At 43.3% G+C, this 142,953-nt stretch overlaps 6 protein-coding genes across 12 annotated transcripts; 2 read left to right on the forward strand and 4 right to left on the reverse strand.

Moving 5' to 3' along the window:
- Nucleotides 1-2,836: 2,836 nt before the first annotated feature.
- On the forward strand, nt 2,837-6,497 carry lamtor3 (late endosomal/lysosomal adaptor, MAPK and MTOR activator 3). Of its 2 annotated transcripts, none has more exons than XM_004082744.2 (6): nt 2,837-3,065; nt 3,779-3,813; nt 3,969-4,027; nt 4,395-4,528; nt 5,175-5,238; nt 6,307-6,497. In XM_004082744.2, the coding sequence occupies exons 1-6, from the start codon at nt 3,057-3,059 to the stop codon at nt 6,378-6,380; spliced, it is 375 nt and encodes a 124-aa protein (XP_004082792.1). In that variant the 5' UTR covers nt 2,837-3,056; the 3' UTR covers nt 6,381-6,497. The 2 variants fall into 2 exon arrangements, with proteins under 2 accessions (XP_004082792.1, XP_020569621.1); XM_020713962.1 differs by lacking the exon at nt 2,837-3,065 and adding an exon at nt 3,596-3,694.
- Nucleotides 6,498-6,635: 138 nt separating this feature from the next.
- dapp1 (dual adaptor of phosphotyrosine and 3-phosphoinositides 1) lies at nt 6,636-24,044 on the reverse strand. 5 transcript variants are annotated; one of them, XM_023951741.1, is made up of 9 exons: nt 23,713-24,044; nt 16,624-16,746; nt 15,494-15,627; nt 13,367-13,497; nt 13,224-13,271; nt 13,094-13,156; nt 12,938-13,038; nt 11,978-12,065; nt 6,636-7,250 (listed from the first exon to the last, which is right to left on the reverse strand). In XM_023951741.1, exons 1-9 carry the CDS (start codon nt 23,769-23,771, stop codon nt 7,131-7,133), a joined length of 867 nt encoding a protein of 288 aa, XP_023807509.1. In that variant the 5' UTR covers nt 23,772-24,044; the 3' UTR covers nt 6,636-7,130. The 5 variants fall into 5 exon arrangements, with proteins under 5 accessions (XP_023807509.1, XP_023807512.1, XP_023807511.1 ...); XM_023951744.1 differs by having other exon boundaries at nt 6,636-7,200; nt 11,973-12,065; nt 23,713-24,043; XM_023951743.1 differs by having other exon boundaries at nt 12,938-13,023; nt 23,713-24,041.
- A 1,761-nt stretch (nt 24,045-25,805) lies between these two features.
- atp10d (ATPase phospholipid transporting 10D (putative)) lies at nt 25,806-70,705 on the reverse strand. Of its 2 annotated transcripts, XM_023951739.1 has the most exons (23): nt 70,587-70,705; nt 67,675-68,042; nt 67,389-67,583; nt 56,775-56,979; nt 49,810-49,895; nt 49,623-49,729; nt 41,420-41,551; nt 41,217-41,329; nt 40,861-41,113; nt 40,500-40,714; nt 39,082-39,273; nt 36,078-36,750; nt 35,883-35,989; nt 35,059-35,185; nt 30,770-30,954; nt 30,136-30,418; nt 29,255-29,331; nt 29,040-29,165; nt 28,374-28,574; nt 27,728-27,808; nt 27,543-27,647; nt 27,251-27,438; nt 25,806-26,677 (listed from the first exon to the last, which is right to left on the reverse strand). In XM_023951739.1, exons 2-23 carry the CDS (start codon nt 67,941-67,943, stop codon nt 26,485-26,487), a joined length of 4,113 nt encoding a protein of 1,370 aa, XP_023807507.1. In that variant the 5' UTR covers nt 67,944-68,042; nt 70,587-70,705; the 3' UTR covers nt 25,806-26,484. The 2 variants fall into 2 exon arrangements, with proteins under 2 accessions (XP_023807507.1, XP_023807508.1); XM_023951740.1 differs by lacking the exons at nt 67,389-67,583; nt 67,675-68,042; nt 70,587-70,705 and adding an exon at nt 63,034-63,577.
- A 73-nt stretch (nt 70,706-70,778) lies between these two features.
- commd8 (COMM domain containing 8) lies at nt 70,779-76,814 on the forward strand. Its single transcript, XM_004082745.4, has 5 exons — nt 70,779-70,988; nt 72,544-72,699; nt 75,377-75,529; nt 75,926-76,081; nt 76,551-76,814. Exons 1-5 carry the CDS (start codon nt 70,947-70,949, stop codon nt 76,569-76,571), a joined length of 528 nt encoding a protein of 175 aa, XP_004082793.1. The 5' UTR covers nt 70,779-70,946; the 3' UTR covers nt 76,572-76,814.
- A 13,263-nt stretch (nt 76,815-90,077) lies between these two features.
- On the reverse strand, nt 90,078-120,414 carry gabrb1 (gamma-aminobutyric acid type A receptor beta1 subunit). The gene is made up of 9 exons (XM_023951834.1): nt 120,023-120,414; nt 119,830-119,921; nt 119,678-119,745; nt 110,035-110,255; nt 100,540-100,622; nt 99,555-99,698; nt 97,026-97,178; nt 93,378-93,625; nt 90,078-91,528 (listed from the first exon to the last, which is right to left on the reverse strand). The coding sequence occupies exons 1-9, from the start codon at nt 120,082-120,084 to the stop codon at nt 91,187-91,189; spliced, it is 1,413 nt and encodes a 470-aa protein (XP_023807602.1). The 5' UTR covers nt 120,085-120,414; the 3' UTR covers nt 90,078-91,186.
- A 3,918-nt stretch (nt 120,415-124,332) lies between these two features.
- Nucleotides 124,333-137,240, reverse strand: LOC101155315 (leucine-rich repeat, immunoglobulin-like domain and transmembrane domain-containing protein 3). Its single transcript, XM_023951953.1, has 5 exons — nt 135,675-137,240; nt 131,092-131,466; nt 130,911-130,996; nt 124,871-125,164; nt 124,333-124,631 (listed from the first exon to the last, which is right to left on the reverse strand). Exons 1-5 carry the CDS (start codon nt 135,782-135,784, stop codon nt 124,333-124,335), a joined length of 1,164 nt encoding a protein of 387 aa, XP_023807721.1. The 5' UTR covers nt 135,785-137,240.
- Nucleotides 137,241-142,953: the final 5,713 nt, after the last annotated feature.

Raw genomic sequence — 142,953 nt, forward strand, 5'->3', positions numbered from 1 at the left:
ACGTAAATAGACTTAAGCTTCTTTTTGTTTATTCAGACAAATATATCCTTGTACGTCTTTGTTTTTCTGGTCTGAGCTTGAATCTGGATCAGAACCGTCCTGCTGGATAGCTCTGACATTGCTCGCCGTTTTATAGTAAACAGACGGGGAGGCAAAGGAGTAAACTATGACCTGAAGGAGCATTCACACTGGCAGGTTTGGTCCAGCCAAGCTCGGTTGGGTGTGAAGTAAAACTAGGCAAACGTGGAGCTTTTGTCAGCATTCCTTCCCATCGAGCTGGGATCTTCCCAGGGAGGAAAGGGTGGAAAATCAGAGTTTGTTGTTTAAATGTGCATCAGTGAAGCAGTCAGAAAATATCGTTGTGAACTTTAAGGTGTGTGTAGAAAAAGCTCTTCTCCCCCATCTTTAATTTTGTCCAGCTAACAGTTTTAAAGTTTACGTTTTCCAAATGTATACAATCCACATGTTTGAAGGAAATCTCAGGTCGGGTTCAAATTCCCTCACTATTCAGTGTCTTCTTCATTTTGTCATTAGGTCTGAATCATTTAGGTTTCATCATCAGACCACAGGGGATTTAGAAGTAAACTTTATAAAATGTTCACATTTATGGGGTTTTTATTTCAGCATTTGGGTGACATCATATTTGTCGTTTAACAGAACTCGGCATTGTGTCTAAATTGCATTCAAATCCAGGATAGTCCCGCTCTGAATCATGTTTTGGGGGTTAGGAGCAGTGAGGGGATCCAGACATGGCCTAGGAGGTGTTCAGCAGAAGTTCTTTCAGAGCTTTTTAGCTGCTGATTTAACCTGAAATGTCTAATTTCCCTTCAAAATGTTATTTCCTGAAAAATGGAACAGCTTTGAAGGAACATCAGCGACATTTGATTAGTTTGAGTTGTCGTTCCTGCCTCTGTAAGCCCGTGTGGGTTCCCTTCACCCTGATGTCCAGAACCTTCCTCTGTCTCTAGTGAACCCCCCCACTTTCCTGCGTTCCTCCTTGACGCTCTGCCTCAGATTCCCTGCTGATCTCCGTGCTGGGCATGGCTGTCTACACGGGATACGTCTTCATGCCGCAGCACATCATGGCCATCCTGCACTACTTTGAGGTGGTACAGTGAGGCCGCCCTCCTCTTCTTCTTCGGCCTCCTTTGCTGGGGGACTCGTTGAACCTTCCCTCTTCGTTTCTCTCTGGTCCGTGGAGTGGTCCACATGACTGACTGCCGCCCCCGTGCTTCAGTGAAGCACGAGCTGATGGACGCAGACGTGGACTTCCTGCCAGAGCGGGCAGAAGAGACTGTCTAGACTTTATCACAGGAGGGTCCTTTTAAAGTTCTGCTTCACCTTTCCCACGTCTGCTCTGGAGAGCCTTTTCAGATCTGTTTAGCTCCGCCCCCTGATGGCGTCACACAGACAGTAAGGAGCGCTTTAATCACACATTCCTGGGTTGATGACGTTCTTCTGATCTAAGGAGGAACGTCTGGAGGAGGAGGAGAAGCTCCTCAGAAGTCTTTTCGATGAAGTCATCTGTGAGAACACCGTCCATCTTCTTCCCCTGAATGTTTTTTCTCCAACTGTGTGTTTTCTGAATGATGACATTATAATAAACATGTGTGTGATATGTTTGTAAAGGCTGGTTGTCATAATCAAAATGTTCATGTCAACTAATCAACACACAGAGAAACTTCTGAAGATTCACCTTTAAAAACGGATGGTTTCATTGAGACGGAAGCAGAAGCTCTTCATGGCTCCTCCAGAAGAGGGGGGACGGGTGGGACGGGACGGCGTGATGGCGGGGCAGCAGTGAAGCTGCAGAATATGTTTCAGACCTGATGAGTCCTGCTGTGTGTCCGACTGCTCTGACCTTCACGTCTCCACGCTCTGCTCCTCTGCAGCTTCCATCGTCTCTTCAGCCGCTGCATGAGACCTTTTTGAACCTGGGACTTATGTCAGACCCAGATCCCCTCTGAACCGGTCCAGCAGGTTCCTGTGGTCTGAATGGATTCCCTTGAAGCTCCTTCAGACCACGCCCACATTTCCATGTTTGTGTTTGCACCGAAGACCGTTTTCTAGGAGAACAGCTTCCTTTTTCCAAATACCTCTCATACATGAACTCTTTCATGTCTGTGTCTGGGCTTTTTTCCCCTAAAACTACATTTGACAATTGGAAGATGAACGTTTGAAGATTTAGTTCACGTCTCACCTGTTCTGAAGAACATGATCAGAAACCTTCTCCTGCCTGAGCTGCAGTGCCTGGAATGTCCTGGAAACAAAGGACCCTGGAGGTGACGACACCCACCTGAGCAATCCACACAGAAAGAAACAACCGATCTGGAGGAGGCAGCTCTGCTGAAAAAAGAACTAATGACTTTTATTGGGCAAATGTTACTGATGGATGGACTGACGACGGGCTTTCAGCAGGGACAGCAAGACAGTATAATAATCTATAATAAGGGATGTTACAATACCGGACAAATAAATCAATATATTGTATCTGATTGGAGACCAAATACTAATATTTTCTTGTAGGTGGCAGTAGCTGCGAAATATTTTAGCTGTGTTTAGAATAAGTTTAAAAGAAATTTCCAATTCAAAATAATTGGAAAATAAAGTTTTAGTCAACTTTATTGAAATATGTTGCCAGCACATTTCGATCAGTTGTAAGTAATGTTAGAATCTTCACTTAGTCCAGAACTATGATGGAGGTTCTAATATATTTTCTATCTACATTTTTCCCAGTCAAAAGAAGACAAAAAACATTAGACTTGGTTTGACCATGGATGAACCATGACGTCTGACCACCAGCAGGGGGAGCAGAGAGCACACGGCAGTTTAAAACAGCGAAGAAGAAGCGTCACGTGACAGCGAAGAAGAAGCGTCACGTGACTGCAGCTCTTTGGAAATTCACGGTGGTAGCATCAGCTGATTGTTTGTTTAAACGTTCAGAGGACCGAGCTCACTGTGGAAACGCTCCGGACGGGCTCGTCGTGTTTTGGATTCGGAGCCGGCGGTTCTCCTGACTTCCTGTGACGGAACCGGCTTGGGTCCTCGGAGCTGCCATGGCGGACGTGAGTCTGTCTGTCCTCCTTTAGCACCTCCTGTTCTGTTAGGCTTCACTAAAAACTCTTTAGTTTTTGGGAAGATGCTCAAAGTTCACTATTCTCTTCTAATTACAAAAACACACAGTATCATGTGGGATGGTTTGTAGGTGATAAATTATTTCATTTGGCATTTAATATTGTATTAATGTTTCATTCACAACAGCAAATTCTTAAAAAAAAATCAAACCATTACTTAATAAATTTTAGAGAGAGATATGTTTTTTTTAATCACTAAAGTTTATTAAAACAAAAGTGCAAAACAGATAAGCTGTGTAACAACCCTTAGTTTTATATTACATTTGTATTAGACTACAGTCCTAATTTTCATCTTTATTTCTTTCTGTTCTATACATGTGGATATGTTGTGTTAAAAACAGACGCTCTACAGAGGTCACGTGACATTTTTCCATTAACTGTTTATGAGAACTAGACTGGGTGACTCCTCCCCCTGGCTGTCCAAACAGGAAGTACCTGTTGGCTCCAAGAAGCCAGAATCCCATAGACTTCTTTGGAGAAATTAACAGCGGTTACTCGGTCACTATTGTCAGTAATGCTGGGTGAAAATGGTGGTGGGGAGACCAGGATCTTCTCTGACGGTTTGAAGCTCTAAAGCTCACAGACGTCCACGTTCTTGACTGTTTCTGAGGTTGCTCCTTAACTCTTTATGCTCCCGTCTGCAGGATCTGAAGAGGTTCCTGTACAAACAGATGCAGAGGTGAGGCTTTTGTCCCTTATTGTTATTGCACAAAGTGATTTACTTTAACTATATAACAAGAAAAAAAAATCTGTATTATAAATCAAATCTCTTTTCTCAAAAAAGAGTTTTTGTATCTTATATCACATGTAAATAGTAGTTTTCTGTGTCCTCAGTGTTGACGGGCTTCACGCTATCGTGGTGACGGACCGAGACGGCGTCCCGGTAATCAAAGGTGAGACTTCTTCTGTTTCGGGTTTTCTGTTCCAATAAACTGTGTTTTAATAACTTATTAGAAATACTTTTGGCCTCAGGGCCAACCTGCTACTCAACAGGAACGCTTTATCCTCAGCCTCAGCAGCTTCTTGTTGTGGCAGTAGTTTCATGGTTTGGGGTGACTCAGCTCTGGCTCCACTCGTACGAGTTTAGGTTAGAAGTCACCAAAGTAGAGCAGAAAATGGATCTAAAAGACTCATTCATCTGCATTTTAGGGGTCAAACTGTTGGGGATTTTTCTGACTTTTTTTTCTGGCCCTGGTCTTTGAACGCACCGCTCACCAGCAGGAAGTCCTCATCCTAACACGCCTGCTTGTTTTCCTCCAGTTGCCAACGACAGCGTTCCGGTGCACGCGCTCAGACCGGGCTTCCTGTCCACGTTCGCTCTGGCCACGGATCAGGGGAGCAAGCTGGGCCTCTCCAAGAACAAGAGCATCATCTGCTACTACAACACCTACCAGGTGACCCCTCCCAGCATCACCGCGTGGGGGCGTGGCAGCCGGAACACCGGCGCCTTTCACCCGCGCTCGCTTCATCCGGTTCCTGCCAGTTTGTGTCCGGTCCGGGTCAGATCCAGAACCAGACTCTAGTCTCCATCGTCTCTTATAGTAACAAACTTCCTGTTTGTAAACTTTTGGGGGTGGGATTAAGAGAATAGCCTCACATAAAAGCAGAGTGAGACGGACTGAAATGAGATGATCCATGGGAGTCGGATCACAACAGAAGCACTAGAGCAGGTTCTGTAAATGTCAGAGGGTTCTGAGAGTAAAGAAGAACTTCTGCTGGGACAGAGAGGAGAAAAGTCTGCAAACGTTATCCTCTGATGGAGCAGACAAAACGTCCAGCAGAGGAAAATCTCAGAATCTGTTGGTCTTCTTTTGTTTTTCATGATTTGTTAAGCCAGCTGAACTTTTTCCTGAGTTTTTTTAAGAAAAATCAGAGAAGTGAAAATATTTGGGTTTTTTTTATTGCTAAGTAAAAAAAAAAACCAAATCACTCTGATGGATTCCTTCTGCTCTGAACCAGCCTAACCCGGCCAATCTCCATGGTAACCAGACTCTGCTCTGGTTCTGCCTTTGTGACCCGTCTGCTGTCTCTGCTCGACAGATCATGCAGTTTAACCGCCTGCCGCTGGTCGTCAGCTTCATCGCCAGCAGCAGCGCCAACACAGGTGAGATGAGGAGGCGTGTCTGAGGAGCCCCGCCCACTGGTTATCTGCAGTCTGTTTGATGTTCTCTGAACAGAGCGTGTCTTAAAATGATCTCAGTCTTCATCTCCGTGCACCCCGCTGTTCGTGTGTAGCTTATTGCTGCATCGTGGGGAAGGAGAAATATCGCCATGGAAACGCAAAAACTTTTACCTGAGGCCTTTTCATCATCCAAATGAAAGAAAGCAGAGAAAGTGACTCAGCATCATCGTCCAAAATATGTTGCAATGTGGTAATACTGGCATTTAAAATACGGCTCAAGAGCCAAGAAGTTGAAGTTTATCTGAGAAAAAACCCGACATTTCAGATCATTTAGTCTGACGGGAATCTCCAGGAATGTTCTGGATTATATTTAGTGAAAAGAAGAAAAAAAGTTCTTGTCAAACCCCTTCTGACAAAAGATGAATCCTGTGAGTCTGACCCATCCTGCAGACTCAGGTGGGAGGGGCCTAATCAAAACCTAGAGTGAGCCCTCCCCCCCTGGCGTTCCAAACAGGAAGTACCTAATCCTACAGAGAAATAGACAGCTGTTACTCAGTCTTTTGATCCGAGTAAGTATTCTTACTCGGATACATTTTTTTTATGATCGTCATATTTTTCTGTGGTTCAAGTTATAAACTGACCAATCAGATAAGAGTATCCATTCGACAGATTTCATGTCTTTTAAGTGGTGGTAGGGGTGTGGAGTTCCAACAAGCTCACTCCTGATTGGTGAGAGTGGTTGCCATAGAAACATGGACTCAGATTGACTTATCGCTGCTTATATATCCTGAAAAAATGGCGAGTGAATTGACTTCATGTGGTTGGAGCTGGAGGTAAACCATTTTCTCTGTGTGATGTCACATTCAGTCCAGTGCTCATATGCAGTCAGGGGATTCTCCAGATAAACCTGATCCTGACCAGGGTAGGGTCAGATTGTTTCCATAGCAACAGACTCCAGTTAGGAGCCATCCAGCTTTGTGAAAATGAATCCATCTGGTTTTTCACACGAGTGGGAGGCGTTTTGTAAAAACCCTCCTTTTCTGTCCTCAGGCCTCATCATGACTCTGGAGAAGGAGCTGGCTCCTCTGATGGAGGAGCTGAGGCAGGTGGTGGAGGTCACATAAAGTCCCATGATGCTTTGCTAAGAAAACCCGCCTACAGTTTCTACCGTCGCCTCTGCTGCAAACTTCTCACCTTGCGTTGTCATTTCTAACTCTTGAATAAAAGCTTTTCCATCAGGAGCTCCACTGTTTGTTTTTTTCTCTGAGAAGAGTGAAGAACCACAAAAGCGTCCCACGCTGAAGATGATTCTCATGATTCCAAAATTATTGGTTAGGTTGGAACGTAAAAAAATGGAATTAAAATCTGACAAAAACTTTTAAAAAAAAACAAAGAAATCACTTTTATATTTCATTTACATTCACAATATGACAAACAGTCATGTTTGGTGTAATCTGAAAAATATAATCCACGTTTTTCTCGTCTCTGATATTCAGATTAACTTTAACCCTTGTGCTATCCTATGGGGTCCAGATGACCCCACCCTTACACCCCACCCCCCCACCTCCATCTGAGATATTTTTTGAAGTCAAACTTTCAGTGTCTTTACAGTGATTTAAATATTTATTCTAAAACAGCAAATATAATACACAACTAAAGTGAGGTGGGGATCTATTTTGAACAACATGAATCTATACAACATTCCTCTGGTCCACTTTAGCTGAAACTCCAGAACAAACAGAAGGCTTTTCTGACCAAAATACTTTGGATATTTTTTCAGTCTTTAACATACAGCCGACAGTCGATCCTCAGCACCTGAACTCAAACAGTTTTTCAAAATAAATGCACTTTTTTGAGGAGGATGTTGGGTTCCATCAGCGGTCAGGACCGTCTTCTGCAGCCGGAGCGCTTTCCGGTCCGTCATCGACCTTTTCTCGTCTGTGACTGCAAACAAACACGAGGCCGTGAACAACATGAGCCACAGCGACGGAGGCCTGAAGAGCACAAACAAACCCAACAGATTCATGGCCTGAAAGCTACAAAAACGTGCACATAAACCTCTGTCTGCAGAGCTAAGTGACTGTCTCAACTCCCAGCATCTCCATCTCTAAAACATACGTCTTAATGGTGTTTTTTTTTTATTTCTTTACAAACCAAACCTCTTATTCAAACTTTTCCTATGGGGACATTTCATGGGGGGTGCTCTGGATGTTTGGCAGACATGAACCCATTAACCCTTGTTCTATCCTATGACCCCACCCTTGCATTGACGTGTTGGGATGCCTGTGGGAGGGGCTAAGCCTTCATAAGGGGTGAACTTACTTTTCCCAGTTGAGGGAGAGCGGTCTTGGTTGCAGTGGTGGCAACAGGCTCTCCCGAAATCAGCTGAATTTATTGTCTGATTTTTCTTTTCTTTTTCTTTTTTTTTGGGGGGGGGGGGGTCAATAAAATCCCATTTTTGAAATTTTGAGTCTGCTGGCTTGGGCATCTTATTTCAGAGTGATTTATTTTTTTGCTGCTGAGAAGAACCCCGTCACAGCCACTGAGCTAAATACATTTGCACGCATATCCCGTTCTGTTAATGTCACTCTGGGGAGGGGCCAAAGTTGAAGATTCTACTTGTAAAAAACAAATCTAGAAAGTCACCAAAAGGAGCATTTTTGTTTTCAGCGTGCACTTATTTGACAAGGAGTTGCCAAAAGGCATCATTACTAACTGCTCTTGGAAAATATTATAGATGTAGAATTTATAACTTATTACACACATCATTGGAACACAAACACAGTTTTTCCTTTTTATACGTATAAGCGTTTATATTTAGCATTGATGTTTATTTTCATATTTAGCATATATATCAGAGTGCTTTTAAATGTCACATATATGTGTGGGAAATTCTGCCTCACAGGTAATAGAAATGTTAGAAAAATTGATTACCGTAATTTCCGGACTACAAGCCGCTACTTTTTTCCTGCGCTTACAGTCCTGCGGCTTATTCAGTGACGCGGCTAATTATTGGACTTTATTGGCGGCCGCCGTGTACGTATTTTTGGACACAGTGAATAGTTTGAATTCTCTAACATCAAACACAAGTCATTTGTTTTTCAACACACCTCTAAGCAGCCAAACAGCATGGACTTGACTTCAGGTCTTAGACACTTCAGTCATGGTTCAACAAAACGAAACACGCATGTCCAGCCGCATCCCAGAATCCTTTGGTGCCATTAGACCCAACGTGCACGTGATCGCCGCTACAATATGATGAAGCTTTCAAGTTAAAAGCAATCGTTAAAAGCAGCGTGAAAAAATCACCAACGGGTTTGGAAAAGCCGGTCAGCTGCGTGACGGAGAGAACAGCGCATGCTCAGGAGTGCATTTACCTCTGAGTCATAGTGACTCGGCTGGCTGCACGTAAATATGTGGCAATAATATCAGCCTTTATTTTGTCGGGACACGACTGGAAACACAAATTGACGTGGTCGTGTTAACGGTTTCTAAGGACTGAGCAGAGATTTGCATTGAAACGCTCACAGCCTCCGTGTGAGCTGGAGACTGCGTGTCGTGTGAGCTGCGGGGCCGATGGCAGTCTGAAGGCTCCCACACGTAACAACGCATCCGCCCCTCATACACAAAACGTACAGTATTAAGTCCGATTGCTCTGCACAGACACGATTTGCTCCGTCCACCGGCGCAATGGGGACGAAGCGCTCCTCCCTGTAGCCGCGCTGGCCAGAGCTGTCGGAGTAGATAGGAAGGGGAGACAAGGAGCGCGCGGGAGCGCGGAGGCGTCGAGCCATTCTGCAGGCTGCAGCCAGGGCTTACTCGAGGCGTCCGCGGAGCAAGTGTTTGTTGTGGAAGGAAACTTCTGACCCACGCGCCGCGAGGAGGCGCGCGTATCGCGCTGAGGCGCGCGCTTTTCAGTCGTCGCTGCTTTATTTTACTAGCGTGTTTTTTAACCAGCCCTGTTACTCCCATAACGCTGCCGCGACACAAGCGGAAGGAGAGCTTTACCCGTTCACCCCTCCATGCACTGCTGCTCATTCTTAAACACGTACAACAGAATGGCGAGCCGGGCGTTGGCCCCGCCTTTAGCCCCTAAGACTCATGGGAAATGGGGGATCGGGGATGTAAATTTCCTCATCATAACTGAGGGATGTAATGTTGATTATATGGTTACTGTTTGTAATTTTATGTGTGATACCTAGATTGTCAATAAGTTAAAAAAAAATAATAAAAATAAAAACCATAACTGAGGAACTTGTGAACAGAATAGAGCTGCATACTGTTTGGCAGATGCAGATAGACTCAAAGACATGAGCCTGAGGCAAAAATGACTCCACCCACTGTGTGCTAATAAATCACACTTACACTCTGAGTCAGGGAGTGATCCGTCAGGATGACAATGTTGCCTAATTCATGCGGCTTGTACCCCGACGCGGCTTGTGTAAGTATAAAATTAGTTAAACACGTGAAAATGGGTGGGTGCGGCTAATAATCGGGTGCGCTTTGTAGTCCGGAATTTACGGTAAATTTGACATAACTGCAAGCTAAGTTTTATTTGTATCTTTTACATTTGGTGCAGCGGGATGCTTATTTCTGATTTTAACCCTTGTGTTATCTTAGATGACCCCACCCTTACATTGACGTGTTCTCCCTACCATGACAAAGGTGGATGAAGGTGGAAAGATTACATGTAATCCATGGACACCAGTGAAGATCACAAATCATTGAAGAAAAAAGGTTCAGAGCACTGTCTAGTGCAGGGGTGTCAAACATACGGCCCGTGGGCCGTGTCCGGCCCGCCAGGTGTTTTAGACAGGCCCACACATGAAGAGTAAAAATCATAGGGATGTTTAAAAAAGAAAGCAAGTTTCTAGTCCATTCCTGTGGCGAGTTATGATTTTTTTAAGAAATAACTGAAATGCGCAATTCCGCCACTAAGGTGAGCAAAGGAAAAGCTTAACAGTTGAAACAAGATAAATCTTTATGTGCCAAAAACAAAACCTAACAGCTCTGTGTCTGGGTAGGCAGTAGTTTGGTTCCCTGTGAGCCTCACCACTGAAGGATGATCAGTAGTGACACCCTAATGACCAAAATGTTGTCAAAAAGAAAAAAAGGTTGAAGTGAAGTCCTGAGCTTTCCAGGGAAATGGAAAGCGTTGTTTGTTCACGGAGCTAAATGCAAACCTGCAAGCTTGGTATGTCATCAACAGGTTATCCAAGAACATAACATTCAGCACCACTATGAGACTCTCCACAAAGAAAAGTTTCACCATTTGCAGTTAAGAAGAAAAAAGATTTAGCAACTATTAGCTGGACTGATAAATAACCATCTGGATTTACTGCAGCCGTGACGTCAGTGATGGATCAGTGAAAGCTAGCTACCTTATTGCAAACAAGTTGGAGCAAACATCCAATCCATTTTCTGATGGTGAACTTATTGAAAAATGCTGAAGGCTGCAGAAGTCTTGTGCCTCAAAAAGCAGTCGACCTTAAACATGAGTCTGTCAAGAACTACGATCAGATCCAACATCTCTGAGGTCTTATGTTCATAAATGTTTGCAAGTTCAATTTAGTGTAATTTTTTCATCGTTTGGACGTTTACATTTTAGGAAGATGTTTCTATTCTTACTGTAGCCCCTCTTGACTTTATTATCAGGATTGCTTCAGTGTCAGATTTAAAATATTCAGTCTTTATAAAATTGAACAAACCAATATTTTTTTAAAGTGAAATTAATTTTATCTAAGATCCATTGGCTTCGTGAATGAATGTGTAATAAGAAACGATAAGGCTACCATGTTGGTTGAGGCCTTTTTTTCCTATTGGGTAAAAAAAACAAGAATAAAGCTTTATTTTGCCTTTACGCTACTGGTCCGGCCCACTTGAGTTCAGACGGGTTGAATGTGGCGCCCGGACCAAATTGAGTTTGACACCCCTGGTCTAGTGGGTCTAGATGACCCAACTCCCAATGTTAATGTGCCTAGGATAGCACAATGGTTACTCCCAACACGATTCCTGTCTACCGTCTCAGATTCAGTTCATTACTGGAATGGACAGATTCTTGGGGGGGGGAGGGGGGGTAAGGAGAATCTGTCTGTTTGCAGATGATGTGTTGCTTCTGGGTTTCTCAGGTCATGACCTTCAAGTCTCACTAGAACTTTGCAGCTCAGTGCGAGTTCAAGTCTGACCAACTCAGAGATTGACAATGGAGGGAAAATGGAGAGTTGTAATAAAAAGGAACTCTCCCAGAGCATTGCACCTTATAATTTAGGCTGAAAAATGTGCAATAAAGATTATTGGAAAAAAAAATGCATCCATAGTGTACTGTCAAACGTGTGTGAATGTCAAGTGTTGTGGTGTCGTAAATAAACAGCGTGATGACGACTTAAAATATATATATATATATATATATATATATATATATATATATATATATATATATATATATATATATATATATATATATATATATATATATATATATAATTTAGGTTTACTGACATCACCACCAGGGGGTGCCATTTTTTAATCTGACTAAAGAAGTATTTGTTTTCCTGTTGCGGAAGTCTCCTTTATGTCATTCTGGAAAAACCCTTTATTGGTCAATCACTCTGACACTGAAGAACCCACTAGTACAAAAAAAGCAACTGAGGTCCTACAGAGCTGAACTACCCCTCCCCCCCCCCCCCCTTCACACACACGCACACACACACACACACCTTACCAGCTTCCACCGAAGAATCTTGATCCACTCGTCTGCCTCCACTGCTGTCTTTGCGCAGAAATAAAAGGTTCTCTCTGGAAACACCAGACTGGAGACACACAGAACACGGATCTGTTAACCCGGATCACAGACATCCAGAACCAGAGGTAGAAAAGAAAAAAGAATCCGTCTGGATTGTAATGATAGCTTCATTTGAACAGTGAGAGATAGAAAATCAAGAATTTGACCCCCAAACCATAATGTTTCCACCTCCATGCTTGCCAGTGAGGATGGTGTTCTTGGGGTCACAGGCAGCATTTCTCTTCCTCCAAACAACGATACCTTCTCCCAACCGCTCTCTAAATCATGAAGGCGCTTAAGGCGGCACACATGCCACCTTAAGCAGGGGGACTTTGCGAGCTCTAGAGGATGTTAAACCATTGCAGCGTAAAGTCTTCTCAACGGTCTTCTTGGCGACTGTGGTTTCAGCTGCTCTGAGATCACCAACTAACTCCTGCCGTGTAGCTTTAGGCCGATTTCTACTAGCAGCCATGAATGCATAGCTGGCTCCCACTGGACTGTTAGTGCATGTGTGTGCACACAACAACATCTGCAGACACGTGGAGCTGCATGCATGTCAGCTTATGCAATGATCCGCTTCAGAAACGCGGAGCAGCTGCTGGTGTTTCAGTCGTTTTATTTTTGGAACTAAACCGTGGACCACGGTTTCACACGGTTTGCATTCAGAGCAGAAAAATCAAAGCACCACTTCCCGTTTGAACAGAAAAGCTACGTCTGTGCGCTGGTCCTGAAGCACTTCTCCTTCCTCCCCCATGTCTTCTTCTGTGATAGGGAGGGATCAAACTTCCCCTTTTTTAAACACACAAACAACAGAAGCTGCTGCTGGGGGGGAAGTGACCTTGTCAACAGCTGTCATACTAAACGAACGAGCTGAAAGGAAAGACTTTCTCTCCGTTTTACCAGATGCAGTTGACCCGGTCCTGGGAGTAATCGAACTGGACCGCAGAGCAGGACCTCAGATCCAGCGTCCGGATGGGCTCCTTGCTCTGCAGCAGAAACAGCTGAAAGTCAAAGTTGCAGCTGAGGAGCAGAGACGCATCTTCATCACAAACTCACCTCTTTGTCTTTGAAGTATTTCAGCTCATATCTGTTGAGCGTGAACCACCTCAGCTTCCAGTTCTGCAAAACAGCCTGATCTTAGACCCCTCAGTCACGCCTCCACCCACGGCAGCTCAGGCGGTCTTACCTTCACGATGGCGCCCTGTTTGACCAGGTACCCCTCCTTGGTGCCCAGCTGCAAGACAAGTTCAGAGTCAGACCGTTCCCTTCAGAGAGAAAAGCCTCTCGAGCGTCACAGGTGAAGCTCAAAGCTGCCGCATGGTTTCGTACCGCCGGAGCGGCGACCACCAGGTCGTTCTCCGTGCAGCCCGTCTTTATGGCCGTGTGAACCCGCACAGACTCGTAGATGGACGGTTCCTCCACGTGCCACGGATATGGACTTTTCAGAACAATGAGGGTTCCTGGTTGAGACACAGAGGAGGTCACACAGAACCAGTACTCACACAGCAAAACCACACAAGCTCGGGTCAGACCCAGAACAGTGCAGGCCAGAGAAACGCGGTGATGACCTGTCCAGGTGAGCCCCGCCTTCACCTGGGCACAGCTGATAAGGAGAAAGCAGGACAGCTGGATGAGTTCTCGTTTTAACTGCAGACCAGGATTGGACTCTCAGACGGACCAGAACCTTCTGACCGTGACTCCAGCACTTCCAGTTTTTTTTTTTTTTTTTTTACTTGTCCTGTCCAACAGCTGAGCAGGCAGATGAGAACTGAGGGCCTCTTGTGTTGGACATATTGTACTTTAACAATAGGGGTTATTAAACATCAGACAAACCAAAGGTATGTCTGAACAAACCCCTTTTGTAATTGAGGCCAAACTTTATTCATTTCAACCATGTTTGAAAATCTTGGGTGTTGGACCGGATGGAAAAGGAAAGAAGGGAAGAAGAGAGAGTGTTGTTAGAGAGAGAGAGAGGGGGGATAGGAGGGTGATAATAGGAGGGGGGGGGGGGATAAGACCATGAAGCAGCATAAAGCAACAAGTTTACTGGTTGTTTATCATTACGGTAAGGTTCAAATGTAGTACAAAAAGGGCGGGGCCTGTCCACACACACTCAAATGTCATCAACACACCTGCTAGCTGCAAAAATGTCCACCTGTCGACATGTACACAAAACAGATAGTGTTCACACGCATACTTATGCCTTTAAACTAACTAGTGTGAAATATTTCCTTCAATCACGCAAACTATTAGTGGAAAGGGGAGCTAACACCTGTGCTCAGGTGAGTGTATATGTTCCTCTAAAATGGATGATGGAATGTGTAAAGAAGGAAGGAGAGTGCCCAGCCATCCCCACACCAAGACCCCCGCCGCAGCAGCAGCGGCAGCCGGAACCCCTAACGCCACACGGCAGCAGGCAGGGAACAACCACCCCCCCGGCGACCAAATCCACCACCCAGGCCAGGGCCAGCAGGACCGCCGCGAGGCCCCCAGAGCCAGAGAGCAGGCAGACATGGGGGGAAAGAGAGCACCTCCCCAGCCCAGCCAGGAGAGCAGCCCCCCGCCGCGCCGGGAGAGCCCAACGCAGGGCCCCACCCGAGAAGGGTGCTCACAGCTCCAGACGAGCACCCCATCACCACCCAGGAGTTCCGGGCATCCCCCCGCCCCAACCCCAGGTACGAGCCAGGACCCCCCCAAGGGAGACCCGCTCCGCACACCAGGCAGCCACCCACCCGGCCCATGGTTGGTCCAGGGAGGAGCAAGGCAGGGGCCCGCCGCCCCCGCCCAGGAGGGGGGCACCCGGGAAAAAAGGGGGCCCACAAGGGGTGTTGTAAACATGGCCCGACCAGGCTCGGCCACAGTTGGAAATTTGGCGGGGCCCAGCGCTCAGGGGCAAGGGCCAGAACCCACCCCCCAGGGACACGAACACCCCCGGCTCAGGTGTAATGTGAACCAGCACTTCCAGTTCCAGGCACCTTAACATTGGGAGTTGGGTCATCTAGACCCACTAGACAGTGGTCTGAACCTTTTTTCTTCAATGATTTGTGATCTTCACTGGTGTCCATGGATTACATGAAATCTTTCCACCTTTATCCACCTTTGTCATGGTAGGGAGAACACGTCAATGTAAGGGTGGGGTCATAAGGGATAAAAGGCATTTTCATTTATAGTTTTAAATCCTAAACGAATAATAAAAAACGAGAATTTATCAAATTAGCTGCTTTATTGTTTTGCCACAAAGTTAGTTGAATCGTTTATGTATCGATTCGTGGACCTGTATGGAGATGTGGTTCCATTCATGTGACAGGGAGAGATACAAATTCCAATTTTTATCACATTTGTCGGTTATTTCCAATAAACATCGGCTTTTTATGCAGTTAAACACATAAGCACCGACTGTGTCACATGGTGGAGAGGACCCCGGGGAGGCTTCTGTGGCATGGGGGGGGGCATTACCTGTGTCACTGCCCAGCAGAGGTTGGTTGGCAAAGTGGCTGACGAAGTCCTGGAGGGTGGGAAACTCGTTGAAGCCGAACTTGTAGACGCTGTCTTTGCGCTCCACATGAAAATGCTTCACAGAATCCTTTGCTCTGCCCGTCCCAGAGGAAAAAAAACGTCTTCAAACAACTGATGATTTTAAGACCAACGTTTGCAGAAAAACAGGATATTTAGGAGCAAAGATGTGCAAAGATTTGCACATCAAGTCCTGCATGCAGATTGATCATAATACGCTGACTCTTCCTGCTTTTCAAAGTTTTCAAAATAAAAGATTCATAAAAAGAGGATTTTTGTTTCCTAATTCTCATGGAATTACGACGGGAATGAATTTCTCCACAGACCCCTGAAGAGAAATGAATTTTTTACATAAAAGTGTTGCTGACCATCATAAACACTTCCTGTTTGAGGCTACTTTAGAACAAAATTTGGAGCCAGATCAGTTCATCGGGTGACCAGCAGGGGAGTGTTGCACATTTAGGTCCGTCTGCATTCACTTCAATGTTAGACACTCTAACTCATCCCAGTTCTAAACCTCTATAACTCAACCAAATGAAGGCTTGACCTTCATGATTGACAGGTGACATTAAAATTAGTAGCTTTGGATTCACCGCCATGGTTTGTTTTTCACATATTTTTGTCCATTTTCAGGAAAGTAAGGGTAAAACGATGTCCAATAAGAAATCAACAGGTCATGTGACCACAGGGTTTCTCCATCATTTATAAAGCTGTGGTATTTTGGGAAATAGCAGGCCGTTAATCCCGCCTTTTTCCCCTTAAAAAAAAAAGAAAAAAAGGGGGGGTTTTGCCAACATAATTTTTGTCTAGAATGGTGTTGACTGTATTTTAGGGTATCTAGCTTAATATGGGCCCAACACAAAGCAGCAGGTCACATGACCTGAGGGCGTGTCCATGTCAGAACAGGTTTTTTTAATGCAGCAAAGCCCAAATGACCATCTGATTCTGAAAGAATGCCCAGACATAAAACCCCACAAGAACACAGTTGTCCTTTTCATCCAGAAATACCAGCAGGAGCCTAAGAGTCTCTGCATGTCCAGTTCAAGCTGAACCTGAAAGAGCAGCCCACTGACCTGACAGAGAGGGCAAAGCAGGACGGACCCTCCTTACTGTTCCGGAGGAGATAACTTCCGTCCAACCCGTTGGACAGGAGGAGGGCCTCTGCGGCGTGGCGGGACAGGTCGTAGTGGTACCACCTGTAGTAGACAGGGAGCGGCATATGAGCATTCAATGGAGGAGTCTGATGGTTCAGAATGGAACAGAAAAATGCCTCCAGAGTCTGAAGATCTGATTCTGCCCCCAGGATCTCCATCACATTTTAGACACACCTAAGAAACCAAAATGAGTCTGCTCTTCAGAAAAATCAATCTTTAACCACAAGAATTTGAACTTTGGACCAGAATAGAGCGGCTGAATGAAGGAGAACCAGCAGATTCATGGACCAGCTTCAGCTTCAAACTCTAAACGAGCTCATGCAAAGTGACTCTGAGATTACAGGAGAGGTTTTTTTTTTTTCAGAGGTCGTTCTTGGTTTCTTAAAAAAAACAGAAAACATTTCTTAAACCTCGAGTCCAAATTCCAGCAGCAGCCAAGCAGGATGGACTGTAGTCCAAAGATTTGAAGTCACTGCAGATAATCTGGACTTTCTCTCACTCTGACAGAGTCCCCCTCCAACCCAGAAAAGCCCCCACTGACTGTACATAGGAACTGGACGTCAGCCATTGAAAATGACTCACTTCTGGTTCTAACAAAATAGCCAATTCACTCGTCATTTTCCACCATACAGACACCGCCATGTTTTTTATCACTGAAACCAACACGGCAGCTACCATAGTAAAAATCTGTGACCAAGATAAGTCATCAAACTAGTAGAAATACATTTGCACTAGCAAACTGTAGGTCCTCAGTAGATGAACCATCAAGCCCAGCGGCTTAATCCCTTGACCATCTGGAGATATTGTATCTGGACCTCGTGCCTTATGATTATATCAATGGTATTAAGATAAAAAACTAAATAATTCACTCTGTACACAGTTAAATATTCTACTGTTATTGCTGCATAGTTGTTGCCATAGTGCCAGAAACTCCCTCCATGACACATGGAGATGTTTTTGTACCAGAGGTAGTACTTCTTTCCAGAGGTCTAGTGTGTTGTGACAAAGGAGATTCCTGGTCATGGAGGCTGCTCTCATAGCCTGACCATTTCTACAAATACAACGTGTTGTGTGCTTATATTGTGCATTGGTAACGCTTTCTGGCTCAAAGATTGGTTTTCCCAGTGAGAAGCCATAATTTTGCTGTGTCTCTTGCTTTTAAAACGAATTTAGTTACACAATCTCTCTGACCTGGTCTACCCTTCTTCTTAGTTATTGGTTTTTAGAGGATACTACAAGAACCAGACAATGCTTTAATTATATTCTGATCCATAGACAAAATATCAAAGACATGAGCAAGATTTTTATGATTTCCATCTCTCCATTGCTTCTCTAAATGTCTAAATATTAGGGATGCCCCAATTCTGGATTCAAAACAGAACAGAAGTTTACACCATTAAATAGATTTAACCCCAAGATAGCTCGACATCACTTTTTTCCCCCAACTGTATTTCATTCTGATCACCTGTGACTATGAAATAGGTTTAAAAAAGCATATAAAACAATAGCTCATGTCTCAAGAGGTTAATAAAATTGTTGCATCCCTAATAAATATCACTTAAAAGTCCCACTCTGATCATCTTTTGAACTGTTTTCAAAGTGTTCCCAGTGTTCTTTTAATCATGACTGTGCAGTTTTTAGCCAAAATCTAAAGACCTGTGTCGTTTTCTATGTCATATATTCTGCAGGACGGGAGAAGATCATTAGAAATTCACCTCTGAATTGTGGGAAGGACCGTTTGAGTGGAGCAACCCCATCCCCCTTTCCCATCATCTATCTGTTTACGTGCTCTCTTGCTTGCTTACAGCCTCTAACAAACCCAACATAAAATTACCCCTGCAACAAAAATGGCGAGCAATATTAGAGCTCAGACAAAGAATACAAAGACGCAAATGGATCTAATCATCTGAAAGTGGATGGATCAGAATGGAGCAAGGGAGGGGGCTTCCACCTTTAGGATGTGGTGGAACCAGAGATTGGCATCATGGATGTACATCCGACAAATCTGCAGAAACTGCATGATGCTGTCATGACAATATGGAACAAACTAGGCACGTTAAGGCAGTTCTAAAGGCAACAGAGTCCAACCCGGTGAGGGGAGCTTCAGGCAAGAATGGTTACTCTCACAGATGAGTAACAGCTGTTTATTTCTCAATAGAAGTCATCAAGCAGCCCTGAGTCAGAGTCATTTGAATCTGGTGGTTTGTTCTTTTACTATATGGGGGGTAGGGGGGTGCCCGTTCTAGAAGAAATCCGGAGCTTCACTGCACAGTCAGAGGGAAGTGAAAGCTCTTCACTTGCATTAACGCTTGATCCAGCTTAGAAACTGCAGCAGAGTTTGGGTTTGAAGCACACGCCCACAAAACTACTGAGATGGATCTCCAAAGACTTAAGGTCTACGCCAGGAGTCTGCAACCTTCAACACCAAAAAGAGCCATTCAGGGCGGCTTTTCCTGAACCAAATGAGTAACCATCTCTGCACTTTTGTACTTTTCTTTTATCATTAGAATAACTGAACTTTTGCCTCTTAAGCATTAAAAAAACTTGGCAAAATGAAGAGAAGCTATTCTAGCGGCTCTGGAGCAGCATGCCGCTCTTTCATCCCCTGGAGGGGGGGGGGTCTTCGGCTGAGAACACGGACCAGAGTCAGTTATGGGATGGAAAGTTCTCCTAAAATGTTGAATGAGAAGTGAATGAAAGCCTCATCATTAGTCCTGCACAAATTTATCTTTATCGCGGTATGTGCATATCGCAAAAGACGACAAAAATTGCGATAAATGGTAACTTTAAATGTGCCAAAACAACCGTCTGGCACCTTGAAAAATTTAACGAATCAAATAAATCCCTTCATGCTGATGGATATCTTTTATGTTCGATGTTTGTACATTAGGGTCATTTGGAGTATGATTTAAGTTATGGTGTTACTGGTGACTTACGTTTATTGAAATGAAACTGTTACAACGAAATGTAAATGATGATGTAAATGATTGTTTTGCTATTTCTTCATGCATCGCAAGTTATATCGTCAACGCAATATTGATCATTAATATCGCAAATCGCAGGTTTTTCTCATATCGTGCAGCCCTACTCATCATGCAGAACCTCTCCGGGTCGTCTATCGACCAGCTGTTGTATTTTTGTGAGCAGGTCTGAACCAGGAGCGGGACGGAACCAGGTGAGCTGATCGTCCCTGGAGCGGGTCAGAACCAGGGCAGCTGCTCGTCCATGGAGCAGCTCCCCTGTGCTGGAGACTACGGTCGGCCAGCGGTAAACAGGAAAAGTTCATAACATGACTTTTAAAAAACAAAACAAAAAACTAACAGGCTGAGTATTACAAATCTAAAGGTAGACTTTTCTAAGTAAAGTTCTGTGTGACCATCGACCTGCGTCACCGCCACGACTCCCACCAACGTGTGATCCCAACAATGTTCTGACCCAGGCAGGACAAGGATGGAATGTCCTGAAGAAAACAGTAGGTTTAACGGCACCTGCAGATATGTTTGCTTTCAGCGACTTTACCAGAATGATTCATATGAAACGAGGAATTAGCAAACAACAAAGTCTCAAATGTGGTGAGACATCCCATAATAAACATGAAGCTTTAGCCCAAAAACATCCTGATCCAGATAAGAAAATAGTTGTTTGTTGCAAAAATCTATTGGAGAAGCGGATTATCTGCTGGTTAATGACCACATATCTGCTAGTTTTGAGGCCTCTGGGGAAATAGTTCTCATCAGAACCCGTTAAAAGACAGAGGATAAAAAATGAACATCTCTTCAAGAACTTTTAAAGTGAGTGAAATGATGCAGTTCCCTGGAAACACCAGCTTTTCCAAAGGGTGTAGCAGCTCCCTGTGTTTTCATTTCTCTGGGAAACTGATCCAAATGGCTCTGAGGGGTAAAGGTTGCAGAACCCTGTTCTAGCAATAAAATTGTTTTTTACAAGACAAAAGCACAGATGAGTTCCTATAACAAACAGTAAGACAGCCTGAGCTACATCTGCTGCAGCAAATGTGCTTGAATGAAAACACCAGTCCATTTCCTCTCTTTTAGATATAGATCTACTTTGGTGGGCTGTCATTTCCCCTACTAACTAATGAGGACTCTCTTAGTTTAAGATCCAATACAAAAAGTATTTAGTACAAAGACATATTTTTCTCATTAACCTCTGGACAGCCACTAAACGTTTTTGAACAATGTAAGATAAATAGTTTTAAAGGTACGCTTTAACTCAAAGATGAAATTTTTCCCCAAGACTTTGCTCTGCATTTGAAATGAGGGATGGTGCTATTTCATATAAGGAAGCGATTCTGTAGCATAATTAAAAATAAAAGTCAATACAAGAAATGCTTTTTCCTTTTCAAAATAAAGCTGCATTCATTGACTCAAAATTAAAATGAAAAACAATCCGCCAAACCACTTTCTTTCTTCTTCAATACCGCTCATTTTGTCTCTTAATTAAAACGATAAAGAAAATGGTATTTGACATTTGATTTTCAAAAAGTTCTCTAGTGAATATGTAGCAAAATTACATTACAAATATCTTATTTGACAATTATAATTAGACTAACAGAAATGCTTTTTATTTTCACAATGAAACTGCATCAAATGACTCAAAAATAAAATTAAAAATCCATCCTTCACAATGCTTTTTCATTTTCTACATCAACATTGCACATTCTGTGACATAAATAAAGCGTAAATGCAATCGTTTGCACCTCCCCTCGTAAAAAGTGTAGCAGAATTCAATTCCAGTCAGCATTTCCAGGACGGAGGGGGGGCCAAAGGGGAGGTGCTCACTCTTTGTCTGCGCTGTTCGCCAGATTGGGTTCGTTTTGGTTCTAAATTTGCGGTTAAAAATGGCTTATGCATAGTTTGGGCGACTTTGCGGTCGGTTCGGCGGTTTTTATTTTCTCATGGAAATATGTGTGGCTGTTGGAGTTCCGCTAAGCTTCTATGTACTGGAGCTCCGTGAACGCACCAGGCCGCGTGTGGGAGGAGCTACCAGCTAAAGTTTTTAGCCTGGTTGCTACATGGAGCAGTGTCTGTGTTTATCTCAATTACAATGCATGGAAGACACAGAGAATGTTGAGAGATCAGGTTTATTTATTTTGAATACATCCTGATTCCATGTTTGAGTTCGTGAGATTCTCCCAGAGAAAGTCTCTGCTTCAGCTCCCTTGATGGCGGCTGCTGTAGCAGTGTTTCCATCTCTCTCTGACCAAGTTTGAAAGCTGGCTGTGCCGCATTAACCCGAGAGGGACATAATAATACCAGGGGACCTGATTTATGGGGTCTATGTAAAAAATATCATATGGTTCAGGAGAAGGAGTAGGATTAAGCGAATATTACGTGCCAACAACATTCTGTGTGGCCAATGCCGAAATATGTGGGAATAGGACCAGCATTTATTTTGTCTGGACCGGATTGGAAACACAAATTCACATGATTGTTTGAACGGTTTCTCAGGACTGTCCGAAGCGGCACTTCTGTCTTTGAAAGCAGACTCGAAGGTGCTGCTCTGCGAGGAGACACGGTCCTCCCGAGTCCGGCACCTCGCTCACGAAGAACAGCCGGACAAACAAAGCGTCCTCCAGAGCGCCCACTGTCACAAAGCAGCCTCCCCTGCCTCAAACACGAAGCTACAAGTCCGGCTGCATTGACCAGAGACATGCTTCGCTCGCGCAGCGCATCGAGCCACAGAGAGTTAGCACTGACGTCATCGCCCCCCTCCCTCCTGGAAATGTCGACTTAGATTGAATTCTGCTACACTTTTTGCGGGGGGATATGGAAGCAAAAATGCAATCCCCTCTTTGCATTTTCCCTTTATTTATGTCACAAGATGCGCAACAACGATGTAGAAAATGAAAACGCATTTTGAAAGATGGATTTTTAAATTTATTTCTGAGTCATTTGATTAAGAGGAAAAAGAAAAAGCCAATTTGCTTTTTCATTTTCATTTTGAGTCAACAAAAGCAGCTTCATCTTGAAAATGAAAAGCATTTCTGTAGTGACTTTTTTTTTAAATTATGCTACAGAAACGCTTCCATACAAGGTCTCTCGACTAAAAACAATGTTATAGAACTATCTTAGCCATACATTTCTAAGTCTAACAGACTAAACTTAAATTCTCTTATAAAATGATAATTGTTTTTATTTTCTTCATCCAGAAAGCCATAAGTGAAGGCCATAAGCCATAAGTATGGCTTTCTGGCTGAAGAGAGCTCCAGGTTGCAGACCCCTGGTCTACACCAAGGTCATCAGAGTCAGATCCACTATCAGATGTTTGAGCCAAACTTTTACAGTGTCCCCAAGGAGGAACTCGCTGCTGGAAGAAAATTTTCTTATGGGAGACCGTCCTTTGTACGAGTGACACAAAGCCAGAGCTGTTTCCCACAGCCCTTGGTTCACTCAGAAAGGAGAAAAGACGTCAGTCGGTTCCTGTTGTGAAACACGGAGGGAGATCCTTTATGGTCTGGGCTACGTCAGAGTCTGTGCCAAATGTCCGAACGCTTGGAGTCTGTCTTCAGGGATCAAACAAGACAATGGTCCAAAAACAGGAAGCATCCCTCCTGCAAGAAAGACCCGTCCACCAAGCTGAGACGGTTTGAGATGTTTGTTCTGGAGGAGTGGACCAGAACATCTGCTGACAGGAGCAGGACTCTCTCCAGTTACTCAAGTTGGTCAACCAAAGATGAAGTGAAGGGTTTCATCACTTCAGACCTGAAGTTTCATCATCTGCTTTCCAAAGGGTTCTGACTGTTCTTCATTGGTTGGTTTCAGTGTCCACTTCCTTCAGGAAAGTTCTGACTGACAACCAACAACAGCGGTTCTGGAAAACCCAACAGAGAGGACCGTCATCTTCTGACGGTCGGTAGCACTTCTTCCTGCAGCAGAAGTTAATGATGAACCAACTCTGTTGTTGCTTCCTCAAAGCACCGCGTGCAAAGCCAGAAACGCTAAACTGTAACGGATTTCTTCAGCGGGGGGAGAGTAACGCGTTACTCACCCCAGACTCTGCAGCTCGTCCCCGAGATCCTCCGAGGACGCGTCGCTGTACACGCTCATGATGATGAGGATGAAGATGATGATGATGATGATGATGATGATGAGGGGCTCGGCCGGACCGGAAGTCAAAGCTGTCAATCACGGACACGCCCGCCGAGACGCACTGACTCAGGGATCTCCGTCCGCGACCAGAACCGCGGGTGAATGTAGATGGTTCGGCGCGTGAACTGCGTGACCAACTCAAGTCTGGTCGAATGCCAGGGGGAGGAGCTTATGTGAAGCCCGTCCCCCAACATTTCGTCAGCTGCGGTCCACACCTGCGTTCCGGTTGTGCCGGTTTCTGTCCGTTCACTCTCTGAATGTTCCTTTGTTTATTTTTATCTATTTGACATGAACCCCCCCCCCCCCCCCCCAATTCATCCAGTCCTGTAGGGGGGGGGGGGTATGGTGACCTAATACTACTGTTTCCTGTTTCAACAAAGCAGTCAGGGAAATTTCCTGGATGTCTGTTCACGTGCTGAGAAAAGCTCGGTGATAAGAGTGCTTTAATGGAGATGTGAACCCAAAGCAGAGTTCATTAGAAACTCACCTCTGAGTTGTGGGCGGGACCGCCCCTTCCCTCCCTTCCTGAGAGCTCTCTGTTTACACCCTCTCCCGCTAGCTTACAGCCCCTCACATTCCAGCGCAACAAAAATGGCAGCAATATCTGAGCTATCCAGCCGTAGAGTTTAGATCCAGATTCCAGCTCAGACGAAGGAAAACAAAGACGTACATGGATCTGTTTGACTGCAGGTGGATGCATCAGAATGGAGCAGAGCAGGAAGCTTGTGGCCCCGCCCAGCAGATTTTCTGTCAAAAATCTTTCTATATCAGAATGCATTTTTTTGTCTGCTTCTGATATCGCGTAACGATTAATGGATGAATTAATTTTCTTTATACATGTCCTCCATCGTCAGAATAATGCAACACGAACATGTTAAAAAAACCAAAAAATGATTTTTATTGAACTGGATCTTTAATTGATTTTTAAATGGAGTTTTTTCTACTTTGTGTTTAGTTCAGAACCAACAGTTTTAGTAGGAAATCTGAGACCTTTCATCCAATTTTTTAACATCAGCCAAAGGCTTTTCTACTTGAGCTCTCGTGCAAATAGTGGGCCCACAGGAGAGGGATCCCACGCCGTTTCTTCAGGCCGGACCCAATAGGGGCTGTGGGGAGGGGCACTGGCCACCAACCCAAGGCCTGGCTCCAGGGTGGGGCCACGGTGACACCAATCCGAGCGTCACAAGTGGAATCTTGTACTTCTTAGAAAGGTGAATATAACACTTGTGCTATCCTAGGCACTTTAACATCGGGAGTGGGTCATCTAGACCCACTAGACTAGTGTTGTCAAACTCTAGGCCTCAAGGGCCGACCTCCTGCTGGTTTTTCAGAAATCCTGTCTCATTTGCCGCTAATTTCCTGGATCAGGTGTGTTTAGCCAATCAGGAGCTTCAATGATAGATTGGTTAGAAAACATGCAGGACATGTGCACTAGACAGTGCTCTGAACCTTTTTTATTCAATGATTTGTGATCTTCACTGGTTTCCATGGATTCCATGAAATCCTCTTCACCTTTATCCACCTTTGTCATGGTAGGGAGAACACGTCAATGGTCATCTTGACCCCATAGGATAGCACAAGGGCTAAACCGCTCTTCGTCTGGCTCGTCACCCAGGACCTGTCTGCCATGGGAGACCCTACCAGGGGCAAAAGCTCCAGACAGTGTAGAGGTAGGTCAGGTGTCTGGTCCGGATTCCTCCTGGACACAATCCCTGGGGAGGTGTTCTGGTCGTGCCCCACTGGGGGGGTCCCCGGGGAAGACCCAGGACAAGCTGGAGAGACTAAGTCTCTCAGCTGGCTTGGGATCGTCTCGGGGTCCCCCCGGAGGAGGAAGTGGCCGGGTAGAGGAGAGTCTGGGCATCTTTGATTAGACTGCTGCCCTTGCGACCCGGTCCCAGATGAGAAGAAGAAGAAGATGGATGGATGTTTGTGTCTCACTTAAGGCTCTTCAAAGGCATTTGTGTCAGAAAAAACATGATCAAAAAACAAAAGTGAAATTCATAAAGCTGTTTATTGCAAAAGCATTGATGATTGGTAACTTCCATTATTCCACTAAAAACTTCTATTGCAGCATTTGTGCATGATGGAGTGGTAAGGTCACTTCACGGTTTCTCCTGAGAGAATGGGCACTGATGCCTGGCTCAGAGGTTCATCAGAACCCTGCCGTCTCATCAGAACCTTCCTGGTTTCGTTCCTGAATTTAACAGGACCGTAGACAGGATAGGCTCCAGCAGCCCTCTGACCCCCAAAAGGGATTCAGGGGTTCAGAAAGTAGACAGATGAAATCTGATTTGAACAAACTTCAACAATATAAAACATGAAATGGTCAGTTATTACAAATAAAAGTAAAAAAAAAAAAACAACGGTGTCCACTCTTTGAGCATTGTCCTGATCATCTTCACTTTGGCTAGAATGTTATTGAAGCGCTTTAAGAAGTCCGAAGCCTCGGCACCATGCAGCCTCATGGAGTCCAGCTCGGCGAGTAAACAAGAGCAGAGGCGGGTCGTCATCGTAACAGTCAAACAGCTGACAGCCATGTAAACACGGCCCGCCTGAGCGCGCTTCATCCTGGACTGCAGCTTCCCATCCTCCCTGCCGCTCATGAGGACAGTCCAGACCAGCTTTGGTTCTAAGAGCGGCAGGCAGGAGGGGCCACCGAAAACCCACATGGTCAAGACAGCACCTCCTCCCGACTGGGCACCATGCCGGGGTTGTCGGCGCACACTGGGAGCCCGGTTCTAGCATGGTTTTGGTTCCAGCGCTGCATCCTCCTGCGGTACGACTCTGAAGCTGCTTCTTGTCTCTGGTCTTTGGTCAACAGAGCGGAGGGGTGCACGGTGTTAAACAGAGACCGGAACAAAATCCTGCAAAGCAGAGCCCAGAGGTTCAGGAGGAGGTCCATCAACGGGAACAGCAAACACCAGACTATACGTGTCAAGAGGAGGAGTTAACAGAAAAACCGCTGAAGCACAGAAAGCTGCTGAATTCTCAGCATCAGTGAGTCAGATGATGTCATCACCCTGACCCTGCCTTCTATGACATCACTGCTTCTTCATCTTTAAGCCACCAATCAGGCCAGGTTGTGATCTTCTGTCCCAAACCCTCCATGATTCTCCTCCTGTTCCAGTTTCTGTCCGCCAAACTGATTCTCTCCTCTCCAATGTGCTCCAGTGAGTTAAACGAAATCCTTTTCACAAAATATCAATTTGACCCAATTAAACTAAAATTCAAACTGCATCAGTGTACTCTTTTGATTTATGTCTGATTGTTTCTATGAAAAGAGGGTTAAAACGTTCCTTTTATGGTTTAGCTTTCAAGTAATGTAACTTTTTATGGATTGTTTGAAAATGTCATGAAAAAAACATTTTCTATTTCATTTAGTTTGTTTCTTTTGTTTTAGTGATCACATGAACAAACAGATCAGTGTGTGTTTGTACCTGGGGATCAGGGCCGTCACTGTGGTGACGGCACAGATGACGTAGAAGAGGGGTGTGCTCAGCTGCCGAGGCTCCACCCCCAGCAGGTTGGTGGGGTGGCTGCAGACGATGCAGAAGGTGCTGAAGAGCAGCACGAAGGCGAAATAGGAGGCAGCGCTGAGAAACAAGACGAGCGCGTGAATCCATGTCTGCAACACAGAAAGAAACACACGATTGGTTGAAATCTGGGTTCTGGTCCATCACAGCACTGTGGTCCCGTTACAAGAACCACTTGGCTTCCACAGATCCTGACCAGCGTGTGGCTTTCGATGACTTGGTGCAGCAGGATGATGAAGAGAGCTGAGGTGTTGATCGGGGAGCCAAAGGACAAACTTTCGACATCTGACCCTGCCAGGGCCTGGTTGGAGAAGCAGAACAGATGGACTTGGATCAGAACCAGCGATGCAATGACCCTCACTGACGCTGCAGAATACTCACAAAATAAGGAATGAAGAAGCAAACGCAGCTTTGGTAGAAGGCGTCCAGGATTGTGATCCAGAAAATGGAGGGAACGTAGACCTGTGGATCAATTCACAGAGTCAGCCTTTAAATATCTAAAGCACATTCATCCATCTATCCAATGGCCTCCAAGCATCAAAAGCACATCCATCCATCCATCCGTCCGTCTGTCCGTCCGTCCATCCATCCATCCATAGGCCTCCAAACCGGAGGACTCTGTAACTAATGAATTCAGCATGTTGTTCTGCACTCATGCAGGGCTGGTTAATCCCATTCATCTGCAACATCAATTCTTTAATTCTCTAAATCTATCGTTTCCTTTGTGTTAAGTTTTAATGTGAGAATTATAAATCGTTTTGAAGAAATGTTCACCTTCAAATCACTTGGTATATTAAAACCCTTTTTTCCCCAAAGAAATTAGTTAAAGAACAGAAACTTGACTTTTAAATGTAATTGATTTCTGTTTGAATCTGTATTCTGTCAGGATTCTGGCAGTGATATCTGGCCTTGGTGTCATATGTGAAACATTACTGAGAAAAACCCTCTAAGGAGATTTTGAGGAACCCTGAACCCATCGGAACAGTTCAGCCATCGAGACAGCGGCAGCTTAAGAAAGCTTTTTCACCTTGGAGGAGCGTGCAGTCTGGTACAGCTCAGGATGCTCTTCAAGAGCGTCTGCAGCCGTGTCCTGATCCAGAACTCCATAGATGAGAGGAGGGACGGAAGTGAAGAGCAAGTTGAAGAGGATGAGCACCCAGGAGTTGATCATGACGCTCCCAGAGAAACCACAGAAGAACTGGTACCAGAACAGCAGGTTGACGTACATCTGTGGACGCACAGACTCAGTCAGACTGCACTTCTGTTTTCTTAGGGAATCTGTTACTGAATGAGCTCTGTCACATTAAATCGACATTTAAACTGGTTTGACACCAGAGGCGCCAAATTCTGCTCCTTCAGACCAAGCAGCTTGCAGGTTTTCATGGTGAATCAGCTGGATCAGGTGTCTCTAGGTCAGTGGTGGAAATAGAACATCTTATATGGGGGGGGGGGCAGGCAGAAGACTTTGGAACCTGCATTGAAGACTTTTCAATAAGTAGAATAATATTGACTCAAAGATTGGGGAGACGATTGGGGTGTTAAAAAAAATGAGTCTGAAATTCATTTCCAGGGTTAGAAAATAGATCTCCAGATGAGGTGATGAGGATGGCTTCAAAAAAAGTGACCTTCATCTACGCAGACAACATTTTGGTAGAAGAGGAAGCTCTGCGTCATCTGTGCACGAAGGACTCACCACATTCTTATAGAAGAAGTAGAGGATCATGTTTGCAAGGCGATGGTAGCACCAGTGTCCATGAACCAGCAGCAGCTTCCTGAGGAGGTGGAACCGGGGAATGGCAAAGTCACTGGACATCACAGCCTGGAGAAGGAGACATGCTGGTGAGGAGCTCAGGAGGAACTCAAGGTTAGGGTCATTTAAAAGTAAACACCCCCTCATTTTGTGATTACCTGCATTCCCTCCTGACCGGATATGCCGATGCCGACATCTGCCACCTGGATCATGCTCACATCGTTGGCTCCATCACCTGTGCAGCAAACCTCGTCAGACATTCGTACACAGACTGTAGGACTCTTCTCCACATCCGTAAACCTCATCCCTCACTTTCCAAACAACATAAGTTTTTGTTTGGTAGTAAGTTCTAGAAAAATACAGATGAATCTAATCTTCTGTGTTTTTGTGACTTTTGATGAGCTGCGTCGGCTTTGGCTCAAACAGTCTTCATGTACTCTTAGTGCGGGGAGTGACAGAAGCCTTCATGATCCACAGAAATGACTGAATTTACACAACTCACAACAAGTTACGGATATTTTAACGAGTCAATGTCCAGGTCACGTGGTCTTGTGTCCACTGCAAACATCCAGCAGAATCACCAGCAATGGTCGTCTGTCATTCCAGTCAAAGCGGTGAAGTCGGTTATGAATAGTTTGTCTGGAAACCCAACAGTTCCCCTCACACCTGGTAAACGGGCCTGCAGCTGTGTGGCTAAACCATGTCTGAGGTCAGAGGTCCTTAGGTACTGGTCATGGTATTAGACACAGTTAGAGCTACACAGAACAGGGGATCTCACTAAACTGCTTATTATTTATATCATGGTGAAAGGCAAACAAATAGGATCCCAGATTTTTTTCTGTGTTGTTTTCTGCCAGGCTGACTAGGACAGATCCTTTCTGGGACAGTCGTGTGAACTTGACTGGAAATGCAGAGACTGCCAGTAAATGTTTTATGTCTCTGAACCTTTACATGACTTTAACAGTAAACTGGAGATTTATAAATGCAACTTTTTTCCACTGCTGAGTATATAAATTGGTGAAAAGGTCTGTAGCCTCACCCACAGCCAGGGTCATGACCCTTAAATGGTCCCGGACCAGCTGGACCACTTTGCTCTTCTGCAGTGGAGTGGATCGGCAGCAGAGGACGGCCTTGCATTTGCGGCTCAGCTCCAGGAAGCTGCTCCGCAGGTCCTCTTGCAGAGCCCAGTCCAGAGTCCGACCATCTATGGCCAGGATGAAGCCAGTCGATCCAGAAGACGGGTCTTCTCTCTGTTCGCTTACACCTTCTTGTCCACACTGGACCTCCACAATGAGCTCGTTGAGTAGAGCTGCACAAGCGTCCTGCAGGACAGAACATCCACAGGCACATCTGTGTAAAGCATCTGCTTTAACACCACAAAACACAACCCACTGATTCTGAGAGGGTTTTCTTGCTCTGGATTTTGCTTTGACATGAAGTTGCAGGATGACCACATTCTGGTTTGTGCACACTCTCTCAAGTCTTGCCTCATTCAGTCATTACAAATATGGATATTTTGGGTTTACTCAAAATGAAAAAAATACATTTTTTGGAGCATGCAAGCTGTGTGGTTTTCACTTATATGCTGACATGATCAAACGCATGCTGCCTGGTGTTTGGGTGCACTCCTGCACCGGAACATGACCCAAACACCAGCTTTGACCTGCTCCGACCTTGTTATCACAGTTGGCTGTCAGCAGCTGGTCACTGGAGCGGAGAAGTTTGCAGGCGTTGGCGATGTTGATGGCTGTCTCCTGTTTGTCTCCAGTCAGGACCCACACTTTGATGCCAGCCCTCTGAAGAGCTTCGATGGTTTCTGGAACCTCCTCCTGAAGTCTGTCTACAATGCCTGTGCTTCCTGAAGCAGAAAAACATTCCTGTGGATTTGATGAAGTGACTGCAGGGCTTCTCCACAGATGTCCAACCTTGTAGTTTGAAAACTCTTCCAGGAGCTACTCGTGTAAACAGACCATAATTAAAAAAACACACTGAAGATAAACTGATTTATTGGAATAACCTGGACTGAGTTAGGGGTCTGTTTGTCTGCCCTGACACTGGAGACTGTGGGTTCAAATTCACACCTGTGTCAGCATTGAGGGTTGGGTTTGGGATTTGAACCACCAACTGTTCCTTTAGCAGGAAGTACGACACTTAATGTTTGTTTTATTAAGTATAATTGAGTAAAAGTAAAAGTACACCAAGACTATGTACATGTAGTGTTGGAAGTCATTTACGTTTATAATACATAGGTAGTATATATAAAGGTCAACTTCAAGTATACTGCCTTACTTTATAATATTTAAACAGACTTGTAGTACACTTGGACTATTTTTGCTAAGGGTCTTTGTAAACATAATTTTACTAAAACCTTTGTGATCATGATGGTAGTAGATCATTTTATTTCTTCTCAGTTAGATGTTTCCTGGTTTCTTTGTGTCAGGGGGCTAGTTAAGGGTTGCTATAGCAACTGCAAGATTTGGAAAGGCAACCCCTTAGCAATCCCAAACATAGTCGATGGAGTACGCAGTGGCACTGTCTCAACAGAGAAGGCGCTGGTGAGCTTTCATTTGTTTTTCCATTTGTCTTATTTAATAAGAGCCAGTATTTTGTTTTGCTTTGACTGACTGGAAAATGGCTGACGTAATCTCAAAAAAAATAATTCAAAGGTCGACTCGTGTGCGTGCGATAGTTCTGACTGTTATAGTCAGTGGTATTCACCTTGGTGTGTCGTGTCGGGCATCAAAATGCATAAAAAAGTAAACCTTCACTTTTCTGATTGCCTCCTACATATCCATCAATAGTAGGATCAATGTGTCGCTAAAAACAAAGGTTGTGATAATAGGGTCAGGGTCATGCTGTGGGACGCATGTTCCTTGGATAATCATTTGACATTTTTGTACATGGAAACAAATGTTAACACAGTTGGGGGCTTCAATAAAACAACACCATAAAAATAACTTTCAGGTTAATTTGAACTTTTGTTTAAAATTGGATTTACACATTAGGAGGGGAACAAGGGAAAATGGCCTTTCAGGGGTTACTCCAGACTGATTTGTTCTTTTCAAAACTATTTTCAAGCACTCGTTTCTCGTAGTTTCTGTAGATTTGGTCTCAAGACATGTAAGAATAATTAGAAAGCATTTCTTTTGTGGATTCTTTGAAATACAATGGGTGGCACATAAAATGTTCTCCACTTCTAAAATGACCTGTACTGGCCTCTCATTTGTTTGTAAATCTGCCTCACCAGCCACAACCCTCAGCGCACGTCACTGCTCTAAACATCCTCCATGCATTAGGATGAGACCCGCAGACACCGCTCCATGTCGCGACCAGGCAGGAAACATTTAGCGGTAGCTCCTTCCACATGTGGCTGAGGCGTCAGGCTTATTAACACATTTTCTGACAGTTGTTGAGCTATGCCAAGCAAAAAGTCTCATAAATTGCTAGGAAAAGTGACACAAAGAACAGCGTTCTGGCCATCAGAAATGCCGGTTTTAATGCTCAAGCAGCAAATTAGCCGCGCGGTGAAGGATAGATAGGCGGATAACGCCGGTACTCCCACGGACCCAACAGCTCCTCTTAAATAAATCAGTTTGTGCTCCTACCACACTTCCACATCTCCTTCTCTTTCTTCAGACTGTGACATTTAAAAAGTGCCATCTATCGACAAAACAATAAATGTAAATCTGGTATTAATTAGGTTTGTATGAATATGCGTTCCTGTCACTTACCTTCTTGAAAATGTAATTTTACATCAAAATAAATTAGCAATCCTTACAGTCACTTAGTAACCCCTAAGCCACTGCAGAGAAAAAATCCTGGAGCCGACCCCCGATTTTTGAAGCTTCTGGAGAACCTTCTGAGGTTTTTGAAACAGTACAAAATAAACTGAACAACGATGACAAAAATGAGCATTTTTGAGCTTTTAACTTCTTGTGTTTCTTTGGTTTTCTCACTCAGGATAAACTGTTCTTGTCAGGTGATCAGTACGATGGACAACAGACTTCAACAGAACAAATAATCTGACGCCCAAATGTCAAAACACCAAAACTGCATAAGAGTGAAGATTCTAGATTTTTGAACTGAATCTTGCAGAAAAAACACCAATCCCCACTCATGCAATACAATAATGAAATAAGCCCTGCACACAAATACACAAAAATGAACACAAATAAAAGAGAAATGACTAAAGAAAAAAGCTAAAGAGGATAGAACCCAGAAGGCGCCATCTGCTCTGTCCTCCTGTCGGCCAGGGTGTCAGCATAGACACAAACACCCCAGCTAAGGGGGAGAAAAACTCGTAAACAGTCTAACTAGGCTAAAAGACATTAAACAAATAAATATGTGATAAAATATAAAATATAAGAGTAAAAATTCCAGATTAAACAAATAAAGTAAATAAGTAAAAAATGGAGAAAAAAAATCTATCTTAGAAAAGATAGGAAATCTAATTAAAAGCTGAGTTAAATAGATGAGTCTTTAGTTTCTTTTTAAAAACCTCAACAGTAAATGACGCCCTCACATCCTCAGGCAGGCTGTTCCACACATGAGGCCCGTAGTGTCTGAACGAGGCCTGGCCGTGGTTTTTTGTCCTGACCCTAGGGACCTTCAGCAGGCCTGCACCTACTGACCTCAGGCAGGGGTCGGCAGAGAGAGCCATAAACGCCACATACCTTTAGATGTTATTCCGTGAGAGCCATACAATATGTCTGAAACTAAAAATACAAGTGAATGTGTGCATTTTATGTAATTTGAACACTTTTAAAGTACAATAAGTCTGTGGATTCTTTTTAATAACATTGATATTGAGTTGGATTGGGTGGCTGCTGGGTTGAACGCATCAAGCAGAGATCTGGTTGGCCCTCAGTTCTGTCAATCAGCCTGTCGTTGGGGAGTCTGGACCAATGGGGTTCAGCTATGGGCCGAATAAGGGAAATAGGAGGGCTGGTGCAGCAGAGGGGAATATAAAGTTGGGGGGAGCTCTCGGCAGGAGAGATTCAGGAGTTGCTCAATACGTTGCACGGCGTTGGTTACGGCCTGCAGTATTCAGAATAAAGAACCTTAAAAGAGGTTAGGTCTCCATGCCTCAGTGTGGGAAAGGGACACTACATTATGCTGTTCGTATTATATGAAGAGTTTTTCTTAGCATTAATGTGACTTCTGGTGCTGCGTGGTGGTTTTGCAGATGGTCTAGTCTGGTTGACACGTGGTGAGTTTGAGCTTCATGCAGGCGTTGAGACTTTCATCCGTTAAACGTGATCGTAGGCTGGTCATAATGGTCTTTAGATGTGAGAAAGACTGCTCACATGCAGACGTGGAGCCAATTGACACCATACGTTACAAACTGGCATCGCATTGCGCCCGAGATGGACTGGTCTAATGAAACTATGTATTTTTTTTTTTAATAATTAAAGATTTGTCTGTGAGCCAGATGTGGCCATCAAATACGGCTCGCGAGCCATAGGTTCCCGACCCCTGACCTAAGGGCTCTGGGAGGTTCATAAGTTAAAAGCAAGTGGGATAAAAGAAGGACAAAGACCATGGACACTCTTAAAAACTATTAGAAGAATCTTAAAACCAGGTTACGTCAGTCTGGGTGATGTAGTGGACCTTGTTTTTAATGTTTTCATAAAAGGACATTTGAATGGGTCTTAGTCTTGCTAGTTACCTATCTGCTGTGGGAAAACCTGTACAGGACATTTGCCCCAGACGGCATTACCCCCCTCTACCCACCTATCACCAAAATAAGGTAGCAGTTTGCAACAAAATCATTAAAGACCCACGTGTTATCATTCATGCCGTAGGTTCCCTCTCAAAACGTCTGGACAGACCACAAATCTGCACGCCATTCACAGAAATGTCAGATTTAACCTGTCCTTAGCCCTGACCCCTGACCAAACCAACACCAGGATCAGGTGGCAAATGTTGGTGTGCTGAAGGGCTTGTATGTCAGCTCTCTTACCCAGCAGAGTGAGGTTGGTCTCCAGCCTCTGGGCCGACTCCAGCAGCAGCTCCTCTCTGTTCTCAATGCTGCTTTCTGCCAGCAGCTGCCTCTTCATCCACACGTCGTACTCCTCCTCCTCCAGAACCTGCTCCAGAAGCACACCATCACTCAGGAACATCTCTGTCTATGACCTGACCTACCATCTGCCTCAGGCTGAGAGAGAAAGCAGCACTAGTGGCCGTTTTTGGTCATGTGCCCTCGAACCCAGAAGGAAACGTTCCCAGGCCAGCCAAGAGACATAGTCTCTCCACCGTGTCCTGGGGCATCCTTTCAGTCAGACCTCAGAGCTCATTACCATTTTTAGCGGTGCCGACCCAACAACAACGACAAAAAGAGAAAGGTCTGGTTCTTTGATCCATTTCCATCCTGTAAGTGAGCTTACAGATGAGTCAATAATCCTCTATGTAATGAAGAGACTCGTTTTCAAATATCAGACAAGTTATCTTCTGTTTTGAACTCGAAATGTGATGTGATTGTGGTTTAAAATGAGACAACAAATGAATGAAAGCAACGTGTTTAACCAACACTTGACATAAACTAAGTGCTCGATAAAAATGAGTGTCTAATCGCAAAAATCTACAACCTTTTCTCTCTGGATTTTCTCTTTTTAAACAGACATATAAAACCAAAAATTCCCGCCCTTTTTCTTTATGATTGGAGAATCTGTTGGAACAGCAACTACCTGACATTTTGAATCTAGGAAATCTCAACCTTAAACACCAGATGAACACTGAGGGGTTTCATCTTTTTGCCCTCCATGGGGCGCTTCACTGAAAGCTTACCTTCTTGGCGATACAGAGTGTGCGGAGGCCCTCCCTGGCGTAGGCGTCCAGATGTTTCTGGGTTTGCTCTCGGATGTGGCTGTACAACTCCTGAGCGTGTTCTGCACCTTTTCAACAGGAAGAGGAAGACATGAAGCCCCGGCAGTGCCAGAAATGTGTTTGGACAGCAGGCAGCAGCGCTGGGAGCTTTTCTACCTTTAGGCCTTTCAGCCAGATCCATGATGACAGAGTCTGCACCCTTGGTGTAGACCACCACCTCTCCGGTGAGAGGGTGTCGGACGACCACCGACATCCTCTTCCTGTTGGAGTCAAACGGCAGGACGTGCAGCAAGCGCACCGGCAGTGAGCCGATTCCTGGCAGCTCCACCAGCAGGTTCTCGGGGGAGCGTGCCCTGAGGGTGCAGTGATACGCTCGGGCTGCGTGGACCAGGGCGGCCTCGTCTGGGCTCTCCGCCTCGTACAGCAGCTCATCCTCACTGTCCTCCCCTGAGCTGCCGTCTTCATCCTGGTCCTCCATGCTCCCCTTAAACCTGTCTGAGCTGATCTGTGCTTCCTTGAGAGCCTCCTTGGAGTCCGGATCTGCCCAGATAGGATCTCCTCTTCCCGCAGACATATTCAGCTCCACTTTGAGGCTGCTGGTTTCCTCGTAGCTCTCTGGTCCTGGGTTCGGGCAGCTGGGACTGTTGTTGGTGGGTGTCGGGAAAGTCAAAGAGCCGCTCTTGCCCCGAATGAAGAGCCTGCTGGTGAAGCCGCGGGGGCTGCTCTTCATCTGAGGGGTGGACATTGTGGTGAAGGGCGAGAAACTGAGGCGTTGGAACATCACTTTGAGTTCCTCCAGAGACTTGAGGGGGGTCCGGGCCTCACGCATCTGTATGAAGAGAAGAGCATCACACCAAACTGAACTCACAGACAAACAGTAGAGACTTTGACAGGATGGACAAAAAAATTACAAAGAAAGGTGGATCTTCTTCTGTTTTCAAGAGACCAGATGGAAAGAGGTCAAGGTTTATAGATGAGAAACAGATACACAAAGTTTTTCGTAGAGTTGATGGAAATAAGAACAAAGAAGGAGAGATCCTGAAGGAGGAGATTTATTAGAATGTTCTGGAAGTGAAGAGAGGGTCTGACATGAAGAAAGTCTGAAGCTGGAAGCTGAAGGTGTGATGCTGAATGCTGTCCCACAGGTAGGATGTGAGCTACAGGAGAAGGAGACTTTCTGGAGGCAGATAGAGGAGGAGATCCAAAAGATTTCTAGAGAGCAGAGATTGGTGGTTGGAGCAGACTTTAACAGACATGTGGGTAAACGAAAACGGGGGATGAGGAAGTAGTTTGGTGTTTAGGACAGAAATGTAAAAGTACAGATGTCAGTGGTGAAGACATTTGTCCAGAACAAAGTAGAGTATAGGGTAATATGCCTGTTTGCATAACAGCTGCCTCAGTACCGCTTTTAAATTTTTACAATTTTTAGTCACAAAACTAGTGAAAACTATTCACTTGTAGTCAAATGGGGCAATGTCTTATCAGAGCCTTTTTATGTAAGCAATGGTGTTCAACAGGGGGGGATCCTCTCTCCATTTCTATTCAATGTGTATATTCATGATCTATCCACTAATCTGAATCTGTGCAAAACTGGGTGTGTTGTTGAATGTCAAACCTTTAATCATCTTATGTATGCTGATGACCTTGTCATTTTTAGCCCCTACAGTGCTGGGTTACAAACACTTTTAAAAGTTTGTTCTGACTATGGCAGAGACTTTGATATAAACTACAATCCCTCCAAAAGCAAAGTAATGATTGTAAGGACCAAAGACGACAGAAATGTAAACTTTCCTGTTTTTAAGCTTTGTGGAACGCCTCTGGAACAAACCTCATCTATCAAATACCTTGGACATTTCATTACTGATGATTGGAGGGATGATAGAGACATTCAGAGACAGTACTGTCAACTCTATGCTCAGGCAAACATGCTGATGAGAAAATTCAGTTCGCGTTCTCTTCAAGTGAAGTGTTCGCTGTTCAGAGCTTACTGCACTCCTCTGTATACGGCCCCTCTTTGGTGGAACTATGGACGTGGGACATTCCGCAACTTCTTAGTGGCCTATAATGATGCTTTTAGGCTTCTGCTACAGGTGCCCAGGTGGTACAGAGCCAGCCAGCTGTTTGTGGATGCTCACATCCCCACCTGTGAAGCACTGCTGCGTAAGCTTACATACGGCCTTATGGAACGCCTGGACAAATCTAAGAACTCAATTATCATGTCTCTGACTGATCCCAAAAGAAGCTCATGCCGCTACACTTCTGCCCTGAGGAAACACTGGATACAGCGATTATACTCTTTTTAATTTATATCTTTTTACTTTTTATTATGTATACTGTATTTTTATCTTTTTTCTATGGACCACATCTGAGTCTGAAATAAAAGTGTGTTACTTGAATAAATGATGCAGATAATCACCAGCACTGTTCTTTATTTCTAACTAGGTTTAACTAGGATAGAGTTAAACTATGTTTAACCGGATGATGTTACATTTAAAGTTCCACTCTGATAAAAACATGTTCTTGTGGTGTTTTTCTGATAATGGAGGAAACAAAATTACATTTCTGAGTATTTCTCTATTCAGCTCATTGCGAATCAGGAGCAGACAAAAATATGTTTGAAAAGAGCCTATTTGTGACGTAGAAAATATGCTGAGCAGGACAAAAGCTTCCTGCTCCACTCTATTCTGATGAATCCAGACAAATACATCCATGTACGTCTTTGTTTTCCTCGTCTGAGCTGGAATCTGGAAAAAAACTGTACGACTGGATAGCTCCGTTATTGCTCGCCATTTTTGTTACGCTGCTAATGATACTAATGACAGGCCGGGATGTGAGCGACTGTAAGCTAGCAGGAGAGAGTGTAAACAGAGATTTCTCAGTTATGGGTGATGGGAAGGTGGAGTGGGGTTGCTCTGCCCACAAATCAGCTCACGTCAACCAATTGCTAAAAAACTACTGCCGCTCTGCAGAAACTATCTCCTAGAAAATGACAAAGGTTTTTTTATCTGGGCTAAAAACAGCATAAACATAACTAAAGGATCAATGGGAGCACTTTGAAAACGGATCAAAAGATGACCAGAGTGGGTATTTCAGAACAAAGATTATGAAACTTTCTAGATTGATTTAAAATCAAATGTATTGATGATACCGGCCCACTCACCACATGGCGAGGCTGTCCAGGCGAGGAGACCACTACAGTGTTGCAGATGGTCAGAGCCAGGAAGAAGTCGGTGATGTAGGTGAGCTCCAGGTTGGATGTGGTCTTAAACAAACCGTCACTCAGGTGCAGCAGAGAGGAGCAAAGAGAGTTCAGCTTCTTCTCCAGGGCTGGGTCCGGTACCACGTCCTTCGCCTGAACAAACACAAACACCATGGTGTCTGCTCGGGGAAGACGTGTCATTGGTCAGAACCACGCACACCACAGGAAGTCGATTCTGATGAAAAACTGGGTCCATGAAAAATGGAGTTCTTTCTAGCAAATAAGTTGCATCCGTATGGGAGGGGGGGGGGGGGGGGGGGACCAGTACCTGAACAGCAATAACAGGATCCTTGCACGGTGTGATAATTTTAAAATGGAAAATCTGTACGGCGTGCCTCACCTACTTCATTCACCCTCACATGTTGTCTAAGTGTTCACTACAACCTGTGACCTTCAGCACCTTCAGTAGGAAAAGATGTGCGTGAACATTTTCACTCTACAGGTTCAAAGAGCGGTCTGTGACCTTAAAAGTTTGTGCGGGTAACCTTCCTCTACCGCGCAGTTTGCCCATTTCTCATCTGCAGACAGCCTGTATCCACCCATAAGGACGGTCGGGACAAAGAGGCAGATGAGGAGACATTCATGCCTTTTCAATGGAAAACGGCAGCGGTGTGCTGTCTGTAACTGAACCCTACAAAGTCATGGCTGCAAGAATACACACATTAAAAACAAATACACTGGTCTTTCTATTCGATCAGAAACATTTTTTCCACGCTAAGGAACGGTAAAGCAGACCCCTCCTGCCCATAAGGAGTTTATGCAGCTGGACACACCAACAGTCCATGGGGAAAGTGGAGGTTGGTGTGTCTGTCCCAACAGTCGGTGGAGGACGTAGGAGACGTCAGATTTTTGATAATCAGATTCATCGGTATTGGAATCTGCGGATTTCTGATTAATGTGAAAGTGGTGAGAGGCGAAATGCTGGAGCTCAGTGGAGAGACGTGACGGGCTGGAAAGACTTTCACTATCAAAAACACTTTGCCTCACTTTTCCAACCGGGCAGAGTGCTGGAGATCCTTGAACTATTTTCTGTCATGTGTGTGTTCTTCTTCCCCCCCATCTAGAAAAAGAGTAATTTCATTGTACCTGTACTTGTAGCAATGACATTCAAAGAAATGCATTCATATCACAAACAAACACACACAAATGCACACCAGCTCACACATAAAGACACACACTGACTCCTTTCAGCAGCTGTTCTCCTGCCTCTCTGGAGGTTTTAGGTTCATCAATGAATGTAAACTCTGGGGGCAAACTGCTACAGAGGACGGCTTCTGCAGGACCCGCCCCTGCTTCAGTGTTGTGAGTACGGCTCTGACCATGGGGCTGCAGAAGGCGCCCGTCTTGGCCTGTGGGTGGCTGGACAGCTGGTCCTCCTCCCCGGACTCAGCGGTGAGGGTGTGCAGAGACACGGAGCTGCGGTTGCAGCTGAGCGAGCGGCACGTCAGCGATTTCCGGCTGCAGGCCGACTTGAGGGTCACAGTACGACTGGCACCTCTGTTCGGGTCCTCCTCGTACACCGCCAGCCTCCGAGCTGGCCAACAGACACGGGTGGAGAAGATACAATGTCATCGCAGAGTTTGGAATGTACTTAGGACAATCAAAGTGGGTACGAAATCTCTTCAGTCCCTCTGGATCTTCTGAAGCGCCTCGCTCTATCAAGACCTCGCAGCTTCTCACCGTTTTCCTCATGAGGATACTCCACGCCAAAAATACTGCAGCGACGAAACACCATCTTGTTCTCCGTCAGGGTTCCCGTCTTATCGGAAAACACGTACTGGATCTGACCCAGGTCCTCTGTGATGTTGAGAGCCCGACACTGGATCCTGGAGTCCTGCTCTTCGTTGTACATGTCCAGGTCGTTATGGATGAAGTAGATCTGACCCAGCTTCACGATCTCAATGGACACGTACAGAGAGATGGGAATCAGCACCTGGTGGACACAGACCGGAAACAATTAATCTCAAAAGGGAAGAAACTTGAAGTTTGTGGTCATGAAGTCTTCATAAAGAGCAGAAATGAGGTTTCCTGCACACCTGCAGCACGATGATCATGGTCCAGAAGACGTAAAAGGCAGCAAGGGCCGGGGACATCTCCCCGTCAACCTGAAAGATGGGGTCTTTGAGGTTCTTCAGCCAGAGTCCGTGACCTGCAGATTGACAGAACAATGCAGCGGCTGCTCTTGGGGGGGGGGGGGGGGTTGCACACGGCCGACGTCTGGTTCTCGGGTCCCACTCACCCACAGCGGCAATCAGACACATGACGATGAGGAGGGCCACGCACCACAGGATGTCCCTGTTCAGGCGCCGCTCCAGCAGGCTGCGCTTGTACCGCGGCCCGCTGTTGTTCATCATGGCTTTGGTCTCGTGGCCTGGGGGAAAAAAAAAAGAAAGGTCAGAGCAGAACTGCAGTTGTCTCGGTTCTGATCATTATCCAACAGGAGAAAACATGCCGAAGAACCACGAGAGGAAGCACAAGAAGAGCCATAAACTTCTGTTGTTCCTTTCACCCAGCAGTCAAACATTCATCTTTAAAAACAAACTTTTGTTATCAGGTTTTGTTTTTTCATTAGTGACAGAAATTTTTAGTCCTCAACAGCTTCTAGACTTTAACACTTTTTTTCTATTTGTTTGTATCCATTCACTGTATATGAGAACTGGAATGAGAGACTCCTCCCCCCTGGCGTTCCAAACAGGAAGTGGCTCCAAAAGGTTGAATCCAATAGACTTCTATAAAGAACTAAACAGCTGTTATTCAGTCATTCTATTGGTCAGAATATCCATTCTTGCTCTGATACCTTTTTTTTAAACATCTTCATGATAATCCTCATGTTTTCATGATTTTGGTTCTGTAGTTCAAGTTATAAACTGGCCAATCAGATGCCTCAATAGTGCGTGGTCTCACATCCAACGTTCGATACGTTTGACAGATTTGGTGTAGTCCGCTTTCAGAGGTAGGAACCACAAGCTCATTTCTGATAATGAAGACTCAGATCGTCTCGAACCAATTGGTGCTTACTGACGTTTTCTGGCTCCAACATTGCAGCGTCCATATCACGAAAAAATGGCAACTGAATTGACTTCATTTAGTTGGAGCCAGAGAAGTAAACCATTTTCTATGGGTGACGTCAAACTCGTTCAGTCCAGCTCTCTGATACAGTCAATGCTTGTTACAGGTAAATGTTAACAAACTTTATGAAATCGTTTCCAAATAAATAAATCCTTCAGTCTCAGTCAAATGTGAGTGAGATCCAGTTCCTTCAATTAGTGTTTAATCAAGTGTCAAAAGTTTTTTTTTCGTGTATGTTTGCTAAGGTTTAGTAGTGGGAAGAAGAGCATTTCCACCACGATCAGGTCTGTATTTTAAGCATTAATTTGTTTTCCTCTGGTATGCAGGTGGAACAACAGCGGGGCAGCCAAGTCCTGAAAAGGAGCCCTCATCATCACCTCTCTGCTGCCGTGCATGACAGTGTATGAGCCTTCTGGGGGGTATTCCAGAAAGCCCGTTTAAACTAGCCTGACTTTAAGCCTGAACTCTGGCTGAAATCCACCTGAACTTGCTTACTCTGGGTATGTCGGTTCCAAAAGACCGGATATGAGTTGGTGTAATTACGCTCGACTTGGTAACCCTGGGTTAATGCACGTCTACAGCAGGTACATAAAGACATTCTCAATCGCTGATTTCCGGAGTCACCATAGAAATATATGGAGAAAAAAAGAAAGCGCTATACTTCAGTGAGACGGAGTCTGAGATTAATGCCGGCGTATGAAGATTATACGTCCATCAAAAAAGTAACACGGCTGCATCATCAGCAAATGAAAGAGTTTCTGCTTGTAGTCGAAGAACAGACAAAGTAAACTCAATTCTATTTTCATTGTAAAAAAACTAAATGTAATATTACTCCAATTCAATTAAAGTTTTTCCATCTTAATTTATTATAATTCTTGAACTCTCATATGTCTAAATTTGAGCCTGCAGACATTCTCATTTTTATTAAAATAAAATGAATGAAACAAAACAAATTTTATTCATGTAAACACATAACAAATCTATGAATCTATCACTACACCTCATCATCCTCTCCCTCCCTCTCACTCATGGTGTAGAAAGAATTAAATATAACAGGACAAATAATTCATCAAAACACTGTGAAACACAGTAAAACAGCTAAACAACTAAACACATTTGGTCAAAAACCCACACTTAAACCCAAATCCGTCCAGACAGGCAAAAGGAATGGTATCCCACAATTCCTTGCGGTGCCGATCTAACAGCAGCACCAAAGTTAAACCTACTTAATTTAATTAATTTGAATGAAAGTAAAATAATTGTCTGATAACTATGTGTTATTTTTAAGCTGACTTAACTAAAAAGAGTCTTTGCAGCAGAAAGAGCTTTTTTCCCTGCTCCTGCCGCTTCCTGCTTTATTTGCTTTTTAATCATTTAATTAATCATTTTTAATTATTTTACCTCATCCACAAATCCTGGAATATCAGACTGGTCATCCTTTTTTGTGACTTCCACCTATACAAATCAATATTTCTACATCTGACAAGCCAGCGCCATGTCCAGAAGAGGAAGAAAAACAAACTCCCACTGTGAACGCTGTCAGATCTACCAACAAGAAATAAAAGAGCTACAAACACGGATATTTACTTTGGAAACTGAAAATGGACTTCACAAGACCCTTCCAGTAACATCGGGTGGTAAGAAGCCCACTCTTACTACAAATGAGAAGAATAACAGTGACATAGACCTGAGTGATGTTGTGTCCTTTCCGAAACTTTGTGCGGAGGAACTCTGTGTTAAGCCAAAGCGTAAAGATAACAGAACATCCAAAATAAAGCTCACAAACAGATTTTTACCCCAAACACAATGTGATGTTAAAGAACAAAGTGAAATTGGACCACAGAATAGGAGTTATAATGTTGGAAACAAAGAACACGCAGAAAGAAAATCTGTGCCAAACGTCAAGGTCAGAGATACGCTGCTGCTTGGAGATGGCGCCATCAGTGGAGTCAGCCACAGAAGAATGCAAACTTTATGTTGCCCAAGTTCTACTGTTCCAGTGATTACAGGACTCTTATCTAAAGTCTTGTACCAAGGAGTCAAACGAATAATCATCCATGTGGTGCTGTCGATATCAAAAAAGAACAATCTGAACGTTTGAAAAAAGACTTCATCAAGTTATTTGAAGAGATTGACAAAGTAGAGGTTGAAGCATTCATCAGTGGACCTCTTCCTAACATCGATGGGGTGTCACTCAAGTTCAGCCGTCTGTTTCAGCTGAACAATTGGCTCTCCAGAGAGTGTGCTTCCAGAGGATTCCATTACATTGAGAACTTCAATACATTCTGGAAACGAAAGGACCTATTCATGGGAAGAGGCCCACACCTGAACAGAGGTGGAGCAAGAGAGTTAGTGAAGAACCTCCTCCACGCTCTGGGGCATAGAGGCCAAGGCCCTGAAAAGGCAGTAAGGAAGGACCGAGCCAGTGTCCCAGGAACCACAGCACAACGGCGGCAACAACAACTACCTCCACCACCACCGGTCAATGACTTGGTTCCAGCAGCACCAGCACCAAAAACCACCTCCATCTAAGGACTCAGCTGCACCAGCATCACAACAACCACCGCCAGCTAAGGACCCAGCCGCAGAACCACAACAACAACCACCAGATTTGGCCCCAGAAATACCACCATCTGACCAGCTGTGGGCGCCCCCTGCTACATCTACTCCCAGTGAAGACTCACTTTCCTTTTCGTCCCCCCCACTTTCACCCATGGCCCTACCTAGCCATTTTGATAGCCTCATTAGGTCAGGAATTAAGATGGCTCCCCTAACACCTGTGAGCCTCACACCACACAGGACCTCTCCTACCCCTCCAGCGCCCCCTCCTCATCCTTCACCCAAAGTCCCTCCAACACGTCCTTCATCCAAATCCCCTCCAGCACGCCCCCTCCGTCGTTCACCCAAATCCCGTCCAGCTCCCGCTCCTCCTGGTCCATCACCCAAACTACCCTCAACTCGACCTCCCCTGCGCGCCTCTAGACGTGCTATCCCCCAGAGCTAGGATGAAACGGGCCCCCAGTGTCCTAGGAAAGGTTATGTCAAACTGGGGCCCTGTGATGAACAGCTTCCTTCTGGTGCTATACCTGTAGTTGCACCACGTAGAATGCAAAAAAGGGCAGTTAGACTGTCCAATCAAAGAAATCTAGTTCATATCCCCTGCAAGAAGGTTTTGACCAGTCCCAAGGAAACTAATCTCAAACTTGCTGCACTCAATGTCAGATCTTTATGCAACAAATCATTTTTAATCAATAATCTTATCTCTTCTTTTAATCTTGATTTTATGTTATTAACTGAAACATGGCTTGACAAAAACACAGGAAACATAGTTCTAGTCGAATCAACTCCCCCCCAACTACAAATATGAATCTGAAATACGAGAAAATAAAAAGGGTGGAGGCGTTTCTGCACTGTTTAGAGATAATATTGCAACCCGCAGACTATCATTTGTGTTTTCATCATTTGAGTATGTGTCCTTTAAGATTGAGTTAAAACAAACTCCTCCCTTACTCTGCATAGTCATGTACAAACCTCCTCAGCACAGCCAAAGTTTCATTGATGATTTCACTGAAATGCTCTCAGTTGTGTGCACATAAACCCTGAAAACGCCTCTGGTGCCAATGTTGATGAAATGCTGAATTCTGTTACTTCTAGCATCTTCAATGTTCTGGATGCCATTGCCCCTATGAAAGTTCAATTGAGAAAACATAGACAGAAAGCTCCCTGGAGGAACAATGATCTAGTCAGGGCACAGAAACAACAGTGCCGCAGAGCTGAGCGAAAGTGGCGCAAGTCAAAACTCCAGCTTCATTATGAAATGTATAAGGGAGAGTTGTACGCTTACAACCAGATCTTATGCAGAACAAGTGAAAGGTACTTCTCTGAAATCATTGGAAGTTGCAGCAACAACTCTCGTGTCCTGCTCAGAACAGTAAACAGATTAACTAACCCTCCAACCCAGCTACCAATAGAACTGGTTTGCACCCCTAATTGTAATGAGTTTGCTGTATTTTTCAATGACAAGGTTCAGGGCATTAAAAAAGCCATCAACTCCACAACACATATAACTATCCAACGGCCACCTACTCACTCTAAGCTGACTTACTTTGTACCTGTCACTGACCAAACTGTCCAATAGACCATCACCCGTCTGAGCTCGTCTACATGCTGCCTTGATGTGTTACCCACTAGATTTCTAAAGTCTGTCCTGAACAGTGTGTTGCCATCAATTACTCAAATAGTCAACATGTCTCTTCAATCTGGAATATTTCCAGAGGCCTTAAAAACTGCAGTCATTAAAACCTCTCCTGAAGAAGAGCAGTCTTGATCCCACTGTAATGAATAATTACAGACCTATCTCTAATCTGCCATTTTTAGGAAAAGTCCTTGAAAAAGTTGTCTACCAACAGCTCACTGATTTTCTCTAATTAAACAATTCATTTGATGTTTTCCAGTCAGGTTTTAGACCCCATCATAGCACAGAAACTGCTCTTATCAAGTTAACCAACGACATCCGCCTGAACACTGATGATGGCAAAGTCTCTGTCTTAATCCTGCTAGACCTGAGTGCTGCCTTTGATACTGTTGATCATGGGATCCTTTTGCACAGACTCCACGACTGGGTTGGCATCTCTGGATCTGCCCTAAGTTGGCTCAAGTCTTATCTAGAAGACAGGAAATATTTTGTTGAAATTGAGAGTTGTGTCTCAGACTACATGGCCTTGACTTGTGGTGTGCCCCAGGGATCGATCCTGGGACCCCTTCTGTTCAACCTCTACATGCTGCCACTAGGGCAGTTAATACGCAGTAATAACATATCTTATCACAACTATGCAGATGATACTCAGATCTATGTGTCACTGACAACAGGTGAATATGGGCCGGTGGATTCACTCAGCCACTGCCTCCAACAGATCAGTGCGTGGATGCAGAACTACTTTCTCCAGCTAAACTCAAACAAGACCGAAGTTATTATTTTTGGCCCACAGAAACATAGAGAAAGTATCAGCAGCTACCTTCATTCTCTGTCTCTTAAACCCTCAAATCAAGTCAGAAATCTAGGGGTAATCATGGACTCTGACCTGAACTTTAACAGCCATGTCAAGTCAGTAACATCAGCGGCATTTTACCATCTGAAAAACATTGCCAAAATCAAAAACATAGTGTCAAAGCCAGACCTGGAGGTAGTTATTCATGCATTTGTCTCCAGCAGGTTAGACTACTGTAACGGCCTGCTCACCGGCCTCTCCAAACGAGCTGTAAAACAGCTTCAGTACATCCAGAATGCTGCTGCTCGAGTCCTGACCAGAACCAGGAAGTATGATCACATTAGTCCTGTGCTCAGGTCTCTGCACTGGCTCCCTGTACCTCAAAGAATAGACTTCAAAGCAGCTCTGCTTGTGTACAAGTCTCTCCATGGCCGAGCACCAAAGTACATCTCTGACATGTTAGTGCCATATGAACCATCTCGTACTCTGAGGACCTTAGGGGCCGGCCTCCTGTTGATTCCCAGAGTCAGAACTAAACAAGGGGAATCAGCGTTTCAATATTCTGCAGCTAAAATCTGGAACAGCCTCCCTGAAGTCGTAAGACAGGCCTCTTCTGTGTTCATGTTCAAATCTAGACTTAAAACATATCTGTTTAGCCGTGTATATGACTGAAAGGTCCTATCTGCACTTTTCTTTCCTTTCTTTCCTTTATTTTTAAATCAATTTTCAAATGTTTCCTTTTCTTTTAAAGTAAATTTTACGTTGATTATTTCTATGATGTATTGTGATTTTAATGCATTTTTCTGTTTTGTGAAGCACCTTGAATTACTTTGTGTACGAATTGTGCTATACAAACAAACTTGCCATGCCTTGCCTTGCCTTGATTTATCTTAACTGAAGCAAATAATAAAGTTAGATCAAAGTAAAAATGTTTATCTTTCCAACATCCATATGTGGTCTTATCACCCTCTCATGGTGGAAAAAGTATTATCTGAGCTTCTTCATCCCCTAAATCATCTTCAAATGGACACGCCATGCTGCTTCACCTCTCTGTAAACAAACTAACCTTCAACTAAACCTGCTCCAGACCAGGTTATGTTCAGAGCATGAGTTGCCATGGCAACTTGACATACCCTGAAACATACATCCATTTCTGGAACCGAAAGCTGAGGGTATCAACTTCTTTAGCCTCAAACTTACCGTGGGAGCTAGCATAACCTGCTTTCTGGAATACCCCCCTGGTATGCAGGTGAAACAACAGCAGGGGAGCCAAGTCCTGAACAGGAGCCCTCATCATCACCTCTCTGCTGCCGTGCATGACAGTGTATGAGCCATCTGAGCTGCTGCTGATGGTGTGTTATGAACTCTGAACGTTTTCCAGAAATTGTTTGGTTTGTTCAAGAGCAGCTTTCTGAGCATCCAGCTTTACTTTACAGGCAGAAGAAGCTTTTTAAAGGGTTCCTGATCCGGCCTGCAGCTGACAGAACTGTTCTAAAAGTTTCCACTGCGATGGTGAACTTGGTTTCAGTTTTCGTCTTTTTTGGAAACAGGCAGTCTGGCCTTCATTTGTTCATCTGATGCTTTAAGGTGAATAGTTCCTGACACAGCAGAGGTCAGAATTGAACGAGGTGAAAGCCTCTTTGCGTTTAACCTTAAACAGAGTGAGTGACATGGCGTGCCAAAACGAATCCCCGCCATGTTTAGCCTCTAAACTGAGCTCGTCATCCTCCTGCTGTCTGCAATCTGCGGGCAGAGTTGACACCAGCACACATTCTAACTTTGGAAGACTGATCTCCTGGCTCCTCCCTCTCATCTGACCCCCCCACCCCCCATCATGGGTCTCATGTGACTGAGCTTGGCTCCACAGAGTGAAATGGAGCGTCAGTTGCTCTGCTCTGAGAGTGCGTGAGTGTTCAGGGTCACATCTGAGCCGAGAAAGCAGCAAAGGCGTTCTGGCTGCTGACAGAAAGCATGGAGGGAGTTTGTTTGCTCTCTCCAGTACTTCCTCTGCCCTGGATGCCTGCCGTCCACACAAACCTGTCTTTAAAATCTCACTAGGATCCTCCTTTGATCTATTTTCAAAGTTTTACCAGAAGTTTTTTAATTGTGATTGTTGTTAACCAAAATAAAATTAAAAACAACATTGTCTGCAAGAGGATGTATTGGAATGGAGCGGAGCAGGGAGCTTGTGGCCTGTCCATTCTAGCTTTTACAAAACATCTACAGGCTTTTTGAAACAACATTTCATCCTTTCTCTCCTTCAGTAAAAAGTTTTTAAAGTTCTAAATTTTCAGAAGAAAAAAGGACTTCCAAGGTCACTCTTTCAAAATAAACGTTCTCCTCTGGTTCTTCAAACATGAAACTGCAAAAACTCTGCATTTTTACCAGCATAAACCACAATCCCAATCACTGTTTCCGTGTTCCGGATGGTGCAGCTCCTGAGCAGGACGTTGCTGCTGTGGAGGCCGACTCGAACCCCATTGGCGTGCTCTCTGTGAAGCACACACACACAGTCACACACAGACGACACGCCGAGCTGCTTCAGTCATCATTTCTGCAGCTGACCACTCACATGAAGCCTCTGAACCGGTTCAGGTCGTTGTTGGGGTTCTCGCATTCAATGCGGCTGTGGAAGTTCCCTGGGCTGAACTGTGAGTCCTGTAAAACAAAAGCACAGCGTTTACAGCACCATGGTTCCAACATTCAGAGACATTTCACGTCTGAAACAAACGGCAAAGTCAAAGAAAGTCAGCAGAAAAACTGAAGGTTGTCCCCTCTTTTGCTTTAGATGCAGGTTCCATGCTTTTTTTTGGTGTGTGAAGGTCTTGGCTTTTGATTTTTTAAATTGGAAAAATGGTGTTACTATGTAAAGCACTTTGTGTTTCATGAGTATGAAAAGTATTCCTGCACTAGTCTTTAAGACCTGCTTTCAGAGAAAACAAACTTCTTCTATTTTTAGAGCTGCATCACTGCCTTGTGGCTCCACGTTCAAGCTTTACTGAAAACAGACTGCTGTGAAGGTGTGAGTAAGTTGGACCCATCTGGACTCATGTGGGTCTTCCACGCCACACTGCACACCTGGACTCCTTTAAGAGAGTGGGAGGAGACGTCATAGGTGACACCAATGTGAAGTTGGACTGGACTTTGAGCTGAATTGGCTTATTTCCTGCCAACAAGTTGTTCCCGTTTCTGCGACAGCACATTTCCCTGTCAACCTGCAGACTTCACATGTCAGGTTTTGGAAAAATGATCTTTGTGTTTTCACTAAATGGTTCCTGAGGACAGCTGAGCCCCGTTAAACGCTGAGAACAAACTTCCATCAGTTAACTATTCAAAGAAGTTACGCCTGGCTGCGTCATCAAAAGAGTGACCATATTTTCTCATCAACTCACAAATCCAAGAAGCTCCTTTTTGTGAGGGGGGCGATCCCCCCTCCAATTAAAAGTATTGGTAAATCTGGATGAAGCACCAAATGTTGGCAAACAGGTGAAGCCACGACTTCACCAAACTGTCCATTATGGGAACATTGTTTCTTATGCCAGAACCACTTTAGACATCAGAGATTGCTGGTCCATGTTTGTGGTGAAGACACACCGCCCGCAGTGGGGGGTGCAGAGTGTGAGCAGTACAGACCTGTTTATAAATCCCACAGGGCTGCTAGGAGGAACAAACTCTGTGTCTTTAGTGACAGGGCAGGTGACGCTCGCTCTGCGTTCATCAGCTTGTCAGCTGGAAACAATGATTCTGAAATCCTTCATAACCCCACACAACATCAGGGAATCATCTGGATCATTTCTGGATTTACAGATGTTCATGTCATGGACCAAGTGCTGGGCTCAGGATATTTATTAATGCTTCCTGGAGTTCTGGAGTTGTACCGTCTGCTTTAAAACATGCTGTGTTTAAGCCTCTCCTTAAAAAACCTCTCTTTGACTCCTCTGTTCTAATCTGATCTAATTTGTCTTTTTTTATTAGAAAAAGTTGTTTCTAAGCAGTTACAGTCCTATTGAAAACACAATTTTGTATTTGAGAAGTTTCAGTCAGGTTTCAGATCTCAGCACAGAGTCCGTCCTGCTCAAGGTCCACAATGAAATAGTTTCATGGCATAGTTTGAGGCCAAACAGTCCGCTGTTCTGGTACTATTGAACCTGACAGTAGCTTTTGACATGGTGGACCATACAGTCCTCCTGTCTAGCCTAGAGCATCATGTCGGCATTCGTGGCGCCGCACTTGATTGGTTTAAGTCCTATTTAACAGGGAGGTGTTTTTTACTCATTGGTGAGGCCTCCTCATCTGTGGCTCCTCTGGCCTGTGGGGGGCCGCAAGGATCAATCCTTGGTCCTGCTCTTTTTTTCTTTATATCTGTTTCCACTTGGTTCTGTGATTGCATGACATAATATCTCTTTTCAGTGTTACACAGATAATTTGCAGATATAGCTACTCCACAGTTAGGGAAAAAAGAGCTCACAGAATGTTCCGAGTGCATTGATGATGTAAAGCAGTGCTTGAGCAAGGAACGAGTCAAAAACGGAGAGAAATGTGTTTGGTGACACCTCCACAGTTGACTACTGCTATTAAAATCTGGGGGTGGTCTTTGACAGAAAGATTGACAATGTTGTCAAAATGAGCTTTTATTACTTGCGCCTTTTAGCTCAAGCCTTCACTGCCATCCACGCCATGATTAGCTCTCGGATAGCTTATCACAACTCATTGTACTTCTGTGTCCCTCCAAGATCACTGAACCGCCTCCAGTTAGTCCAGAATGCAGCAGCACGATTGTTAACTGGAACATCCAGACAAGAACACGTCACTCCAGTACTCGATTCACTTCACTGGCTCCCTGTTCATTTTAGAATTCAGTTTAAACTTTTACTGTTTGTTTTTAAAGATCTTGATGGTCTTGCCCCAGTTTACCTGACTGAGCTTTTGACTGTCCGCAGTCATTCTAGAGATTTAAGGTCTGCCAACCAATATTTCCTTGATCTGCCTGCAGGTCACGATAAACATCGGAGTGACCGTGATTTTCCACTGACAGCCTTCAGTTAAAGAATGACTGAGGAACCGACCAGCTCAGTGGCCTTGTGGTAGAGTGTCCGCCCTGTGACTGGAAGGTCATGAGTTCAAAACCAGGCTGAGTCATACCAAAGACTCTAAAAATAGGACCCGTTGCGCCCCAAGCACGGCTGTGTCTGCAGCTCACCGCTCTCCGGGGAAGGGTCTGCAGGAATTTTAATAACATTCCTGCAGAACTGCACACGATTTCTGACCTTAGCAGGTTAAATGTCATCTAAAAACTTAAAAACCTTTTTAGTATGGCTTTTAATACTCAGTATTTGGTGGCATTTTATCATCTTTTACTGGTTTTATTGCATTCCTATTTGTCTTTCATGTAATTTATCACTCATTGCTTTTGTAATTTTTTCAAGCTTTTTTTATTGTCTTTTATTTATTGTAAAGAACTCTGGTACCCTGAAGGAGTGGTAAAGTGCTACATAAACAAAGATTCATTCATTCATTCATAATTAAGCAAAAAGCCGTTTAGCTTTGTGTTTGAGGCTGGTTTAAAAGATTGAAGGTTGGGGAAGCTCAACCAACCACACACTTTAAACCTGCCAAACAGCAATTCAGTAAAGAGAAAATAAAACAAAAAAGTATCAAGTCAGCTTTTCATTGAACTGAAAAGGCCACAGTCTGGAAGCAGTGAAGATTATGTTTTTTTAGTAAAACATGTAAATGCGGGAGATGAACATTTTCTTTTCATAGTCTGGTGTGTTTTTAAGACAGATGCTAAAAAGAGACAGGCTGTAGCACCCTTTGTCACAGCTACAAGGTTTTTCCATCTGCTCATGATTTGAAAAAGGAAATACACAGAAAAGGAATTTTAAGCATTTTTCTTAATATATGTCCTCCATCATTAGTTAAATGCCACAAGAACATGTTAAAGACACCAAAAAGTGGGTCTTTAAAAGCTTATGAGTAACTTGTACGTGTGTGTGTTTTATCCAGATTCCTATGTCTCTACAAAAACGTTTCATTCATTACAGTACATGCTGGCTCTAAAGTGTTTTTAGCGGTGTGAGTGGCTTTCGGTCTTTGTTTGTGGCTCTGCATCTGGTACCAGGAAATCAATACTTCTCTTTTTTTTACGGCAACTTTTAGTTCCCAAGAAAAGCCCTTCTCTTTTTGGCATGTTGTGGTATGACATTTCAGTAATACAGGCCAGAGTGAATAAAGGTATGGATGAGGTACTCAATGTACGGTAATTAGGTAGCTATTGGAGCAGGTACAAAATAAAGGTTTCCTTCGGTTTTTGTCAGAAAGCATCCTGTGATCCAATAACACCAACAAAAATGTTCTGGAATAAAGACAGAAGTCCATGTCTATTGCTACAGTAAGCAGCTCAGCAAGAACAGGACTCTGGTGATGAGGCAAAGAAATAAATAGCTTATAAAGGAGGATCCTGGCAGAGGACAGACTCCAATGACATCTTCATCTGCAAATGTAGCTTAAACAAGTTGAAAAATCTTAGAAGTTCCAAGTCATTTGATTGATCACACAAAAGGTACTTTGGTTTACATTTTGACCCACGTCTTGTTGAGAGCACACTGGTGCAAGGTAGTGCACACCTGAAGGGCACACCTGAACTGGTCACCAACAATATCAATGGTATTGGCACCTTTCACTGCAAATCCCTATTCGACTCATCTGTTGCAAATCTCAAATGAAGATCACCTGTGATCAGTTACCACCATCCATGTGACATGAATCAGCCTACGAATGATTATTTTAGTGTTTTAAAAAGCCAGCAGGTATTCCCTCTTCAATGGTGAAGACAAATGAGCTGTCTGAAGACACCAGAAATGCTTATGAATATGTCTAAGTATCCTAAGTTTGATTCGTCATTGTATGAATGTATAACTGACGATTGTATTGTTTTGTGTATTATTCTTGTTTGATTGCTTGAAATAAACCATTTCAAATGCCATTTCTTTGCAAGCATGATATTTCCAAAGGGTATAGAGCCATCTCCAAAGACCTTGGTTTCTCTGTTTCAATGGCGTGTAGTGTTATTAGGAAGTTTTCCAGGTGTGGAACTTTCAAGAAACTCCCTGGATGTAGGGGGAAGAGGAAACATTGACTAAAGTCTTTGAAAATTGGTGGGAATGGTAGAAAAAAACACCAAGTCAAACATCTAAAGACCTGAAGACCAACCTGGAGCAGTCGGGTGTCATTGTTTCAACAAGTACCATACGACGCACACTAAACAAAGCAGAGCTTTATGGGCGGGGGGAAAGGAAGACTACATTGCTGAAGAAAATACATTAAAAGGAGCAATTGATCTTCCAAAAAAACAACCTGGACAAACCTATAGCCTTCTGGGACAATGTTTATGGACATATAAAACAAAAGTTGGCATACAAAAGCCTTTAGGCAAAAGAACACCATAACAGTCAAGCATGGTGGAGGATCCATAAGGATGTGGGGCGGCTTTCCCAAACTTGGTACTGGAAGCCCTGATTGTATAATGGGCATCATGAAATCAGAAAATTATAAAGCATCTCTAGAGCAAAATGTCTTGCCCAGAGTGAAGGGACAAGAAAGAACAGTAATGGATGGTCTTAAAATGCCCCGAAATGAGTCCTGATCTCTGAAATCTGCCATTGGAGACAGGAACCCTGCAAATGCACGAGGGCTTTAGCATACTGGAGAAAGTATGGGAGAAAACATCACCTGGGAAGTGCAACAGGCTTATAGATGGACACAAGAAACATTTGGAGGCTGTCATTGCTGCCGAAGGGTGTGCAACCAAATATTAAAAAGGGTTGCCAATATTAATGCACATGCTGCTTCTAAAACTCTCTGGAAATTCAATATCTGTTGAAATATAACAATTGTCTTTGTTAAATTACTTTGGAAACTCCAATTATAAGATCCTGCTGATTTACATTTGGTACATTTCCATTTATTTCATAGGAAAATCCCTCAGTTATGCAGAACACGAAGGTGACCAGGACCGTAAGTGTTAACCGCCTCATCAGACTCATTTCTGTGAATCCTGCTACCACTGAAGCAAAGCTCTGAGGATGACAGAATACCGGACACACCACCAACTGGGATGTCCTTCTTCCAGCTGAGGAGCAGGCAGAATGGATTGCTTGTACAGTATACAGTCTCTCTAGTCTTGATTGTTCATGCTCCTTTCAAACATCAAGTTGTGAATCTATCCAGATCCTTCGGATTAAACATGCAATAGACATCAGCCCTGACAGCATGAGACTTGATACTGACAGCAGTGACGGGCATGTGGGCGGATGTGTCTCTGTGATAAAACTAATAAAACCATAAGTTTTATGACTACATCAATAACACTTGACCTGATAAAGATATTGAGTCCTGAGAAGAGGCCTTGTGTTTCCACCAGGAACAATCTTGGAGACATTGGTGCAGATTTTGGTCTCCTTTCATAAAAACAACAACAACAAAGTTGATGAACTTATGGATATGAAAGCATGGAGGTTTGATGCCACAATGCTACAGAATAGCACAAGTCCAGATCTTTAGCTTTATCTGGATCTTCCTTGTGCTCTTCGAATCTTGTTTAGGAGCATTTTAATGATTAGCTTAATGATTACTCAGCTGTTCCCGCTGAGTTAATGACCCATCCTCTGTGAATTCTTAGAAGTTATTGGTTTTATTAGCTTGAATGTCAGGTCAGCATAGATTTAAATCCTCATTGTGTGTTGTGTTGTTGTTCTTCTTTTAGTTTGGGAATTTTATTTCCTTTTAATAATTGAAGTTTCTCTTGACTCGTCTCTGGTTTCCTGCATTCGGGTCCTATTTCATGACACCTTTGTTCTCAGCCTTTTAGACCTGCAGTTATTGTCTTTCACAGTTTGTTTGGTTGGAGAAGGAAGCAACACGCATGACTGAACAGCGGCTATCGACACTCTGAGGTGCAAACCCCCTGCCTTTGTACATGAACACAAAACTGTTACTGCTGAGGTTAATCAGATTACTGTTGTTTGGATTGGGTACATGAACGTCAGACATCTGACAATGGAAACGGTTTCAGAGGTTGCGACACAACGGTTAAAGACCCACCCCAATAAAAAATCCTGTTTTTGGTGTTCTTGTTCCATTTTTCTCATCATGGAGGCCATGCAGAAAATATGAGCATTTCTTTATTCAAATTGAATTGGATCAAGAGCGGATGAAAACCGAATGTTTTGGAAAAAATTGGGTTTATGACGCAGCGATTGACATAGGCGGGACGAAGTCTTCCTTCTGCAATATAATTCTGAAGCATCAACTTGCAGACAAACAGACCCACCAACATCTTCATTTTCATAGTTTGAGTGGGACTTTAACAGTATACATCTTCATAAAGTTTGATGAATGACATGAAAAGGTTTCGGAAAGATGTCGATTTTCTCTTGAAGGCCTCAGATTTAGATGGTTTACCCCCCCCGAAGGGCACCATTCTGCCTCTCATGGTTGTGAAAGTCCCTCCAAGAGCTGAATCAGAAAGCCACGTACCTGCAAGGGAAGGTCCGACACCACCTGCCTCTGCTTCAAGTTGGTCTCTCCATCCAGGTTGGCAGTCTCGATGTAACAAACCCCGCGGGGGTCTGAGGAGTACAGCAGCACCATGTCGGCGGGAATGATTTCATTACAGGACAGACGGACGAAGTCGCCGACCCGCACATCCTTCCAGCAGCAGTCCACGTAGTCCTTCTGCGCGCTGAGAAATAAAGCAAGACGAGATGTCAGAGTTCAGAACATCTTCTGAGGAGACTGTCTTCTTCAGTCTACTACTGTACCTGTTTTAATGTGAACCTTATTCAGAATTCAGAACATCACAGTTTAGTGAAGCAAGATTTTTTCTGCACTCACACAAACATCTACTGAAGAAAAACGGCAGAAATCCACATTAAGACCTGCAGAACTGAAAAGCTTCAACACTGTTTTATTTTTTTTCAAATAGGACTCCAAGAGCCCCATGGGGGGGCAGCATCTTAATGAGAGATGGGGGAGGTGGGCAGGAGTGGGAATATTTGATTAAACAGTAGAGAGAAATCAGCTAGAAGGCCCATGCCAGGTTCATCATAAAAATCATGATGCATTTTGGGAATCCCCAATATAAACAGACTATTGACTGTATATGAGAACTGGACTGAGCTATCCCTCCCGCCTCACATTCTGAACAGGAAGTTCCTGCTGGTTCCTTAGACTTATAGAGAAATAAACAGCTGTTACTCAGTCTATTGGTCAGAATAACCATTCTTGCACTGATTTTTTGTAACATGTTCTTGCTAATCTTAATTTTTGTCATTTTTCTGTTGTGCAAGCTCCTTGAGTCATAAACTCACCAATCAACTGCCAATCAAATAATAGGAGGTGGTCTGTCATCAAACATTCAAAGCGTTTGACAGATTTCGTGTAGCCGGCTTTCACGTTGTAGGGGTGCGGACTTCCAACAAGCTTACTCCTGATTGGTGAGAGTGGTTGTCATAGAAACATTAACAATGACTCACTTGGACCAACCCCTGTTACTGGCTCCAACATGGCGACGTTTGTTTTGCAAAAAAAGGTTGACAGAATTACCGGTACTTTATTTGGCCAGAAGTAAGGTGAGGTCACACTCGCTCACACGCTCAGACCAGTTCTCACATACACTCAATGCTACAGACAAACTGGAATAAAATCAGAGTTTATGAAAAAAGGTCCACTTTCGTTTTCTGGCTTTGGTGAGCTGTGTCTGTTGCACCCCCCCCCCATGACCCAAACCTTCAAAAAGGTGGATGTCATAAGTAACACTTCTGACCTAAAAACAGCAGAATGACCTCCTGCTCTGGTGTGACGCCTGAATCCCTTTAATTCTCTGAGACCCAGCATTGAAGTAGGTTCTGTAGAGAGTCTGTAAACCCTCTAGTGCCCCCCAAATTAGAAAGTGCGCCCCCGCTTCTCTCCTCTGACTGTTCTGTTTCTACTTGTGACAGAGAGAAATGTATAAGAGATCAGAACTTCCTGAAACACCTTGAGCCATTAGAACTTTCCTCTCTGTAGACCGAGTTGTGAAGAGCGGCATGAACACCCCATAACCATTTTTCAACTCAGTCTGTGATGTCGCCGTGAAGAGGAAAAAATGAAACGTAAAAAAGCCATAGCAGTTCGGAAAAGGAAGATGTTTTCTTCAGGTCAGTCCTACGCCTTCGGCGGGTAATCTAATCTATCTTTATTTATAACAAGCTTTAAAACTGCGGGACCAAAGTGCTGCCCTGATAGTAGTAATAACACACAACAACACAACTCAAAATATAGGCTGAAGTTTAACTAAAATCTAAAAATAAAGATAAAACATACATAGAATTAAAAGATGTTAACAATTAGGAAGATGAATGAATAAAAAATGATCTAAATAGTGACGTAAAAACTCAACAGGTGGACCGATGTGAAAAGCAAAGAAAAGATTACAAAGCAGGAGGTGATCATGTCGGCATAAGGCGTGCGTCTCAGACCAACCTGGACCAATGAATGTATTACAAAACATGGCGACTGAACAGACTTCATTTGGTTGGAGCGGGAAGTGAAAACAGTTACTCATAAATACTGTTTGAAGTACAGTACATTCTGCCGGTACAACCTTCCTGTTACTGCCTACCTCAGCTCACATCACTCCCTTGGAAATGCTTTTTAGAGGGTTTGGTAGAAATCACACCTGGATTACTCACCAAATCAAATCTCAAACTGCATGAGGCTCATCCACCAGTCCACTGAACCCCATCCATGCATCTGCCCTTCAACACTTCATAATGTCTTCAACCTCCATTTGGAAAGAGAACAAGAAGGAGCAAACAAGAAAGACAAAGAACAACGAAGGGAAAGAACCGGAGAAGCTGGATATCAGGATCTCATCAGCAACTAATTCTTCCCTCAGTATTCCTTATCCCCCCCACCAGCTACTGTTAAGGTCCCTGATCACAGCAAAAAGGCAGTACCCCCCAGAGACAGAGGCTCCAACACCACCATCAACCCAAAGACTTATGAAGAGCCATTTCGTTCGCTATCACATCACATTTCTTTCAGAACAGTGAGGAGGGAATTTATGCGTTTTTTTTTCCACCTCACATTCACACTCCTGTGGACCAAAGCCGGATAAATCAGTGAGCACCACTGACTCTACGAAAGAGAACAGGACGCCACGCGTGTGACGTCACCCATAGAAAATGTCTAATTTCCAGCTCCAGCAAAGCAAAACCAATTCAGTCTGCATTTTTCTGCAACACGGACCTCGCCATCTTGAAGCCAGACAACAGTGATTGGTTTGAGTCAACTACTTTCACCAATCAGGAGTGAGCATGTTCAAAGTCAACCCCCCCTCCACTGAAAGCAGGCTCAGGATAATCTGTCAATCAAACATTGAGGTTTGCGGTGGTAGCCACCACAAACTTTTACTGAGGCATTTGATTGGTCAGTTTATAACTAGAATCATATGCAATACATTTTTTTTTAATTCAGGTTTAATAAGATTATGTTAAGAAAAAATTGTCAGAGATGAAATGGTTATTCCGACCAATAGAATGACTGAGTATTAGCTGTTTATTTCTGTATAGAACTCTATAGGAATTTGGCTTCTTGAAACCAGTGGGTACTTCTTGTTAGGAACGCCATGGGGGAAGGGTCACTCTTAGGTCCAGTTCTTAGTACCAGTCAATGGTGAGCCCTGAAGAGCCTGTCCATATTGTGTTGATGCTTTGGTGGTGCCGCATGGATCCAGATCTTTCTGGACTGAGACGAAATGCTGATGTGGTTGTAACACGTGTTAGTTCTGAATTTCTGCCTCAGGACTCAAACATACAAGTGTGGAAAATGTAAAGGAGCAGAGCTGACAGCAAACATCACAGTGGGTTGGTGTGCGCAAGTACTGGGGGGGCGGACATGGCAGAAGCAACCCAGTGTGATATTTCCAACAGATATTACCACTTACTATGCATGAGAACTGGGCCGAGTGACTATGACTTCATCACTAGAGGATTTACTTCCTGCTTTAACCAAATAAAGTCAATTCAGCCGACATTTTTCCATGATATGGACACCGTCTTGTTAGAACCAGAAATTATCAGTAGGTAGTGTTTGGTCCGAGTAGGTCTGAGTCAACGTTTCTATGGCAACCACTCTCACCAATCAGGAGGGAACTTGTTGGAAGTCCACACCCCTACCACCGGAAAGCGGGCTACACAAATTCTGTCAATCAAACCCTTTGAATGTTTGACACAAGACCACCAACTTTAATTGAAGTATTTTATTGGCCAGTATATGATTTAAATAGCTTTGCTGCCCTAAACTATAACTCTACCTCCTAGGATAACAGCAGAAAAGATGAGTGGCCCAAAATCCTAAAAACAAACTTCAGCTGGCCTCCCTGTTACTATGGAAGGAGTGACAATAATACAAAAGGCAATGAAAAAGGTATGAAAAATGTGTAAGAAAACCAGTTTACTGAGGAAAGAAATCCAACTCATTCCAGTTTCTATACAAAAGCACCGATTTACAACTCAGATCGTTTTAGGTAACACATGAAACACTGAAAAAAATGTTTTAATTCAACCCAGTCCGTTAGTTAGTAGCTGTTAATTGTGTGCAACAAATGACATGGAGGATTTTTACCAGACGGTGTTGGATCTTTCCAGTGCTGGGAGACAGAAATTCACTGTGACTGAACGCTAAAGGTGCAACAACCCTCCCGGGATTTACAGTAAATGTCTGCTTATTGCTTGTACTTGGAGTTGGGCAACAGTTGTGACAATTAACCCAGAGCCGCCGGGAAATGAAACCGTTGGACTTTTGTCCCTGAAGATTACAGCCGCTCACAAACACTTGCCTCTTTGATCTGGAAAAGCTGTCGTCAGTGCCGTTTCTTCTCTGAATCCTCTTGGTCTGCACAACACTGAATCCGGATGAGTGTTGCTGTTGGCATCAGGTTCTGTTTACATTCGCTGTTGTACAAATCTACAGACACCACAGAAGATGTCATCAGAGGGCCTCATTTGTACGGAAAATCCACACAACCAGACTTCCATATTAGGTAAAACCTGTGGAAGACGGTCCCTAAAGAACTGAACCCTGGTGGAGGATGCATTTTCCGTTTTGAGCGTGTTTTCAGAGGCGCTCAGCGTGACGTGGTTGTGTGTGGATGCTGTCCTCCTTCATATCTGGATTCGTTTCCAGCGTGAGGCTGTTCTGGTCTTCACTGTCGCTGCACAGCCTCCTCCTCTGTCAGCTGTGCCTCATCTCCACCGTCTCTAGAGTCGTTGGTGAAAATTATGAACCACATGGGGGGGGGGACGACTCCCACATCCCTGTGGAGCTCCAGGAGGAGCAGGCCCTTTAAGCAAGGAGCTTTGAAGGACTGCAGTGAGGTTCATTAAACCAAAGCAGCTTTTCCAAATGTTGCACTTGTTCTCACACTATTATCTGTTGCCGGTGTCGTTTCTCAGTCATCCAGATCATGATAAAACGAAAAGTTCTAAAACAAATTCTGGTTTGAAGACATTTCGCCTGTTTGTTGTCTGTTCGACCTTTTTCCTCCCAGAAAATATTCGTTTAAAGATCATTTTGAAGCAGTTCCGTTTCTTCTAGATCATCCATTCACAGATTTCCTTTCTAGTTGTATACTTTCATGCTCTGTGTAAAGAAAATCCACCAGAAATCCTCTGCATTAAGGTGAATTAAAAAAATAAAGATTAACAACCAACCGTTACAATGTTAAAATCCCACTGACCAACTGAAAGTGAAAAGAAGATAAATCTTCCTTTTCCAAAAAACATAAATAGATTTTTCATTGTCTATGGTTTCCTAAGCGATGACTAATTGGTTCAAAGTCCATATATACTCAGTTATGCAAGATACTCAACTTCATGGACAGTAAAAGCAGAAAACAACTGAATATGTAGCTATAATTTCATGTCAATCAACTGATTCACTTCAGTCGCCCTAAATCTTGTTGTCCTCCACATCTCTGCACAGAAACAGCTGAGATGATGAGGGGTCTGTCAAACAGGAGCATTTCCTCAGGAATCATTAACAAGCCTCCATAAAGCGGCAGATATGGACAGATGACGGACTTCCGTGTTTGTTACCGGATGTTTCTCCCAAAAACTTGGACCCGCTTTGATCTGATTATGGCCCGAAAAAAAAACAACTTGGACCTTGAATCAGAAACATTCCCACTCGGAATCCAGGAAACACAGTGGTGACGCAGAAAGATGGAGAAGTAACAGGGGGAGGTTCAAGAGGATTATGATCCAGGTGCCGTATCTAGAGAATTCCCAGAATCCCTCCTGAAGAGACCAGGAATGATGAAACACCTCAGATCTGAACACTTTAGCTTTATAGCCCTTTAATAGTCTTTCTCCTTGGATGACAAAAGCCCAGAACCTGAACTGGTCCAGCTCCATTGGACCTTTCAGTCTGTTCTGTCTTGAACTCCTCTATAAGCAAAGTATCCATTAACAGCTACTTTTTTAAAAGAAACTTTGTTTGTTTATTGGAAATTAGTGGTCTTGTTCAACATCTATGAATCCTTCCATCCCTTTTCTACACTAGTCATCCTCCAGGGTCATGAATCTGGTGTGATCCTGACAACAGGAAAAGGCGGAAACACGTGGGACTCTGTTAAGCTCTGAATCTGCAGTTTTCTTGACCGTGGTGTCCCAAGGTTTGAACTTGACTCTGTGGCTACAGCTTCAGCGGTGGTCTTCAAGCACACACAAACACAAACGCTAGCTTTACCTACCTGCTATAAAGATCACAGAGCTGCCTGTTGACCAGACGATCCGAGTGGAACCTGCGAAAGTCCTCAAACACATCCTTAATAGCTGTCACAGACAGAACCAGAACTATTGGGACCAGAGAAACCTCCGGCTGGAAGGCCTCCACAACAGGAACGAAGTTCAGGGCAGCCAGGAAAATGAAGTAGACGTTGGCAATGCGATGGAGCTGCTCGAACAGATTCTTGGGGAGGAAGGACAGAAAGGAATACTTTGTGGTTCGGATCTTGTTGCTCTGGTAAGACTTGAGTACTTTTTTCAGGTCCTCATCCTCTGCGAAGGAAGGTCCAACGATTCTCTTTCTCGGCAGGCGTTCCCTGTGGATGTGGAACGGTAACTTCAAGCTATGCATGAGTCCACAGTCGCAGTAAATCCCAACCCTCCAGGTTCTGTCTCTGCTCCCGCTCTTCAATTCAAGGTTACAGCCAAACGCAATCTTCCCGTTCTGCCGCCTGTCCGTCCGTCATTGTGATCTGGATTCTACTTCCCAAACAGCAGCAGGAAACACTGAGAATGGGAGGGATGGGTTTGCATTGAACAGTACGCGTGACGCAGCTTATTGCCACTCCTCTGGACAGAGAAGTCAAGGTTCAGCTTTTACAGCCGTCTAAAGACAGATTGTTTAAGCACACCTGCACAGCTGACGTGCGTGCCAACAAGCAACAGGAAGAACGTCTTTCATTTATTCCACAAGCAAAGATTCAGCTGATGGGGCCTATGCTGATCCACCCAATGCTCAGTAAACTGACAGGAGGCTGGTTCACAGGAGTGACTGAACATTCATGAACTGGAACCTGCAGAGAAGCAGCTGCAAGGGTCGATGCCTGGAAAGGAAAGAGGACCAGAAGCCCGGAATGTACAAGTGTTCAGAAAACCTCTCAAACGTGTCAGAACCACAAATGTTTCAGGTTTACTGTGAAGCGTCTTCACTTCAGGACTGTGCGTTTGTGTTCTGCTCAGAACCTCTGTGTCACATGTTGAGGAATCTGCTGTCCACTCAAATCTGTTTGGAGAATGAGCTGAGTCATGGTCTCCACCCCAAACAGCTCTTTAATTTAAGAAATGTATTAAAAGTCTGACCCCCCAGTTCTTATGGTTTTTAAAAACTTGAAATGATCCTGAACTAATTAGAATGAAGTCCTTAAAGTCTCTCTCCGATCATTATTTGATCTATTTTTAAAGTTCCCAGTGGTCTTTTAATTATGATCATTTCGTTTTAAAACATAATTTTTAAAAAAAATGGTGGTTTCTAGGTCATAAGTTCTGCAGAGCTGCAGAAACTCATTAGAAATTCACCTCTGAATCATGGCCATTGGCGCAGAGTACGCCCACCCCCAGTTCCCATCATCCATCTGTTTACGCGCTCTCCTGCTAGCTTACAGCCCATCGCACCCCCAAACAAAAATGGTGAGCTACAGTTTGGAGCCAGATGCCAGCTCAGACGAGGAAAACAAAGACGTTCATGGATCGAGTCATCACCTACATCACTGCTATGCAGTTCCCTACATTTCCTCCATCATCAGAAAAATGCCACAAGAACATGCTAAAGACATCACAAACGTGCCTTTAAAAAGGAGGTTCTGAAAAGGCGAAGCTCTCTTGTTCAGATGGCCGTCTTTGTTCAGAGAGCAGGACATGCTGGGAACTGGTATCTATGGAGATCTGGACATGTCTCATTTTCCTTCCAGTAAAGGAGGACAGGAGAGGTCTGGGCTTTCCTCCTAACCCTGCTGATGCCAAACTGCAAACCCCAGAGACCATGTGGATGATAGATGGATGAGAATGAAATGTTGTTTATGTCTCGTTTTTTGAGCGTCTGTTTTCAATGGAAAACAAAAGATTAAAAAGGACTTTTGATCTGCGTTGTGGGTGAAGCTGCTTTCAGCAAAGTTAGAAAACATTAAATGATGAGACGCATGTGAGACTCCTGCTGGAGAATCCACTGAGCCTTTCTGTGTCCAACACTTCTCCTGTTTCAGAGAAATCAACGGAGTGACTGACTCACCGTCAGCATCCAAACAAACCCCAGTTGTTTCCAATGTTCAAACACGCGTTGCTTCTGTTGCGGCTGCTGCTTCCACACAAATCCAGATGAATCCAGATTCATCAAAGAACCTGCAGCTCTTCAGCAGCACACGTGAGGAAGAACATCTAGACTGGAGGAGCCCACGAACCCATTTCTACTGCCAGATTGAAGGTATGAAGACATCTAAAGACCAGGCAGAGGCCCTCCAGCAGAAGAAGGGCTTGGTATCAGGACAGGTCAGTACTGACATGGATCTGTGAAGATTCTCAGTCCTTCGGGTCATGTTATCCCAGGATTCTGTTCTTCAGCTCAGCTGGAGGTAAAAGGTGGATCGAGGAGACATTTCTCTGATCATTTGAGCAGCTTTTTCAGTTCTAACAGCTGATGGAGATTCAGGTTTTTAAACCCTGACTGCTGGAACCTCTTCAGACCTGGTGTCCACATGTGTGAACATCACATTCTGGGTTATAGTACCACAGTAGTTAATTCTGCTTAACTGGGACCCTGTGACTACATGTAGAGGGTTAGATCGGGTCTTTAGGGGTTAAACGTGAGACCAAAAGTTCAAGAACTAGATGTCATGAAAGCAGATGCTAATGTCAACAATCCAGCAATCATCAGAAGGGTTTAATGGTCTGTTACTTTAAGGGGGTGTGAGGGGAGAATGGGACCATGTCTGTTGGACAAAGTTGTCAAAACAGAACTAAACACAGGAGAAAGGAAATGTCTTAGAACCCTGTTAAGAGAAGGTTTCTTTATTTGGTCATAGACGTCTTCCTCACCTCCTCTTTCACACCTTCTGTCCTCTCTGTCCACAATGCGACTTTACCTTCAGAGTCAGTTGTCCAACAGGTGATCTGCTAAGGTGTGTCTGATGTTGTGGGGTTTCTGTGCCATCCTTTTGTAGGGGGAGTGGGTGGCATAGGTCTCACAGATCTGCTTCTCCTTCAGGGTTCTGTCATTGGGGTGGACCGGCTTTTGTCTCAGTGGGTTACTGAGTCTGGGATGAACATCAAGGGACAATGTTGTTTCTCTATCGCTCCCCTTTTTTCTTGGGCTCTGTTCTGAAAGTTCTCCTTTTCTTGGCCAAAGTCCAGCAGAGAGGACTGCAGTTCCTGAGGACACTGGTCATGTCCACCTTTTCTTTGTTGGTTCCTTCTGAGTTCCTGTAATTTTATGAGTACTCCCAGCTGATGTGGGTGGTGGGAGTCAAACATGAGGTTCTGGTCAGTGTGGGCGGGTTTCTTGTACACATCAGTGTACAGATTTTTGCCTTCGTTGACATATACAGAGCAGTCCAAGAAAGTCTCTGGAATTTTTCTAAATGAACCGGATAAATGTGGGCAGCCGTGGTACAGAGGTAGAGCGGTCACCCTCTGATTGGAAGATCGCAGTTTGCTTCCTTGCCCAGACATGTGTCGAAATGTCCTGGGAAGACACTGAACTCCACATTGTTCCTGGTGGTTACAGTTGGGTGCCAGCGTTAAGCTGCGTTCACACCAAACACGTTTTGCACGGCAGAGGTGGCCAGTTTCAATGTTAAGTCAATGGTACGGACGTGAACGGAGACCATGCGGCACGATTTGAGCATTCAAATATTCAAATATTTGAACTTTGGCGAGGTCGCCGCATCGCATCAACAAAGTCAAGGGCTTAACCTTGGGCACGTGACATTTTCCGAGACTCAATCAACGGGTAGAATATATGTCCAATATAGGAATCTATCCGACAGTTCTCCTGCTGAACTTCCATCCCTTTTCTTAACCCGCTGAATCCCGTTAGGGACAACGCTATTACCGGAGCCCGTTCCGTCCCGGCGAAGGCGGGGTACACCCGGAACAGTCTGCCGCAGGGCTGATTGTGCTCGCTACGCCGAGTGAGTCAATAATAATAAATAAGTCCCTAAATTGTATTTATTTTTTTATTCCCCCCACCCCCCCACTCCACACACCCCCGTGGGTAAAAGTTTTGACTTATTGGACACATTCTGTGCAGGAAACACGGACCGGAAGAGATTGATTGACAAGGTCAACACCCAATCAGAGCACAGTGCAGTATAAAACAAACAGTTAAATAAATCATTATAAGCAAAAATTGTGCAGAAAAAAAGTCTGTATGACTGCGAAAGGTGAACCGCGATATAGTGAGGGACCACTGAACTTCTAAGGCCCCATTAGTGAGAATGTAGTCTGATTTAGTTCTGACCCCACATTATATTCTGATTTTTTAAATCCGTCCATAAGGCTGAAAAAACTTTTTCTCTGTGTCCACATTTGGCTGTCGTGGTTGACTCACCCACAGAAGACCTCAACCATGTTGTTGTTGACCTTCTTATCAGACAGGTAGCGTCTATAGTCCTCCAGGGCGTCTTTGATGCCGATGACGGCGAGGACCACCAGCAGAGGAATCATGGTGATTTCCTTCTCAAAGGCCTCCACCACGGGGACCCAGTTCAGCAGTGCCAGGAACAGGAAATAAAGATTAGCAAACCTGCAGACAGCAGAGCAGCAGGTTGAGGGGGGAGCGTCTGAAGACGCTGCGTTTGGTTTGCTCAGCGTGGATTTTAAAGACGGGAACCGACCTGTGAAACTGCTGGAACAGGTTCATGGGGATGAAGGTCAGCAGGCTGTATTGGGTCGTGCAGATGGCGTTGCCCTGGTATTTCTTGGGCAGAGCTGCGTATTGCTGCTGGAGGGGGCCATGGCGGGCAAACACAGTTCTCCTTTTTCCACCGGGCCCCTGAGAGGAGCTTTTGTTGGCCGAACCATCCGGGGCGGAGTACCAGCCTCGGCTTGAATCTGCCGACAGCAGCTGTCGGCAGCGATGCTGCACCCAATGGAAGCTCTCCATCTGCAGGATGGCCCAGGCTGCGAGCGCGCCCAGACCGCCGCTCGTGCCCCTGAACTCCCCTGTGGTCCACGACGGATGATCACAACCGACTCATCCTTCCTATTTTCAACACAGAGAGAGGAGGGTTTTAGTCCTCAGTGTAACCGTTAAGTCTGACGACAGCCCCCACCTCCCCACCCAAGAGCCGCCAGAGTTTATCTGGACATGCAGGCGGGTTTGGTAAACATTTAGCAGACAATTGACAGTGAGAGTTGGTTTGGTCTGAAAAGATCCTGCATCCACAGTAATCTTATCTGCTGCTGTGAGAAACAAAATGCAGTTTTTATCCTGGAAGATTCGGAACTGGAAAAAAACTCAGTTGCCAAGGTAACTTTTGAAGAATCCAGATTCCTGGAAAAAGATCCACAGAATTTTCAGACTGAAGAGCAGCATGAAAAACATGTGGCTGAAGGAGACAGTTTATTAAATGAGATTGTAAAAAAAAAACATAAATATTTGTTAATTTTTTGTTGTTTTCTGCATTTTAACTACAGTTCCTATTTGAAGTGATTGTTTATTGAATTCATCATGCAGACCTCCTTCCTGTGACCTGCTGAAGGTCCACATGTCATGTGTGAACGTGGGTTTGAGACGAGCTTCCTCGTCTTTCCAAACAACACGGCTGAAACCGAAACAATGAGGACTGCTAGACAGAGAGGAAGCGGTTGGATTTATTTTTATTAGAAACAAGCTTTCTAAACAGGTGATAAATAGTCATTTAATCATTAGTAGTTTCTAAAATAAAGAGATCAGTCAGTGAAAACTGCCCGACAGATTGGATTGTTTGTCGTTTATTTAGCTCATAATGTAAAATCTGACTTCACTCAAAACAATTAGACTCCTCCCACTCCAAATCTGTCCTTGTCTTGAAGACACGACAAATAACAGACAAAATCCTGAGGTCAGGACGGCACGGTGGCGCAGTGATGCGCTTCGGCTTCACAGTGAGAAGGTCCTGGTGCAAATCCTGACAGGGACCTTTCTGTGTGGAGTTTGCATGTTCTCCTCGTGAATGTGTGGATTTCCTCCCACAGTTCAAAAGCATGCTTCACCGTTTCATTGGTGACTATAAAATGTCTCCAGGTGGGATTGTCACCTTTTCAGAGTGTACAACAGTAAGTGGGTCGGCTCCAGCGGCCTACCAACCCTAAAAAGGGTTCAGCAGGTTCTATGGATGGCTGGCTGGCTGGCTGGAACAGAAAATGTAGTACATTTTTCCTTTAGAAAGTGTTTTATACCATTTGAAGTGAATATTTTAACAGTGATAGAAGATTTTTTTAGTTAAACGTTTCCAGTTTTCTCATTGTGTCTGTGAACTAAAGTATTGCTCTTCTGCTTCAGGCTGGCGGCTTCACAGTGAAGTCACACGGGTCCAGTTTCCCAGACTGAAAGGGTTCTGTTTTCAGACGACAACAAACAGGAGTTTTTATCTGCATGAAAAACCAATAGAATCCAAGAAGACTTTAAAAACCAATAACTTTAGGAAGTTCTGGTTTCTGGTCCAACACAAACGTCTGCACAGACAGCAGAACCAAAGTCATGGATCCAGACAGCAGAATGCTGTCATCATCTGAGCAATAACAGGAAAACAGCTGGTTTGGACTCCGACAGACATGTCTGATCTGCTAAACATCTTCGTTGCTCTCTGTCCTTCCTCCTCGTCTCGCCTCCATGGTCAGAGGAGGATCCGGTTCTCTGCTGAACCCCTCAACCCCTCCCTCTGGAAGGAGGACACAGCCTAGTCCTGCCGGTTCTTGACCAGCTTTACATTTTCGACAATGAAATCTGGCCCTGGAACATTTAGCCATCACAGATGTGAACAGCGCCAGAGTCCGGTGAAGTGTAATCTGGACCGGCTTTGCTTCCGATATGCCACTGTTAAACAGAGACAACAGTTAAAATGTGGTAACCATGACAACACATCTTCCTCGTTTCCAGAGGTGTACTGGTTCTGAACATCCAGGTGTGGATGTGTGACAGGGTGAGGCGGGATCAACCCAAAGTTGTGTGATGCGGTTCTGAAGGTCCATGGAGCCCATCAGAGCCCTGCAGCCCAGAGATTCTCCACATCAGGGTCTGTTCTCCTTCACAGAGAAGATGAAGATCAGACTGAGGTGATGAAGGTCAAACATGGAGACTTGAACTGTGGGTTTGGTCGGCCTGGTTCTGGCGGTTCTACAGTCTAGGTGTGGAAAGTAGTTTATGTTGCATCACATGGACCAAACAGTAGTAGCTGTCTGCGGACACAGCGGTTGTTATGCGGACCGGAAGTGGTGCCATGTGGTCCCGAGCCGAACTTCAGCCAAACTCTGCCTATAGCCCGGTTAAGTCGGGTTCGGAGAGCTGCAGTTCCGGGATCCGACCTTCAGCCTCCCTGAATAAAACCGAGCAGAACAATAAAGTTCGGCTCCACTGCGCGTTTAGTTTTGACCCGCCCCGGGCGAAAAAGCATCACAGACCGGTTACCGGCTCCAAACATGACCTTCCGTCAGGGAGCCCGCGCGCCCCCGGAGGACCGAACGCGGCCTGCGGCCTTGGCCCGGCCCGACGCTACCTTCCGTCCGCCCGGAACCTCCGCCTCTGCACGAGGACGGAGCCGCTTACCTGCCGGTCCGGTGGCGCTCCGCCGCTCCGGTTTCATCGCAGCTCCGACCACAAACAGGTGAAGACGCTAGACCGGATGACGGGAGCCGTCCGCCCGGTCCTTCTGCACATCCACGCCGCCCAGGATTTCCAGGAGGGAAAACTCAAAACCGAAACGGGTCAGAAGTCAGCTGAAACACCGAGAGATGAACCCGGAACCCGGTGTGGACAGAGCTGCTGGTTCCGAATCCTATTCATGATTTGACGTTTTAAACATCACAAATAGTCAACAGATGAACTTTCCCAGCTACAGTGAACGCACCTCAACGTGTCACGTGACGCTAGTCAGCTGGTCTACAGAATGCGGAAGCAGAACCTAACATGGAGGTGCTGGACCGTTTACCAGAACCGGACTGCGTGAAGGTGAGCCCAGACTCCCGCGGTTAAATGGATGCTTTTATTTTGAAATCAAACATTATTCGTGGTTCTTTTCTAATCCGGATGCGATTGATTTTTTAATTTCTGACAAAGTAGACATTTTTATTAATTGGATTTAAAAACAAGAGAGAACATGAAGACCTGAGACCATCGGGGAGACAAACGAAGATGCATTTATTCTGTATCGGGTAAATATCCAAACGTTTTCCCAAATCCAAATCAGTGATTCAGGTGTGGAGCGTCCTCCACAGGTGAGTGTCAAATCCTGCAGACGTCTTCAGGGAACGGGTTTCCATGACGACCAGCTGCATCCAACCATCCATCACCAAGGGCTCCAAAGCGGGGATGCAGTGGGATGAAGCCCGCCACCTCTGGACTCTAGAAAAGAGGAGACCAACCTTCTCCACCTGAGAATCTGAGAGGCCAGTTTGGATTTGCAGGTTGCCATGGGAACTGTGCCTGTTGGACTGCATTGTGTCAGGTGTGACGTTTGGTGGAGGATTACGGTGTTTTCCGGGAGTTGCTTTCAGATCCAACAGATTCTGATCCAACTTTGTGGGAACAAGATCCAACATGGCTGAAGATCAGAGCTCAAGGACGGTCCATAAAGACACGGATGAACCCGTTTGTGAGGAAAAACCGGACTGAAGTCCTGACCTCAGCCTGACAGAAGAGCTTTGGGATAAGCCAGAGATCCAGTTCTTCTTGTGAGACATCAGAGTCTGAGCTCCCAGAGGGAAGAAGACGGAAGGATTCCACGAACACTCCTGGATCTGCAGACAGACTTCTAAAGGGAGACGCTCCTTTTTCGAATAAAAAATGAATGAAAATGCTGAAATCCTTCCTTAAAGGTCACACTTTGCTGCAAAGATCTTCTTAAGTTTTAACAGTTCAGGTTTATCTTCCAGACACATCCAGTCTGGTTTAAAATAACTAAATAAACCCAGAATGATGACATCACAGCAGCCCTGGAGCAGCATTCTGACTATGGGATGCTTTTTCTGACTTCATATTGATGTAAAGTAGGAGAAAGGAGAGAACGTGCATCACCGACTGGATTCGTGTGTGTGTAACACTCGTTAATACAAACTACTGAACTCGCCGCTCCCTCTCTGCAGTGCCACCCCTGGCAGGGCCCCCAGCATGGAGCCCTACCCCAAACTCTGCTCCCCAGTGCTGAAGCGGCGCCGGGTCCTTCTCCATACCCAGAGAGCGGACAGTCGCACTAAGGGGAGACCTGATGGCGTCTCTTCGTTCTGTGGGAAGAACCCGGCGCTGCCTGCTGTCCTCCTGAGTTTTATTTATATATGATGTCACTCTTCTAAATGTCCCCAGTGTTTAAGGTCATGTCAGCATATATAGATGAAGGGATGGAGCCATTTTTAAACACTACAGCATGAAAAACAAAATAATTTTGATGAGCTTAATCTAAAATATGAAGCTCATAATTGGTTTTGGTTCTGCGCCTGAAAGCTGCAGGTTCAGAACCCGCCTGCTCTCATGTTCATGTAGAATGTTTAGCCTGGTCTCTGTCCTGCAGCTCTGTCACAGGCTGGTGGACGGGCTGTGCGGGAGGGAGCCTCCCTGTCGGGGCGAGTATGGCGCCACCTGGAGTCTGCAGGAGTGGGCGGGGCTGCGGGACTCCTTGACGGCCCTTTTCTGTCGGGCAGTGGGGAGCAACTCTGCAGACGAGGAGGTCACTGGCAAAACCATTTTCATTCACATTTTCTGAGAAAACGTCTCATTTTAAAAGTTTCTCACTTTTGCTGGAAACAGAAAAGTTGGATGTGATGGTTGGATGTAATGGATGGATGTGATGGTTGGATGTAATGGATGGAGGTGATGGTTGGATGTAATGGATGGATGGATGTGATGGTTGGATGTGATGGTTGGATGTAATGGATGGATGTGATGGTTGGATGTAATGGATGGATGTGATGGTTGGATGTAATGGATGGATGTGATGGTTGGATGTAATGGATGGATGGATGTGATGGTTGGATGGATGTGATGGATGGATGTGATGGTTGGATGTAATGGATGGATGTGATGGTTGGATGTAATGGATGGATGTGATGGTTGGATGTAATGGATGGATGGATGTGATGGTTGGATGTAATGGATGGATGGATGTGATGGTTGGATGTAATGGATGGATGTGATGGATGGATGTGATGGTTGGATGTAATGGATGGATGTGATGGATGGATGTGATGGTTGGATGTAATGGATGGATGTGATGGTTGGATGTAATGGTTGGATGTGATGGTTGGATGTAATGGATGGATGTGATGGTTGGATGTAATGGATGGATGGATGTGATGGTTGGATGGATGTGATGGTTGGATGTAATGGATGGAGGTGATGGTTGGATGTAATGGATGGATGGATGTGATGGTTGGATGGATGTGATGGATGGATGTGATGGTTGGATGTAATGGATGGATGTGATGGTTGGATGTAATGGATGGATGTGATGGTTGGATGTAATGGATGGATGGATGTGATGGTTGGATGTAATGGATGGATGGATGTGATGGTTGGATGTAATGGATGGATGGATGTGATGTTTGGATGTAATGGATGGATGTGATGGATGGATGTGATGGTTGGATGTAATGGATGGATGTGATGGATGGATGTGATGGTTGGATGTAATGGATGGATGTGATGGTTGGATGTAATGGATGGATGTGATGGTTGGATGTAATGGATGGATGTGATGGTTGGATGTAATGGATGGATGTGATGGTTGGATGTAATGGATGGATGGATGTGATGGTTGGATGTAATGGATGGATGGATGTGATGGTTGGATGTAATGGATGGATGTGATGGTTGGATGTAATGGATGGATGTGATGGTTGGATGTAATGGATGGATGGATGTGATGGTTGGATGTAATGGATGGATGGATGTGATGGTTGGATGTAATTGATGGATGGATGTGATGGTTGGAATTGATGGATGGATGTGATGGTTGGATGTAATGGATGGTTGGATGTAATGGATGGATGGATGTGATGGTTGGATGTGATGGTTGGATGTGATGGATGGATGTGATGGATGGATGGATGTGATGGTTGGATGTGATGGTTGGATGTGATGGATGGATGGATGTGATGGTTGGATGGATGTAATGGTTGGATGTGATGTGATGGTTGGATGTGATGGATGGATGTGATGGATGGATGGATGTGATGGTTGGATGTGATGGTTGGATGTGATGGATGGATGGATGTGATGGTTGGATGTGATGGTTGGATGTGATGGATGGATGGATGTGATGGTTGGATGTGATGGTTGGATGTGATGGATGGATGGATGTGATGGTTGGATGTGATGGATGGATGGATGTAATGGATGGATGGATGTGATGGTTGGATGTGATGGTTGGATGTGATGGATGGATGGATGTGATGGTTGGATGTGATGGTTGGATGTGATGGATGGATGGATGTGATGGTTGGATGTGATGGATGGATGGATGTGATGGTTGGATGGATGTAATGGTTGGATGTGATGTGATGGTTGGATGTGATGGATGGATGTGATGGATGGATGGATGTGATGGTTGGATGTGATGGTTGGAATTGATGGATGGATGTGATGGTTGGATGTAATGGATGGTTGGATGTAATGGATGGATGGATGTGATGGTTGGAATTGATGGTTGGAATTGATGGATGGATGGGATGGTTGGATGTAATGGATGGTGGGATGTAATGGATGGATGGATGTGATGGTTGGATGGATGTAATGGTTGGATGTGATGTGATGGTTGGATGTGATGGATGGATGGATGTGATGGATGGATGGATGTGATGGTTGGATGTGATGGTTGGATGTGATGGATGGATGGATGTGATGGTTGGATGGATGTAATGGTTGGATGTGATGTGATGGTTGGATGTGATGGATGGATGGATGTGATGGTTGGATGGATGTAATGGTTGGATGTGATGTGATGGTTGGATGTGATGGATGGATGTGATGGATGGATGGATGTGATGGTTGGATGTGATGGTTGGAATTGATGGATGGATGTGATGGTTGGATGTAATGGATGGTTGGATGTAATGGATGGATGGATGTGATGGTTGGAATTGATGGTTGGAATTGATGGATGGATGTGATGGTTGGATGTAATGGATGGTTGGATGTAATGGATGGATGGATGTGATGGTTGGAATTGATGGTTGGAATTGATGGATGGATGTGATGGATGGATGTGATGGTTGGATGTGATGGTTGGATGTGATGGATGGATGGATGTAATGGTTGGATGTGATGGTTGGATGTGATGGATGGATGTGATGGTTGGAATTGATGGATGGATGTGATGGTTGGATGCTCCTCTTTGGTTCCTCCAGGTTCTGGCTGAGCTGCAGAAGCTCTGCAGCAGACACGCCCACGCCGTGCTGAACGTGCTGCGATCCCGCCGACGGGAGGTCCGGCTGGCTCTGCTCAGCAGAACCGACTGCATGTCGTCTGCCGCGCTGCAGGACTTTGACTGGAGCCTGAAGGTGAACATGTGTGTCTGTTCAGAACCACCAACAGCCAGAGCCCGTCCAGAGCCAGCAGAACTGAGCTCAGGTTCTGGTTTTAACATCTGCAAGGGTTCTAGTTTAGGTCTGTGTTTATTTATGACCAATGCGCTCATTTGTTAATTTTGAATTAATACATAAATAACCATATTTTATAATAAGTGAAGCGAAAATCCAAGTAAGTTTCAACAAATTTCACAGAATTAAACATGCAACTGATTCATTTTTAGTTTTTTCTAGGAAAGAACATAAAAATGAAGACATTCAAATCCCTGAATTTATTTTTATTTTACTTTAACTGTTTTTTCTTCTACACTAGTATAAAAAACCATTTGAAGAACCATCTGAGCTCAGCTTCTCCTCTCTGTGCTGCAGTTAGCTTTATCCAGCGATAAGATCTCGTCCCTCAACACTCCGCTGCTCAGCCTCAGTCTGGATGTGAGGGAGAACGGAGCGCTGCGGCCAGTCGCCGTGGAGATGAGCAAGGAGGAGCTGAGCGCCCTCATTAGCTCGCTAGAAGCTGCTAATAAGGTAAAATGACTGAAAATGGCTTGGTGCTGCATCTGCTGGAAGCTGACACTGCGTTAACCACAATGCACCTCTGCTCTGAGGAGTTCTGCCTGGTCTTCAGCTTTTTGAATCTCGTTTTTGGATGTGGGGGTTTTCTCAGAGTTCTCCGTGTTTCAGTCTGGGGGTAATAGATGAACTAGAGGGTCTAAACTCATATTTAAGGTAACTGACCAAAACAAACTTGGGTTCAGCCAAGCCTGCTGTTGCGCTCTCCCACCACTGGGTGGCAGCATTGTTCAACATATAGGTTCCTACAGCAGGTTGAAGAAGCTAAACTCACTCCAGTCTTTTCTAGCACTTCCTTTCATCTTTTTGTCAAAAGGTAGATGATTCATCACTGGTGATCCTCGTTTCTGCTTGGAATGGGTCTGATATCTGACTTTAGAGGAGGAACCAAAAGTGTTTGAAGGCGTGTCTGTGTTTCACACAGGTGATGCTGCAGATGAAGTGACGAAGATCCTCAGGATTGAGGCTCCTTTCTGTGCTGGAGTCCCATCATCATCATCCAGCCTCCTTCACTTCCTCGCAGCATTCAGCGTCACATGAGTGAGGACTGTGGGTGAAGGATTTACGACAGTAAAAGGAAACAGTGTCATGTGACTTTAGTTCAAACAACCAGATCAGCCTTATTCCAAACCCCCCCCCCCTACACCTGCTGAATCAGAAACGAGAAATAAATGTAGAAACCCGTAAATTGTCTTTTTTTTCTCTTCTTCCCTCTGATGGGGAGCAGCAGCTCGCATAACCAGAAGCTTATGTAAGTTTGTGCTGCAGTCTGAACAACCTGCAGCCATGAATCCAGTCTGAACCGCACTGGCCCTCATGTTGGTGAGGGGCCTGAGGTGGGGGGGGGAGGGAAGGGGCAGCTCTAATGTATTCCCTGAAAAGCCCCAGCAGAGGAGTTACTTTGTGAGGAAGTGATGAAGGGCGCTTGACCCAGTTCTTCACTGCAGCTGCAGAATCTGTGCCGCGCTGCCAACGCCACTGAAATGAGCGTCTTTGTCCCGGATGTGGAGCTGCGGCTTTTTGTGTGGAGCTTCTACTTCAGAGGCACTGAAGTGTAGCTCACTTTAAAAGCATCACGTTTTCTGAGATTTTCAAAATAAAAGCAGCCAGCCGCTGATCATGCAGTTCATGTGACTGCTTTTAGCTATAACTTTAATGACCAAAGGCTTTTAAATTACTAGACGTAAAGAAATAAATGCAGACTGAGCTGACAATTGGCTAAAGTTTTCACAGGATTTGTAAAAAGGCCTAAAAGGTCTTAATTTTAATTGAACTAATATAAAGCCTCATAAATGTCTTGGTCATTGGTCTTCCATTTTATTTCCTCAACAATAAAATGTGTTGTCATAACTGGTGGTAAACTGTGAACCTCATCTGGCTAAATAAGTCATGAAGGAAAGTGCAAACATAGAGAAATGGCGTGAAAATAGAGATAAATCCTGGTGGTTAAAACTAGTTGGTGGAAATCTTTATGAAGTCAACTGCACGGTTTGTGGAAAACATTTCAACTTGGCACAATGGGTGTTATGGCTATTGAATCGCATGTGTAGAGCACATGCGATTCAATAGCCATACTCAGTAGAGCAGTGTTTTTCAACCTTTTTTGAGCCCACTTGAGCACACTTTAACCTTTACAAAAATCCTGCGGCACACCAGCATCCAAAAATGAAAAAAAGGGAGAAGATCATAGACTGTATTGATCTACAGTCCCTCCACAATCTCACATGCATTTTTGTGATAATTGTGGCAGAAAAAGATTGAAGTTGCTGTTTTTTCTAAAAGATCTAATAAAAGTTAATGTAGAAGATTTAAAGACTGTTTGATGTGTGTTCGTTGTGGTTTCAAGACGTTTGACAATGAAGACTTAGTGCGCTAAGACGCTGTCACTTTTACCCAATGCATCATGGGAGATGTAGCAGCCGAACGCAGACAGACTAGCGTCTCTAAGCTTCATTGTTTTGTTCACCTGTTCCACGGTCTGACACCGGATTCTGTGGAAAGCTACACCGCTAAAGACGAGCTTTAGCTGGTATTTTTGTTGGAACTGAGAGACTTTATGAGCAGAATCTGAATAAGGAAGTGAAGACTTTAACCACTTCTGATTGGTCAGACTGATGACATGTGATTAAGCTTTCAAGAATGATTGGTGGAGACAGTTAAAGGGGCGGGACTTTTCAGAAAACAGAGCTGAAGCTGCAGCTGAATCGTGGTACCGTCATTCTGATCAAAAGTCTTTAATAGAATCAAATAAACACAAAGAAAAAAGTCTTTTACGATCTTTCATATTCTAACTACTCAGTGTTTTATCAGGGCCTGTTTGGATGAACAAAGAGCTGATATCCTGGAGATGGTAAATGTTTTTAGATCAGTGACTGAGGGTAATTTCCCACGGCGCACTTGACCGTCTCCCACGGCAAAAACACTGGTGTAGAGCAAGAAACGGTAGATTCTGGACTGTTTGTTTCATTTTCTTTGAACATACGGTCCTAAATTAGATTTCAGCCTTCCTAAAAGGCCTTGTATTTAACCTCTGAAAATCTCCTGTTTCATGAGCATGTAACATGATCTGGAGCAGATATTGGCAGTCATTCAAAGTGAGATTTTGCTGCGAGAGCTAATCCAGTGTCTGTGTCACTGTACACAGACACGAAAGCAGAGAAACACAGATGACAGAAGACTTTTAACGTATATGATGTCACAAACTGTACTGGGTCATGATGCTGTTAAAAGGTAAAGGTCATGAGCAGAACTTCCTCACTGCAGAAGATCAACAGGTTGTTTGGACCAAACGTCGATGTCTCTCCAATTATAATTACTGGAATGTATAAACGACCATCACAGTGGACAACACACATGGGATGTCAGCAAAAATGGATCAGTCCATCATTCCAGTCCAATGTTGTTTGAACACATATTCATTTAAACTTGATTATCTTGAAGAAATAAAAGGAATGTTGAAAACGTCACCTGCACTGTTCAGTACCAGGTATTTCTCTCTGAGTCCTGGATCCTTTTGTGGTCATTGAATCAGATCGTTTAAATTGAACCTATGAATCCTATCAGCACCGCAAATTCTGATGTGAGTCGAATCCTTGTTCAAAGAAATTGTTACACCCCTATTAAGTAATCAAACTTCCATCAGATTACTTTATCATGATCTGATTCAGACAACTGACGATAAAAAGACAGAATCCTGTGTAGATGTGAGACTGAAGGTCCTGCTCACCTGGAAAACCTTTCAGAGAACACGTTTTAACAGACCAATAACAATCAGAAATACGTTTTTTAGGCATAAATGACACTTGAATGTGATCTGATCTCTGGCCTTGTGTTCCTCATTTGTCCTCCTTTCTTCTCCAGCGCTTGTAGACTTTGTCATGAGTTCTCGTCTGGTTTGATGTGCATCTGTTGGTCCAATCTTGCTGCTCCATGAGGATTTCTGGATGCTGTTTGGATCATTCTCCTTGTCATGCTCCTTCACTGTCTGCACTGTACGTCTGAATCCTTTGATGAAGACTATGTGGCTGGTGGAGCATGGCCTCACTCGTCTGTCGGTGGGATGATCTCTGATGATCCGCGGTATGAGCACTGCACTCCTCTGGAAAGCAGCATCCAGGTCACATGATCACATCAGCTCACCCCTCTTTTGACCTGGGGAGCAGATTTTCCATCTTTGCTCTTTCAAAGCAGAGTCCTTCCATCCCTGTCGGGTTAGGTGTTTGATAGGAAGCCCCTTCCAAACATCCTGCAGAGCAGAACTTTGGATTCCTCTGCTCTTTGTAGCCATCATTTCCCACCGGCCCTCTGTCATCATGAGGTTCTGTCCAGCAGCGTTCTTCCAGCACAGCGTCGTACCGCCCAACAGCAGTCACTGACTCTGAAAGTTGACCCCCCCCCCGAGTTTGTAATGTTCATCAAAAGTAAACTTCAACTGTGAGAGCCAGAAGGTGAAATATAATCCATGAAATATCACCTTTTAGTTCTTTAAGAATTGATTTGTATGACTGTGCAGAATATAAGTATTTGTCTGCTACAATCAAGAATTCTACTCCTCACAGACGTGTTACTTCCTTAAAAAGTTCATCCGTCCTCCAAAAGACACCTGTCCACGCCCTTAACCCCTGTGCTAACCAAGGCCCTTTTATGTTGGGAGTTGGGTCATCTAGACCCACTAGACAGTGCGCTGAACCTTTTTTCTTCAATGATTTGTGATCTTCACTGGTGTCCATGGATTACATGAAATCTTTCCACTTTTATCCACCTTTGTCATGGTAGGGAGAACACGTCAATGTCAGTATTGGGTATTGTATTGGGTCATCTGGACCCAACAAGATAGCTCAAGGGGTATAGCCAAGCAAAAGCATCAAACAGCCTGGTGTAACCACATTTTTGGTGTTTGTTGTGTTCATGACAGCAGTTTTCTGTGTCCGGTAGGCCGGTGAGGCACGGTTAAGAAACCTCAAAAAACAAATTAAAAAATGAATTTAAGTTACATTAAAAAAAACCACAACTTTTGGTTTAGTTGTGTGTGGAGCCAGTTTCTGTGTGATTTTAATCATTCTTGACATTTTTTAGGAAAAAGTTGCCGAATTAGCTAGTTTCCTGATAGAATATGGAAGAACCACGCAGAGCCTGAGGTCTACAACATGTTTGCAGAATCCAGACAGAAGTGTTAAACCTTTATAAAAAAATGGAGGTAAGATCAGCATCTACTTAGATTCCATACATCACTGAATTGCTCAGAAACAAATCAAGAATTTGAATTCAAGTATTTTCATCTCTTTTTTTATCCCTCCATCTTTTGACACCGAATCCCTTTTGAGGTTACAAGGTTGCTGGAGCCAACCTGGTTGGATGAAGGTGGGGTTCAACCGAAACAGGTTGCCAGTCTGTTGCTGGGACACAAACTCACATGCTTACCTAGAGGCAATTTAGAGACAGCAATCAACCAATGAAGCATGTTTTTGGACAGCAGGAAGAAGCTGGAGAAACCCACACATGTACAGTACAAGGAGAACGTGTTAACTCCACACAGAAAGAAGCCAGCTGGGATTTGAACCAGGGCCTTGTCACTGTGAGATGAGAGCACTGGCCACTACGCCACTACCCAGCCCCTCTTTATTTTACAGAATAAACTGGATTAAAATGGACTGAAACCCCAGTTGGATTTTTATAATAATTCAAATGTTCACCAAAGATCAAAACATAAATTATTATTCAGAATGAGTATGAAACATTAGGAACAAGAAAAAGGGGTAAGGTAAGTGTCAGAAAGAAATATGCATCTTGACAACATTGTGCACAAAGGTTTTGTGCGGTGTTAGATTAATGCAGTGCTCATTGGAAATGAGAAAGCGACAGCATCTGTAGGATGGTCATCGTTGTCCATCATCACTTCCTGTTTCATTTGGGAGGCAGACATCCCCTCCATGTTTACGGCTGAACTTTGATGAAGCTCATGGTTGCATTTGGCGAGGACAGCCCTGTGCCACGCCTTCAGTTCTGCTGCTGAGGACTCAGACTGCTGGGGTCGTTCTAGGATACATATGGACAGCCTTTAAGCCACTCCCACCCCTCACAATTGGGGACTAGAGGAGAGAGTACAGAGAAAGGCACGGTTGTGGTTGTAGATGCATTTACATCTCTACTTCCTCCAGGGCCTCACAGTTGACCTTCAGAACGTTCTGGGCCTGATCCCCACCTTCCTATTGCTCCGTTTATGCTTCATAGTGATTTGTAATCGCTCGAATTGTATTGATCACAAGTCAATGGGAAAGGAATGATAACATCATCTGCCAGTGGAATTTTACGCCTCTGTATTTCCTGCTCGGTTTAGTGGACAAACATACCGCTTATCCCGCTGCCTCATCATGATCCTGCGTGTTCGCCCACAAATGTATGAGCAGGTTGTCCTCCATATAAAAAAATACCAAACCACTGAAACGCTGGAGTCAATCACGCCAGGCTCCAATAGTAGGGACACCATCAGACGTTTGTTGCAGTTATTGGAGACAGCTAGACTGCATGGCTGTGGTAGGGATAGGATTGATGCAATGGCTGATCGCTATGCAGTACTTCATACCTGTCCTCTGTCTGCTTTCTTTTATACCTATTTCTAAGCCGCGTCCTGCCTGGTTCGTGACAGATGTTCCAGTGTGTTGGTTTGTCGCCTTCCTGCACTTTCATGACTGCATGATTGATGTTTTCTTTCATCTTTCTGCAGATGTTCCGTCACTTTTGCTGTCTGACCATTAATAGATGTTGAAGGGCTTCTGAGTAAGTCCATCCTCGGGTTTTTGATGCAGCCTTAATGTCTTGAGTTTGTCTTTGTGTTCCAGTGTTTCTGTTTGTTTATGTCTCCGTACTACGGTGGCCCTGAAGTGCAAAGCATTCAACAAATCACTCGATACAAAAACATTTTTAAGATCACGACAACAATTAAAAAAAAAAAAAAAATTTAAAAAGCAGCATTACATTTTAGAAAACAAAACAAAATTTCAGAAACCAAAACTTGAAAAACAAAAATGACAAAAAAAAAAACATTTCAGAAAACAAAATTAATTTCCAGGAAAAAAAAGAAATATTAAAAAATGAAAACATTTCAGAAAAAAAAATAATTTCCAGAAAAAAAATGAAATATTAAAAAATGAAAAACATTTCAGAAAAAAATGAAATTTTAAAAAATGAAAAACATTTCAGAACACAGAATGAATTTCCAGAAAACAAAACGAAATCTTCAAAAATGAAAAACATTTCCAAACCGGAAGAGGCAGGTACTATGGGACAACGCTGATTGGATGATGATTTTTGTCAATCATTTGAACTGAAAAGTATTTCAAATGAAGCGATGCCGGATTTTATCGTCCAAACAACAATGTACTATGATAATCCACGTATTTCCCATTTATATATCAAATAAAAAATGCAGCAAACTGTTAATGAACTTTAAAATTATTTTTTTAACATTTCGCCTGACACACGATCACCCGGAAGTAGTTTGTGAGCACTTTTACTTTGAACGCTGTGCGCTAATGTCTACGGCTGCGAGGTTCACGCTGTCAATCATCTTTAGGTAAGAATCAATTCTGTGATCTTTTCTTTTGTCAGTCACATGTCTCTAGGGATGATAATTTTAGGAGTTAAAGTGCTGCTTTGAAAAGATAATTTCTTTTTATCTTGCGCATGCGCAAAAGGAACCCGATGGAGACGAACCGTCTTCACATGAGAGCCGTTCCCGTTTTCGGTGACATGAGAGAAAAAGCTCCGAGCCAGCCTGATTCAGTGATTTATACAGTAATTACAGTAATTATATGGCATCAGTGTTGCTAAAAATCGACTTTAAGACTGAAATCAGTAAACAAGTTCTTATGGGAAATAATATTAAAGTGCATTGTATATTTTTGAACCATACATATACATATACTGAAACTTAAAAATGAACTTTAAAGTTTATAAAATACTTTATTGAATTAACATGTGATATTTCTGCAGGTGAAGTTTCTCAAAGCGAAGTTCCAGAAAGGTTTGTGCTGCAGAAGAACAGATGGCAGCTCTACATGGGAATACAAGAAGACTAAAGTCATTCATATCATTGTGCAGTGTACAGGCAAGTCACCATGATTTATGTGCAATGTAATCAATAAATATTATTTAACCTTAATATCTAATTTTTTTTTTTAAATTGCAGGTCCTTTAAAAAAACGTCTTTAACCTGCTGCATAAGCCTGATTAGTTGTAAATGATGCAGTGGGGAGTGAAAAACGAAGCACAATTCCTGGCTTTAGTGTCGGGCTGATGATCTGGAAATCACATCTATGAGGAACCGCATCAAACACTTGTACAACTCCAAACAACTTAATGTTCCTTTAAGCAAAACTCCAGTTTAAAATGTTCATATTAGGCTTGCTTCATTTAGGAGTTTTTCCATGTTTACCATTTTAGGTTTTAAAGCTTTATTAACAAAGATGATGTTTGATTTTCAAAGCTGTTGTTTAGAAATGTTTTTTTGTCAATGAAAAAACTGAATGCTGACGTGAGGATTGTAATAATGGATATAAAAATAAACAAATTTGTTTCATAGCAATGCAGTATATTTATTGAAAACTTAACATGAATACGTTATTCAGTAACAGAAACAAAGAAACAGTTGTGGATTTTCCTTTATGGGCTTCTTCATGCAGTCAATCAAATGTTCCGTTTACATTCAGCATTTACTCAGCGTACCTGTCAGTCACATTTATTAGAGGAAAAAATGCATCTGGAAAAAGTCTGTTTGTGCTTAACAACTATATCAAAAAGAGTCATGTCAGGAAAGGTTTGTCCACATTGCTGCTCAGCATCACATCCAGAGGAAGATGCACAGGTAAGGAACGCCAGTTCCTGCTCGTACATGCTTGCAGCTTCCACTGCCCTGGACGGACTCCAGCTCCATTGAAATCCCTGACAGAAATAAATTAAAAATCCCTGACAGAAAAACATCAGCTGCCGTTCATCTTTCATTCAGGAAAAAGTTGAGTTCATCAAAATGAGGAGAAAATGGGTTAAACCAGAAATTCATTAGGGAGGGGTCAAAACACCAAACTCAGAATAAAATACATTATTTCAGTCTTATAAAAATACATTCTAAAACAATTTGGTATTCCTCCTCTGCCTGAAAGACTAAAACGTTTTTTTTAAAGATTTATTTTACACTACAGACTTTGCCACCTTTAGTTACACACCTGGACGTGTCTGATGATGTGCACATCCAGTCATTTACTGTCATGTTTCTGTGCACTGACACACTCTAAAGTCACAGATATTAATAGTGTGAATAAGAAGCATTCATAAATGTTATTCTGAGACACAAACTGCTGCAGTTTACCTGACAGCTTTGCTGATTTATGCTGCTGGTACACCTATCTGAGAATCCTGCCCACGTGACCCCCCCTCTCCAGCTGATGAGGTAACCTGTCATTAACGTATGACTGAAGGATCTTGGATCTGTCTGTAAACACCCACCTAGAAATCACGTTTAACGCTACATTTATTAGATCAAACAAATGTGCCTCCATACCTTATCTGTGGATGGCGGGACTGCATTTCCTGATGTGCGCCGTCTTTAACACCCGTTTCTTCCCAGCTGCTGCTTTAGACAGAATCCTCTCACGACATTTTGAAACATTTGTAAACCTGGTTGGTGTTGATATTTCTGCGTGCGTTCTGTCATCACATCCGCTAAATATTCAAAGATTAACGTTTATGTTAACGTTTTACCGTCCCTTTCTTTGTTCACCTGCAGAACGGACGTCATCCACACAAACTACTTCCGGGTGACCGTTCTGCTTCAGACGAAATATTCAAAAAATAATTTAAACCTTCATTATCTGTTTGCTAAATTTTTGATTTAATATGTAAATGGGAAATACGTGGATTATTATAGTACATTGTTGTTTGGACGATAAAATCCGTTATCACTTCATTTAAAATACTTTTCAGTTCAAATGATTGACAAACATCATCATCCAATCAGCGTTGTCCCATAGTACATGCTTTTTCCGGTTTGGAAATGTTTTTCATTTTTGAAGATTTCGTTTTGTTTTCTGGAAATTCATTCTGTGATCTGAAATGTTTTTCATTTTTTAATATTTCATTTTTTTTCTGAAATGTTTTTCATTTTTTAATATTTCATTTTTTTCTGAAATGTTTTTCATTTTTTTGTATTTCATTTTGTTTTCTGGAAATTATTTTTTTTTCTGAAATGTTTTCATTTTGTAATATTTCTTTTTTTTCTGGAAATTAATTTTGTTTTCTGAAATCTTTTTTTCTTTTTCTTTTTTGGTTTCTGAAATTTTGTTTTGTTTTCTAAAATGTAATACTGTTTTTTATATTGTTGCTGTGATCTTAAAAATGTTTTTGTATCGAGTGATTTGTTGAATGGTTTGCACTTCAGGGCCACCGTACCTTCCTCCCAGACCTGCAGCTTCCTGAGTCTGACTCTGCAGGACTTTTCTACCCACTCCTCTTTCACTCAGAGGATGTTTTCCTCCCCACTTTTGTCTTTTTTTTACTCATTACCCTGTCATCTGTTGCTCCTTAGTGTCATCTTTTTCTAAAACACACTCAGATAATTTGGCCTTTGTGGGATTGTCTGGAAAGAGTCAAGATATCTGGGGTTGATATCTTTGTGTAACGCCTTCTGTTGTAAAGTTGTGTGGGTGTGTGAGGATATTGTGAGTGTCTTCTTCATGTGTCTCAGTGAAATGAGAGTCAGTTGGCAAAAAGCAAAAGGCAGCAGCTCAAAGTCTTTAAATCATCTCAGGATTTATTCTGGAATATTCTTATGAAAGGCAGCGCTTCACTCCAGCGGAGTAAAGTTGGTTCAGGTGAAGTGACCTATGTTACATCTACATGAGGCTCCGCCCCCTGAGCGGTTAAACATTCAGTGAGCCGCCTGCCTGGCACAGTAACAGGAAAATGTTGATTTCAAACTGAGATCATGTGATCCAACCAAAAACTCTGTGAATTTTTACATCTGAACTCCAAACACAGGTTTATTTACATCAACTTGATTCTCTTTAAATCAAAAAAGAAAAAAACGTGAACATGAAGGCAGGTAGAACCCACGACTCCTGGTGGAGTCACTGCAGAAGTTTGATCCCATCCTGGAGCTTCATCAGCTAAGCGGACCAACCAAAGACAGCTTTGTCTCCTGCTGAAGTGCGTTCTGTTTGCCCTCCTACCATTTGTGTACAATCAGGCTAAGTCTGAGGAAAATGCAAACGTAAAAATGATTGTTTCGAGAGTTAAAAGTCACCAATGAGTTTGCACAACTTGCAGCTCTGGATTGTCAATGAAACATGGGAACACAGAGCGCGCAGCAGCCTCCGCTTCCTGTTTCAGAGCATCTGTCTGATCAAGAAATTACAGTCTAGACTTTACGAGTCTTTTAATTACAGACAATACAGACTAATGGAGGAAAACAAATACATAAAAACAAACGAAAGATTCTGGTAAAAACTTCTCATTCGTCAGGACATTTGCATTAAATGGATCATTTGTTTGTTGTAAAAATGCCTTTTTGAAAATAAACACTATGCTATTGGAAAAACGTGTTTTTGATGATGTGTGATAAATGTGTGTAAATGGAAAAACATGTTAGTTGCATCTGAGGAAATTTTTGCCACACACACACCATGTCCCTCCTATGCTGCTTTAAAACAGCAAACCAGTCCAGGTTTACAGAGCAAAGACATTGAGGAATGGAATATTGCACATGTTTTTATGGCTACTTATGTTTCATCTTTAAAAATAGTTTGTTATCATAATATGGTATGTACTCCCTAACTTCCATGCTTCATGCATCTAAGTTATATCCCAATAAATCTAAACGTGTTGGCTGCAGACAAGTGATGAATGATGAGGTCAGCGCTCCAAAACTACAACGACTGACTCCAAAAACGGCCAAATGTGGCTCATTACAAAGTCTATAATGCCTCTGAACAACAATATGCCTAAAAAAAATCAGACAAATTCTGCTGGTGGGAACCTGTGTGAAATCTTTGGACTGAGCTGGTCCAGTTGACCTGTCAAAGGTAAGTACATCATAGGCTGTATATGAGAACTGGACCGAGTGAGTGTGACGCCACCAATAGAAAAGGGTTTATTTCCAGCTCCAATGAAAGTCTATTCAGTCACCATTTTTTTGTGATACGAACACTGTCATGTTGAAAGACGTTCTCAGTAAGCAGTGATTGGTCCGAGTTGGTCTGAGTCAATGTTTCTATGGCGACCACTCTCACCAATCAGGAGTGACCTTGTTGGAAGTCCACACCGCTACCACTTGAAAGCGGGCTACACAAAAATCTGTTAAACGTTTCAAACGTTCAACGTAAGACCACACGTACTTTTATTGAGGCTTTTGATTGGTCAGCTAATAACTTGGATCACATTTACTACTGAAAAAGCATCACGAAGAAAAATTAAGATTATCAAGAACATGTTTAAAAAAGCTATCAGTGCAAGAATGATTATTATGACCAATAAAATGACTGAGTAACAGCTGTTGATTTCTCTCTAGAAATCTAGGATTTTGGCTTCTTGGAGCCAGAGGGTACTTCCTGTTAAAGTCACTGGGGGGGAGGGGTCACTTAGTCCAGTTCTTATATACAGTCAGTAGTGTGCATCCACCAGTGGCAGAACACATCTGGTAACTATGACCCTTAACAGAACAGTCCTCATGGCAAAAACAAATCAATAAGCTGTCAACCATCACATCAAAATCCCAGCAGGTAAAAGCTTCTGTTTGACGTTGAGGGAACAGTGTTATTTTAAACTCTTTGTTTTCTTACATCGCATTAATGATTTATGAGAATTTGACTGACATACTAAAACAGGAAGTACCCGCTGACTCCGAGAAGCCAAAATCACATAGACTTCAATAGAGAATTAAACAGCTGCTACTAAGTCATTGTATTGGTCATTGTCATCATTGTTCCTCTGTTACCTTTTTTTAACATGTTCTTGTCTTGATGATCTTCATTTTTTTTTCATTGTGTTTTTCCGCAGTTTAAGTTATTCAAGTTATAAACTGGCCAATCAGATGCCCCATTAAACGTCTGTGGTGTCATGTCCGACGTTTGAAAGATTTCGTGTAGTCTGCTTTCAAGTGGTAGGGGTGTGGACTTCCAACAAGCTCACTCCTGAAAGGTGAGAGTGGTTGCCATAGAAACGTAGACTCAAACAGACTTAGACCAATCACTGCTCATTTAGCTCCAACATGGCGCTGTTCGTATCCTGAAAAAAATGGGCACTGAGTTGACTTCATTTGATTGGTGCCAAAAGTAAGTCATTTTCTATGGGTGACGTCACACTCACTCAGTTCAGTTCTTATATACAGCCAATGGCTATAAACCAATTAAATGAACGATAAAGATGGCAGGTTTATTTTGGGTTTCTGCGATGGGAAACCCCAGTGACAGACAGAGGTGGACGTCTTACAACCATCTAACACCAGCTGAACATTCAAAATACATCAGCCTGTATTTGTGGAGTTGTAGGCCTTGATTGTGGGGGATAAAGCACAGTCGATATTGTAGTATGTTTACCAATGACCGTGGCAGGAATTGAGGGTCAGGAGGTACAGCAATCATCTGCTAATCACAGACTGCTGTCTGCTGTGCAGCCCTGTTTGTCCTTGATCAGGACACTCACCCATGTGTGCACACATGCACTCACACTACTAGAGTGACCTGGTGTGGTCAGTAAGTATAAAGCTATGTGCACACCGCCTTCGGCAACATACCTTTAGGGTCCAATTTAAGGAAAAGTCTAATGAACAAGTGTAAATGTCGCTTTGGACTTCTGCGTTCTAAACGCTCATATTTACATTTTTAAGACTGTTTTCAGGCTCTACATACAACCAGTTGAACTTTGACCAAGCAGGGACTCGGTTTTGGTGGTAACGTATGGATAACGTACCCTTTCATTCACGGAAGTGCCAACCATTTGAAAATTTATCATGGAGGAGAAATTAATTTTTGCGGTTTGTGGCCAGCTGGAATTATATGACACCAAGTCTTTCATATATCCGAATAGAGCAGCGAAAGAAAAAGCCTGGAGCAAAATTCACTAGATTTGCACCGCTTCCACATTCCACACTTAGCCTCTTCCACTTGTAGGAGGCAGACATGCATTAGTAAACAGTAGCAAAAGAAAAAGACGAAGAAGCCCTTCCCTGCTTGTCCAATGTGAACACCATGGGCTAAATGTGCATTTAGCACATTCTTGAACCCGTGTCACATCCCTGGTGTGATCATAGCTTTAGAGGAGAACAGAGTAGAACCTAAAAGTGACGTAACCCTTGTGCTATCCTAGGCACTTTAACATTGGGAGTTGGGTCATCTAGACCCACTAGACAGTGCGCTGAACCTTTTTTCTTCAATGATTTGTGATCTTCACTGGTGTCCATGGATTACATGAAATCTTTCCACCTTTATCCACCTTTGTCATGGTAGGGAGAATACGTCAATGGAAGGGTGGGGTCATCTAAGATAGCACAAGGGTTAAAGTAGTTTCTACTGAGTGTGAAAGAGCTTCTCAATCCTGTCTGATTAGTTAGAGCAGTGGTTCCCAAACTGGGGGGCGCGCCAGGTATTGCAGGGGGGCGCGGTGTAGTTTAGAAACAAAGGATTTGTACGTTTGTGTCAGTGTGGGGGGGCTCGAAAATATTCTAATCTTCAGAAAGGGGGGCCCTGCAGAAAAAGTTTGGGAACCACTGAGTTAGAGCCACATCTTGACTCTTTGAAGATGTCCCTTTGCTTCTGCCACTATCAGCAGCACGGTGGAGTCAGAGCTGAAGTCTCACCTCCACCTCATCCCTTTTTCTATTGTACAGCAATGAAGCGCCATTTACATGCAAAAGATGGAGAAACAGAAAAGCAAACAAAACAAACCACCATTATGATCGCATCATCAGTAATTTTTTGCCGTGTTGGGACTTAAAAATACCAAATTTGACTATGTTTTCTAAGATTCTAATCTTTTTCTATCTAAGCTCGACACAGAAAGTAAGGACGTTTGTTAGAAGAGATCTTTTTTTTTAAAGAAAGTTTTAAGAAAGTTTCCAGAAAGCCTGTTTGTTTTCTTTCTAAGGGGTTTGTAGAGAGCTGGCATTGGTAGGAGGAGCAGCAGAGCTGATGCTGCCTTTCCCATGAATGCTTGTGTTTTACAAACACCTTAGAAAAAGCTTTTTAACCGTTTTATGAATTACTCACAAACATCTCTACTGCTTACAATCTATCAGCCAACAAATTTTCTTACTTTTTGTGCTTGAATAATTTTCTATGTAGAGCAAAAGTCATTGTTTTTTTTATTAAAGTATATGTCTCTCTTTATATAGATTTATTTATATACCATATTTTATATTAAATTGTATTTACAATGTTCAGACCACCATGTTTTTCCTTCAAAAAAGAAGATATGTACAAGAGGTCTTACCACTCCTTCTTTTCATCCCTGTACAGGACATAGGTAGTTTTTCTATGAAACTGTGGTTCTGCCACAGAGGCTCACTGCTGAACCCTACTGGACATAATACAACCAGTACACCAGGTTGAAGAATATGAATGTGATGGGAAAAACTACTCTGGACCACTTGTCAATGGCGTTGACATCTGTGAGGTCCGGTATCTTGACTTTAAGCTGAGAGGCCCTCCTTCTCAAACGACTTTTCTTAGGTCCTAGTGGTCGGTCGAGGGCGGGTCGTCCGTAAAGGTCCCGGCTGGCCATTGGCTTCCGGTACTGAATGCTGGCGCTGTCGTAGGAAAACATTGTAGCCCGCGGGTCATGGAGTGTACTCATCATATCTGGTCCACCCATCTCTGTGGGCATGTTGGACAGGAGGATGCTGCCATGAGCATCAACCTGACAAAAGAGGTTCAAAGATTTTGTTCAAAAAATGAAACAGACAGAGGGGTTTTTAAACTTTTTGCTTTAAAAAACGTTATAGTTTCAAATTTACCCACAGGCCTTTATAAAGTTAACACCTCCTATGCATGCTTTGTTTATCTATCTGTTCACCTACAGTATTCAGGCATGTGGTGGCAGTTAGTACATACTGCCTGCAGGCAGGTTATTCTTAGACAGATAGCCAGACCATCAAATAAAACCTCCATTCCATTGAATTATTTCTTTTATGAAGTGTCCGTTTATAAGTGACGCTGTCTCAAGATGCTACTCAAAGAGGAAAACGGCAAATCAAGTACAGACAAAATGATTCGTGATTTTCATCGTCTAATTAAAGGCAAATAATTCAAGATTTGAGTCCAGATTATTCCAAGATGACCAGATTGCTCCAAATGTCATATCTCTGTTCGGTGCAGTGCGATTCAAGCATTGTCACTCTTGCTCATTCCGCTCCCGTGCTCCTGTACTTGGCTGTGGACCTCGTCCCTGGCTAGTGTCTGCTCCTGCTCATCTGGATGAAGCCCATCTGCTGGACTATTTAAACATGTAGTTGTAGTGTTTGATAAGCTCTGTTTTCTCTAAGAGTTCTGGTACATGGCCTGTCCGTCCTGGGGGAGGATCCCTCCTTCATGTGGACACCCTTCTTCTCTTTTTATGAGTTTTTCCTCACCGCGAAGGAGGGTCTAAGAGCAGGGATGCCCAGTTTCGTTTAGTCTGTTTAGTTTAGTTAAGCCATTACCTATTGAATTCTTCATGTTTACTTTATGGTTCTTTATGGTTAATGTTTATTTTTCAATTACCGCTATGAAGCCCATTCAGACAACTATGGTTGTAATATTGGGCTATAGAAATAAAATAAAATTGAATCGAATTGAATCTCCAGTTTTGAGCTGTTCAAAAGTTTTGGTCAATTGAGAATTACACAATAATGCGCAGTTAACGTAGTTTGTATGCAAATATTGTATTAATCTTACACAATTGTGCATAATCCTTGCGAGATGGATACGCAAATTTGTGCCTTACCACGACCGTTCCACGTATGTCTAACGGACTTTTCACGGAAGTACCACCGATGTATAACTTTTATAACCCGTATTCGGCGTACATATATTTTAAAATTATATAACTGACACACAAATCATTAATGAATTGCATAGCACGGTTCATGCACGACGGCGTTTTGTGTGACAGGTGTATAAATCGGCCGGTCTTTCACTTATACTGAGTGGGGAAGTCAGGTCTCTCGCCGGGCGGCGTCTCGTGCAGCGTGGAAGGCGGATCGCGGGAGTTAGCCGGTTACGGCAGACGTCGATGCAACTCTGGACCACAGAGGCCCTTCTTGTGGATCTCCCCAGCTGCGGTTCCCGCCGGGGGTCCCCCGTATATGTGGTGGGCTCCCTTGGCTGACGCCTAGCAGCTGGTGGGGACCAGGGGGAATCCGACTGTTTAACTAAAACACAGCATGGCGTGGCGGATGCTGACCATGGTGCTGACGCGATGTGATTACTGCCCAGTGTTTTGAATGTCAAAGTGAAGAAATTCGATGGAGGGCAGCTATACGTGTTCTTTGCGTGGTTCAGTTGTACTTCTTCCGTGGTTTTAACATGGTTCATTCGTGATACATCTGTGAAAATTTCACGTTAAAAAAAACACCTTTTCCAACTTTTTGGTATGACTAGTTTTTATCCGTGCAATATGTGCAAATTGCACATAGCGGCTGTGTGACCCGCCCTTCAGCTACCAACCAATTCCAACCATCCCACATGTGTTTCCATACAAACCACTGTGCATTCTGACCAGCACTCACCTGAACCCTGCTGCTCTCCAGTCGGCTCCTGTTCTCATTGGATTTGGCTTTCTCTGCTGCCTTCTTCTGCAGGTGAGGACCTCGACCAAAGAAGATGTAGTTGACAAAGGCGTACTCCAGCAAGGCCAGAAAAACGAAGACAAAGCAGCCCATCAGGTAAATGTCAATGGCCTTGACGTATGGGATCTTGGGCAGGGTCTCTCTGAGATGGGTGTTGATGGTGGTCATGGTCAGCACAGTGGTGATACCTGATGATATGAAAGAGAAGATTCCAGTAATACCATTTAGACTTGACTTACTGTGAGATCGCGTTTGTCAGCAGAATTGACCAGATCATTTCAACAAAAATGCTGAGCAGCGGATGCCAGTGGGAATCAAAGGCCTGCTCAGGTTCAAGTCTGTAGGTCCAAGATTGAACCAGCAACCCTTTGGGCAGTGTCCTTTTTCTAAGCTTTGGGTCAGCACAGCCCCGACCTGCTATTGGTTCACTTCAATGGTCTGGATTGAGTTCACACTTTATTTTTTCATTTGGTTTGGTCCGTATTTTTGCAGGTCTTTTCACTTCAACCGTTTGCCTGAAACGGTGGTTGTGGTGGTGGTGGGGGGTGTTTAGAAAAACATCTATAGGTTCTCATGAGCTGAATGTGTTGTTCCTAAAATTATTCTTTAGTTTCAGTTCCAAATATCCAAAAATCCTTTTGAATTGAAGAGCAGCTGCGTCAAAGTTTCAACATGTTTTATTTTAAATTTTTCATAGTAACAACATGATGCGATGGAGTTTCGTCTGTAGGACTGCTGGTCTCTTCTACAGCTGACCTTGCTCTGAGTGTCTTCTAGAGTTCTCCTAAGCATGGACATTTGTCTTCTTCACTTTTTCAATCCTGTGTGTGTCAGCCAAAATGTCAAGGAGGACCTGTTTCTCTGGGTTTTTGTCCTAATTCCCTCTCTGCTCACTTATGCAGTTTAAAGCCCGTTAGTCATTTTCTCTGGATTTCCGAATCTACAATTCCTAAATCCTGCCCTAATAATTTTTCAGAAGTCTCTGCAAAAAAACGAATGTCTATTAATTCCCTCTAGATTGGGAAATATAGACCACAATGCATTGCCTTTGAAAAATTTGTAATTTGAAAAAATTGATGTAAATATATTTTTATAATCATCCACGTTTGTGGATGATTAGTGAGAAAGATAATTTCGATTCCTTTGTATGTCAAGCACATGTGAAGAAATTGACAAATAAACCTGACTTTGACTTTTGACTTTGACTTTGTTTTCATCATCAGAAAACAGCGGATTCAAAAATAGTCTTCGTAAAATGTTCATATGTTATCAGGTTTTTGCTTTGGGAAATTAGTAATAAAAATAAAAAGTAGTGAGCATTTGTCCAAATTGCTTTAAAATCCATGGCGCTAGATAGTATATAATAATAATAATAATAATATATTTGGATATAATATGGGCTTGTCAGTCGCTCATGATTTTTAGTGTGACTTCCACAGCTGCCTTTAATGCCCGGATACGACAGCTCAATAGTTCCTAAAAGGATGATGATGCTTAGAGTTGGGGTTGAATGGGACCAGTTTGCATTCATACAGTTGAGTGAACCGTACCAGAGTCCATTTATTGGGTTTGGACTTAATCCTACATGAGTGTGTTCACACCTGAACTTCTGATCTGGACTGATGTGGGAAACAAACTGGTCTGTTTTAATGGAACCAAATGAAGTAGGTGATGGTGCACAGAAACTCCTGCTGGGAGCTGAAGCCTTACTAACCTCTTCATTTTATACAGAAGGATTTTTTTCCCAACAATATGTTTATTGTTTTTTTTTTTTTTTTTGCATTACAACACACACACGCAAACAAGCAGGAATTGAAGAATAAAAATTTAAAAATATAAAATATTTTTCTCTCAGACACCCTCTGCTGTTTGTCCTTTACTCAATATGAGTTTGAACAATTAAACATTAAACCTTAATATAATTCCTGCAACAGAGACTTTTTTCAAAAAATAATAAAAAAAATACAGAATACAGTTCACAGTACAGACAGATCTGTGCCTTCAACAAATGCAATGAATGGTCTCCAAACAGATTCAAACAAGTTATTTTATCCTTTTAACAAAAATGTTTTATTTTCCATCGGCAGTACAGTTATCATCAGTTGTATCCATTGTATAACTGTGTCATTTTACCAGTTGATTGCTATTGAAACACATCTATAAGTGTTTTTCCACATCTAGTATATCTATTATTTTTTGGTTCCAGTGTTATTTCTTCTGAGATGCTTTGATATTTTCTCTGATTACAGACCAAAACTGTTATATTATTCCACAGTCCCGTATACGGTGAAAAAGTCTGCCTTTTTCCTCAGTGCATTTTGAGCAAGTATCTGGAATGTTGGCATTGAATTTATCTAATTTAACAGGCGTAATGTAAACTCTCATCAACCACTTGACTGTAATAGCCTCAATGTTGAGTTAATTGTTTGATTTTGTGCCTTTGTGCAGGCTATTTGCCATTCTTCTACTGATCTATCTGTTCCCAGGTCTTTCCTTCATGCATCAAGTTAAATATTTGCAATTTCTTTTGAGTTTGTAAGTAATAAATTATAAAATGTTTAAGTAGCTCCTCTCCTACTGTCTTTGGTAACCAATTCTTCTAGTTCAGATTTAGCGGTTTTAAAAGGTTTCTTTGTTCTGTTTTATTAAAGTTTCTCAATTGTAAATATTTGTAAAAATGTCCCCTATATATATTTTGATTGTAGCCTTTCAAATGTCAGAGGATCCAACTGGATACAGATTTTTAATTGTTTCCAAACCATTTATTACCCATCATTTGAACACAGCATGCTTTAAATTGCTGGTTTGCCCTAATGGGACTTACAACGTTTTTTGTTCTTTCATGGCTTTTTTTGTAATGATCATGTTTTTAACAACTGGATTATTATTTTTCTTGTTCAGACTAGCTTCAAAGTCTAAAAATATATAAAGAGGTAATGGTGGGAATAAAATTTTATTTTCCATTTCTGTCCACTGTGGGGCATCTTTTTTTTAAAGATAAAATTGTATCTCACTGACCCAAGCTATGCAGCCCAATAATATTATAATAGGGCATTTTAGTCCTCCCTCACTGTAATACAGAGGAAGGAGCGATAACCGTATCCTAGATTTAGTATTTTTCCATATAAAACACAGAATCATTTGTTTAGTAGTTTTGAACCAGCCGTCAGGAGGTGGCAGGGGGATATTCTGGAAAACATACAGTAGTTTTGGTAAAATGTTCATTTTATAGACATTAATTCAATGAATCTGTTATACAGAAGAATAGGATGAAAGTCAATTTTTAGCAACAAAAAGCTACTTTGCCATAGGAAAAAATATAATATAATATAATATAATATAAGATGGAAAACATAAGAAGCCAACAGTGATGTTCTGAAGATTTGAGTAGAGCTTATTCGTCCCACATTCTGGCTTCTTTAACGTCAGTTTCATGTTTGAATTTACAAATAATAGCACTTTAAGGCAGAGAGCACTGTTTTGGCTGCGTCATGCTTTTTGCTGTCTTCGGTTGTGTAAATGACACACTTCTGTGACATGCACAGGCTCAAGGTGCAGATTAGATTTTCCTTTGACAAAGTTACTGACCTAAAGCGACTCTGGCAGCCGAGGCGTCATAGTTTATCCAAAAGGAGACCCAGGACAGGATGGTGATCAGGGTGGAGGGCATGTAGGTCTGGAGGATGAAATAACCTATGTTCCTCTTTAGCTTGAAGCTAAGTGACAGACGTGGGTAGGAACCTGTGAAAAGAGCAAAAAACAATTAAAAACTGTTTTCAGGAAGGCGGTATCCAATGACGTTGGATGGGAATGATAGGAATGTGATGGAAGGAAAATGTGTGTTTTCGGAGAGAGAAAGCTCCTACATTTAAAACAACACTGAAGTCCCACTCCAATCACTTTTTGATTTATTTCCAAGGCAGTCCCAAAGGTCTTTGGAAAATAATTATGAGTTTTTAACTCAAAATCCCAAAATTTGTGTTGTTTTCAAAGACACTATTTCTGCTGAGCGACAGTAGTTTAGCTGAAATTTGCCTCTGAGTTTTAGGCGGGACTGTTGGTGCAGAGTGAGACCGCCCGTCCGTTCCCATCATCCCTCTGTTTACATGCTCTTCCACTAGCTTACAGCCCATTACAACTCCAACCTAACATTAGTGGTGCAACAAAAATGGCGACCAAGATCAGATCATTCCAGCCGTACAAGTTTGATCCAGATGCCAGCTCAGATGAGGAAAACATCTATTGACATCTATCTATCTATTTGTCTGCAAGTGGAGGCATCAGAACGGAGCAGAGCAGGGAGCTTGTGATCCACCAATTGTAGCACCCGTATAACTGCTACATTGCTGTTTCCAACTGCATTTTTTTCATCTGCTCCTAATTCAGAATGATTTGTATAAAGAAAAACTCTGAAATCTAAATGTAGTCTTCATTTTCTCTATATATGTCCTCTATCATCAGAAATATGCCACTAAGCAGGAGCTGGGTGGATGTTCCAACAAAGCCCCTGCAGCTAACCTCCACCGGGCAGATGATGGTTGACCACCCAGCATTTTGGCACTCAGCTACCAGCTCTGTGTATTTGTCCTTCTTCCTTTGTATGTAGCATCCATTTCTCCCTCCAAAGGGATTGTGAGCTCTGCCAGGATTACTGCTTTGGCTGCAGGATGATGTCTGGTCGCAGAGAGATGGTAGTTATCTCTGGTGGGAACTTGAGCTTACAGTCGAGGTCCACCCTTAAGTTCTAGTCACATCCTGGTGTTGGCAGTGATGGTGTCCCTCTCTGGTTGGTGTCCTGTCCTCCAGCCCCTTCCCTAACAAAGTGAATCAAAGACGGTGTCTTCGTGGGACGATCTTTAGCTGCCTCCATCCTCCGTACTTCCAGGACCTCTGCCAGTTTCCTCAAGACCTACCCATCTGTACCTACCCTGGGCCAGAGCTGCTTTGCAACCAGACAGGATCTGTTGTAACGTAGGGTTTAAAGTCTTGCAGAGATGGCAGTTTTCCTCTGAGCCAAACCATAGGCTCAGATTGCTGGGGCTGGGTAAGGTGTCCATAGGTGGCCCGGATGAGGAAGCTCAGCCTTGCTTGAGGCATCTTCCATATGTCAGAACACCCTATGGTCCTATTAACCACGCCTTCCCATGTTGTCCAATGCCCTCGTTGTGGCTGGCTGAGTGCTTTGATCTTGTACTAGTTTTCCTTGCTCCTGGTCACCTCTTCAATCACCAGCTCTTTCCTCTCACTTCTTGTGGCTTTGGACCAGAACTTGGGGGCTGTTCCCCAGCTTAATCCGCTCTGCCTGACTGCATCTTTCCTACGACTTCGTTGTGCTTAAGCTTGCTGATGGCCTGGTCAACAGCCTCTTCTGCCTTCCTTTTGCGTCCGGTTCGGACAGGTGCCTTGGTGTTTCTTACAACAGGGTCGGTTGAGTCTCTCAACTCAAGCACTCGTCCTCTCCTGTCTGTAGCCTAGGCTGATGGGCTTCAGTGGCAGCTGGAGTGTATTTTTCCCAAAAAGGCCTGTGTTGGACAGACTTCGAGGTAAGTCAAGCCACTTACGGATGAAATTGTTGGCTTTGGCATCCATCTTTGCTACTGTGGATGATGTAATCTCACACAACTTCAGGGGCCAAGCGTGGATAGAGGATGTAAATCCAGAAAGCCTGTCGCATAAACAGCTAGCTTTCTGATTGGTCCTCTCAAACCTAACTGTGTCATCGCCTCTTTGGATGACGACTTTGACACTACTATGAGTAACACACACATCTAAAAGCAACACATTTACCCCCCCCCCCCCCCCCCACCACCACCACCACCACCACATACGCGCACACGCACACACACACAAACACAAACACACACACACATAATTTTGAAGACCAGGAACTATGCAGAACAGGCTTCTACGTTGGTCACCAATGTCAACCAAAAATGATTAAAATTCTCACAGAAAGTGTTTCAAAGACTGAAATATTTGCTAAAGTTTTGGGCAAAAAAGTTTCTAAAAAATGCTCAAAATTCTAAAGTTTGCTTCAAACAAAGGTTTTCCTCACATTTCTGAATAAAACACCAGATGTGTTCATATCTACGATAGTTTGACATCGTAGACTTTTACCTGTGGCAAACACAGCTTTGGTGGACAGGGTTTGGTAGTCTATGATGGAGAATTGGGGCAGCTCGATGTTCTCCACCCCAGTGACGGAGCCTGCGTTGCTGCCCCCCTGCCAGTAGAACTCAATGTCATCTGTGGTGTATCCGTCTATGGGGGAAATGAAGAAAGGCGGTGAAAACCTGGAATGGATTTCCTCATATTGAACAGATTCAGGCTCAAAGACTTTGTGGATCTACTGCAGTTATCGACCTCCCAAAACTCCAAGTTGAGATGTTGGACCATTATCAGTTTCATTAGCTGAGTTTCCATTGACTATGAAATTTGGGTTTGCAATACTAAATTTGCCTAATGGAAACCCGACAATTTTGAAAAATGGAAATAACGTTTTTGTGCTTGGAGGAGGTGGTTTTTGACATATCTCACATAATTTCAATGGTAACTCTTCCTTCGAATGAAATGAGTCATGTGACCAACAACCGGATGGCAATGAGCTTCTGGGAAGGAACCAGCTGCCTTAGGCACTTCACAGTGGGCACCACAAGAGGTCCCAGCATCACAAAGTTGAGAGTGTCGTGCTAAATTGTGGTGGCAGTGGCTCGGGTGGTTGAGCAGGTCGGCCAATGACTAAAGGATTGATGGTTGGACCTCCACTTCCAGCCAACTGTTGTTGTTGTGTCCTTGGGCAAGAAACTTCACCCTCCCTGTCTATAGAGAGGCTCCACTGGTGTGGGTATACGTATGAATGTACCGGTGATGGTCAGAGGGGCCGTACTGGCGGCAATGCCTCTGTCACAGTAATTAGAAATACATTCAGGGATGAAGGGGTTATATGTTTTTCCATAGCTAAATAATGTTTTTTTTAAAGCTAATGTGCATTTTTAAGAGCAAAAACTGAACAGATGTGACACGTAGAAACAGAAATATTAAACCTAAAACTAGAGAATGTCCCTTAAACCAGAGAGTTGGACACAAACCAAGAATGACTCACAGCTCTCGATTTCCAGGGTGCAGTTCTGCTCATCCAGAGGGTATCTGCGCAGGTCCATCATGCAGGCAGCTGTTGTGGTGATCCTAGAAGAATCATCCGGCTCGATGTTACCAATAGGAGCAAAATAAATGGCAAACATGGAAGCTAAAAGAGATAACAAAGCTGCATGGCGGCATGTTGGTTAGCACCATCAACCCACAGGAATGATGGTCTGTTCTCCATGATTAACGCTGGCTGATAAATTGATATTTATTTAATATTAGGGGTTTATTTTTCAAACAAAGAGGTCCGTCATTTGTTTTTTTGTTTTCCCCTGTATTGGTGGACATTTTTGATGATCTGCCCATATTGTAACAGGTAACATTTTTGCAGATGTGTTAAGTTTTACCGCTTTACCAGGCGATATAAACACGAAAGAAAAAAAGTGTAAAACCTACTTCATGCCTCCTGACATATTGATTACAAAATAAGAGTTCTTCAGTGAACATCCCACGACCACTCAAAACTACTCCTCTCACTAAGGTTGAAGTGATGACACTGACACCCAAAACTGCACCTCATACTTATGAGAAACAGGCATTGCATCACCATTGACGACGAAACACAAATCATGTTTTCAAATTGAATGCATAAAAAATCTCTCCACATGATCACGATTTGCTGTTTTATAGATCTGACCTCAAACATTTCAAAATTCGTACATTGGATCTATTACTAGATCTGTCACTAGATTGTACTGTCAGATGACACTGATCATGGAATTCTCCATGGAAACCACGATCACCTTTCCACAGCAGACATCAGAAACCTCATCTAACTCTGCCTTTATAAGGGTGGACCATGTATGTATAGGTGACCATTCTTTTAATTTAAATGCAATAAATACACTGCATAAGAGAACTGGACTGAGTGACCCCTCCCCCTGGCATTCCAAACAGGAAGTACCCGCTGGTCCCAAGAAATCCCATCAACTTCTAGAGAGAAATAAACAGCTGTTACTCTGTCACTGTGTTCGCCAGAATAATCATTCTTGCTCTGGTTTTTAACTTTTTTTCATCATCTTCTTGATTATTACAATTTTTTGGCATGTTTTTTTTTCTTTATGGCAAGTTATTTAAGGTATAAACTGACCAATCAGATTCCTCAATAAAAGTATGTGGTCTCATGTGACGTCCAATGTTCAAAACGATTGACAAATTTCCTTTAGCCCACTTTCAAGTAGTCGGGTGTGGCCTTTTAACAAGCTCACTCCTGATTGGTGAGAGTGGTTCCCATAGAAATGATGACTCAGACCAACTCGGACCAATCTGCTTACTAACATTGTCTGACTCCTCCATGGAAGCGTCCATTATTGCAAAAACAAAATGGGGACTGAGATGAGTTCCTCCGGTTGGAGCCAGCAGTGAACTCTTTTCTATGGGTGATGTCCCACTCGCTTCCTCCAGTTTTCTGATAAAGTCAAGAGGTATTCTTTCTTATTTATCAGGAAACATTTTCAGTTAAAGATTTACTTTGAAAAGCACCCACTTCCTGTCCTAACAGCTGGGCCGCAAGAGTGGAGTCTGAGAAACCGTTGTTGGAGGTTTCTTTAGCAAACGGAGCAACAAAACACCAACACATATACAATGAAGCCAAACATGCTAGTTAGCTCCTCTGGCTCTCCTCCATGCCCGAGAGAGCAGTGGCCTTACCACAGTTCTCAAACCCAGCAGGACCTCATGGTTGTTTCCACAAAGTTTTCCCAAAACTTTGTGGAAAAGTTTTCCCAAAACTTTGTGGCCGCAACACCAACTTCTGACAAATCCCAGAGTAGAAAAAAAAAGCCTCAACGTGATAAATATTCATCATGTTCCAAGCTTTTACATTTCTGCAGCTGTCAATTCACGTCCTGGACTGAATGTGTACATCATAGAGTGCCAATATAAATTAAAGCTACAAGTAGCATTTAGCGGGCCCGAGCACGTGCGGCCGCATGGCACGAGCGACCGCCCCGTGAGCAACGCCCTGCTCGAGCCATTTTCGTCGTTTTTTCTTGTCCATTCTGGAGCTCCAAGCTATTGTTAATACGACAGCAGCCTGGGGGGGGGGGGGGGGGCTGTAATCTGTTGCCTTAAGGGACAAAGACTTTTGCATATAGCATGAAAAAAATTCAAGCAATGATGATAATTGCTATCACTGTCCCTAAGGATGAAAACAATAGAACTCATTCAATTTCCACTACAATGTCTAGATGAGTGTCAGCTATGTCTGATAACTTGGCCAATTAGCTGGACCGGGATCTTGCAAAGTGCAGGTGGTTAACGTCCAGTGTGATGAGTCTGTGGACGGCAACAGTACAGCATAGCTTTTGGTTTCCACAAGAGAAGAACTCCTGACACATCTGCCCTAACAGACAACTACAAGAGGAGTTGAAATGTATAACACGGTGAAGGAGTTTTTGTGCAGAAAAAGGTACAATTAGAAAAGCTGGTAGCAGTGACTGCAGATGGGACTCCTGCTATGATCAATAGACAAACAGGTTTCATCACTCACTGTAAAGCTGACCCAGACTTTCCAAAATGTCTGCATTACTGCTGCGTCATTCACCAGCAGGCCTTATGTGCAGAAGTGATTGGCTCTGGACATATAATGACTCTTATTCTGAAAATCGTAAAGAACCTCAGCTGCAAAGCAAAACAGCACAGGATTTTTAAGGTGCTATTGGAGGAGATGTCTGTTGAATATGGTGAATATGAATATGGTGAATCTGAACTTGCATTCTTGACTGACATTACTGGAAAACTAAACCACTTGATCTGCGAGCTGCAAGACAATGGCAAAACTATTTTTTTTTGACCAGCCTGCCTGAGCCAGTGTTTTTCTTGTGGGGATCTTTTCTGCCAGGGCTTGTCAGCTTGGTCAGTGGATGTTGCTGCAGTTGTCTCCCTTGCTGGGACAGCTGGAGTTAAACACAGCAGCCTCACGGCTGTGAAGTGGACCCCGTTGCTGTCCCAGTCTGGATGGGCACTGTGGCGATGTTCCAATGGCCAGGCTGGCTCCTGGTATAAAGAGATTCCCAAATACCATTTCCTAACCGCAGAGCCAAGGATGTGTTTACATGTTTAGGTCAAAAATGTGATGGACAGCTTCATGTTGTCTAAACATGCCACCCTGTTATTAATCCAGTTGATATGGTTCTCCATCTGTGTCTAGGTGATAGAAAAGCATTTTTTTTATATTTAGAGCTCTAAGCAAACAAACAGTTGTCTATATAAAAGAGCTTTTACAATTGTGCACTTTTAGCAGGTCTCTGAGTTCATGTGACCAATGTATGGTGGATTTTCACAGACCTTGTTTAAAACTGAAGGTGAGAGAGACTTAGAGAAATGGCTTCATTGTTCTGGAGTTCTTTGTTTCATCCACAGAAGAGTAGAATTGGTGATTGATTTTGAAAAGCTGCTGAAAAAAGTATCTTTTTCAAATTGCAATTTCTAACTTGGGTTTTACATTTTGTGTTCCATTTTTTGTGCTTTAATTGGGAAGCATTTGTTATTTGTTTGGTGTTTTTAAGGTTCTGCAAATATACACATCATTTTTTAGAGCCATTTGTTATCAGTTGTGTTTGTTGATTTGTAGTTTAATTTCATTGGATGTATAGATGTCGTGTGGGGGGGAGGCTCGAGAGCAGGTAGGACCCAGGCGCAGAGACGGGAGGCAAACGGGTTCAGGGCAAGTGGGTTTATTTAACTAACAAAAAGCGCTGCAGAGCAGGATGACAAAACTAAAAACAAAAACTTACTGTGGCATGGCAAGGGACATGGACGCCAGACAAGAAGACGTGATCAACATGAGCAGAAGTTAATGGACCAGCACAGGAGGAAGGCAGAGACAAGACTTATATACAGACAGGGCAGACAAGACACAGGTGAACACGATTAGGGCAGATGGGGACCAAAGGAAGTAAAACTCAAGAAACATGACAAGACAGGAAACCTTTCAAAATAAAACAGGAAACAGAACCAAACAAGACAGAACAAGAACTAAAGCGAAAAAAAAGACAACAAACTGAAACCATGACAATAGAAAGGAAAAGAAGTTCAAACATTGATTATAAAAAAGGATATAAGAGATAAAAAAAAGAAAAAGGAAAAGAAAAAAGATAAAATATTGATTTAATTGCATTTTGAATGAATAAAAAACAATGATTAATAGAATCAGAATCAGAATCAGGAATCAGAAAAAGTTTTATTGCCAGGTTCAGTAGAGCGCACTTTACAAAACGAGGAATTTGACTTGGTGTATAGTGCAATTAAGAATAAGTTAAAAATTAAGTTAACAACAACAACACACTATATACAGTAGAGTAAGGTGAATTAAAGTGGGAGCACAGATGGGCTGGGATGGTGGGGCCTGTAAGTGGCACCGACAGTCCTTTGGTGGGCGGGGGGGGGAGGGGGGGTCACCTGGGGGAGTTGGGGTTCTGTTCAGCAGGCTGGCTGCAGTGGGGAAGAAGCTGTTCTTGTGGCGCGAGGTCCTGGTCCTGATGGACCGGAGCCTCTTGCCAGAAGGGAGGGGCCGAAAGAGATTATGTCCTGGATGAGAGGGGTTGGCTACAATCCTGGCTGCCCGCCTCCAGGTCCTGGAGATGTGCAGCTCCTGGAGAGACGGGAGGTGGCAGCCGATCACCTTCTCTGCTGAGTGGATGACGCGTTGCAGCTTGGCCTTGTCTCTGGCCGTGGCCGCAGCGAACCAGACTGTGATGGAGGACGTGAGGGTGGATTCGATGATGGCGGTGTAAAAGTCTACCAGCATCTTTTCAGGGAGGTGAAACTTCTTCAGCTGCCTCAGGAAGTACATCCTCTGCTGGACCTTCTTAGTGATGGAGCTGATGTTCTGCTCCCACTTGAGGTCCTGGCTGATGATGGTTCCCAGGAAGCAGAAGGACTCCACAAAGGTCACCGGGGAGTCACAGAGGATGACAGGGGGGAGGGGGGCTGGGGCCTTCCTGAAGTCCACTGTCATCTCCACTGTCTTCAGAGCATTAAGCTCCAGGTTGTTAGCGCTGCACTATGACACCAGCCTGGCTATTTCACTCCTGTAGGCCGACTCATCTCCGTCAGAGATGAGGCCGATGAGTGTGGTGTCGTCAGCAAACTTCAGGAGTTTGACAGACAGGTGACCAGCTGTGCAGCTGTTTGTGTACAGGGAGAGTAACAGGGGTGAAAGGACACAGCCCTGGGGGGATCCGGTGCTTGTGGACCGAGTATCTGAGACGAGCTTCCCCAGCCTCACATACTGCTGTCTGTCCGTCAGGAAGTCTGTGATCCACCTGCAGGTGGAGTCAGGCACATTCATCTTGGAGAGTTTTTAATACTAAAGATGTATGAAAGACATACCGAAAAAATACGTCTTTCAGTGTTTAACTGGCTGTCTTTGGATTATGCATGCCTGAGTAATGGCCATTCTTACTTCTCATCTCTCTGTTCACTGCTTGCTAATTTACATAGCAGGGGTCCCAGCAGGAGGGGGCGGGGTTGTAACACGACTCCTTCAGCAGAGCCAGGCTGAGAGAGGCTTTGACATGTAAGATGTTAGATGTTAGAATGCCAGATGTTAGAATGACCAGTTCATTTTATATCTATGAAAATATTCAGGTAGCTATGGGACATGTTTAGCTATAGGTCTGTGAAAATTGGTGTCGATTGTTGAAACATAAGTTACCATAAAAAAATGTTTGTTTGGAGTCTAGACAGATTTAACACAGGTTTTTGGATGAAAAAGGATTTTTTATAAATCATCTGTTACACTTTTAAGTCTGAAAAAAATATGGAAGGCAGCAAACACAGATCCCTACCGTTTTTAATTTTTTTGTGCTGATATTTGAAAGATAAGTTATGCAAAAAAATAGGTGTTTGCAGTTTTGCCTAAAAAGACGTTTTCGGACCTTTTTGGATGAAATGTTGAATAAAAGTTCACCTGTAACTTCAATAATTCTGAATTTTTTTAGGAAGCAGTAGCACATAAATGCCTATGAAAGTTGAATTCTTGGTGCTGATAACCTAAACATAATTTATGCTAAAAATCTTTGTTCAGTCCAAAATTTCATTAAAAAAATCAAGTGATGAAGTTTCTTGTAGACCCTATAGTGTTACATATCAAAGCTGGAGGTTATTAAAGGCATCTAATTCTGAAATCTCAGCTTCCTGAGACAAACGGCTGATTTATAATAAATTTCTATTATTTGGGTGCACATAATCGACCACTTCCTGTTACGCAGGCACCGTCAGGTGTACACCCATGAAACTTTACATGATGAGAGAAGACCCTTCTGAGTATCTCCAGTTTTAATTTCATGCACATCGGACAAAGCAAAGAGAAAATACAGGGCAGAATGTGCCCCATGCAATAACTAGGTGGCGCTATAGAGCTCGTCCAAGATTGTCATATCCATGGGTTCAGAATAGAAGCTTCATCATATCCATTGAATTTCAGTGAGATTGGACAAGGAATGTGCACGTGAGAGCAACTTTTGTGTGCATAGCGAGATGCCCAACTTTGCCGCTCTGTCACGACCACACCCCCGCATTGAAAGTTATGGTTTTTTGTCAGAGTAAACTTCAATGGCTTTTCAACAGGTGGACGTCATTTTCAGGTGTGTCGGCTCATCCTACTCGGAGTAGTGATGCTCCAAGTAAAACATGTCATTTCCTCTTGCCAGCAGGTGGCGCTACACTTTTTCCAGATTTTTTCACTGCAGATGTGTTCAGAGTCAGACTACAATCATGCATATCAATTTTGGATCAGATTGGATTTTGCATGGCTGAGTAATGGCCATTTTTCTTTTCATGGCGTGTTTTCGAAACGACCTCCAATTTTGACGCGCCGCCATGGTCACAAACATCCATAAAAACTTAAAAGCTTCGCAATTTAACATCGGACATGTGTCTAGTTTACACAACCAAAGTTTGAAGTCATTACTCCAAAATCTCTAGGAGGAGTTCGTTCTAGAGCGAGGCCTGCAAATGTCCAAAATGAAGCAAAAATGACATATTGACCTCAATATATCAGACTTCCTGTGCGAGTGACAGGTGGGTCCTTTCAGACTTTTTTGTAAGTCTCCATCTGAAGAACATGCCCTGTAAAAATCAAGCTTGTACGTTAAAGCGTATGCGGGGCGTCGGGACAAAAGTCACTGTAGGTGGCGCTATCGAGCCGTTTTTGTGCGCCCATGCCAATCTCCTATAAAATACGAAATTTTTCGCGACTCCTGATGTGTGTGCCAAATTTGGTGAGTTTTGGGGTATGTTAAAGGCCTCAAAAAGGCGACTCTTCCGGTAGAATAATAATAATAATAATAATAAACATTCGAATTACAATAGGGTCCTTGCACTCCGTGCTCGGGCCCTAATAATAATAAACATTCGAATTACAATAGGGTCCTTGCACTCCGTGCTCGGGCCCTAATTATGAAACTGCTGCATCGACTGCAGATTTGAGCAGAAAACGCAAACTAAGTAGAAACAGGAGGAGGCAGCAGTTTGCTTTTTCTATAATCGTCAAGTTTTCACTGAGCTTGATCATTGAACCCTGTCTGATAGACCAGCAGATGAACTTTTAATTCTTTTATTTGTATAACGTGTTGTTTTTTTGTGCAAATGGGAATGACAGAGAAAGAAGACAAGACTGTCACACATATCATTTTAGCTTGTCCTTACAACTGGCTGTTTCAGTTTCTTTTTCTAAGTAAAAGCTGAGTAAACATTGATACGTAGGACATGCGAGGATAAATTAATGGAAAGTTGAATCCTAAACACCCTAACCTTCATTGACCTCATACTATAAATTTAAAAATCTGCCTTCCAGCTGCTCCCTTAACCCCCATAATAATCATCTGGTAGATGGGGGTTTAGGTGCTAACAGTCTAGAGCTGGGTATCACCAATAATTTACAGAATCGATTCGATTCACAATTTTTTTCAATTCTTTCAATTAGGGATAGAAATAGAAGCCTCATGAAGCTTCCCTTGTGGTTCATGTAATTGTGCCGGAAAAATGAACCACCCATACAGGGCTTTGAAACTACACAGAACAGCGACATCTGGTGGCGGACTGGACGAATATCGACATATGTTTCAACTAAGCTCCTTGTAACACTTCAATGTGGAAATGATGATGAAAAAACGTAAAACAAAACAATGTTGTCAATGATTATTAAAAAAACAACGTAAAACCACATGTGACGTTTTCTGTGAGAAGTGCTTGACACAGCAAAATACACATCACATGAAGAAAATAAACGCAAAGCAAAAAATAAAAAGAAATTGTAATATACTAGTCTTGAACCCAGGATCTCTGGATGCAGACCCCATTGTGTTTTCCACTGAGCTATCTCATAGTGTATTGTTTTTAAGAAGAAATTGATTTGGAATGATCCTGAGCCACAGTACGGTTTTTACCAGGAACTATGGTAAAGTGATTCCAATACAGTGGAAACAATAGAACTTGTCGGAAAACATTCGGGATTCATTTGTACTATTTACAGAGAATAGCGCGCCCAACTGTTCAAACACAAGTGACATCTGAACCGTGGTTCAACCAAATGATGCATTTGGCGCTTCATACGTCATCAACCACGTGATCTGCGCTAGTTGACACACACCCCGAAACATTGTACCGAACCACTCTGTTTCATGAAGGTGAAACACGCGGCGAAGCGTCCGTGTCAAACGGGCCATCTCTAAAAAGAAATTTTTCCTTAAAAGAGTTTGGAAAAGTCACGCCTGTGAGTATATAAAGCCGTTCATTTAGTCAGCAATGCATGTTTAGGTCGACCGAGTGTTAGCTTTAGCCGTCCTAAGGGAAATTCCCTTATATGTTAGCTTCAAGCTAGCAGGGTTTGGATTTACTGCTGTTGTGCTTTAGTCCACCGGAAAAGGAAAGGCATAAAAGATCAATCTTTAATTTCAAGGATCGATTATTGATTTATTAAGCTTGGATCGATTCAGATCGATTAATTGATTTTATCAACCCATCATCAGACACACACACAGAACAGAGGCATCTGCACAGGTTCATAATGGTATAATCAGCTGTTCATGGAAGAAAAACAGTTTTGTGTTTGAATCGGGATCTCAGACCGCTAACCACTGCACCACCGTGCAGCCCAATCAAAAACACATCAGTACAGTTCTAAAACGCCCTCAACAATCAGAATAAGTTTCATAATTGTGGGAGTTTCTGCATGTCCTCTCTGCTGAGCCTTTGACCTGCAGTTAGTTTGCAGATGTGGAGAATTTCTTTGTCAGAGGAGAATCTGGTTTAGGCCACGCCCATTGATCAGGGTAAGAATGTAGTGGTGGTACACTCACGCACAAGTATCTACAATGACAAACTGAAAATGAGTTTTAAAATGATGGTCTCACAGCTGCCAAACAGATGGTTTTACTTCTCTATAAGTTCAGAAGTCCAAATCTAATTCTTATCATCTGCTGTTAGTTCTTCTGGTAATGCCTCTTACCTGAGGCCGTAGAGCACGGTGCCATCAGGGTGCAGTCGGATCATCCGGTTCTTCACCGTCACCCCGTGGACAAAAGACTTCTTGTCGTTGATGAAGTAGGTGTCAGGGACCCAGAGCTGATCAGCGACTCGGTTGTCGAGCGTCAGGTTGAGAGGGATGCCGGTGTAGGAGAGGCGCTTGTCTCTCCACGACTGCTGGAAGTACATGGTGATGGTGTAGTCCTGAGAAAAAGAGCATCAGCAGGAGCAGGTCGGTCATTGATGCTCATGACGGGAACAGAGAACTTTGTTGTGCTTCTGTGTTAAAGCAGCTCTCATTCACTACAACACAGAGGCAAAACGGAGATCGATTCAGAAAGCTGCTGTGGGATCTCACACCTACACTCTGATGGTCAAAACCCAAAAATGAAAGTCTCAATACTTTACATCTGGGCAGACGTGGTTAGGTCAAGTCATGTACTGTTTTCAACAGCTGTATGAAAATCCCAGAAGCAGGTCAGGTGAAGAACCGGTGTGATGGTGACTAACAGGAAGAAATACAAATTGGGCAAAATAACCAAAGACTTCATGAAAGGTTTTAAACCAAAACAGCAAATTCCAAAAAACCTCAGCTACAGACAGGGTTTGCTGGCAGTAATAGAAGATAACATTTCAGGCCCAAACTATTCAAATGTGAAGGTTTTGGTTACAAGTATTTATATGAATTCAGCCAGTTCTCATGTCTGAGTAGCTCAAACCTCAACGCCTTCTTCTCTTTGAACCACTCCTGCCCATTAAAACCCTGTGCAGTCCCTTAAATATTCACAAACTCAAAAAAAAATCTAAGTCAACGCATACGAAAACAAATGAAACAAAAAGCAATGAAATAGGAAAAGAGAAATGATGTTGATGGATTAGTTCAGTGTTTTTCAACCTTTTTTGAGCCACGGCACACTAACCTTGACAAAAATCCTGCGGCACACCAGCATCCAAAAAAAAAAAAAGGAGAAACTCATAGTCTGTATTGATCTACAGCCCCTCCGCAATCTTACATGCATTTTTGTGATAACTGTGGCAAAAAAAAAGATGGAAGTTGCAGCTGTTTTTTCCAAAAGACGTAATAAAAGTTAAGTTAGAAGATTTAAAAACTCATTGTGCGCTGAGACGCTGTCCCTTTAACCCAATGCATCATGGGAGATGTAGTGCAAACAGCCACCAAACGCAGAGAGACTTGCGTCTCTGAGCTTCATTATTTTGTTCACTTGTTCCACGGTCTGACACCGGATTCTGTGGAAAGCTGCACCGCTAAAGACGAGCTTTAGCTGGTATTTTTGTTGGAACTGAGAAACTTTATGAGCAGAATCAGAACAAGGAAGGGAAGACTTTAACCACTTCTGATTGGTCAGACTGATGACATATGATTAACCCTTGTGTTATCTTAGATGAGCCCACCCTTACATTGACGTGTTCTCCCTACCATGACAAAGGTGGATAAAGGTGGAAAGATTTCATGTAATCCATGGACACCAGTGAAGATCACAAATCGTTGAAGAAAAAAGGTTCAGACCACTGTCTAGTGGGTCTAGATGACCCAACTCCCAATGTTAAAGTGCCTAGGATAGCACAAGGGTTAAGCCTCCAAGAATGATTGGTGGAGACAGTTTAAGGGGCGGGACTTTTCCTAATACAGCTGAAGCTGCAGCTAAATTGCGGTGCCGTCATTCTTTTCAAAATGTCTTTAATTTAATCAAATAAACACAAAGAAAAAAGTATTTTACGATCTTTTATATTCCTAACTACTCAGTGTTTTATCAGGGCCTGTTTGGATGAACAAAGAGCTGAGATCCTGGAGATGGTAAATGTTTTTAGATCAGTTAGTGAGGGTGATTTCCCACGGCACACCTGACCATCTCCCACGGCACACTGGTTGAAAAACACTGGATTAGTTTATCTTTGGTCCAAACCGAAGCCCTCCTCTGGTTCTGTCAGAGCTCTGTCTCCCCCTCTGGTCACCAGTGGTTCCCGCTGGTAGAAGTCAGATTTTTTAAAGAGCTGAAAACCAGGTTGACTGTTCTTGTAAACGTGGCTAACGTGTAGCGTGTCGGACTGTGGTTTTTTTTTGTTAGCGTAGTCACCATAACGTTTGCTTTGGCAAGGTTTGGGTGTTACAGTTATTATGAATAAGCTAACGATGAGGCTAACTGTGAACGTCGTTATTTAAATCTGTCTGACTGACAGACTTATCTCTGACTGCTCCTTTGATATGACATGAATACACCATTCACTGATTGTGCACCTTATAATACAGAAAAAAATGGTAAAATATTTTTACTTGAAAAAAAACATTGAATTCAGAAAATGCTGTATTTTGTTGCCCAAAATAGAAATAAGGGTCTTGTGGCTTTTCTTTAATTTGTCTGGTTTTATTAAAGGAGGCAAAAGAAACAAAAATATTTAAATGATGGAACAAAACGTAATTAACATAAATGAAACTTGTCCTCCAATACAAAGGGGGTTTCTACAAATATACACCTTCTCTGTCAGGAGTTTCATAACCCTTATAGTAACTGTAAAATCTGTCCAAAACAAGAGGACTTGTTGTATCTGTTTGTTCAGCTGCTGGACAAGTGAGAAAAAAAGAAAATTAGCAGAAACAATAATAAAGAAAATAGAATATAAAAATGATGGAACAAGACAGTACAATATGAAGTAGCATCAATAAAAATAAACAAAGAAATATTCTCCAACAAACCATTTTCTGTCCCCCCCCATTTGTCTCCCCTCTCCTTTTCTCATTCTTGTCTTCTTTCTGAATTCCTTTGGTTCTGTTGTTCTCCTTTTTTGTCTTTTCTTCCTGCACAGCAGTTTTGTTGTGTGAGATGATTTTCTTCTTTCCTTTCTTTTATTGAGCCACAGATAATGATCATTTTCACCGCCGCTCAGAGAACTCCACCTCATCGCAAAACTTTTTAGTTTAATCTTTCAAAATAAAACCTGCTTGCTGCATCAACAGCTCATCAGTCATCAACTTGTTAATGTTGGATTATTCCATTGCTGCAGATGGATGGGGGAGGATGACACACTTTCCCATGAACAGTCTTCTACCATTTCAGTTCTTTTTTTATAACAGATTCAAATAATAATTGGTTTTTAGAAATTATTTGTTTGTTTTTATTTTAGACATTTCTAAGTGTTCAGCTCAGGGACCTTTGGCAACCGTCTCCCTTAGCCTAATGGTCAGTCTGCCTCTGCAAACCCCAGCAGAGCGTTGGGACGTATGTGGACCTAAACGCAGAGGAACCGGTTGATGAAACCTTGTGACTCATCTGATCTGCTCGAATTCAAACTCTGAAGCTTCAGCTGCATTTGCTTTGACCGCTGAACCAAAGAGTGCTTCTGACCTTGGGGGTCACGTGACTCAGAGAAGAGGTGACAACATAGACAAAATTCAGATCACATTTTCTGTGTACTTTTCTGAGACTTGTTATTTGGTCTTTTTTTTAACTTCATCCCATAATCAAATCCTGTCTAAAGATGGAACAATCCAGTACGGTCTGAGGACAGAAGATGAAATCCGCCTCCACTAAAATACACCTATTCAGTTATTTCTGCCGCCCGTGCTGCAGTGGAAACTGCACATAAATAATAACCAGCAGGTCTGGGGTTTGATCCCCAGTGAAGATGCATTTTTGTGCCAAGTCATCATTTCCTGCTGGGGTGACCCAGAAAACTGCAACCACAGAGAGATTTGAAGTATTCTGTGCAGAAAGGAGAAGGCACAGTCCAAGCTGCTCTTCACAGAAAAATGCAAATTTACAGCGTTCACTCAAAAACCCGATAATACTCTGGTCAGGAAACCAGGACTATTTTCTCCTCTAAAATTCACTGAAACCAGCTCAAATGAGAACAAACATGTAGCAATGAAGAAAAGGTGACCAGGGGGTCGAAGCAAAGACCTCGAGGAAGTGGGCGGATCCAACCGTATGACATCACAGGGATGAATGAGAACCTTCATGGACTTCTAGAAAATCAAAAACCAGCCTCTGCATCCCCAAACGTGTTCCAGTTTCTCATCGACTCCCTTTGATTTTATTTAGGCATGCATTTCTGCAATATGAGGGGTGTGTTTTATTGATTGGCAGGAGGGTGGACTTAAAGCCCTCACTTTGATAAGGTGGGCGGAGTCAACATGGCAGACCTTCAGGGCTGTCCTTCAGCGTCCTGCAGGTGACATCAGAGATGATCTGTGCATGTCTGTGGTGATGAAGATGAAACCAAAAACATTTTTAAAAGCTAATGTTTGTGACTTTTCTGTAGACAAACTGTCCTTTAGTCTGCTCAGCTGCAACGTTTTTCAAGCCAAATGAAATCGTTGTGCTTTAACATGAAGGGAGCGTTCCAACGTGGGTTACACGACGCATAAATATGTACGCCGTTGGATTTCATCCAGCTGCTGTGTAAGAAGGATGCATCAGTGCTCTCCAGCAAAGCTGAGCTGCAAAGTAGGAGTTAAGATTCCCCTCACATCCCCTCAGCTTTCCAACAAGCGCTGCAGTTCAGAAAGATGCCTATGCAGGCACTTCCCAGCAGCTCCAGGGGAGGCAACGCTCTGAAAACAGGAAGCCTCTGAACTTCTGAAGGTCAGCGCCTGTCAGCTGATGGACTGAGCAACCCGTTTGGAAATGCAGCACTTCTCAGACTTTGCTTCTAAGAGTCCAAGCTGACAACAATCTGATGTTTGTTCAGGACTTTGAAATCTTCCTAGAGTTTATTATAGCAGTCATTAAAATATCAATAAAATCGAACTATAAACTCTAATGAAAATAGGATTTTTATTGTTTTTAACATGTTCTTATGGCCTTTTTCTGATTATGGAAGACATTTATCAAGAAAGCTCATGATTGCATTTACGACTATTTCTTTGTTCAAATCATCGTGAATCCGGAGCAGCTGAAAAAATGTTGGAAAAAGATCTTATTTGTGATACTAAAAAAATGCTCCCTGCTTCGCTCCTTTCTGATGCATCCACTGTCAGACAAACTGATCCATGAACATCTTTGTTTTCCTCACATGAGCTGGAATCTGGATCTAAACTGCACAGCTGGATAGCTCCAGGATTGCTCGCCGTTTTTGTTGCATGGTAATGTTAGGTTGGGGGTGTTAGGGGCTGTAAGATAGCAGTAGGGACCACTGTGAACGCATTGAAAACAGATCAAAAGATGAGCAGAGGGGGACTTTAAAACACGTTAAGGCCACAGAAATATGTTTTTTTGCTGATGTTTGCTTTGTAGTTTGAGAAATCGTTTTATTAGCAAATCAGTTTGATCGATCTGAAATAGCGTTTCCAAGAAAACAATAGCGCCATCTTGTAGGGATAAAGGGAAACAGTTTCCCTTTGTATTTTGATTTATTTATGTCAAACCAAACTTGGGTCTATTTTTGTCAGTTTATTACTGCAAACTGAACCAGTGACAGAACCACAGAGGTTTCATAAATGCACTGGGACGATACTCCCTACACCTCGATGCATGTAAAGTCCCACTCTGATCATCTTTTGATCCATCGTAAAAGCATTCCCAGTGGCCTTCAATCATCATTGTGTTTTACCCAAAATCTAAAAGGCCTGAGTCGTTTTCTAGGCCATAGTTTCAGCAGAGCAGAAGTTGTTCATTGGAAATTTGCCTTTAAGTTATGGGCAGGACCACAAGCTATGACCTCTACGTCCCCTACTCCTTCCTGAGAGCTCTCTGTTTACATGCTCTCCTGCTAGCTTACAGCCCCTCACACCTCTAGCTTAACAGTACCATGCAACAAAAGCAACAAGCAATGCTAGAGCTATCCAGCCGTACAGTTCTGATCCAGACTCCAGCTCAGACAGGGGAAACAAAGACGTTCATGGATCTGTTTGTCTGCATCAGAATGGAGCAGAGCAGGGAGCTTGTAGCCCCGCCCAGTGTATTTTCTATACAACCCAAATGTGATCATTTTTAAACAGCATTTTTTTGTCTGCTCCTGACTCACAACCATTTGAATAAAAAAATACTCAGAAATGCTATTTTGAGCTTACAGTAATTTTCTTTATCTATGTCCTCCATTATCAGACTTCACTCTGCACAGACTGCACAGACTTCACTCTGCCAGGTGAGTCCAGGCGATCAGCACTTTCCGTGCAGGTTCTGCTGCTGCACATTATGTAGATGAAAGTTTCATGAAAGGCATCATCGGGGGAGCAACGCTTAAGCCGCCATGTGGAAACCCGAAATACATTTGATCAAATCCAGCCCCTCCCCAACCAAAGTGAACAGAACTGTCTGGGGAAAAAACAGTCCCAGCAGCTGCTCATTAGGGGGCGCCGCTGTCCAAAGCAAGCTCAGACCTGGACGGAAAAAGGCGGAGCTCTTCTGAAAACAGGTGAAAATCCCCACCCCCTGTGGCACATTGTGGGGCCTTTTTGCAGCTCTTTGCCCCGCCCCAGAGCAGGTTAGTTCCCTCCCACAAACACCTCTGCAGAGTGAAACTCATTTGAGAGCAAACCACAGCTGCACAGCACACACAGATACACACACACACAGATACACACACCGACATGCACACACACAGATACACACACACACAGATACACACACACCAAGATGCACACACAGATACACACACACCAAGATGCACACACACACAGATACACACACACCTAGATGCACACACAGATACACACACACAGGTGCGCACACACAGATACACACATACACACACACCAAGATGCACACACAGATACACACACACAGGTGCGCACACACAGATACACACATACACACACACCAAGATGCACACACAGATACACACACACCTAGATGCACACACAGATACACACACACCTAGATGCACACACAGATACACACACACCATGATGCACACACACACAGATACACACACACTAAAATGAACACACAGATACACAGACACAGGTGCGCACACACACATACACACACACCACGATGCACACACAGATACACACACACTAAGGTGCTTACTAACAAATACACACACACCGAGATGCTCACACACAGATACACACACACCAAGATGCACACACAGATACAAACACACAGGTGCACACACATCAAGATGCACACACACACAGATACACACACACCAAGATGCACACACGCCAAGATGCACAAACACACAGATACACACACACCTAGATGCACACACAGATACACACACACCAAGATGCACACACAGATACACACACACAGGTGCAAACACACCAAGATGCACACAAACACAGATACACAGATACACACACACCAAGATACACACACACCAAGATGCACAAACAGATACACACACACCAAGCTGCACACACAGATACACACACACAAGTGCGCACACACAGATACACACACATATACACACACAGGTGCACACACGCCATGATGCACACACACAGATACACACACACCCAGATGCACACACACACACAGATACACACACACTAAAATGCACACACAGATACACAGACACAGGTGCGCACACACACAGATACACACACACTGAGATGCAAACACACAGATATACACACACCGAGATGCACACACACAGATACACACACACCGAGATGCACACAAAGATACATACACACCGAGATGCACACACAAAGATACACACACACCCTCTAGTCTTTACAAACCATGAACTTAAAGAACTCCAAGTCTCCTGGAAGGCTTTTCACAGCTTTAGGAGGGTTTCCATGTGAATGTTTGAATCACAACCAACAATAAACATAATACTACCCCCCTCATGCAGCCGTCCATGCAGGGTTTCGCTGATCCAGAGAAAATGGTCGTAGGAAAGAAACCTCCAACCTAGAACCTGCTGGTTCCAGGAAGGGTCAGGAAAAAGAGACTCAAAAAATGTGTCCTTTTCAAGGACATAATTACTGCAGAGCGGCAGTTCTTTATCAGAAATTCACCTCTGAGTTGTTGGATGGGACTGTTTGCATGGAGCAACCCTCCCCCACTTCCCGCCACCTGTTGGTTTTGAGCCAGATGGCGGCTAGAACGAGGAAAGCAAAAGCGTGCATGGGTCTGTTTGTCTGTAAGTGGATGCATCAGAATGGAGCGGAGCAGGATGCTGGTGGCCCACACAGTGTGTTTTCTATACGACCCATGCGATCTTTTTCAAACTGCATTTTCTCGTTTTCTCTTGATTCACGATTGACTAAAGAAACACTCAGAAATCTTCTATATGTCCTCCTCCAACAGAAAAACATGTTAGAAACACCATTTTCATCTGAGTGGGTCAGTAAGTCCTGACTTTATGAAGGTGTGTTTACTTTAACGTTAATCAGCTGTTCGGGCTGCTCCTGCTCCACCTCTCACTTCCTCTGGAGGAGGTCAAAGCTTCCTCCGCGGTGGAGAAGGTCTTCCATGGAGCACAGAGATGTCTCCTAGCCGGAGGAGAGCAATGGCTGCACGGATGGAGCTGGATGATTTGTTGTTGGTCTAAAGTGGACCACACTACCAAACATCACTTTCTTTCCCCAAAGGCAGAAGCAGAAGCTCCGCCTTTCAAAGACTTCTAACTGCTCTGAAGTCAAAAGCTTTTCAGAGTTTTCACTGCAGGAGTCCTAAATTTGACATCTGAATTAGAAATCGTCTCCCCACCGTACCACCACAGATCTGACACCATCCCACTTCTTCACACACGGGCCCACGCCTCTGCTCTGATTCCTGTTCCTACAGCACATTTAGATAGGTCTGATCCAGACAAACCCCAAGAGTGGAGCCACCTGAAGGTGTGGGAAACAGGTGTTTGGTCAGTTTGTCTTCAGGATCTAGACGTTAGTGCTGTAGTTGCATTGGCTGCAGCTACAGCTCTGATGGAGGAGTGGGCCGTGAGGTCTGATGGTTTCACAGCTCAGGAAGCTGTTTGTTCCTGACAGCTCTGTGTAACTGTGAAACCACACGTCTGAAGATCCGAGCTGCTGGAGAGCTCCTCCATGCAGAAACCCCAAGCCTCCACCCTCAGCTCCCCCCACTTCACCTTCATCTCACATACCCTATGTGAGCAGCCTGGCCACCGTCTGACGGAGCTCGAACCCGCAAGATGCTGCGGGACCAAAAATGCCTTTTCATTACAAAACTGGGTCAACCTGTGGGAGCAGAGCACAGTCTTTCTCCTTTAACCCATGAGGTGCAACTGTCACCTCTCCCTGCTGCTCCTGTTCCACATTCCTGCGTCCTCACAAGTTCAGTTTGAGGGTTCGAGTCCCTTCTTAGTTTCCTGTCGCAGAGCCGCATTGACTCCCTGCGTTAAATGGAGGGATCTGCAGGCTCCTCCGGCACTCCCTGCTGCCTGACAGCCGTTATGTAATTACTGCGCCGGGGCGAGCGGCGGCGGCGGCGGCGGCTGTCTCCGCACTCTTGGCCGTTAGCGGCTCTGTTCTCGGTAATTGACAGCTCGGCTGTGAAGCCGCGGGAGGTGCTGCGCGCAGACGGAGCGGCAGATTTCTGCTTCCGTGGTGCTGAAAGGAAAGCGGCAGCGGGAGGAGGAGGTGGAGGTGGGATGCTTCAGCCAGAGGAGTCTCTGCGCCAAAGTAGAAAAGCGCTAAACGAAATCCCAACAGGGTCACGTGCTCCGAGCGGAGCCGAGGACAAACTCACCATGTTGACTTCAGACACCATGTCGATGCTGGCGATGTCTATGCTCATTCCCACGTCCACGGGCGCGCCTGTGGAAACATGACAGCAGAGTCTCAGTGCGAGAAGAAGGGGGGAGGGAGGGGGTGCAGCGGTACCGGCGGCGGTCCGGTTACCTCCAAAATCAGGCCGCAGCCGGATGTCGTAGCCCTTCAGCAGTTTGTCCACCGTTGCTTTCACATACGACATGTTGCTGGGCTCGTTTGCGCTAAAGAAATAACACACGAGTCAGTGTGTGTGTGTGTGGGGGGGGGGGGGGGGGCAGCGCGTGACAGGGCCCGAGACGCGTCCACGGGACGCAGAGCTCACCTTTGCGCAGCGCTGATGACAGACGCCAGCAGAGACAGGCAGCACCCGACCGTCACCCACATCCTGCCAGCCCGGATCCACGCAAGATCTACGGATGCGACTCACGCTGCAGTCCGTCCACGCGCATCTGAGGAGGAAAGTCGGAGCAGACGGCCTGGGAAACGCGGCCGCTGCGAGAGCGAGGGAAGAGAGCCCAAAAAAGAAAAGAAAAAAAACTTGGAAAAAAGAGAGGACGGCGTGAGTCACCAGCGGAGCAGAGGTCTGCACGCGCAGCCGCACGCGCGCTTCTGCGGATGCATGACCGTCCTCCGCGTCAGGCTGCCGGTGAGCGCCGGGAGGAGTGGATGAAGTGAGGATCCGCGGTCACCTTTTGGAGAGGGGGGGGGGGTAAAGTGGGAGGGGGGCAGGAAGAGCGCGCGCAACCCAACCACGTGCGCAAAATTAGACTTTATAATGAGCCTCAGCGGGACCCGGAGGAGCTGGAGGTTCCCAAAAAGTAAAGTTCCCTCCGCATGTAGACAAAAGAGTCACCAAGACCCGCGCGGGGATTTTAACTTAAGGCAGCACGTGCGCAACTGTTCGTTACGACGCTGAAGTTGGCTTCCGATTCGCGAAGGCACTAAAGGAACATCCACTGCATTTTGTGCACTGAGTCCACCTTAGACCAGTTCCTGTTCAAAAACCGCTGGACTTGGACTGCTCAAACCTGGATTAAATAATGATTTAGATGGTAAAGAATACATTAAACCCAGTCATTGTCACTTTAGCTTGACTTCACTTGTTTGCACGCCCACACCTTCTACAAGGATGTTTGAACTGTAGGTGTAGTCCTCTGAAGCTTTTATTTTTGTGAAGAATAGGACTACATTTCATAATGTAAACAGCTTCCAGTGATTGACAGAGGAAGAGCAACCGCGCCACCTGGTGGCGAAATGGCGCCACAGCAGTCTGGGAAAAAGATCTGATATCAGTGAAAGGTGACTTTTGGCTCACCAGATCTGTGGGTTATAACGTCTGAAGTGAGAGTTTTATCACTTTATATTTAAAAATTATTTACGTACAAGGTGGAGGTTATTTTAAAAAATCACAAATGCAACAGAGGAGAGCTGCCAGGTTTTAATAATTGGATCATTGGTTTATCAATTAAAAAAATCAAACACATTGTTAAACTTCTGGCTTGTAGACACCGTAAACTTTGTGCTATCCTAGGCACTTTAACGTTGGTAGTTGGGTCATCTAGACCCACTAGACAGTGCTCTGAACCTTTTTTCTTCAATGATTTGTGATCTTCACTGGTGTCCTTGGATTACATGAAATCTTTCCACCTTTATCCACCTTTGTCATGGTAGGGAGAACACGACACTGTAAGGGTGGGGTCATCTAAGATAGCACAAGGGTAAACGTGTGTAGGAGATTTTTTATTTTATTCTTTTGCTCTACACACTGCTCACTGAGAGAAATGTTTATTCACAGCCATGTTACGTCAGGTTTTTATTAACAGTTTCCTACCGTCTCAGGCTACTCATGGGTAAAAAACCAGGATCAAGACTCGCCTTTGTCATCAGCAGGTAAGTCAAAAACTACAATTTTACTCTTGAAAGTTTCAAAAACAGAAAAGCAGCTATAGGTCCTTCCGGTTAGACATTTGTCAGGAACACAGGTTTATGAAGACCTTGGTTTTAGAGGTCAGTCTGGATGTGTCATGTTCTGAAGTCACACAAAAGACTTGGATTTGAATGTTTAGACCATGTTTGTTGTACATATGAGACACACAAGATATTGATGAATTATTGTTGGTGGTAGAGTTTGTTCTGCACTTTTTACTTCTCAGAAGTTTTTCTTCTCTCTTTGCAGTGTTTGATGACTCAGTGCCCCCTGCACACTTTTCTTTGTTCACAGCAGCCCCACGCCCCCCTTACGTGTTTTTGGGTCATGTGATGCTAATGAGAATCAACCTTTGACAGTATAAGAGAACTGGATCAATTGAGTGTGACGTCACCCACAGAAAATGACTGACGGCTCCAGTGGCGGTTCTACACTAACTTACTCCCTGGGCGAGTAACCCCACCAGCGCCCCCCCCGCACACATACAAAATTTGACAACATCCTGTTGTGTTCCCTATCTTCTATTTAGCCATTTTACTCAAAAAATGCATGAATTTTCTAGACTCGTATTACAGGGGGGTCAAACTCAGTCACACAGGGGGCCTAAGTTAAAAACACGCTTAAGGTTTTGGGCAGAAGAAGATAAACATTTACTGAACACACTAAAGCTAAACTTTTAAACCTTTTAAACTGAACTTTTTGAACATAAATATGAATAAAAATAAAAATAGGAACATTAATCCAGAATAACTACAGTTAAACCTTAAATAACTTATAATATTTTGTTCTCCATAGAAATATATTCTGTCAAAATTATACAAATATGAAGATGCTGCAGGACAAAACAAAGAAAGCCTGGAAATAATAATAAGAAATTACATATCAAATAATTCCATTTTTTTGCTCTTTCATCATTTTTTAGAGCATTTTTTTTAGAGCTGGACTCCTGCTTCATTTTTAGCAATAATTTCTTAATGTGTGACGTCCTGTGTGTGTCTTTGTGAAGCATATCAGAGGGATTAGATCTAAAAAAATAAAACTTATTGTGATTAATATGTTTAGGTCTTATAAAACATTAAAGACTAAATCTTAGAACTCATCAGTGGGATTACTCCAAAAATATTTGGCATTTCCCTAAATTTGTGCAACACCAACAGCAGAAATCCTCCAAAAAACCTCAATCCATAAAAAATGGTCTGCGCTCATCCCCCCTCCCCCTCCCCTTCCCTCTGAAACACGCGGCTCCGTCTCTATGACGGGAGGCGCAGCTGCGGCTCAGAGTTGATTGTCAGAAAAAGACTCCCAATCACCTGTTAGTGTGATTCAGCCAGCCACCGGTGAGCTGCGCCCCCCTCTCGAGTTTTTTGACTTATGTTCTAAAGACTACGGCAAAGAGGTGTGGCCGCAAGCGTCTTGCAGCAGAGGGCGGTGGTCACGTGCGCATCGGGTTTGCTGTGTCGGTGCAAAGAATTGTGGGAAATAATCTCCATTGGCTGCTTTTTTCGAAATTGGGTTGAGCACGGATGTTTGTTCTGCCTAATTCCTTTTCATGTGCCTGTTTTACGTTGTTTCACTCTGAGGTATTCTTTTTTTTTTGCACCATAAGTGTGAAGAGCAAATAGGAGGAAGAGATTCTTAAGAGTCTGATGTGTCAAAATAAAAGCATTAAGTGTCGGCCGGCTGCTGAAGCAATTTCAAATTAAAAGCTCCAAGCTTCCTCTTTGAATATAGTATGTAGCACATTATGTGTAACACCTCAGGCACGGCAAATGCCGCCCCCTATGAAGTGCCGCCCTGGGCGACCGCCCACATCGCCCATATCAAAAACCGCCACTGGACGGCTCCAACGAAATAAAGTCCATTTTTTTGCAATACAGGCGATTGGTTTGAGTCGGTCTGAGTCATCATTTCTAAGGCATCCAGGAGTGAGCTTGTTGGAAGTCCACATCCCCACCACTTGAAAGTGGGCTGCACAAAATCTGACATTCAAATGTGACTCCACATACTTTTATTGAGGCATCTGATTGGTCCGTTTATAGCCTGAACAACTTTCACTACAAATAATACTATGAAAAAAAGAGGATTATGAAGAACATGTTAAAAAGAGTATCAGAGCAAGAATGGTTATTCTGACAAATAGAATGACTGACTTATTTATAGAAGTCTATGGGACTTCTAGGAGCTAGCGGATTCTTCCTGTTTGGAATGCCACAGTGAATCAGGTTGAACTGATCCACAGGTGCTTTGGCAGAGGGTTTTACTCCAGATGCCCTTCATGACACGACCCTGTATTCTATCCAGGCTGGGGACTGGCACAGGGAGACCCAGACTTGGGCACCCTGTGGCTACATAGTTAGCCAGTAGTTTGAAGGGTCTTGCCTAAGGACCCACACTGGATGAGGCTCATTGTGCCCCCTGGGAATCAAACCATGATTTCCCATGCGCCAATCCTGCACTGTACCAACTTAATCATCCAGCTGCTCAGGAAAGTACAAATAAATAATCTTAATTTTTGTAAATCCAGCTGCAATTATACTCATACTGAAGTATCTACAGTAGTTTCACATATTTGTACACACCAGTTTGCAGACTGCATACAGTCCTTTTGTTTCTGTAAATCCCGGATCAGTTTTCTTTTCCTACATCAGCAGAGTGTCTGTCTGTGTCTCCACATGGCTCTGATGTTGTTGGAGCAAACATGGACCTCAGGATCCTTCAGGCTGAGTCTGCAGACCTTTGCTGATCCGGCTCTCGATGGCAGCAGCTGCTGGGGTTTTGCTCGGCTTCCTGCTCCTCTGTAGAACTCTGGGTAAAGTGGGTTTGGAATTTTTCCTCGGCGGGCGCAGAAGTCTGGTGGCTCCCATGACTTTCAGTTTAATTGGAGCTTCGGATAGTCCGGCCATGTTTCGTGCCTGGCAGCGGTATTCGCCGGCGTCACTGTAGGACAACCCGTTCAAACTGATGATTGACCAGCGGACTCCAACTCGAGGAGATTCCTGCATAACTGGGACAAAGAGACAGACGTTTTCAGACGATCTTCAGTATTCATGTAGAAGCATGAACTCTTTACACGTTACTGTAAACAAAGATTCCACTTACAACTGTCCAACATTTTTGGGAGCTGTTTGGATTTTTGGAGCCCATCTTGCTGGCAACAGTCTGCAAAGAATACAATATGACAAAATGAGCCCTGAGGTTTTCGCATCCTATCTTCTTCATTCAGATGGAGCCTGTGCTGCTCACCGGTGTAGGCGGAGGTCTTGATCCAGGTCAAGGTTGGCGTTGGGTAGCCGCTGGCGTCACAGCGCAGAAGGACATTGCTGCCCAAAGAGGAGGTGACACTGGTGGCGGCAGGTTGGACTGACGGCCTCATGCAGCGAGACAGCTCCACCTGCCTGAGCAGCATCCCCGACTGATCCACCGACCGGCTGCACATCAGCAGCGGGTCCATCAGAACCACAGAACTCCCCAAAGACGCCGACAGTGAAATCAGCAGGGAAATCTCGCAGTCACACAGCCAGGGGTTGTCATGCAGACCTAAACAGTTTGACAAGACCATTTGGAATCGTGCGATTAATGTCAACAAGAGACTGAGTGAAGACAAGCGGGTTTTATGATAGCAGGTTCTCAAACTGAGTAACTTTCACGGTTTAGTATCACTGTTGCCAGTCTGAAGGTACTTTTATAAATATGCTTTCATTTCTGAAGTGAAACATGGAAGTACAAAACAATTCATTTAAACGTTCATAGAAATACAAAAAGCTATTCTGAAAATTGTTGTGTTCAAAGACTTCCCTTTACCTGAAAGGTTCATGGATGTACTTTACTAAATTACTGATATTTGCTGAAGGTAAATAAAAAAAAATAAAAAAATAACAATTTCAAAAAAAGAATCTGAAAATTTAAGTCAGCTCGATGTAAAGAATGAAACCTTGGTGTGATCCAATTGACTGTGCAGAATAGTCGGTGGATGTGTTAACCCGCTGCAGCCGCTACCCCAGACGTCTCACCTCTGTCAACATACATCTCATTAAAGTCAAATAGCTGCACTTTTATTGTTACTCAAAAAACTCTTGCCGCCACAGAAATGCACGCAACCCCCGAAAGACTCGGTGTGGAGGACCTGGAAATCAAACCACCAACTATGTGCCCAGCACAGCCACAAGTGATGGATTAAACTTCTGGGAATCTGCTGAAAGAGGCTACAGTTAACAGAGAACACCGGAAACCTAAAAAGGTATTCAAGGTCTGCGGCAAGGCTTAGGTAGGGGGTCTATTTCTATCTAGAAAGCCTGTCCATGTGTCTTACTCATCCACATGCATGGTGATCAAGTTACTTTAGTTTTTGAATTGATCTGAGTTTGATTCTAGAGGAGTTTAAAGAGCAAGAGAAGTGAGTGGTTGAGGAGAAAGACTAAAGATCGCATAACAAGTGTTTTTCTCAGAATGACCATTTCTAAGAATCATCGATTGGACCTGGAAGAGTTATTTAGAAATCTCAGACCTTGTTGAAGACCTTGAGATTCCAAGTCTTAATTGTTTTTTCTTAAATCAAATTTTTTAACACTAATTTGTCAACAACAGAGTTTAATAATTGTGTCCGTTCAAATCCCTTATAACCCCACCACATAAAGACAGAGAACTCTTGGGAGTCTTGTTTAAAGTTAAAGTTCCGACGACATCTTTATTATCATTACAGCAAAAACACCAAACACTCTGCCATAATCAGCTTTGACAAGCCATTACTTATTAACTGTCTTGTTCTAGATGAGCTCATAATCCACTGTAACGAAAGACAAGCTAATTACAGGTTTTTGTCATTAATTAACATATAATTAAAATGCAAAAAGTTAAAAATGTGGAATTTAAGAATATTATTTCTGAAATGATGTCATCATTCAAATGACTTTGATCATTCTATATCTACCGGCCCAGTGATCTATTGGAAAAGAGTCCACTCTGAGACTTGGGGCTTGTGTCAGTAATCACTGCTTACTGACATCATCTGGTTCCAACATGGCGGCATCTGTATCACGTAAAAATGACGACTAAATTGACTTGGAGCTGGAAGCTCGTCATTTTCTATGGGTGATGTCATACTCACTGAATCCAGTTCTCTTATACAGTTAATGGGTCCTACCAAAGACCAAAAATTGGACCCACTGCCTCCCTGATTAACACTCAGCATAAAGGGCTTGGGATGGCGTGTTGAACCACCAAAAGGTTCCCGAGTGTGATGGTGACTGCAGCTCTCTGTTCCCCAGGAAGGGGCCAAATGTGGAGAACAAAACATTACCATTACAGACGTTACAGTTAGGCTAAGAAATATTTGGACAGTGACAGTATACATCACATTTTTTAGGATTTGGGCTCTGCATGCCACCACATTGGCATTAAATGGACACAACTACAACAGGATTGAAGTGTAGACATAAAGGTTTAATTCAAGGGGTTGAAAAAATGTAGGAGATCACGGGGAGTGAAGACTGGCAGGTAAGCAGGCTGGTAGTCGGGCTGAAAGCGTAACGTTCCGGCGGCGGGTGAAGCCGGGTGGCAGTAATTTATATGGAGGCAGGCAGATGGAGGGAATCAGCACTGACGAACAGCAGCTGTCAGGACGGGGCAGCTGTTGCCATGACAAGAATTCATCCAGCTACTTCTGTTTTTTGTCACACCATCAAAGAACGCAGGGGCCCTGTGCCATTGGATGCCCTGTCTGCCCACTACATCCCCCATATTTTAAAGAAGACGTGGATCGTGTGAGTAAATACCAATGATTCCCCACAAGATGCCAACCATGAATCACTCCCAAAAACAGAAAGGCCAGAACTGGCCCTGCCAAAAACACCTGAAGAAACCAGACCAGTTGGACCAGTATTTTTTGGACAGAGGAGACTAAGATCAATCCCTATCAGAATGAAAGAAAGAATTGAAACAGCTCATGAAGTCTCCTCTTATGTACTTATATACTGACACATCTACTTTAGGGAGAGTGTTCTTCACTTGAGTGAATTTTTTGAAAGCATTTTTCTTCCCAATGGAAAAGATTCTATGATCATTCACCACTGTTGTCTTCTGTGGAAGTCCAGGTCTTTTTGAGTTCTAAAGCTCACCAGTGCAGTCTTTTTTCTCAGAATGTACCAGACCACTAACATTTCTGCTATCTCTCTGATGGATTTCTTTGTTTTTCCAGCCTCAGGAGGATCTGTTTTACCTTCATGGAGAGTTCCTTTGACCAGATGACCTCTGAGTCAATTGAATTGGTCAGTTCATTTCCAGGAAATGATTTCAATTGCATAGCTTAAAGGGGAGGCTACACCAAATGATTAATACTTTACCCAGATTTAGCACCAGTTCATGGCTTACAAATGCTATAATATGAAGCACCTCACTTTTATCATTTCAGAGGACTAGCAAACTAAAGTCTCTGGACTTGGGCTCTTCTTGAATTAAACAGGGGTGCTGCCATATTGGATAACTAGTGCTGCCATCTGTGGGACAAAGCAAAACCCATGCAAGAGAGGCCAAGTCCAGGAATTTTGCACTTAATGCATTTTAAATGTCAAGCATAGTCAATACGTTACTACGGACTTTGGACTTTTTTGCACATAATCAGATAGCTTTTCCCTTGAAGACCATAGAAGATATAATATCTCTATTTTGAAAAATTGTGGACTTGGGCCCCTTTTGTACTAACCATTTCAAATGTCCAATTACTTTTGGTCCCTTAAAAAAAGAGGTGATAAAATATTAAAGTCCCACTCCAATTACGTTTATGCATGTTGTCATATCATTCCCAGTGGTCTTATAATTATGATGATGCCATTTTTTAGCCAAAATTAAAAAAAACTCTGATTTTTTAAGACATATGTTCAGCAGAGCGGCCGGAGTTCATCAGAAATTCACCTCTGGGTTGTGGCTGTTGCAGCGGAAGTAATCCTACAATAATGTCCCAACATTCCTTTGTTTACATCCTGTCCCACTAACTTAAAACCTCGCACACCCCCAAGTTGACATTAGTGTAAAAAAAATTGATGGTGAGCGATATCAGGGGCTACCCCGTCGCACAGTTTTGATCCAGATTCCAGCTCAGACAAGGAAAACAAAGACGTCCATGGATCTATTTGTCTGCAAGCGGATGCATCAGAATTGGAGCAGAAACCTCTATCACAAACCTGAGCTTTTTCAAACCGTATGTATTAATCTGCTCCTGATACATTACGATTTGAATAAAGAAATACTCAGAAATGTAGTTTTAATCTCTGTGTCCTCCATCATGAGAAAAATGCTACAAGAATATGTTAAAAACTCAATCTTCATTGGAGTGGGTCTTTAAAAAGCTGTCATTCCAAAATCCTTCCTTCAATTTAGATGTGAATACTCTCAAATCACAGTTTAGAGTCTGAACTTTAAGTCCATATTGACTACGGTATATAATTGTGTCCTAAATAGGTTTAATTGAACAACTATAACTAGCAAAACTATTGTCACTGTCCAAATATTTCCTAAAGGTAAGTTCCCAATGTTTGGACATTGTTTGTGGTGTCCCTCAGGGGTTGGTTCTGGGACCAATATTATTTATTTTATACATAAATTATTTATGTAAGGTTTCTAATAAATTACATTTAGTTTTATTTGCTGACAACACAAAACATTTTGTGATGGGGATGATCTGCAGCAACTCGTAGAAATTGTTAAGAAGGAGATGGAAAAACGGAAGCTGTGGTTTGATGTAAATAAACTTCCACTAAATTTAAGTAAAACAAAAATGATGTTATTTGGTCACCATAAGGGTAAAAATATTAACATTGACATGCGCATAAATGGGGTGAAAATTGAAAGAATTTATGAAAATTCATTTCTTGGGGTTATAGTTGATGAAAAACTAACCTTAAAAGCACATATTAGGTACCCGTAGTTGCAAAATAAAATATCCAGAAGTATTTCTGGGTTGAATAAAGCAAAACTGGTTCTGGACCAAAAATCACTGTTGTTGTTAAACTGTTCATTGGTCTTACCATATTTTTCTTATTGTGTAGAGGTTTGGGGGAACAACTATAAAACAACGTTAAATTCACTTTCAATACTTCAAAAGAGAGCAATACGAATCGTACACAAAGTCAATTACCTTGAGCACACAAACAAATTATTCATACAATCACAATTACTAAAATTTTATGATCTAGTAGAGCATTTTACAGCTCAAATGTCATGGTTTGGGTTTCTTTCTCTTGGTTTTTGCTTGTTGTGTCATGTTTGAGTTCTGTTTCTTGTTTTATTTTTGAAAGGTTTCCTGTTTTGTCATGCTTTTGAGTTTTACTTCCCTGGTCCCAATCTCTCCTGATCATGTTCACCTGTGTCTTGTCTGTCCTGTCTGTATTTAAGTCTTGTCTCTGCTTTCCTCTTGTGCTAGTCTATTGTCTCTTCCCTTCTGCCATGTGTTCATGGTTTACCACAGTGAGTTGCTACCACAGATCAGTCCATGTCCAGCTAAGTGGATTCATCATAGACGTATGTTTTATCATCTTCAACCAACAATGGATGATGTATCATTGTATTCATTTGTTTCTGCATTTAATCACAGGCATAATCATCCACAACTCATCAGCTCAATTCAAATAAGATGCCTGTGGAGTTTTGGGAGTTCAGTCTTTGAATGTTCACCCCATCTAAGATGTTCGATGACCCAAACCAACTCAACAGTTTTTTTCAATCATTGATAAACATGTACAAATACAAACAATGCAGAACATCAGCATTTGTAAATCTGCATGCTTAGAAGATGCCCTTTGTTATTCATTTGGGTGTTTTTGGAAATAAATAAATATACACTTGGGTAGGACACTGGACTTTGATGGAGGGAGTACTGGGTTTAGTTAGGAAAAGTAAGGACTTAAGGTAAGGGGGGGTGAGAGTTTATAAGATTTTTCTTCTTCTCACTCCCTTATGGACTTGTTTTTTATATAATTTTGTCTTGTCTTCTTTTATATGATTTTCTTGTTTTATATGGTTTTTGTCTTACTTTTTTATTCTACACTTGTTTTCACTTGTCCAAAATAAAATAAACAATAAAAGTTACTTACCTACTACTTACTTAAGGTTCCTCATCATTATTTCTTCTTCCTCCTTACCCTTCAGCTGTTCCCCTTAGGATTCTCCACAGCGATGTTCCATCTATCTCTATCCTCTGCATCCTTCTCACTCCCTCCTTTAACTAAAATAATTTCTTTGCCCCAGAACCAAATAAGATTATTAAGATTTCTTAATCTGCATTCTACTTTACCCAGAATTTTTCTTTGAACTGGTCCTTCTTGAAGTCCTGGAAGAGGAAACCATAAGTCCAAAAGCTCAGCTGGTAATATTGTCAGCCTGAGGAAAGAGGAACAATCTGAAGGTGTGACTCGAACAATTTGATGCTGAGAAAGGTTTTTAATCTGTTTATTATAAAGAGGAGTGTGACCCACCTGTTACTGGACAGGTCGAGGTAGGTAATGTTTGGAAGAAAAAGAGCAGCTTGAGGTGGAAGGCTGGACAGACGGTTGTTGTGGAGTACCAGTGTCTGTAGGCGGGGCATGTCCCTAAGCCCCTCCCATGGGAAGGCAGTCAGGAGGTTTCCATCGAGACGCAGCTCCCTAAGAGCCTTCAGGTTGACAAAGCTGCTGGGGTGGACGGATGTGATGGAGTTGTAGGTCAGCCATAAAAACCGCAGCTCTGACAAATTGAAGAAGGCTGCCCTGGGCACTCTGGAGATACGGGTCTTCTCAAGACAGAGTTTGAATGTGTTTGCTGGGACACTAACTGGTATTGTTGACATTCCGGGGTCACCACACTGCACCATCCTGCCATAGTCAACACAAAAAGAAAGACAACTTTTGTACTTTGATGTGTAAAAAAGTTATAAAGAAGAAAAAAAGTCCTTAGTGCTTAACTTCAAAAAGCTCAGAATTTTTCAAAACATTTATATTGGTGCTATTATCAAGTGCAGCTCAGTTTAAGTCAGGCCCAGCACCTCATCTTTTGAACTATACTTTGTTTTTAGCCTTTTTTATTTCAAGCCCCCACCTTTCATTCCTAAATTTGAAGCAAAGCCCGAAGAACCAAATGTTGCATTTTCTCAAATGTCCACTGGAGGTTGGATTCAGAAGGAAGCATTTCCCGTTAGGGAGAATTTGCAGTCTGGTTTTTAAAATAGGCTTTTGATGTCATTTGCTTTATTCTCTACCTATGCCAACGTTGAGGCAGGGGTAAATCATTTTTACTTATTATTTTATTGCAGCTGAAATCTGAGCCTTATTAGGGTGCTTTGTTTTTGTTGTATCTTGTTAGTGCTTTCCTCAAACCCCAGGCTTCAAGGGACTGTTCCCTATGTGTTCCAACTAGCCTGCCATTGAAGCTCCTTATTGACTAAACACACCTGATCCAGGTAATCAGCAGCATCTGATGAGACAGGATATCTAAAAAAAAAACAGCATGAGGCCAGCCCTAAGGTCTGGAGTATGAGATCCCTGCCCTTAGGGGTCTGGCCTTGTCATTGCAAGGAGGCTTGTGTGTACTGACAATCCAGAGAATGATAACTTACAAAACAGCCACAATTGTCCTTGGAGGCTCTTGACGCTCCCTGAGAAAATAATGAATGTCAGAGCTGACATGTCAGATCATCCAACAGCAATGTGAGGTCCAGCTCAGAGGCAAACTGATGTAGATCCACCAGCTGAACCATCGGTGTGATGGGTCTATGGCAGAGGACAAAGAAAAGTTGGCATGGAAAAGCCCAAACCCAGACTCTGCAGCAAAAAACAATATGAGCCGTGTCTTCAGTCTGCTGCACCAATCCCGTAAAAACCTTGTGCATCCAGTCAGCTCCGGTGAAAAACTGTGATGGCAATCTCATTACGACTGAGGAAAACTGCCTCCAGCTAGAAAGAACACTTCAGTCTCTTTTTTGCAGCGCTATATATCTGCAGTTAATTCCACCAGTTCAACAACCACAAACACTGCTGTCCCCAGCTATGCCTGCAACACAGACCCCATTGTACCCAAGGAAGTCAGAGTTGCACCAAGACATCTCGACAACAGGACATCCCCTGGTATCTATGCTGCAACCACTGAAATGTTAAAGCCAGGTGGAGACGGCATGGTGGAGTGGCTAACCCAAATCTTTAATAAGGTATAGGAGACAGAGAGGTTTCCTGGTATCTGGACCAGAGGGGTTTTTCCAGTCTACTGGAAACATAATGGTGACAGGCTCATCACAATCACAGAAGCTCTACGCTTCTTTCCATCCTCACCAGAAGCTTGCTTACGCATGCTCTCCCAGCCATCAAAGGCAGCCGCCGTCCCCAGCATGCTGGCTTTATGCCCAATTGCTCCACAACAGATCACATCTCAGCCATCCGTCTGCTCATAGAAAAGACCTATAAATACCATAAAAGATTGCTATTTTTACATTGGGTTCATAGATCCAAAGGCCGCCTTTGATACTGTATGCCATTCATTTAGGAATATCATTTTGGAATATCACATTTGGAATATAGAGCCGTGAAGCACCACCTAAGACTGTTTCCCTATTCAAGCTGGTCAACAGCAGTGTGGTGAGTTGTGTCTGTGTAAACGGCAGAGACTCTGATTGATTTACCATTTCTAGTGGTGTTCACCAAGGCTGTGTGGTGGCTTCTGACTTCTTCAACTAGACTATCTGATGTGCCAAGTCTGCGAGCGAGTATCCGGAGTGTCTTTTGGCAATTACCACCTGACTGACCTGGAAAATGTGACAAAACCATCCTGTTCACTCCATCCCACTGTCAGCTGAGAGACACATTATCTTTTCAGTAAAGAGGCAGAGAAACTTGGCCTCCAACTGGACAAAGACCACTGGACAAAGACCAAATTCATTTATGTTCGTGATGGTCCTGACCCTCCAGCTCAGCAACTATACAGTTGAGATAATAAAGACCTAAAGCCAGAGATTTTTTGCAGAAGAACCATTGCAGGATCAGTCCTGTAGTCTACCTGGAAACCACTGGTAGCATCAAACCATCTCACATTAGATAAAGCTTCAAGTTTATAACTCAGCAGTACTACCCATCCTGCTGTATGGTTCATAGACATGACCTCTAAACATGACATTGGCAACAGGAGCAGTTTTAGTTGATACTATAGCTCTAAGAACCATGGAGAACACCAAATGACCTCAGTGTGACTTCAACAAAGCGCTAAAAACCCATACCTGCCCACACCAAGCATCATGCCTGGTTTGACCATGTCCTTCACCTAAGGTTTGACCACCCTACAAAATCCATCCTCCTGTTTGACCCAAGAGCTGCAGGCTGTAGATGACCACAAGGCAATCCTTGCACCCACTTGCTAGATATCATTGCAGCAGATCTGATGCAACACAAAGTTGTTGTGGAAGATGCAGAGCTGCTGGCTCAAGACCAACAAGAAATGAAAAGAATTGGTCTGCCTGCATGGGCACAGGACCGCGTCCCGTGCAAGATATGATGATATTTTTTTCTGGTAGGCAGGTTGGTGGACTCTACAAAACTCTCACTTTACTTTATCCTGCACAATCAGTCATCATTGGAACACTGTTGAGCTATGTAGAATTAACTTTAATGTGACGTCAGGTTTCATTTCCCCATTTAGAAACAGCTGGGAGATTTTCAGTCAGGGCCCTGTGGAACCCCGCATTAAAGAGAAGCAAAAAGTTTAAGTGCCATCAGTTGGAACACACCTGGGTTTGTGAATTGTGTATTTGACCCATCCCCTGGGGGAATGGTGAGCTGCAGTCACTTGGGAACATTTGGTGGTTTGATCCCCCAATCAAGTCCCCAATGCTAAGTTTCATGCAGGAAGGTTTTGGATCTCACTTTAAGCATCTTTGATGTGACCCAACCATGGTTTTGAACCCATGACCTCCCTCTTTCAGAGTGACCCCATTGTCTAGAGTCTACCACTATCAATGGCAATAAGAACACAAAGAAGAGTTATGTTTTAAAACAAGACTGTATACCCTCAAGTGGGTAATTTCCTAGAAAGGTCACTAACAACTTGTGCCATCCTCTGTAAAAGTTTAGACAGCCTTTTGGAGAACGACTTAAAACTACTGGGAGCTTTGAGATTAAGGCTAGGTTGGCTACGGTGAAGTTGAACAAAAGCATGTTAAAGCATACCTGTTCATAGAAAAAAGAAGCAAAGGAGGGTCAAAATGAGGGCGAAGAATACAAGGGCTGGAAATATCAACCCCCCCCCCCCCCCTTGTAAGGAAAACACAAAATCCAGCAAGTTAAAAAAAACTGTCAGGGGACATAAACTGGAGCATTGTAATGTAAGAAAGACCAGGAGAGCCCCTAATGAAGGCAGACTGTAAAGTCTTAATGACACATTACTGTCCCACAAGTATTTCCATTTGGATTCTCTAATGACTGCCTGACATTTATGCCAGCAGTCCCTAAAGTTTCAGTTAAATTGGGCTCCTCTTTATTTTCAGGTTACACTGTTGAAAGATCCCAGAATAAGTTGAATATTTCAGAGTTCGTCTTATGACGGGCCCAAACACACTCTCCATGTTTCTGTTGCATTCTGGGGTTATGTTAGGTCAAATAATGATTCAGTATAATGACTCTTTCTTCTTCAGGCGATGACAGGACAAAGAGCTCTTCTGATAGTAAAGGTTGCTGACCCTCGCTCTAGCTCAACTACACCATCATACTGGTGCATATTGGTGAAGTGATGATGCTCATTTAAATGCGATCTCATAAAACACTCGGTGCAGCCGGCCAAAAATCCACAGATCTTTCTGATAAAGGTTCTCGCTCCTCTTCTTCGTTGTCCCATTATCCTAATTTACAGCTGTTGCTTTTTGCTTAATACTGTCACCGTTTTTGGTTAAAAAAAAGCAAAGCCTGACTGCAGCACCTGGATCTGTCATGGCTGATCATCTAAGCCCAAAGACGGAAAAGTGACCGTGGGGGGAAAGCATCCAAGATTTTTTTAGTCAATCATCTAACAGCTGTGCTCAGAAACAGACAAATATAAAAAGCATCACCTGAGATCTGCTGCTCCAGGGCTTCCATTCATGCAGACACACGAGGCTGGACAGGGGCAGACCTTCACCACACCAGACAGCACAAGGTAAAGGAGAATCAGCAGGAGCATCTTCCATCAAACAAATCTGAGTTCATAAAGGTCCTTCCGTGCCTCAGTGTTTTCTCCAGACACTGCAGAGTGAAACAGAATGTCAGATTAGCTGGGATTACTCGCCTTAACAGCAGGGTGTAATCTCTCGCCTCACTATCGGATCAACAGCATCAGAGATCCCTTTGGACTTACGGAGCCTTGATAACAATTCAGCCCTCGATCGCGCTCTGAGAATCATTTCATCTGGTTTAATTACGACTGGACCCGTTGAGAAATTGACAGTTATTTTATTCAATGTTCCAACAGATTTTGAAACACCAACATAAAAATCTAGTTTTTATTTTTAAAAGCCCTCTTATTATTTAGTAAACATTTAACATTTTTTGACCAAACATTTTACTAACTGGTGCAAGTATTTTAAAGTTGGAAACACATTTTTATTAGATAAATGTTATAAATTCATGAGTGGATCTCATGTGATCAATTTGTCAGATCTGCCATTTACTGTCAGCAAAACTAATAAAGGCAATAGATTTGATTCATAAGTACTTTTACAGCTAGGTGGCAGTTTCTCCAACTGTCAGAGCCTCGACTGATACTGAGAAGCCTGACACCAAATGGAATGATCCAGATATCCTCATCAATAATGTTAAAGTTTTCAGTTTGGGAGGACAAAGCCATGAGACAACTGGAACACTCAATCATTTATAAAACCTTTACATTATTCCAGGAACTAAAAGAGAAGCATAAAGTCAATAGAAATATAGTGTATACTTTTTTGAATGCCAACAACCTTAATCCATTGTTAGCTTTAAATTGTCATGTCGCCTATGGCAGTCCCCCCCCTCCCCTTTCTGCTTTGCCTTCCTGATTGGACCCAGCTGTGGACACTCACCTCATCTACCACCAGCCTTCTTAAGGAGATCCAGCTCAAGCATTCATCGCCGGTTCGTTGCCCCTAATGGTGCTTAGTCTGGTCACCAAGTTTTGTCTCGGCTCTCAAGTAAATGCTTTACTTACCTTGTCTCTTCGCCTCATCTTCAGGGCCTTTTCCCACGAGTGTCCACTTGGGTTTACCCTCTCAAGAGCAATCTGGTCCGACTCCACGCTTCCTATCTCCAGCCACGCGAAGACTCCTGTCAAGCCACGACTCCAGTCATGTCATGTCATGTCTCCAGCCACGCCAAAGCTCTCGCCACGCCAAGACTCCAGCCTCTGGTCGAATAATTCCTAGTTACAAACTCGAACCTCTTCAAGACTCGTCCTTAAAATCCGTTGTGGAAAATAAATCTGTTTCAAACTTCTTCTCCTGAGTTTCCTTCCGGGTTCCAGCATCTGGGTCTGTTTCGTTCTTCGAATCATGACATAAATGTTGTCAAGTATTGCTAACTTTTCCTGAGTTAGCTAAAAAAGTTTGCAAACTTTTCTTAAATCTGGATAAAAATTGATAAACTCATGAGTGACTAAAACCTTAGTGACGGTGGTTCAAATGTACAAGGACTGGGGTCCAGGCCCATGGAGGGTTGTAGGGAGGAATGGCCACATCAAAAGGGGAGTGCAAGTGTGTCTTAAAGTTCCCTTGATGTTCCTGCAACCACCTTAAGAGACATTGTGAAAATGGAGAACCATTATCATGTGTGTGATAAGTGTATTGTGAAGTATTCATAAGGCTAATCTAAGTTACGTGCACTTATGACTACTGCTTTGGAGCAATTTCAATAAGAAAACTCTACCTCACTTCCAGATAGGTTGGGTTCTTGTGTCACTCAACACGCCACTCATCAAGCAAGCCTTCACTCTAAACCAATAGCTAAATTCCCAGCCTTCTTATCACAGCCAATCAGTCATATCTGCTTTTAAATTCATGGAGGTTTATCTCTCTACATTCTAGGCAGTTTTGCTGGCCCTCCTCCCCCCCCCCATTCTCCACCTGGACCACTACTATCTCGTGGACTGGCCTCTACCACCATTAACATCTTGGCTCTGGGGTTTATCCATACGGTCCAAGCTTATCTAACAGGTATATAAACATGATCATCATCACAGAGCCTAACCGCCAAAAAACTATGGACTATTTCATACACATTTTTGTATCACAAATAAATCTTTATTATTCACATCCTTAAGGTCTCTCCTTATTGAATTGCCGTTCAGCCGCCCTTAAGCCACACTCTAGTCGTTAGTTAGGTGTGATTACTGACAAATGCTGAATGCATGGGGTATGCAGGAGAAACAAAAGTGCCCATAGGACCCCTGTAGGATGCTAACATAAACAATTCTCTTATTTTCTAATTTCCCCAATTCAAACAATAAGGCTGCACCTCAAGGAGCACGCACTCATCACTTGAACAGCACTAATGGGTTCCTTGCAAGATTTGAGGGGTTTGAAAAAATCTGTCTGACACATCTGCATCTCACCTTTTTCATTCTTACTTGTACAACGGCTTCCAAATTGTTATACAAATTGTATTTAAGTTTCAAAAAGATAAAATTCTTTGTTTTTCAATTAAACCAATGGATGAAAATTGTAGAAGCCTTAATGCCAGAGATGACCACTTTGCCTTCAGTTTGTTATTCTGTTTACCGCCACTAGGGGGAGCCAGGGGTTTTCTCTGTGGTTCACTGGTTGTCACGTAGCAGATTCATGTCAGGGTCAATTTGGGGACGGAGTCAAACAGTTTTTTGACCTCGCAAAGTTCTTCCTGTTAATTTACACATTTTCTTTAAAATTCAGTTTTTCCCCTAAATTCACTGTGGATTATTTTTCATTTTTCAGTCTGAAGAAAAGGAATTAAAGATTTTTTCTTTTACTTTTGGAATGTGGATTTTACGGAGCCCGTGTCCTGACATTAAGATATTAAAATATATCTTGTTCCCACAGATTATTATCTCGTTCGCACAAAATACTATTCCGTTCCCACAAGATATAATTCCGTTCCCTCGAAATGATTAACTCGTGCGAACGCAATAATTAATCCGTTCGAACGCAATAATTATTCACGTCATAAGTCTTTCACGCGGATATGCTCTCTGTACGCCGGCAAAAGCCGCTTTCAGCGGTAACTTCCGTGTCTCTGTGACCCACATTTGTTCAAAAAAGGAACATGAAAAACAAAAATGATCACTTTATTACTGTCTCAATGAATATAAGAAAAATATCAAAAGATTTATGATAACTAGGCTGCTTTGTCATACGATAGCTCCTGCTAGGCTACTACTAGCTCCGCCGCAGAGCTCTCTGATCATGTATGCCGGCATTTGGGCAACTGGCTGGTCTGTTGACAGACAGCTGATATTGAAGTTTAGGGTCGAATAGGAATAATAATATTCAGGACTTGTCTTTTATTAACTTTAGCAGTCAGTCGCTTTACATTCGAAGGCTATAAGGATACATGCTAACTAACTAGCCGATCATTTATCCTGTTATTAATTTACGTCATAGATTTACAGCAGATACCTTCACATTTCTGTCTGTCTTTGTCTCATTAAATTGCATTGAAGACACGCAGGATGTTTAGAGAACAGATTTATTTATTTTAAAAAGCACAAAAGCATCCATCGTATTCACGTTCATTCACATGATGATCTGGTACGCCCTCAGTCATCTTGCTGCAAAAGCCGCTTCCTGCCGCTACCGTAGGATTTTTATTGGATCGTTGGATTAACGAGGAGAGCTGCAGGAGCGTCAAAACTGAGGACTTCACACTGGAACTATACAATAATGTATCAATCACAGATAGCTGTAATAATTAGTTTGGCAGGTGAGTTCAATTAGAGGAAAACTACTAAACAAGGATGTTCCACATTATTAAACAGACCAACAATTTATGGGAAGGAAACAGGAGCTTTCTGGTGCTCAAAAGGGAACTGGTTAAATGCCTTGGACAAGGTATGCAAACCTTGGATATTTAACAAAAACTTAAGTGTGATCATCGTACTAATAAGAGATTTGTGGCTAATTCAGCGCACAGACGGGTTGGTGTAGATCGGGGTCCCCAAATCCAGGCCTCTAGGGCAGGTGTCTTACATGTTTTCCAACCAACCTGCCATTGAGGCTCCTTATTTGGCTAAACACACCTGATCCAGGTGATCAGCAGCCAATAAGGCAGGGTTTCTGGCCCTCAAGGCCTGGATTTGGGGATCCCTGGTGTAGATGAAGGCAGAACGAGGAAGGTTTCTGCCAGACAAATACATCGGAATAAAAGAACAGCTGCTAAAATACCATTACCAAGTACAAGCACATATTTGTAGCTGCTGGTGTCTCCGGGGTCCCACTAACACAAAGGTGTAGGATGCTTCAGAGGTTTGCAGTTCTAAGTAAACCTTCTGCTACCCCTAAACAACACTTGCAAGCAAAAACGGCTGCAGTGGACCCAGAAGTACATGAAGACCCTTTTTCAAACAGTCTTGTTAACTGATGAGTTTTCATGACGATGCATCATCTCATGCTGCAAGGGATACCTCTGCATCATTGGCTGCTATGGGCATGAAAGGAGATAAACTGATGTTGTGGCACCCATCCTCCTCTGACCCAATCCTATTGATAACCTTTGGAGCATCCTCAATCAAAATATCTCTGAGGGTGGGAGGCTGTTCACATTCACATGACAACTCTGGGACGCTATTCTGACACCCTGCAAAAAATTCAAGCAGTAACTCTCCAAAAACTCACAAGTTCAATGGATGCAAGAACTGCTACAAAATAAGGGGTCATGTGTTAAAATGTACACCTATTACGATGTTTTTAATTGGAATAGCTTTTGTTTCTGTTAATATGATCTCCTAATGCAGCAAATTCAACGAATGACTTTAGGCTTTAGGTCACATGTGTCAAACTTAAGGTTTTATGTGGCCCCCAAGAGCATGACAGTTTTTAATGTCTTTAAATAAATAAAAAATTGGTGTGTATTTATTCATATCTAGGGGGAATCAGACTTGAAATATTGGATTGGGTAACTATACATTAGGACTCAAACACTGTCCATATAACCTAACAAGAAATTTAAAAGGATTTATGCTAGAGGAACAAGCAAACATGTGTTTTCTATGTGACTATTATTGTCACTTTAAAAAGTTATAATAAATAAATAATAAGTTATTCAACATTAATTAGTTACATTTATTTTTCATTACATTTAGTTACATGTATAAGTTATATCTGGCCCTTTGAGGACAGCCGCTATGCTGATGTGGCCCTCAGTGAAAATGAGTTTGACCCCCCTGCTTTAGGTAATCAAATTACACTTTCAAAACCTACATGAGCTGTTGACTTGAATTGTACCGGTTTGACCTTGTGTACAGCGCTTTGGGCCTCGTTGGATGGTGATAGAAATGAATGAATGAATGAATAAATGAATGAACCTGAATTTTTCGGGGGGGGGGGGGGGGGGGGGGGGGGATTTGCTGACACTTTGAAAATGGCAAAAAAAAAAATAAGGCAGACAGCTGTAGTACAGAAGTAGAGTGGATGACCAGTAACTGGAGGATCTCAGGTTTCATTGTCCGCCCATGTGCCGAAGTGTCCTTGGGTGAGACGCTGAACCCCACATTCTTTCTGGTGGTTATAGGTTGGTGCCAGTGTTTGGCAGTGGAGCTGCCACCAGTGTGTGAATGTGTGTTTGCATGGATGAATGGGACTGTGACTGTAAAGCGCTTTGGGCCTTGAATACGGGTAGAAAAGGGCCAAATAATTACACAGCATTTGCCTCAAACCTATGGCTTAGTCAGTGGGAAACTTTCTACAGCATTGTTTTTAAAAGAGAGAGGATGATCCAGATGATTCTCAGTGAGTCCCAACTGTTGGGACTGCAAAAGGAACACCCCTGACAGTTACCTGCATGCTATGCAGTCTTGTACACCTGTTTAGTTGCTATGGTAATGGGTATTTGTACATTATTAACCTGGCTTAACCTTCCAATCACAGTTTCTTCTTCTTTTTGTGTCCTTGGTGACATTAGTGCCACAGAAAGAGAAACATCTGTAATTTTTTTTACCAACTTCCCTGTAACTTAAAAATGTTTTACCCAGTTTGAAAATTAAAAACAAGATCAGCATCACTCAATGCACAAATAACTTTAAATTCTCTAATTCTCCACATCTAACTTCATTACTCAGAGCCCAAAGCCCAGAGCGGCGTGCAAAGGTGTGCAGTTATCAGGGGTAGGGTTGTTTCAAACCTGACTCGGGGGGCAGGTGCCTCCCCCAGTGGGGTAGTTAGGGACACTATAAATTCCTTGTTGGTTGAGTGTTGTGCTGCGTTCACAGCGAACACGATTCACACAGCAAATTTGCGTTGGCCACCTCTCCTTCATCTCCTAGTACGGTAATCTTGATAAGAGCGATCCATGAGATTCACAAATTAGTGGTTATGTTACACCCGCACTGGAGGGGTGTTTGTGCCTCCGGGGGCCCAGTCTTAAGCTGCGTTCACACCAAACACAATTTGAATGTCAGGGGGGGGGTTATTTTTAATGTTAAGTCAATGTTCAGATGTGATCTGAGGTTAGGCTTCCGGGGGCCCGGTCGCTGTTTGGGCTTGGACTAGATTTCATTGGTAGTCCAGAGGGGCCATGACTGCGTGTGCTGTTGCACTTCCCTCTGTGGGCTCTCAGTAGGAGGTTAGGCATGTCCAACATGCATATCCAAAGTCAGACCCATGGGCCAAATGTGTCCTGCATCCAAATTTCTGCTGGCCTGCAGGGTCCTGTCCTGTCATAAGATAAATAATGTGAAACCCCTCAGCTCTTTCTAAAAACTGTGTACGATTTCTTGATTGTGATTGGATAAATTCCGATGTAAACCTGTGGCAACACTGTCATGAGACTCTTCTGGGACACTTTCTAGCTCATTTTTAAAATGTCGAATGTGAATAAAATGAACAGATTTGTTTCTCTGATAAAACCACAGTGTGTTTTTGTTACTGTGTTGTTTTCTTTTTCACATGATTGACATTTTATATATTTACAGTGAGCGGTTGATAATTAATAATATGCAACACATCATATGAACCCATTTTTAAATTTTGACCATTGTTTTTTTTCTGATATTTTCTTAATTTTATTTTTGGTCTTTAAGTCAGAAATTTACAAAACAAAAAGAAAAGTATCCCATTGTCAAAAGAAATGTTCATGAAATATTTTGTTTGCATTTATTGTTATTAAAAGGGTTCAAAGACATAAATACTCCAT

The sequence above is a fragment of the Oryzias latipes genome, chromosome 22 (assembly GCF_002234675.1).
Source record: "Oryzias latipes chromosome 22, ASM223467v1".
Classification (NCBI taxonomy): domain Eukaryota; kingdom Metazoa; phylum Chordata; class Actinopteri; order Beloniformes; family Adrianichthyidae; genus Oryzias; species Oryzias latipes.

What these genes read in the sequence shown, in the direction of transcription:
- atp10d (XM_023951739.1), bottom strand. Translation starts at nt 67,943, where the DNA reads ATGGAGAGCTTCCATTGGGTGCAGCATCGCTGCCGACAGCTGCTGTCG. An exon ending in GCGCCTTCTGCAGCCCCATG is followed by an intron (nt 39,274 to 40,499) that starts GTCAGAGCCGTA and finishes GTGTTTGTTCAG; the next exon opens with GCGAAGGACGTGGTACCGGA. An exon ending in TCATCGAAAGCCACACGCTG is followed by an intron (nt 27,439 to 27,542) that starts GTCAGGATCTGT and finishes TCTGTGTTGCAG; the next exon opens with ACATGGATTCACGCGCTCGT.
- commd8 (XM_004082745.4), top strand. Translation starts at nt 70,947, where the DNA reads ATGGAGGTGCTGGACCGTTTACCAGAACCGGACTGCGTGAAG. An exon ending in GCAACTCTGCAGACGAGGAG is followed by an intron (nt 72,700 to 75,376) that starts GTCACTGGCAAA and finishes TGGTTCCTCCAG; the next exon opens with GTTCTGGCTGAGCTGCAGAA. An exon ending in ACTTTGACTGGAGCCTGAAG is followed by an intron (nt 75,530 to 75,925) that starts GTGAACATGTGT and finishes TCTGTGCTGCAG; the next exon opens with TTAGCTTTATCCAGCGATAA.
- gabrb1 (XM_023951834.1), bottom strand. Translation starts at nt 120,084, where the DNA reads ATGTGGGTGACGGTCGGGTGCTGCCTGTCTCTGCTGGCGTCTGTCATC. An exon ending in GCTGCGGCCTGATTTTGGAG is followed by an intron (nt 119,746 to 119,829) that starts GTAACCGGACCG and finishes ATGTTTCCACAG; the next exon opens with GCGCGCCCGTGGACGTGGGA. An exon ending in ACCGTGCTCTACGGCCTCAG is followed by an intron (nt 100,623 to 110,034) that starts GTAAGAGGCATT and finishes TGATTCTTCTAG; the next exon opens with GATCACCACAACAGCTGCCT.
- LOC101155315 (XM_023951953.1), bottom strand. Translation starts at nt 135,784, where the DNA reads ATGCTCCTGCTGATTCTCCTTTACCTTGTGCTGTCTGGTGTGGTGAAG. An exon ending in CTCGACCTGTCCAGTAACAG is followed by an intron (nt 130,997 to 131,091) that starts GTGGGTCACACT and finishes CTCTTTCCTCAG; the next exon opens with GCTGACAATATTACCAGCTG. An exon ending in AGTTCAAAGAAAAATTCTGG is followed by an intron (nt 125,165 to 130,910) that starts GTAAAGTAGAAT and finishes CAAACTGTTTAG; the next exon opens with GTCTGCATGACAACCCCTGG.
- lamtor3 (XM_020713962.1), top strand. Translation starts at nt 3,662, where the DNA reads ATGGTGGTGGGGAGACCAGGATCTTCTCTGACG. An exon ending in CGGCGTCCCGGTAATCAAAG is followed by an intron (nt 4,028 to 4,394) that starts GTGAGACTTCTT and finishes GTTTTCCTCCAG; the next exon opens with TTGCCAACGACAGCGTTCCG. An exon ending in CAGCAGCAGCGCCAACACAG is followed by an intron (nt 5,239 to 6,306) that starts GTGAGATGAGGA and finishes TTCTGTCCTCAG; the next exon opens with GCCTCATCATGACTCTGGAG.
- dapp1 (XM_023951741.1), bottom strand. Translation starts at nt 23,771, where the DNA reads ATGAGCGTGTACAGCGACGCGTCCTCGGAGGATCTCGGGGACGAGCTG. An exon ending in AATACTTCAAAGACAAAGAG is followed by an intron (nt 13,039 to 13,093) that starts GTGAGTTTGTGA and finishes TTTGACTTTCAG; the next exon opens with CTGTTTCTGCTGCAGAGCAA. An exon ending in AGATTCTTCGGTGGAAGCTG is followed by an intron (nt 7,251 to 11,977) that starts GTAAGGTGTGTG and finishes TGTGCTCTTCAG; the next exon opens with GCCTCCGTCGCTGTGGCTCA.